Raw genomic sequence first — 131,850 nt, forward strand, 5'->3', positions numbered from 1 at the left:
GCTCATTTTGTGTCTCTGGGTCACATTTTAGTAATTCTCAAAATTGTTAAAAAATTTTTCATTACTATTATATTTTTATGGTGATCTTTAATGTTAGCATTACAAAAAGATTACAACTTACTGAAGCCTTAGATGATGGTTAGCGTTTTGTGGCAATAAAGTATTTTTGAATTAAGGTTTGTACTTTTTTTAGATATAATGCTATTGCACACAATTGACTACAGTGCAATACAAACGTAACTTCTGGGAAACCAAAAAATTGATGATTCGCTTTATTGCAGTGACCTAGAACCGAGCCTGCAGTATCTCCAAGGTATGCCTGCATACGTTGCCACACCTCAATTATTGTATTTTCTTCTTGGTCTGTTAAACTTTTCTATATATGTCATGAAAAATAACATTTGGAAAGAAGGACATACAGGGCATTAAAAATATCAAATTATTTGCATGCATGATTAAAATTTTTAAAAAATCATTTAAGATAACAGAATTGCTTTGAAAAAAAGTTCTCAGTTCTAAACTGTGAGCACACTTCAAGATCTTGGGATGAAAACCAGGTGCCTGCAGCAGCTGTCTGAATTTTGTCATGATCAGCAATGACCCAAAAGCCTGTGGTAGTAACCCTTGCTGACATGTCTTAAAATATATGAGAGTTAAGGGGCCTTACCTCCCCCAAATTCATCTTGGGCACTATTTTAGTTTTTGTCAAATTGATTTTATCTTATAGATAATCAAAGAAAGTAGACCATGGTGTATATATTATTGGCTTGTTGAATATAATTGTCACCCTTTCTTTGTAATCATAAAAGAAGACTGAAAGGCATACAGCACAGGATTTTTTGGAAGCAGCAGTGCACTTCTATTTCCCATATGTATCTTATTGGGTTCTTTCAAGTTGCTCAGAACCCTCAAGAGTGACTACATCCACATCAAATTACCTTGACCAAACGAAGGTGTAATCAATACTAATCTTTCAACCCAGTTTAACAATATCTAATCTAAAGTCCAAGTGTGAAGTCAGCCTACAAAGGATTAAAGCTGATACACAGTACAGCTGCAGGTTAGTCTTGCTTCAAAGATGAGACAAAGTCCAACAAAAGACCGATAGGTGTGTAAAGTCTGGTAGGTTAAAGGTCTTACAGTAAAAATAATATTGAAAAAGTCATAGCCAAATCTTTGGTTGAGACTTGTTAATTATGACAATAAGAGGTAAGATTTGAGTTCTGACATTGCTGTACTGTCTTAGTCTGTTCAGGCTGCTATAACAAAAATACCATAGACTAGGTGGCTTATAAACTCAAATTTATCTCTCTCAATTCTGGAGGGTGGAAAGTCCAAGACCAAGGTGCTGGCAGATTCAGTGTCTGGTGAGGAGGCCCCACATCCTGGTTCAGAGGCATCTTTTCACTGCATCTTCACATGGCAGAAGGCACAGGGACATCTCTGGGGTCCCTTTTATAGACATTAACCCCATTCATGAGGGTTCCAACCTCATGACCTAAACACCTCCCAAAGGCCCCACCTCCTAATACTATCATCTTGGGGGTTAGGATTTCAAAATATGAATTTTGAGGGCACACAATCAGTCCATAACATGTCCCAAGCATATTCTAAGACCCTTAACTTAGTTTTTTCTAATGCTCAGGGATCTTTAAGATGATGTCAATATGGCTGACACAGAAAGGTAGGTTCCTATGTGGGTTAGATCAAGCAGGGAAATTTTACATCAGAAGTATGCAAAGTATAACAAATATATGAAGTATATATTTAAATATAAAATAAAACAAAACATATAAAAATATAACAATTTCAGTTTTCCTTTGATCCTTAGATATATTGTTATGAGTTATGCCAAAATGAAATGTCCAAAGGAAGAAAATCAAATCCGTGTTACATTGGTTATACTGGAAACCACGCTGTTGTTTTCGTCTTTGTGTAATAAAATTTACCAAAACAAAAAGCCTGGCTTTCATTTTTTTGATAAGAACAAATAATACAACATCTAAAAGCACAGACTATCTTGCCTTTTAAAAATGTCGTTCTAAACTAGGGGACTTGGAACTGCTGTCAAAACTAAAACTGCTTCCTCTTTTAGTTTAACATATTACTGAAATGTACGGCTTTATCCTAAAGTAGAACTGGCTAAAGTTTAGCATGTAGAAAAAGTATAAAGATTTTTAAAATAAGCATTTAAAATCTAGGCACTGAGCAGTTGCTGAGTTAGATATTTGTTATGCTTAGGTAAACAGTGGGTAATGAGGGGGAAACATTCCAAGGTGAGTTTTAGATGATATCTAGTTCCTCATTGGCTTTAAGCAGACATGTGATGTATAAGGACAACTTTTTTCCACTCATTTTTTTCACCATGAAAATATTTTCCATTGTAGTGCAGGGAAGGGTGGGAGAATATCTTTTTTTGGCAGGCGTAAAATGCCAAATAATATCGGCAGTCAAAACTTGTTGTGGTACAGGTATACAGATCACACAGACATACTGTGTGGTCATTTCTATTTTTATTTTCTGAATTGTAAACGGAAAATAACAGAGTAGACGGTCATCTTGCTGGCCTCCAACCCCACAGATGCTCTGCCAGATGTCTGAGAAGCACATGGTAAATTTGTTACCTAGGGGATGGCATCTTTCTGTGTTCTGTATTTCCCTTTGCTTGTGGCCCTGCGTCTCTGAATCTGATGACATTGCGATCCTATTTCAACCTGTGAATGCCAGGAGTGTCCCAACTAGAAGTTTAGTGAATTGCCATACCAGATGGCGCGTGTCTCAGTCTTCCCCAACAGGGACTGAGTTTATCACTGGCAAATTGAAAAGTGATTGACAATAATCACTGACAAGGCACTTTCCTCCTTATTCCAGCCACTGCTTATTCCAGCATCTGTAAACGTTAATTTCCTTAAGTAGATTGGGAATCACTGGTTATGGGTGGCAGCAGCAATAAGAGAAGAACTTTGCTGAAACCTTTAGATCCTGGTAAGGAAATCCAATGAGAGAAAACTCTTATTGTGGCCTGAAAGTTGATTAGTGTTCACTCTTCCGGAAGAAGCAAAACTCTTCATGCTAATTTCTCTTATTGCTGCCCCTAGATGAAAGTCAAGTTAATGAAGTATTGAATTCTGACGATTATTTGTTGTAAAGGTATCAGCCTGAGCTGATGTGGGTAGGAGGAGGGATGCGACTGATCCTAACATGAAACCAGAGGTTTGTTCTGAAACACACTGTGCCTGTGTAATTAGAGGCTCGTTTTCTTGTTTTGAAGGCAGAGCCCGAAATAGGTTCACCTTCTGCTAAGCTGCTAAGGTTGTGCTCAGAGAGTGGGCTTGTACCCCCCAGGTACAAGAGAAACACAAGCAAACTTGAATGTTACCGGCCATTAGATCCCTAGCAAGGGGAGGGCTAGAGATTCTGTTTCTCTCTACTCTGTAGGGGACACTGAGCATGCAAGGGGGTGGGAGAGGGAAATATCCTCAGAGTCTGCAGGCACATCTCAGGGGACACACAGCACTCCTGCAAACAGGTCTTGGCAGTGGCTCAGACTGGGGGACTGCCCTGTCACATCAGTCTGCCCCAGAGAGAGGGGGCTACCAATTTGTAGTGTGTGTGTGTGTGCGTGCACGTGCGTGTGTGAATCTGTCATTGAGAATCCCCAGGCACAAGCATTCAACCAGTTTTTAAGAATATATTGCAGTACACCACTAACATTCTTTAGGTTTTAATACAGCATTTGCAATGCAGTGTAAACTGCCATCCTAAATTCAAGTTGCCTGGGTCAGCTGTATATGTTAGTGTCACCAGCTTTGGCTAACTTAGGAAAGTCAGCCAATCAAAGGAAGGAAGTCTGTTATAAAGTGGTATTTGTTTGAGAAAAATACAGACCCCTCACCAAAGTTCCAGGATTTTTCTGCCAAAATGCAGCATTTACATCAAAGTCATCTGAATTTCAGTGGACGTTTGGAGAGAACCAGTTTCCATGGCAAGTCCAAGGAACATATAGTTTCCACAACTGTTGACTCTTTGAGTACAACCTAAAAATGCCATCACATAAGAGAGCCTGACCCACTTCAGTTTAAGAGGCATAAGATCACTTTCTGATTAAAGCTGTATTAATCCAGAACCTCCTATGCTATTGTATACATAGTAGATAATTAATGCCTGAATTCCTTCTCATGGCGACTGAAGGAAGCAGAAGGTTATCCTGGAGAAAATTCTAGGAGTGGAAGCCAAGGGTTCTGCTGGCCCAAAAATTTGTTGTGTGATCTTAGGCAAACACCTTTAAATCTCTGGACCCAGTCTCCCAGTCTGCATGGTGAAAAATTATGTCTGGGTCTCTTAAGATCAAACTCAGCTCTAAAACTGTAGGAATGTCTAGTTGTGCTATAGCCCAGAAAAACTGTTCAGCATTCATTTTCAAGTCTTATATCTAGAAATATACTTTCCAAGTTTCCTTGACTTGTTGAATCAATATTTGCATAGGAGAACTTCCACAATAATATCTTAGAGAAAGTCACTTTATGCAAAAAAGCAGAACTCTTTAAGTGTTTCATCATGCTACATTTTTGTGTGTTTGCATTGTGTTTTTCACAAGACTGTTTCTTCTTTTTACTCTTGAACATTAAAGTGTTAATGATTATTAACACACTTGTGAACCAGGATTGAGTTTGCCAGCATGAGAAAGGGTTAATGTTACCCTTCTAGAGTGTTTTACTCTCTCCTGTCATAAATTTTGGATTTTCTGACAGAGTAGGAGTAAGTAAACATTTTTAACCAGTCATGGGAAGTTAAAACACACACACACACACACACACACACGCACACACACATATGTCTGTATACACATAACATAAGCATATATGTCTACGTATATAAGAAAACCATGCTAATTTTCATCAGAAATTAAAAGCTAATTACCAGGCTCCACTTAAATAGTGCTCTAGAAATATCTATCAGGCAAACATATAATATTTATAAAAAGAAGTAATTGGGCATAGGTCCTAAATGATAAGGTATCATATTCAAATCAAGACTATAAGCACATTTAAATCTCTACCTGTCTTAAATCTCTACCACTCATTTCAGATCCAGTAAACCAGGCTTACTTTCACTGGTCTTTACAACTTGGAAAATGATTTGGCTTAAGTTTCTTAGGAAATTCTGTCCTGAAAAATCTCTCCATGGTCTCACCATTACTGTGAAAGTCTCACATTTAAGAAGGCTGTGTAAGCAAGTCTAGATTTGGAGAACTAGAGATTCTCCTCCCCCATCCTTACACAACTCCAGACGGTTTTTAAGGGGGTGTGTGTGTGGCAGGGGGAGGTGCTTGTTTGTTGTGTGCACACGTGTGTTTCCCTCTCTCCTTTTAGCTTGAGAAAACAAAAGCAATACATGCCAAATATTTATTTACAATTCCAACATACCTAAATAAGAATCAATAAAAATATTTTAACCTGTTTTATCAAAGTAGCTATAATAACCAGTCTTCAAGTTGTATTCAGCATCTGTCACAAATCATCTCAAATAGGAGTTGAATTTTACTTACACGCCCATAAAATAGAACCATTTTATTAGATATTTATAGTAGTATCATTTATGCACTATACAAATATTTATGTAGCTCTTCATATATGCTAGGTACTTTGATAGGCACTGAGTACTCAAAAATCAAAAATCCAAGAAAATGAAGATATACTAAAGGCTACCACAAGACACCCTCTCATAGACACTTGCTTCGCTAAAGCTTGCTTCTCCTCCCCTTCAGAAACAGATCCTAAAATGCATAGAATCCAAGCAACGTGCGAGCTTCTAACCATATCTTTTTTCCATGCCAGGCTACTTTAAAAATATGCAAACCGTGTTGATGAATATAAATAAGCTCACAATCTATTCAACAGGATTCCGATGTGCAAAACAAGAAACTATTTTCTTTAGTGGATCTTATCTTGTTCTTGAGCTCAGAAGTGCTCCGTTTTTGGTCAATTAAAAAGTGACGGGTTATTGTAACATACTGCACAGAAAGAGTTAATGTGGCAGGCCTGAGACTACTATCTTTAGAAAGGCCAGCTTGCAAGGTTGGCCCTTGGCTGGCGTCTGGGAATTTGGATTTGGGGAGGGGGTGATTCTCACCAGTCCCAGAACTGATAGGAATGATTCATGGTGCCCAGCCTGCCTACACACACAATACAGTTTGTGCTGCGCACCGGCTTTGCTTTGGGGAGTCTGAGATTTTGGCACCTGCCAGGCAGAGGGTGCTTATGCGACCAACTTGCAATAAAAACCCTGGGCCTCGAGTCTCTAATGAAATTTCCCGGTAGACAGCATTGCACATGTCCTGTTCAAACTCACTCCTGGTTGAATTAAGGGCATCCTATGTGATTCTACTGGGAGAAGACCCTGGGAAGTTTGTGTCTGGTTTCCCTGGACTTCACCCCCTGTGCCTTTTCTCTTGCTGAATGTACCAGGTAGCCTTTTGCTGTAAGCAGTCAGCTGTGAGTATGACTCTATGATGACTGCTGCCAGTCCTTCTAGCAAATCACCCGACCTGGAAGTGGTCTTGGGGGCCCCCAACACACGCATAATTATTGAGTATCTCCTATGAGCCAAGTACTTTCCTAGCAGCTGAGGATATAGCAGTGAGCAAAACAAAAGTACCTGCTCTAGGGAGCTTCCATTCTATTTGGAGGGGGTAGAGGGGAGACAGGAAGAGGAGGAAGGAGTCAGGCAATAAAAAACAAGCAAATTACAGAATGTGCCTGTTGGTAAGAGGTGCTATGCAGAACAAGGAAGTAAGAGGGAAGGTATGGAATGTAGTCATGGAAGGCTTTCAGTTAAGAGCAGAAGGAGGTAAGGAAGCAAGTTATGGAAATATCCAGGGACAGAGCTTTCTAAGCTTAGGGAACAGATGGTGCAAAGGCCCTGAGGCACAAGCATGTTCAGGTCAGGAATAGAAAGGGGGCCAATGTGGCTGCAGGGCAGTGAGCAACCCGCAGGAGGGGTAGGAGATGGGCTGGAGAACTCGGGGGAGCAGATCAGGTGGGCCATTACCAGCTTTCCAGCTTTTATTCGGAGTGAGACAGGAAGCCATTGGAGGGTTATGAGCAGTGGAGTGATTTGCTGTTAAAGCATCATTGTGGCTATTTGTGGAGGATGCCCTGTAAAGAGGCAAAAGCAGAAGCAGGAAGGACAGTTAGGAGATGATTGCAATAGCCCAGGATTTGTGGTTGGATTAGATGCAGGGTGTGTGAAAAAGAGAGGAGCCAGTTATTCTAGGGCTTTTCTCCTGAGCAATTGGTGAAGTTGCCATTTATTGAGATGGGGAAACTGAGAAAGGAGCAGATTTGACAAATGTGGAAGTAGGTCGGAATCAGAAATTTTGTTTTTGGGTGTGTTAAGTTTGAGATGCCTAATGGTCTAGCAAAGATATACAATTATTTCCATTTTGTAGATGAGGAAACTGAGGCACAGAGAGGTTAAGTGACTTGCTCAAGGTCACACTTGCAATCAAAATTAAAGTGACTTCCCACGGTACAAGAATAAACACATTTTAATAATAAATACATAAATATTATTGAAATAATAGTAATATAATAAATACAATAAAAATGTCATTAATATGCTGCAGTTTATCAGCATACGGTTGGTGGCTAAGTGATCTACCAAAGCCCAATTTTCCCCAGATAATTGTCTATTAGGAACAGAAATTCCAGGATTGTGCACTGTCATTTGATACTGGTTTCCAGCCTAGGATCAATGAATGATAGTTTTGGGGATTGTCAATGTGTTTCTTGAATATTATTGTCACAAAGATTTAACATTTTTATTTGTATGCAGTTTGCTCTTAGAACTTTTAAGCTTTATTTATTTATTAATTTTTAGCTCTTTATTGGAATATAATTGCTTTATACTCTTGTACCAGCTTATGAGGTACACCAAAGTGAATCAGCTGTATTTATACACATATCCCAGTATCCCCTCCCTCCTGCGAGAACTTTTTAACTTTAATATGGCAAAGAGAATACAGAAATAATCTTAATATGTATTCCAATGCAGTCACTGCACAGATATTTTAAGATAAGTAATAAATTGAATAATTCATTTAAAGGAGAGAAGGCAATATCACTGAGATAAATATATAATCATTATTTGAATAAGTGGTATGCAATTGTAATTGAAACTCAATACTTTTTTTTTTGTAGCTCTTTATTGGAATATAATTGCTTTACACTCTTGTACCAGTTTTTGAGGTACACCAAAGTCAATCAGCTGTATTTATACACATATCCCCATATTCCCTCCCTCCTGCGACTCCCCCCCACCCTCCCCGTCCCGGACCTCTAAGGCATCATCCATCATCGAAAACGCAACACTTTTAATATGCCAAGTTTATGTTTGTAAATATTTCACTTTGCTATACCCGGAGGCTGCACTGATAGTTTTTTTTTTCTAATTAGAGATAATTACATTAACCTGATACACATTCCCTTAACCAAGGGATCAAGGGCAGTGATAAAGCATGTTGGTATCTTCTACCCCAACAGGATGCAACGGGAATGGCACTTACAACTCTGTGCATTAGACAAACTCAAATTGAGGGACATTCTACAAAATACCGGAGCTGTACTCTTCAAAACTGTTAAGGTCGTGAAAAATGAAGAGAGTTAGAAAAACTGTTACAGATCAGGGGAACCTAAGGATACATGACAACTAAATGTCATGTGGTTTCCTGGAGAGGATCCCTGGAGGAGAAAAAGAACATTAGTCGAAAAACTGGTTGAATCCGAAGAATGTCTCTAGTTTTATTTAATACTAATCTACCAATGTCATTTCTTAGTGCTGACAAATGTACCACAGTTGTGAAAGATGTTAACACTAGGGAAAACTGAGTGAAGAGTGTATGGAAACCCCCGGGGACTATCTTTGCAAATTATTGTAAAATAAGAAGTTTGCTTTAAAAATTACTCCCTTAATATATATCTACTCATAAGTTTGCTAAAATATAACTTACTTGGAGAGCTGAACACTTATTAACTCAGAAACATTTCTATACCCCTGCTATTTGTCAAACAGTTCAGAAAGGGCTGGTTTAGCCTGCTGAATACACTATTAAGCAATGAGAACTCAGATTATATTAGCCCAGGCGACAACCTATTTGCTGCTTTCAAGAGTAGAGGAGAAAAAGTCTTGAAAGCTTTGGTTGGAAGTGGAGGAAACCAGATCATGAAACCACGGACATAACAATCAGGGAGGATTCCATTCAAACTAATAAGAGTTTTGAAGAATATTAACTATTAATAAGTTGGATTGATGACCTGAAAAATAGCTTCTGATTGAGGGGGAAAGGCCATGCTATTAGATTCTTTTTCATGAAGATAGAGGAAAGTAGATTTTTTAACCACATGTAAAGATCACAAAGATAAAATGCCTTGCTTCCTCACCCATGTACAAGGGTGAGTCAAAAATTATCTGCACCCTGGCTGTAGAATTTATTTTAATTAACTTTTAGAAAAGACAGGTACATCATTTTTCGACATAATCTCCTTGCTTTTCAATACACTTTGTCCATCTGTCAACAAGCTTTCGTATTCCTTTATTAAAATATGTTTTAGGCTGAGCTGTGAGCCACGAGTGTACCACTGTCTTTACCCTTTCATCAGAAGTGAATCTTCATCCTTGTGAGGGTGCTTTCAGGGGACCAAACAGGTGAAAGTCCAGTGGAGCAAGATCAGGACTATAGGGAGGATGCTTTAATACCTCAAAATGAAGTTTTTGCAGAAGGTCGACAGTGCGGGCAGAAGTGTGTGGATGTGCATTGTCCTGCAAGATCACAACACCCTTGGATAGAAGTCCTCTGCATTTAATCTGAAGTTTAGGCTTCAGCTCTTCAATAAGCATCTCTATCCATTCATAAACACTTCCTCACGACCAAACACTTTCTCCATACTGCACACAGAGTCTTCGCTAAATAATGGCACCAGGTACACCCTCAGACCACAAAAAACAAATCACTGCATGCTGCAAATCACAAGTGGGGCATCCATTTTTGCTCAAACTGCAGTTACAAATGAACTGATGTAACATGTTCATACCTGCACAGCAGTGACTGGGGAGACAATAGCCTTGAACAGAAAGCGCTGATAAGACAGTGTGGCCAACAGAAGTTTTAATATTACTGGAGTGTGGATAATTTTTGACTCACTCTCGTATAATTTTGTATTGTATATCAGCTCACCCTTTAGAAAACCTGTATAATGCACAGGTTAATGCATAATCAGGAAGGCAGAGACCAAAACAGGAATGCCATTCTTTTACTGAAATAAAAGGACAAAATAGCACAAGAAAATTCTAGGACCAGCACTATTTTAAAGAATTATATAATTTTAAAACTCTGCATTTCATCTTAAGATCAGTATTGCTAGTTCAAAGAAACCATTTGGAATAACCTGTTTTGCTAATAGGTCCTTTCTTTGTTTATAAGTTAAAAGTCTAGCTAAGCAAAATAATAATGAAACTGCCAGCGTAACAGTTTAGTGACTTTTTAGTAGTGAAACAAAAGGCCACATAGAAATAACCCTGACTTAGAATTATGGTCCACACTTGATTACCTAAACTTACCTAGATCAAGTTACAGTCTCTACAGATGATCTAGAAGTGCTTTTGTGCCATTCACCTATCATACTACCTACTTGGATTATATTAGTAGCCATGACTGTGCTGAATGAATTGTGGTCACCTCAGAGGACAGCGTTGATAGACCTACTTTTCCAGAGCCCAAGGCAAAAAGCTATTTAGGACGATACACCCAGTTCAATAAAATGATGAATCAAGCTCAACAACAACAAAATGTAGCCCAAGGTAAATATTTTCTCACATATTTAATAAAAAAAGAAAGAAAAATATATAAATTTGAAACCAGTAGAATTAACCTCAAAATGAAATATAATAGGTAATTAGAATTTTGATAATGAAGTTTCAGAATATGTACACTCAACAAAAGTGATTTTAATTATTTACCAAGTAAGTTCCACTAAGGAAGAACATATTAGAGGCAGGTTCTTTTTAGGTAGCAGCAGAAAATTCTGAAAATGATTTCGACGTAATCTAATCAACTGCCTTCTTTTGCCAATTGAGGAAACTGTAGCCTATCGAGTCATAATAATGGCCAATAATCATTGTAGAGTTATTGGGTGCCAAGGACCCTGCACAGTTTCATTTAGTCCTCACCAAAATTAAACAGGCAAGCAAATTCCTCAGAGATTATGAAACTTAGGCTAAGTGAAGTGAGTAATTTATACATGATCACATAGAAAGGGGCAGACAGGGACTTAGGTCCTTAACCACAGGAATAAGGAACATGGCTAATTTTCTGAAAAACTGTACATCAAGCATGATTTTATTTAAAAAGTTGTACTTTTTTTTTAGTTTAACTGAAATCATTTTAATAATCTAAAACTCTATTAATTCAAAATTTAGTTTTCTCTAAACTCTAAAGTTTAAGGGAAGGGAATGAGAATTAGACAGAAAGATTATGGCTTAACTGCTTGCTCCCCATAGGAAGAGAGGCACTAAGATCCCTAGTGTCTAGAGGGATCTGCCCTGCTCTGGAGGAGCCCCATTCTTATAAAGAAGTCTGTGATGTGCACTCACCCCTTTCTGACCAGGCTGGAGGCTGCAATGAAATGGTGGAAAGACTTGGGATTTTGGCCTTGGTCAGGAAAGACATTAAGGCTTCCCTGGTGAATTCTACCAAGCATTAAGGGAGGAATTAACAACAAGTTTACACAAACTCCTCTAGAAAATACACAAAAAGAGAACACTTCCCAACTCATTCTATGAGGCTAGCATTACCTTGCTACCTAAACCAGGCAAAGATATTATGAGAAAAAACTACACACCAATATCCCTCACCAACATAGATGCAAAAACCTTTTACAAAATATTATAAAATCAAATTCAGCAACATGAAAAAGGAAACTAGGTCTGTTTGTAACCGCTTTAAAATTAAAACTTTTTTTCATAATTTATTTCAAACATCGAAATACATCTTATTTGTGTCTTGTACAATGTTACATAATTCTTTCCTCCAATAGGAAAAATTTCACTTCTCCCTTTGTGCAAACCAGAGAGGGAGATGGCAGAGCTGCCTTCAGAGGCCACTGATACTTCTATGGTAGTCACACAGAGAGCTGGCAGAAAGCATCCCATATGCTGCATGACTCAAAAGAAAATACACACGGCCTATGATATCACTGTATAACACATTGTTTATAACTTTATTTTATTTCCATTATGTTATGTACTTTAATCCTTTGAACTTTAAGAAACAAAAAATTAAGTATATCTCCCATCATACATAAAGAAAAAGATATCTTGCTTTATATTTTGATAGTGCTTTTATGTAACTTATCTCATTTAAATCTTATACTAACCCAGTGTGTACAGAATACAGGTCTTACCCCCACAGTTTACTTTCACAGTTTACAGCTTTGAAAACTGAGCCTCGGGTTGTGGCTTTGATATGACTTACAAAGTCAGCATTAAAATCCACGAGTGCAGTTTTCTAGCCTATCAAGCTGGAGGTTGGAGATCTTCACTGACCACGTTTCCATTTTGCCTGTGTGGGTGTTGCATAAAGGACTCTGAAATGAGAACTTACAGTGGAATAATCTTACAGTCAAGGAATAGGAAACATTGGAGGTTAGTAACAAGTGACCTACCATTTAACTTAGCTCATAAGGTTTTAGAGGAAGCATCACTTTATTTCTCTCTGGAAGTATCTCAGACATTGTCATGTTAAAATATATATTTGGCGTGTATAAAGACACATCTTTCCATATGAAAATCTCTTTGGTGTGATACAGCTTGTTCCTCAAGTTAAATTGGCTCCTTCCTTTATATCTGAAACTACATGTTTTTGTTACAGAAAGAACCATCAAAAGGATCTGCCTTAATATTTGTCCTGGGGCAATGAGATGATATTATTATAATTGACAAAGTTCAAAAGACTTTCAGGTAATTAGAATGTATGGTATTTTAGCAAATAAGAAACATGGGCTTAGTAGAACTTAAAGGCTACCAGAATTCTCTACTATTTTTCCAGTAACCTACTTGTCCAAGTATAAATACCTGCTAAATATTATTTGGGGAAATAACCTGAATAGTTAATTAGTACCTTGAATTGACAGAGTGGGTAGAATAATATTAATATTTATCCTTTGAAGTGCAACTAATGGAGTTTCAGTCTATTTATAGTGGAACTCCATATCAAAGTTCTGTTTCTTTGGTTAGTTTAAAATACCTCGTTAATATTTCGAGTAATGCTACGGGACTACAACAAGACTATTTTTAGTACTGTTTTTTGTAGATAACAAAGGCAATAGTGACTCAAATTTCTAAAATAAAGAAAATTGGGTGGTTTTTAAAATTTTTCTTTTTATAAATTCCTGCTAACCAAAACAATCACAGCCAACATTTTGATATATTTCCTTTCAGGTTATTTTCATTCGCAGGTTTGGTATGTATTTTATATTCTATTAATAGTTATAGTACCCCACTGGTTCTTAAACTTTAATCAGCAGTGAAGTCAGGAGGGAGGGGTGATCCTAAAGGCTCTGCTACCCAAGCAGATGCTGTCTGCTCTCTGTTCTTCTACTATTTTTGCTGGGCGTGGGGGATGCTGAGCCCCCAGGTGCTGGTCGCCCTCAGAGGCCTGCAGGAGAATCTTCCTCTGGGGTGAAATATGCAGATAGAGGCTGAGCATACCTTGAAGGCAAGCAACTAAGGGTTAGACTGGGCTGAGGTATCTGATAAAACATCCACACAGGACTTGCCTGCTATGTGCCACCTGACACTTGCATACTTCTTCTGCTCCTTAGATGGATGTGACTCTCATTTTCCATTGCCACAATGAAGGGAAGGAGAGCCAAAAACAGGAGCATCACCAGGAGAGCTGCGAGGCAGTGAAGCAATACCATCACGTGACCAGAATCTCATTATTAGGGAAGGTAGAAAGGTTATTGAAACTGGTATGCAAGCCATAGGAACTGAATAATCCCAGCGATGAGGGGGGAACTGGTGAACAGTGAACCCCTTTCATAGTTTGATTTCTTTTGATGACAGCATCCAGTGAGGGCTTTGTAGCTTTGAAAAACCTGCAAGTGAAGGTCAGTCCAGCGAGGAATGGCCAAGCCCTCACAAAGCTGATTGTCAGCCCATCTAATTGGAATTTGATCACGGCAATTAAGGGCATGTGTCTTAGCCTTTTCTCCTTATGAGCTCCAAGTAAGATTCCAAGTTCGAAAGCCCCATCTATGACAACTGATTTAGCAAACTGCAAAAGTGTGTGAGGGGCATTAAGGGGAAGGTCTGGCCTTAATAAACCTTTTACATTTCTTTGGAATAGGTGTGTTACATTGTGTCATCTTTGCTTTAAAATGATTATTCTCAGCCTGAGGCATATTCTACAAGATTTATACTCTTCAAATTATCGATGTCATGAAAGACAAAGAAAGACTGATGAACCGTTCCAGATCAAAGATCAGTGAAGTGTGACAACTTTTCATTCGCAGGCTTGGTATGTATTTTATATTCTATTAATAGTTATATTACCCTACTGGTTCTTAAACTTTAATCAGCAGTGAAGTCAGGAGGGAGGGGTGACCCAGAGTTTTTCTGTTGCTATAAAGGACACTAACAGAATAATTGGTGAGATATGAATAGGGTCTGGATATTAGATAATAGTATCACATCAATGTTAATTTCCTGAGTAAGATAATTACATGTGATTCTGTAAGATAATACCCTAATTTGGGGATATGTGAGTATTCATATCAGTTAATACTTACCCTTGAAGTATTTAGGGTTAAAGGTAGCATCATGTTGGCAATTTACTCTCCAACAGTTCAGGAAAAGATTATATACATAAAGAGAATGGAGGATAAAGCTAATGTGATCAATATTTGAGGATTCTGGTGTAAAACTGCATGAAAATTAATTGTGCTATTCTTTCCTGTAAGTTGAAAATTATGTCAAGTAAAAAAATTTAAATAATAAAAGGTGGCTTTTAAAACTTAAAAAGTGTTTAACATGGTCCTATTAACATTACATAAATATTGCAAGGCACCACTGTAAATACTTAGGATAGTTTTAATTATTGATAATATGTGTTTTTCTTTTCATGACATACACTTAAATTCTAATGGTGAAACATGATTTTACATTTATAGTACAGAATGATCTAACTGGTCTTACTATATATTACCAGAAGCAGCAAATCCCACCAGTCATCCACAGCAAGAATCGTCCCCTAGGAGAGTTGATTTACACAGCAGGACGGCAAATGGATGAGAAAAGCACAGAACACAGGTGAGTGATTTAAAGGAATACTATCATTTTACAGTCAAATAATGTATATTTGAATATCACTTTTTCTTTTCTCAGGATTTTTGCCCATATTATCTCATTTTATACCCTGAATTCATGTACTAAGACTTGCTGTTTTTCAAATAAGCATTTTCACAGCTAGATGAGATTTTTAAAAATCTCTATATATTTGAAGCTGCTTAAAAACAACCACAATCTGAGAAAGACGTCTTATCTACTGGAGCTAGAAAAGGAAGAGGAGGATTTTATTATTCTCAAAGCACCTGGAAACATGAGTGTTGCTTATTCTTAATCTATCACAATGCTGAAATCTAGCACCTGCCTTGGGCAGTCTGTCTGTGATAAATCAAAAGAGATTTTAGTCATGACAAGAACAGTGATATCAACCCAAATAGAATGTTGTTTCCATGAGCATATTTGTCCTACTCTATTAAAATGAAGCTAATTAGAACTTTGTATTACAAGTCTTTCCATCTAAATTCGACCCCAAGATAAAGAAATGTGCTGTTTGAACATTGTTTTCCTTGCATTTACCACCGATGGCCAGATTCTGAGAAAAGGATGAAAAAAAATGTTTAGGTTGATGGAAAAAAAAAAAATGAATTTTAACTTTCAGTATTTTGAAGGAAAGGCAGGTTCAAATGTAAGGATTTTTAACAGGGACCATTTGTCGATTATTTACATGTTTAATTCTCCTGGACTTTATCTTCAAATATGAAGAAAATAAAATGCAGTCGTTTTTAACAATGGATATAATTCAGATTCTGCTGTTACTCCTCTGCCTAATTCCCCCCTTACCTTCAAGCTCATACCCCATCCCCAACCCCAAAGCTTTTTTGCTGGAGATTTTCTCTTCCAGGAAGGCTTTCGCCACAGATATTCATTCACAGGACTCCATCTGTCCATCACCTGCATCCTTTGGGTCTTGCTTCTATAACTTTTTCTCCATGAGGCTTCCATGGCCAGTTTATCCAAAACTGCAAATCATACCCTGCCTCTGCTCCCCATACTTCCTGTCGCCCTTCCTTAAGTCACTTTTTGCTTAGCATTTACCATTTACTTGCTTATTTTATTTATGGTCTATTTCCTTTTCTGGAGGAAATAGTTTCATGAAGTTAGTTATTATTCATTCCATCACCAGTGCCTAAGACTTTAGTGGTATATCATTCATCATTAAATAAATGAATAAGCAAATGCTAAAGACCAAATAAATAATAGCAAAAATAATAGTTTAGCAATGATTAATAATAATAGTAACATAATAATAGCAGTGATCAAATTTATGAACTATGCACTGCCAAAGCTTTCAGTTATAAGTATTTTGTTTGCTGGTTTGTTTGTGTCTTTACTTTTTCTTTTAACTACTTTTAGTGTGGATAAATAAAAGACTGTGTTCAAATTTCACAGTTAGTAAGTAAGTTCCACAGCAGACCCTCAGCTCAGTCAACACTCATGTTTCCTATAAGCATGGGCTAGAAAGAGTTTTACTTTGGCCAACAAGTTACTATGTTGCTCAGTGAAAATGTGAACCAAACTTCAATTGATGAGCTATAAATAATTCTTTCCTCAAGTCAATTATGAATAGATATATATTTGAAAGTATCCATTATATAGAAAATATATTAAGATGTGAAATGTGTGTGGGAGTATATGGAATTAGTGCATTCCTAAATGCTGTGGACTAAATTGTGTTCCCCTCCCCTGCCATTCATATGTTGAGGACCTAACCCTAAGTGTGATGCTATTTGGAGGTGGGACCTTTGGAGGCAATTAGGATTAAATGAGGTCACAAGGATGGGGCCCTCCTGATGGAATCTGTGCCCTTATGAAATGAGACTCCAGAGAGCTTGCTTCTTCACTTCTCTTTCCACCACATGAGGATGCGGGGAGAAGACAGCTTGTCTACAAGCCAGATAGAGAGCCCTCACCAGAAACTCACCATGCTGGCACCTTGATCTTGGGCTTTCCAGCCTCCAGAACTGCAAGAGAATACATTTCTGTTGCTTAAGCCACCCAGTTTATGGTATTTTGTTACAGCAGCCTGAGCTAACTAAAACACTGAACAAATAAAAAACCAGATCCTCCAAGGTGGAAAATAAGAAGTAAACATTCCATATATGTAGGCAGGTGGACTTCTCACCTTTCTTTAGAATTACTCCTTATCATTACTGTTATTGCCTCCACACTGTGCCAAGAGTGGTTCTATTTACTTTAAAACTCAGATGCAAGTGAGTGTGACCAAGTTCTGTGTCACACCCAAGTTCTGAGGCCATTCCCACAAAGCTAAGACAGGGCTGGACTGTTTGTGTCCAGTTTTACAAATGATTAGGGATAACCAAGGGCCATTACACAAAAACTAAGTAGGTCAGCACAAGACCTGCTTTGCTCTCTGGGCTTCACAGTGCCCATCTAACTCTTGGTGGACACCAGATTCACACCAACCACTGAGGAGCACATGCTCAGACTCCTCTTCTCCTGGAAGTCCGGGCCCTAAGAAGGGCAGGATCTTTAGCCTGTGCCAACCTGAGAAGTTCCCACAACCCCCACCTAATCACTGCTGTGTCCCTGGGCTCTGGCAGCTAAAACGTCTCTGATGGAGGGAAGCATACAACTAGGGTCTGAGGTTCAGATCCATCGAAGCAAATAGGGAGAGACAAGAATGCTTCCTCTCATCCCTGGATGTAGATGGCTTCCTGTCCAACCTCTCCCAGGAATTCTGAACGAGGGGAAAGAAGGGGGAGGAAAAAGCAATGGATAGAGGATGTTGGGTACTTACAGCTACTGAGAGATTGCCAGAAAGAAAGTAAACCTTTGTTTTCAAGTCATCTTTAAATCATCACAATCTCTGAAAACACAGCAAGGACGAAATACTGAATAACTGAAGTAGGGGTAAGATTTGCATATCAAGTGCTATAACCTATGCAAATGATAGGCACAATAAACGAGCTGGGGAGAGGTGGTGTGATGGAAGCTTAGTGAGAAGTTGCCTCACCCCGAAGCACTCAGAGTTTTCATTATCTTGTTTTCTATCTTGTTTAATAAGAGCTTGTGGTTCTTCCAAAGTATGTAGCTGATTTCATGTCCTTCTGCTATTTCTATAGCATTTCTAGCAGTCATCACTTTACCTCTGGAAAGTTGGTACTCCCTCATGAGCCACTGATTTTAGGCACAGCCACCCCCAGCAAGTTCTGTGTCACACCCCCACACACAATATATCACGTTGGCCCCTGCTTTACAGAAAGGCGTGCTCAGACATGGTGTGCAGGGCAGGGAAGAAGGGTGTCATTACAGATCAACTGGTTAGAACACCTACCAGTTAGGACAGGTTTGTGAGTTTGAGCCTCAGGCACACTGGGTCTGTCCTCTGTCCCATGGCTCCCAGCTACCTCCCCAGCATCTACATACCCAACCTCACTCAAGATCAGAATGATTGTACACCTTGTTGTGGGTGGATTAGCACTTGCGTATCACCAGACGAGAAGCAACTGCCTGATCATTTGATCCTCTCTATAAATAAAAGACAGGTATCAAAATATTAAACAAGATATTTCTGTTGGTACACAAAACCTGCCAAATTGGAAATTATTTCCCAGAGCTGAGCATCTCTCAACTAAATGATACATGCCAAAGAAGTATGCATGTCACAAAGTGTGACATTTCAGGGCATACTAGGAGTAAGAAGGAAACAAACAGAGGAAAGGGTAATATTTCAGAAAATTAAAAAAGAAGAAGAAGAAGAATGCTGAGAAACAGTAATAGTTGGAATTTTTTCATGGAGGTTGTTCTTTCTGTTTATAATTGTTTATAATTTTCTTAATATTCATAACAGTATATTAAGATTTGAAACTCCCCACCTCAAGTGTCTCTTGCTCTCTTGATATTTCTCCAGAAGTTCATATGCAGTATTTGATTATATTCAATCAAAATTTAGAGCACATTGCATGCAAAGTACAAAAGTAAAACATCAATACTAACTGGAAATGACTGATAAAATACAGGTACTTTGTTTTTCCCTTGTACTTTTCAGTCTTTTCTAAGTAGACTACCATAAACATAAACTACTCTCACAACTAGGAAAAAAAAGCATTTAAACTGCCTGCTAATTAAGACGGTGTCCATTTTATATGTTCCAGAGTTTGTAATAGAGGTGTTGCCTGTTCTATCTCCATTCCTTCTTTGACTCTTCAGACAGCCAGTTTTGGAAATGAGATGCTCTGCTTTGATGGTAGGCCAATATCAAATTAAACTGCTCCTGAATTTCACAAGTCTAATATTTCAAATGAGAGACTTTAGCTCACTCCACACAGTTTAACACACTTGTGCTTGATGAAGCATTGCTGATAGAATAATGAGCTTGAATAATGTGTGAAAGCCAAGGGACAGTTTTTTTAGGCAGTCGCTAACTGTTCTTCTATCCGTGCTCTTACAAATGAACATTCAAGAAGTAAAGAGGGAGAAGGGCCTTTCCTTTGACCCAGCAGAGGATTTCTGCAGTGGTGTAGGTGTTTACAGAGGAATGCACATGGAGAAGTATCCAGCCAGCCAGATCAGACCTCGTTTGCAGCCAGACAACCGTCACATCACATGCTACAAATATTATCTAGTGCGCAGTCTTGAGCCCTCATATATGAGACAGAGAAAAAAAGTGTGGAGCCTGGGTGTAGTTGAAGAGCCACTTACCTATGGTTTCTATTTTTGAAATCTACCTTTGTGCAACTGATCCTTTTACTTTGCTGGTTAATTTTAATGCTATCTTTAAAAGGTGATAGCTAATCGAGAGCATAAAACAGCAGACACAAGTAAAATGTAGCACCTCTCTGGCTAATCCGGAACTGCCAGTCACAGCTCAATCCAATACAGTTACCACCCCCAGGCCCGGGTGTGCAGGCTTATTTTGGAGTCAGACCCAGCTGGGGCTTGAAACTGGCTCCAGACGTTTTGTAGCATTACCAGATGGTGGGATCCTCTAGGAAGCTATTCTACTGTGGGCTTTCTATTCCCAAACCAGGTCTTTGAACATAATCTTTCTCACCCAGTAACCAGCAAACTCAGCCTTCTCATTCCTAACTAACCTGTCTCTCTATATCTCTACACAAGAAAGAAATTAGGAAAGAAAAAGACTAGGGGGAAGAGAGGGAGAGAGAGGTAGATTAGGGTCTCCTATTTCCTTTATATGCTAATAGAAGCCAGTATTCTTTTTCTTCTTAGTCATCATGATTTCTGCACCCTCCCCAAGTGCTGTTTTTCCTGTTTTTAGCTTTGTTTTGTGTTGTTTTAAGAAATTCTTCTCCTCTTCAGTCTTATTTGGTGATTCAATTTCAAAAACAATGGGAATCTTTACCAACCATCTCATAGCCAAAGTATAATCTGGGTTTGTATTAAGAAATATCCCTGGCAAAACCCCACATATGCTATTTTTAAAGTAGTTTCTCCACAAAGGGTGTATTTGATTTTGGTGTTTGGTTGCTTGTTTTTTGGGTTTTGTTTTTGGCCCATCAGTATGTCTCCTTTTCCGTTCATTTTAATGCCTAGTCCCCACTGATTCAGTGAGCTCCCCAAATTTGTGCACGAAATTCCCTTTTGCTTAAATAGCCAACTTTTGGTGAGTTGGCGTTGGTTTAGCCAGCTTAGTCGCTCAATAAACAAAACTGTTAACCAATACCCTTGGCCTCCATCTTGCCCCTCACTTCTTCTCCTGGATCTAAAATTTCTAGAGTTTAAGCATAGATTAGACAACAACTATCCAAATGTTATCTCCCAGTTAAATTTCCCAGGTCAGTAAACTGAAATTAAGTGAGTGAGGAACAAGAGCTGATACAAGATGGGACTATTTCAGCAGCACAATATCGCCATGTGTATTCTTAAAAGACACAAAGATGTGAGTGCGTGTGCCCGTCTACGGCACTGGGGGTCAGGACCGGGTTTAGTTTTAGCCATAGTGGGCTTTAGTGAAAGACTGTGGTAGGATCCTATCCACTGGTCTTCTGCTCTGGTATCCTTGTTACTTCTTCAGAAATGAAGGCTGCCGGGATGGAGACAATTGGAACTTCAGGAAAGGGATACGGCCAGAAGTTATCGGCAGGCAGTGACAGGTCTCCTTACATATACCATATAGCGGGTCGTTCAGATGCTTTTATGAACATCATCTCTGCTGCTCTTCACAGCAGTGCTGGGGAAAGGCGGGGCACAGATCGTGGTCTCCATTCAGCTGCGGAAACACTGAGCTGCAGAAACAGAAGTCAGTTTTCAGCGGCCCAAGGCTGAAACCCATATCTCTGGTTTCTCCTATGAAGACACCAAAGAGGTAGGCTGAGGAATGCGTTGGCTAAAGGAAACAGGTGGTAAATGAAAGAAGAGTTGTAGACCCTTAATTATTAATACCTTCTATTGAGGTTCTGAGATGAGTCCGTTTACCCTGAAGAGGGTTGCCTGAGAGAAGCGACTGGCATTGGAGCAAGTGCTCAATTAATGTTTAATGAATAAATGAGATAAGGCGTGAGATAGCATGGGCAACCCGAGGGAGGGCCTTAGTGCCCTGTACGGTGTTTTGATTCAGCACCACGGGTAAACATAGAAGCCTTGAGAGAGGGTTCATAGAGAAAGCCCTAGATCCAGTTCCCTGGCTTATTGAACAACCGCAAAAACTTTTACACTCAGATTTTGTTTTCTCAATGACGAAGTCTAAAATAAAGAACAAAAATTCCGCCTTCCAGCCACCCGTTGTGGCAGACTCCAGGGAAATCGTTTTCTCTTCAGGCTTTGGGGTTGCTCTCTTATCCATCTACTTTCGCCCCCTCGAAACGCGCTGAAAAACAGCGGCAGCTGGGAGGCGTTTAATCATTGTAAATTCAAGCCCGACAGAAAAGCGTCCCGGCCTGGGAGCCCCGGGCGGTCGCTGGCTCGGAGCAGCGTCGCCCAGCGGGCAGAGGTAGAGGCTGCGTTCCGGGGCCTCCCTCCTCCCGCGACGCCCGGCGCCCTGGAGCAGCCACCTCCCGGGACTGCGGGGGGAACTCAGCCGGCGCGGGGAGGGCGGGCGGCGGCCGAGCGGGCGCCGCTATTGGCTGACCGGGCGGCGGCGGAGGGGCGGTGCCGCCGTGATTGGCGGGGGCCCCAGCCGAAGGGGGCGGGGCCGCTATATCAGAGGAGTCGCTGCCGCGACGCAGGCAGTCGGGCTGCTGGAGTGCGGCGCCGCGGCGGGACCCGGGGAGCCGGCGGGCGGGTGGGCGGGCTGGCGAGGGGGTGGCGCGGAGGGCGCGGCGGCTGCGGGGCGCAGGGCAGTGGTCTGGAGGCTGCAGCTCGGCCAGCCTCGCCCAGCCCGGAGCTGGGTCTGAGCCCCGCGCACACCACAGACGAGGCGGCTGTGGCGGCAGCGGCGGCCCCAGCCATGCTGTGCTATGTGACGAGGCCGGACGCGGTGCTGATGGAGGTGGAGGTGGAGGCGAAAGCCAACGGCGAGGACTGCCTCAACCAGGTGGGGACCAGGGGCCAGGCGGGGGCCCCGGCCTGTCCCCCGAGGCCGAGGGGCCTCGCGGTGGCGCCGGGATGCGCCGCTTGCTGGGGGCTGGCGGCGCAGCGGCGGCGGCGGCGGGGGGAGCGCGCCCCAGGAGCCCGGCCTGCGCCCCTTCCTCCCCGAGGCCGTGGGGCGCGCGGCACCCTTCCTGGCGCGACGGGGGCGCGTGGCGGGGTGGGGGTGGGGGGCGCGGAGGACGCGCGGCGGGCCTGCCCCTCTGCCCCCCCAGCCCGGCACTTTCCCGGAAGAAGGCGGCCCAGCGCACCTGCCGCAGGTGTGTGCGTGACGCCGCCTGTCAGGTCCCCGCGGGGCCTGGCAGCGCCACCTGCGTCCCGGGATGAGGTGGCTGGAGGCGGTCGCAGGTCCCTCGGGTTGCTTGGCAAGCAAGCCGGGCCCTTGTCTCTTGCTGCTTGTCAAGTGGACCGTTTTCACCTACCTGCATCTCCCGATTCGTGGGGGACGAGAGGACGGTAGGTTTGGGTCCTCCACTCCTCGGTTGTCTTTAAGCACGCGTTTCCTTAGGAGTAAAGAAGAACGGTTCCAAACAGTGCCTAGTGGTGTGGCAGACGGCAAATTTGATCTCAAGTGAAACGCTGTGCCCTCAGACCCCCTCGACCTGAGCTGTTTGGAAAACCTCCTGTAAAGCTAAGCTGACACTTGTGGCGTGTTTCCTCAGTGTGTTTGTTTTTTGGAGTCCAGATGGTTAAAATTGTCCAGATAATAAGCTGCCAAATCAGCTGTGCAGATTGTGCTGGTGGAGGGAATTCCAGTGATTGGAGTAAGACGGAAAATACCCCGTGGATTCTCCTACTCAGCCTTTTTGGAAGGCTACATTTTGAGAACTCCTTTTGTGCCTCTATACTACATCTAGTGGTTTAGCATCCTTGGAGCCTTGGAACTTTGTTCTTATAGTTGACAACAGGAATTGTAACACCGTTGTTGAACTTTGTGAAAATAAATAAATAGGCAGGACTCTTAATCTCAGATGGAGTCTTTGGGTGTGCTTTGACCACATGGACCGCTTCCTAATCCACACTGCATTCATTTTTGTTTTAGGTGTGCAGGCGACTGGGAATTATAGAAGTTGATTATTTTGGACTGCAATTTACGGGTAGCAAAGGTGAAAGTTTATGGCTAAACCTGAGGAATCGGATCTCCCAGCAGATGGATGGGCTAGCCCCTTACCGGCTTAAACTGAGAGTCAAGTTCTTCGTGGAGCCTCATCTCATCTTACAGGAGCAGACTAGGTAAAGTGATGCTAAAGTAAACCAATGTCAAATAGACCTTTGATTCCATTTAGGAAGGGCCACTGCACCTTCCCAGAGATGTTCACAGGCAAATTTGTTTTGTTACAGAGTGAGTTGGTTCATAACTTAGAAGTTTTCCGTAGCACAGTTCTTTTGTTGAGGTGAAAAGAGCTGCATAGTTGGCCTGAGATACATTTTCCAGCTCTTGTGGTGTTTTTCTTGTCTTCATAAACAATGGGAGAGGAGGGTTGAATTCTTACAATCACTTGAGATCAGTGTCACAACGAAAAAAAAAATTAAGAAAGAAAGAAAAAAGACCCAACTGACTTCCTGATAACAGCGTCTACTGCCCGATAGTAACCTCTGCTTCAGCGGTGTTACTATAGGTCATTGCAGAGTGCTCTAACAGAAAGCAGGAAACAGTCCCTCTTGGATTACTTAAACTTGGTCAACTTCTTCAGCCTAGTGTCAGATTACAGTGTGTAGCAAAGAGCTCTATCCGAATTTTAAAAGTTTTTCAGTTTCTTGAAAACTTAGTAAGAAAACTCTTTTAAGGCCAGTAGTAACCAAATGCCACCCCAGATACTTTACACATGATTGTTGAGTTTAGATTGTTAAATTTATATCATTACTTCTAGAAAGTCACCAGTAGTGCTAGACAATTGGAGCATGTGGTTTCCTTTTTCAAACAGAAAATGGATTCTCCCCTGGACAGCCTGTAATGCTTTTCTCAGGATGAACCAAGCTAGGAAACCAGTATTTAATATTTATTGCTGAAATGTTAAAAAAAAAAAAAAAAAAAAAAAAGGAAAATGACTACTTTTAAACACAGCAAACTTTGGATCTTAGTTCTAATGTTTTTCATAATTCTTTGGCTTGGAAAAATGCCACACGCATAAAAAATGTGTGACAATTATGAGTAATGATGAGTGAGCCGCATCCTTTAAGAGTTTTTAATGTATCATTTTTTTGGATTATTTACCAAAGGATGGATAGACACACTTTTTGAAATACTATTTATTTGAATTTGAAATCTCTGTTTTGTCTTGTGATGGAGCTTTAAAGGGTGAGAGAAATGTTCAATTTTGTATCTGAGGGAAGCTAGTGTATTGAATTCTTATTGCTTCTGAAAATGTCTTGCAAAATATTCTAGTGATTCCATGTTTGAGGGTGTTTTAGCTGTCTATATGAATCAGTATAGGTTGGGCTTTTTAAAAAAAAAAAACTTAAAGCTAATTTGGGAATGTTTCCACCTTGCACTTCAGTGTTGATAACTTGCAATTGAGTAAAATATATATGTATATACATATATAAACACGACATCTTGGAATTTTCATTGTGTAGCTTTATCATGATTTTGCAGTTATTTCAGGGCCTCCAGATACAAATCTATTTTGGTGACACTGATTTATTTTTTAAATCTGCAAAAGCTTGGAGGACCGAATACATCATTTAATAAACAACAGCTGGGGGACTTCCCTGGCAGTCCAGTGGTTAAGACTTCACCTTCCAATGCAGGGGGTGCAGGTTTGGTCCCTGGTCCAGGAGCTAAGATCCCGCATGTTTCTTGGCCAAAAAACCAAAACATAAAACAGAAGCAATATTGTAGCAAATTCAATAAGGACTTTTAAAAAATGGTCCATATCAAAAAAATCTTTAAAAAAAAGAGGCTGCAGTCATAATAGTATAATATGTACATTTGTATTACAAATGGTTACAGATTTTACAATTTGCTACTAGTCTTTACCTGTGCTTTCTTATTATAGAGCTAATAACTTATCAAATCCATTTTATTCATGCAAGAGAGATATTTTATGAATTAGAATTGGAATCAAATTTCCTACTTTATTGACTCAATTGACTTTGGCTCTTGAGATTCATGCCTAATAGCACTCAAAGAATGCACATACCTAGTTAGACTAGGTAATTTTTTTTTTTTTTTTTTTTTTTTTTTTTTTTACTGTGCGTGGGCTTTCTTTAGTTGTGGTGAGCGGGGGCTACTTTTCGTTTTGGTGTGCAGGCTCCTCATTGCCGTGGTTTCTCTTGTTGCAGAGCTCGGGCTCTAGGCGCATGGGCTTCAGTAGTTGCAGCATATGGGCTTAAATAGTTGTGGCTCATGGGCTCTAAAGCGCAGACTCAGTAGTTGTAGCTCACGGGCTCCGCAGCTTGTGGGATCTTTCTGGAGTAGGGATCGAACCTGTGTCCCATGCATTGGCAGGCAGATTCTTAACCACTGCGCCACCTAGGAAGCCCTAGACTAGGTAATTTTAATTGATTTTCATTCCTTTTGAAATCATATTGAAAAATTCATGTGATTTTTGACTTAAAGTATTGGTATATTTTATTTGCTTTTGTGGAGTTGTCTGAAACACAGAATTTTAAGAAAATGCCACCTAAAGTTTATATAACATTCTGCTTTAATAACTAAATAATGATTTATAATTAGCACTGTACCTTTTCATTAGGATCAGAGTTGTGCTGGGTCGAATTTAGTTATAATTAGCATTGTGTTTATGTGCATGTCACTATAGAACAGAAATACTTATTTTTCCTGACATGTTAGCAAGATGCAGCTGGTTGATAAACTTCTTTGATGTTTAATCATTTGTTATAAAATATTTATATAAAATGCCCTGAAAATAAAATAGATCTGTTTACACAGTGAGTAAGCTCAGCTTTGCCAGTCCAGTTATGAGAGGTGATATTTTACCGTCTCTCAGTCGAGTCATGAGGGTGCATTTAGTATACTGAAAGTGTCTGGACAGTTTATTAAATGGTGCTGAAATATCCTGGCCAAGTTGTCCTCTGTGGACAATTAAAGCAGCCTGCTCACAGTAGAGGTGGCCTGTCTGGGGGCATTTAATACATCAGTTTGCATCGGATTAGGGAGGCTGCTGTGAGAATGGCAGGTGGGAACGCCTGTCTGTAAGAGGAGAGTTCTAGGGGTGGGGCAGAAGCCCTGCATTCTAGGTCCGGATCAGCCACCAACCACCAGCATATACAGCCTTCCAAGACTCGAGCCCAGCTGTAAACCCTGAAAGAGATTCTTTAAAATCCCTTCTAGCAGTAGATTTTTTTTTCTTGGCTTCTGCTTCCTCTCCAAATTATTTTCCTAATGCATTTTATATTTCTCTGAACACAGAAAAAACATATCCAGTGTCCGCTTTAGATTGGTAGATAGAGTTAGTCTCGCCTCTGATGTGGCCTAATTTTAGATTTGATTCTTTACCTGGATTGTTATGTTTGCTTTTGAATGTGGGATTCTGGAAAGTAACCAGAGTTTTGTTTAGACTCATTTGGTACCTTTCAGAGATTGGAGACAGCAGGTATTTTTAGCAGATGTTTGCCATGCTATGGATTAAAGGAAAAGTGAAACTAATGTATTCTAAAGGTAGACCTGAAATGATGATGATCTTTGAAATTCTTACCTTTCAAAGGCTCTTGGTTATTCATAGCAATTCAGACCAGATTTGTCAACATTTTCAAAACCAGAGATTAGAGAATTATATGCTTTTTCTTCAGGGATGGTAATTATACCACCCACTGCCAATAAAATCTTTCTGTTTCTCCTGATTTGCCACATTTTAGCAGAGCTCTGTTCTTTGCTAAGGCACCCTGCTTAGTTAAGACTCACCAACACCTGAATCCTATATCCGAGGAAACAATCCCAATACAGTGGCTCTGTGAGTGCTGAACTACATGTTGGTGGAAGTGCTGTAATCCTGCACGTTGCATCTCATCAGGATCTTACAGCAAGCAGTGATGAGTTTGACTTCAGACCCCAGCTCACTCATCACTCCCTGGCAAAGCCTTCTCCAGGCCTGCTCAGGAGACTAAACCCTCCAAGACATCGTATAGCTTTCCTTTATAGCATTTAATGAATGTGTAACACTCCATTTACTTATGTGACAATTTGCTTATTGTCAGCTGCTCTAATAATCTAAATTCCATTAAGCAGGGAGCTGATCAACCTTGTATCCCCAGAGTCTAGCAAGTGCCTGACGCGTAAATACTTGCTGAATCAATGAATTAGGAACTTGGAAAGAAATAAAAATGGAGTTAACTGATAACTGATAATATGAATTTTCCTATACGTTTTGAAATGTTTGACAGTTTGCTTCTATCACCTGAAAAGTTTGAGACTATCCAAAAGAAATTTCACCAGTAAAAAATGTTTTCAAGTGATTTTTCTCAGTTAAGAATTTGCTCAGTGCTTGGCATTCTTTTGTTCGCTTGCTTTCTTCCTTCACCCCCTCTACCCCATTCCAAGCCGTTTGTTCATTGTGGCTGTTAGTTCTTATCTAGAATGAACTACCTGGACATTTGTGAAGTTCAGATAGTTTTCAAGCCGCAGGCTTACTTTATCTAATTTCCACCAATTTGTAGGTCCTGAGTACTTATTAAACTCAATTTTTCCCTGTCTTCCAACAAATATCACTTATACATGTGAAAATCGAGGGAAGATGCCATCACTGAAACCCACAAAGCAAATGCCACATGTGAACTATAGGCAGGTGGAGGTGATAGGCTCCAATCAGCCCACAGCTGAGTCACAGTGACCTTAGCCAGTGCCTGTAATCTTGTTCACAATTTTATAAAACATTGTCACAAGAGTGAAGGTTGATTACAAAGTGTACCATTGTGTGATTCAGGGTGGGTAGATTCCATAGAATGCACTGCAGGAGTATTATGTTCTTCATACCAATATATGGCTGAGTAGAATGACACATTCTTTTTTTTTTTTTTTTTGGTATGCTCAAATACAACATAGGCCCCAGGACAGTAAAAAAGGTAAACACAGACGTGTATATTATTAATTACACTTCTGAATTCTAATTTATCTTTTAAGTTTTTCTTTCTGCTCAGAATATGGGATGTTTGTGGTGTTATATGGTTATTTTAGCCACGGATCACCCACCTGGGCCCCTTCAGTCTCTCTTTGATTTTCTGATACTTATATATGTGTATGAAATATCAGAGAACATCGAGAAATTGATTTTTCTTATTTTTTTTTTTTTTGGTGGGATCTTCCTAGAGCAGGGATCGAACCCGTGTTCTCTGCATTGGCAGGCGGATTCTTAACCACTGCGCCACCTAGGAAGCCCCTTAGAGAAATTGATTTTTATGTACCCAAAATGAACTGTTGATTTTGAATGTCATTATAAACAAAACATGAGTATTTAGATGGCACTAAGGGCAGACTCAGGGTGACCCTCCGGTTCAGGTTCCAGGTTTGTTTATTCTCTGAGTGATGTCCCACTACAGCCCTACTATCCCAGACCTCTTCTGGACCCGCTAGCCCTCCCCGCTAATCTAGATTGTTTCTAAGAGATGATAGTTAATGCTCTTAATCTACAGGATTGCCTGGATTGTTGTTTTCTTAGGGACAGCTACCTACTGTGAGTGAGTAATCAGAGTTTTTAGAAGTGAGATTTTATGCTTCCAAGTGTTTTCCTGGTGTGAATTGTAACCACTTTTGAGGTTAGGAGTTTCCCTCACCTGTACCCTCCTTATCTTTCAACTGCTTTGGAGCCTGAGGAGGAAGCAAATTTATCAGTGATTCCCATTTTGCATTTGAGGCTTTGAGGGAGATTTCCTTAAGCCTGAATAGAGACCTGACTTGGTAGTTGACTTACAGGTTTCTCAAGCCTCCCATGAAGTGTGGCAGATGTGATAGTTCATTTTAGGTATGACTCTTCATTTGAATTCTGAACCTTGACCCTAGGGATTTTTACTGGTGTTATTTTCTTAGCCTCTTACTATGAAAAATTTCAAACGTACAGATGAGTTGAAAATTTTTACAGTGAACACCTAATAACCTAGATTCTACTATTAAGTTTAATATACTTGCTTTATTGCATATTTATCCATTTATTGATCCCTCTATCCATCCATTGATCTATTTTTTGATGCTTTTCAAAGTAGGGGGGATGTGTGTGAGTACATATCCCCCTGAATACTTCAGTATGCATATCATTAACTAGAACTCAGTATTTCCTTACAGTTGTTTTTCTTTTGATACAAAATTTATATATGCTGAAATGCATACATAAATCCTAATATACCGCTTAATGAGTTTTGGCAAACAGATACACCTGTTTAAACAAAATCCTTATCAAGATTTAGAATATTACCATCCCCCCAGAAAGTTCCCTCATGCCTCTCTGCAGTCATTCCCTGCCCCTACTTCCCTACCCCCACCCACCCCATTCCACAACCAGGTTGTATGTTTTTCCAGCATAATTTAGTTATACCTGTTCTACTTCATGTCAGTGGAATCACACAGTACGTACTCTTTTGTGGCTGGCTCCTTTTGTTCGTCATAAAAGTTTTGAGACCCATCACCTTGTGTACATCAGTGGCCCGTTCCTGTTTGTTGCTGGATCGTATTCCATTGTATGAATGTGCTGCTGTTTGTTTATCCATACTCCTGTTGATGAACATCTATTTTCCAGCTATCATAACATAAACATGCTATGAACATTCAAGCACAAGACTTTTTTGTAAACATATGTTTTCATTTCCCTTGGAATAGCTGTCATAGAGGAGGTAATTGTTTAGCTTATAAGTAACTGCCAGACCTTGTCCTGAAGCAATTGTACCATTCTGTACTCCTGTCAACATGTGCAGGGGACCAGTTCCTCCAGATCCCAGCCAGCCTTCTGGTGGGTTTGTAGTGGTAGCACATTGTGGTTTTAATTTCTACATCTCTGTTGATTAGTAACAATTTTTCATGTGCTTTTTGGCCTTTTGTACATCTTTTGTGAAGTATCTATTCATTTGCCCTTTTTTATTGAGTTGTTGCCTTTATTTTTGAGGTGCACAAATTATGTATATACCAGTCCTGTCAGATATATGTTTTATAAATGTATTTTTTTTTCTTGTGGTTTGCCTGTGTTTTTGATGCCTTTTGATGAGTAGAAGTTTTTAATTTTGGTGAAGCCTCATTTATCCACTTTTTTACGGTTTTTGCTGACCGTGTCCTGAGAAGCCTTTGCTTACCTCCAAGTCATGAAGATACTTTCCTATGTTTTGTTCTAAAAGCGTTATGGTTTTAGCTTTTATATTTAGGCCTGTGGTCCGTCTTGAACTGATTTTTGTTTCACTGGAATTTAAGATACAAAACAAACTTATAGCAATTCTTTTGTGATTTGATAATTTTTAATATAACATGGCAGCTAGAACTTGTGGTTTAATGACTCATCGAGCTGAGGCAGGCATACGGGTCATCTCAGTGGGGGTCTCACTCTGTGAGGGGCAAACCAGCCATTGCAGCGGAGGGCCAGGTTCAGTCAGTCTCTTGGAGAGAAATTCGCTTCAGTTATTGGGACTGCAGAGTTTTTAAAAATAGCTACTTAGCCATTTTAGAGATGTTTTAGGTTAGTTCCTTAATTTTGAGTTTAATAGTGAATGTGGAGATAGTTGTTTTATATTTGTGTCATGAAAAGCTCTTCAAAATTATGTAAATGGGTAGATAACTGGAGGGCAGGAATTGAGAGTAACCGTCTGTGATGAGCAGATCAACAGCTCCTGATTGGTTTGCAGAAAGTTCTGCTTTGATTATTAGATCATTTTTTTATGAGGCAAGCTAGGGTTTAGAGGAGAGTGCTCTGATTACAGTTCTTAAAAGATAAATGACCTAACTTTATTCCTTAGAGGTATGGAAAGGGGAAATTTGAAGTACATACTTTGAAACAAAAACATACTAAGGATATGTGACTTTTTTTTAATTAAAATGTGACATATCCTTATATGAATTCCTGTTTTGTTTTTGTTTGTTTGTTTTTGGTTTTGTGTTTTGTTTTTTTAAGTCTTCCCTAATGCTGCAGTAAGTATGAATTCATTATATGATGTTAGCTAGAATGTTTCACTTTGGGGCCCTAAGCCCTGTCCATATATTGAAAGTATCCATTTTCTTAGTAACTGGGTAAAACTTGAAGAATCATGAATTTCAAGGTGCCACGAAAAAAGTGTTTAGAAAATGAGCTTACGTCTGGTAGGGCCTATTCATAGACATTTGCTTAAGACAAAACAACTCATTTTTTCTAAAGGCTTTCTTTATGATTCTAGCACGTAGCCTAAATTGAATTAGATATGCCAACCACTTTTGAACTTTAGTAAAAATAATAGTAATAATAATAATAACAACAATTCACTACAGGCCTGACTTCTTTAACCACACCTGCTTGTTTTGATATTATTGGTAATCTTTAACCCACTTTACAAAAAGGGAGGGGGAAATCCATGAGCCAAACAGTTACAGGCCAGATGGCTCAGAGAGAAAGTAATAGAAAATACTTGACTCACAGCCAGCCCTAACTATTGAGCCATTGCTGGATTCCTTGTTGGAAATGTTTCTGCACTCCCTGCCACTCTCCCTCTTGGAAAGAGCACATTAAATAGAGTCTGCTGATGGCCTGCCACTGCTGTGAGCTTTGCTGTCACTCACTGCTGCATGTGCTCTTCTCCTGGAGAGCACAACCTTGTCACCCAAAAGCCAGTTTGTAGCCAGAGTTATTTTGATAGGATACCTTCCTTCACACCAAAAGGCTGTAAGTTCCATTGAAAAAGGAACTATCAGATACATTCACCCTGGAACCCCAGCGTACGGCTTGGCGCAGAGGTGATGCACGACAGATTTGTTGACTTGAAAAGGTTGCTTTATAGCCATGAAATGGTAAAATGCAAGAAGGGCCCTACCAGAAAGGTTCTGTACACAATAAGGAAGAGGATTTTAATACTTAACAGGGTATATTGATTGCAGTACAGCCTAGAATGTGGAGTCTGTAGAAAAGGCTGTTGTCTCCCACCCCCTTTTTAAAAATTCTGATGCACTGGCGGAGAAAGGATCAACATTACTCTCAGGCTGCAGACTGCCTGTTAATACTCTGTTACTGCTTCTCTGCCTTTGGTTTTGGCAGCTGTCTGTCCTAGAAGTCGGCCTGGATAGTTTGGAAAGAAATTGGGTTGATTTTGAACCTCTTCTTTTGCAGGCTGTACTAGTCTCTAACTTAGTACTTGGGAAATCAGTTAAAAGACACTTTCACGTAAGCAGTGATTAAATGGAGAAAACTTAGTTTGGGTGATTCACTTAAAATCTTTCAGCACATACTTTCTTCTTTAATGTAAGTATATATTTAGGTTTTTGTTCCCTACTAACATGCCCCCTGATGAATGCAGAGACAGAGGAAGGTTAACCAAGATGAAGTTTACCGAACGGTCCTCTACAAAGCCTTCTGGGGGCTGAAGCACTGTTGTAACACCAAGACTTTATGGGACTGCTAGACCTCAGTCCTCAGACAGCTGTTTTAAAACAAGTTATTTTTGTAGTTATTTCTTTGCCCCAGAAGGGACCCCCTTCTCAGTTTAGCAGTATGTCAGAAATACTTTAAAGACAAGCAGATGTTTGGGTTAATAAAAACCATGCTTATCTTCTTCCAGTGCTATTATGCATTCTTCCTGTGATTTCTTCATAGGGGGCTTTGAATAAAGAAAAAAACTGCAGTGTTGTTTGGTAGAGTCTCATAATTTTAAATATTTCTTTATCATTATAGAAGGCACAAAACATTGAATTTAAACATATCTTAAAGGAGGATTAATGGCTCTTGTCAGCCTGAAGTTTTGAGACTCTCAACAGAGCTCCACCTTGTATTTCTAGCCTCAAGTTCTCCTGCCTCCTTTTTTTTGCGTCGTGCATGTTATCCCTTCTACCTGGACGTTAGACACAAGACTAGCATATAAATAAAAGCATCTTGAGGACTGGAATAAGGGTATCCAGCTGAAGTGGGGAGCTGAATTTAGGAGCCCTGTTCAGAGCTTTACAGTGATGATCATAATTCATTTGTTAATGGAAGGAATAGTATGACGTTTCTGCATGTTTGCGAGGCTGTATCGAGTCATCAAAGAAAGTTATACATTTGCCAGAGACAAATTTCATAACCCAGGTCAGTCTGCCTATGACAGTTTAGATGCTCTGTTCAGAATCTTAGGCAATACAGATTGGCAGGCAACAATATCTGAAGTTTTCCAGGATTTCTATGTCTCACGTACCTTTTGGTAAATGTAGAATACAGCGTTGTATACCATTAGGACAGCCTCAGATGGAATGAAACTAGGATGAGAATATAAACTAATTGCAGACTGTGTAGTTTTATGTACATTTATAGAACTCTGATGTTAGAGGCACTTAGAAAGTCAGCTTATGTGCAGCTAAATGTGCTAGACATTAGAACATGTTGAATACTATAGTAGAGGAATAAATAGTTTGCATGTGATATAGACAAAAGGATATCCAGATGAGGGGACGGGAAGAGTGGCCTTCAGGACAGAGGAACGGCAAGACCAGAGACATGGGGGCGTGAATGTGCTTGGTTTTTCCAGAAAGAGGAATTGTCCCTTTCCTGGGGCGTAGTGGGTGGAGGAATGACGGGAGATGTGGCTGGAAATCTGGGGCCAGACATGGAGAAACCTGGGTTCCTGCTGACAGTGTGCTTCCTTGGCAAACGATGGGGATCCCTTGAAGGATTCTGAGCAGAGAAATGGCAGGTTTATATCAGAAGCAAGCAGCTTGAAGATGGATTCGCACAAAGTCTAGAAGAGAGATCAGCTTAGAGGATATTGTAAATTTTCTGACAGTTGAGAGCTGCAAGTAGGACAGAGGAGGTAAAAATGCGGAAAACGGAACTGGATTTAAAGAGTTTTCAGAGACAGAAAGTAGGTGGAAGGAAGATGGAGGGTCAAAAATGAGTCTCTGGTAAAAATAACAGATCAATCTCTGGTTTCCACTGGGAGAAAAAGTGGGTTTGGGGAGGAAGACAGTGTGGTTTTGAACAGGGTGAAATTGGGATACTGAAGAACGTCCAGTGGAGAAGTCTGTCAGCACTTGGACATCTGAATATTGTCCTTAGGAGAGAAGTTGGGGTTAAAACTAGAGATTTTGAGAGTCATTTGAATGAAGGTGAGGATGTAAAGATATCAATTACACGTCAAGATAAAGTTTTTCTGATTATTTCTTTTAAAAAGTATAATGCAGAAACGTGTATATAATTATTTTACATTTTGTAACTTGAATGTTACTGAACTTAAGTAGATTTGTTTTGTTTGGGTTAGACTTTTATTCTAGAGAAACTTAATCCTTAGACTTATTTTGCCTTACTACTCATGCTAAAAAAGAGGTCTGTAACTGTAAACATTTTCAAGGTAGTTTTCTTCCTTCTCTGTTTTCCTTACTTAAAAGGGACTATGAAATTGCTAAGCAGTTGGGTCTGATAGCAAGTTAGTCCCCCAGCATAACTTCATTCTCACATTGCTTTCCAGGCATATCTTTTTCTTGCATATCAAGGAGGCCCTCCTGGCCGGCCACCTCCAGTGTTCCCCAGAGCAGGCAGTGGAACTCAGCGCCCTGCTGGCCCAGACCAAGTTTGGAGACTACAACCAGAACACGGCCAAGTACAGCTACGAGGAGCTGTGTGCCAAGGAGCTCTCCAGTGCCACCTTGAACAGGTGAGGCCGCAGTTCAGGCTTGTGTTTATCATCATAGATCTAGCAAATTTATAAGAATTTCCAGAAGAAAATCAAACTATGATGGATACAGGTAATTGGTGAGGTTGAGACTAGTAGACCATTGCCCAATATAACCAACTATTTTCAAAAGATTCTTAGCCTTTTCTTTGAGAAACTTATAAACACAAAACGTAATCCACACAAATAAATGCCCTTATACAAAATGCTATATAGCAGGAATTTTTTAATCTCTGACCTTTTAAGAATGCAAATCTTTTAAAAAGTCTATCATGTATATCGGCATTTTCTTCATCCCAACAAGGATTAAACCAAGAGACCTAACATAGGTGTCTTAATTATCTATTCCTGAGTAGCAAGTTGCCCCCCCAAACTTAGTGGCTTAAAACAACCACCATCATCTCACAGTTCTGTGGGTCAGGGATCTGGCCATGGCCTGGCTGGGTTCTCTGGCTCCAGATCTCTCAGGAAGCTGCACTCAAGCTGCTGGGGGTATTCAGTCTCATCTGAAGGCTCAGCTGAGGGAGGGATCCGATTCCAGTTCAGCTCAGGTGGCTTGTTGGCTGGCCTGTGCCCTCCCCACTTGGGCCTCTCCAGGGGACTGTTTCATAATGTGGTGACTGGCTTCCCCCAGGGCGAGCAGGCAAGTCAGAGAAAGAGTGAGCACCCACGACAGAATCAGGGTCTCTCATAACCTAAGCTCAGAAGTGAATCTCATTACTTATGCTTTAATCTGTTCATTAGGAGCAAGTCATTACCCCAGCCTACACTCAAGGAAGTTATATGAGGGTGTGGATACCAGGAGGTGGGGATTTTTAAGGACTATATTGGAGGCTGTCCACCTCAATAGATAAAATAAATCCTACATTTTTCAGTTACCAATGATCTAATCAATCCCATATAATGCTATATTTATAATGAAATTTAGAAAGTAATCCAGACAAATGCATGCGACATGCCTACATATAAATTTCTTACATATATTTTTAAGAAGTTTTCCAAAATTCTCTTAATTCATCACCATCCAGCATCCTTAGTAGTTTTTTCTCCTAAATATTTAACAGTTCAGACCTTGAATAGTCTTTTAAAAGTATTGTGCAGTAAGTTTGCTAAATAAATGAAACATCAGTAGTATATAGCTTTGTTTTTGTGATTCGTAAATAACAGTGTCAGTATAATTCACTAGTGAAAATGATACAGATTTCTCTCTAAAGACTGCATCAGTTAATCTCTCTGTAAGCCTCTCTGCCCTTTTGGTGTCCTGCAGCATTGTGGCAAAGCATAAGGAGTTGGAGGGGACCAGCCAGGCTTCGGCTGAATACCAAGTTTTGCAGATTGTGTCGGCCATGGAAAACTACGGCATAGAATGGCATTCTGTGAGGGACAGCGAAGGGCAGAAACTCCTCATTGGGGTCGGACCTGAAGGAATCTCAATTTGTAAAGATGACTTCAGCCCAATTAATAGGTAACCCAAGTCTTAAATTTTTGTTTAGAGCTAAGTCTGTATGTCCTTTTGTGGCTCTGATCATGAAAATAGGAAACGGAGAGGGATTTACTAGACAGGCATCCTTTAGGAATAATGTGTTTCATTTTGGGTAGGGACATTCCTTTTATTCAAGCCTTGATAACCATTCCATTATTTTTTTTTTTAAATACAGGCTTAAGTGTACTGTCGTGGCAGAGTTAATATTTTTCAAATGTCATTCACATCTATAAAAATTGCATTTCACCTACACACACACACGCACACACACCTCCAAAACTTGCTCCAGTGCGTCTCTCCACTTAACCCTCAACTGCTGTTCAAAGAGCCTTTATAACTAGGGAGCAGAGTGGTCATCTGATGGTCCCCGTCAGGGCGCCTGGCTTTATGGCTGGGCCGTGAGCACTGGGCACCCCACGGAGACGCGCACACAGTGACACGTCTCCCCTGGGCTCGCTCACTTTTCTCTTCCCACCTTTCAGGATCGCTTACCCCGTGGTACAGATGGCCACCCAGTCGGGGAAGAACGTGTACCTGACCGTCACCAAGGAGTCTGGGAACAGCATCGTGCTGTTGTTCAAGATGATCAGCACCAGGGCAGCCAGCGGGCTCTACCGCGCCATCACGGAGACGCATGCTTTCTACAGGCACGTACCCCCGTGCACCCCGCAACCCCAGCGTCCGCTGCAGCGCTGAGGTTGCCAGGGGACAGCAAGGCTCCTACGGTTCCTCGTATCACTGTGTCAGGGAACCTTGTACACAGTTTAAGAAATCAGCTGTTTTCGAACCCTTCATTTCTGCCATAGCAGCGGGGTCCTTCTCAACATCATCTTGTTTTTCCCTCAGGGTGTGTGTGTCTGTGTGTGTGTGTGAGAGAGAGAGAGAGAGAGTGTGAGCTGCGTGGATTCCCCCCGCCGCTCATCTCTTAGGCTGTTTCCTCCTAACTCCCCCAGTCCAACGTAACTCTGAGTGGGTGGGCCTGTTCTGCCACTGCTTTTGCCCTTTCCCCGCAGGACATCCCAGGTCCTCTTTTCTTCCTGGGAGAGGTGCTACCCTGAATCCTCAGTATGTAGTGAGGATCTCTCAATAACCATATTGATACCCTCATTTCCAAGGGTGCTTTAGAGTTGTAATTTGAGTCAAATATTTGGAAAATTTATTAAAAGCTAAGAAATTTAATTGGCAGGCAACCAAACCTTTTTTTATGTTAAAGTAGACACACGTTGTGGAGCAGAGTGGAAAATTTGTAGGAATTTTTAACGTAAAGCCAAGGCTGCAAAGAAAAATGTCCTTTTCCTTGCCATAAGCTGCTCTGGACTGTAGCTTCTGTCCCTGGAGGTGCCCTCTGTGTTTACAGCTGCCTAATCAGAGGTCCTTCCTTTGGAGACACTTGAGAATCATAGAGGTAGAATCATTGAAATACTTAACATGTATGAAACAGGAAGAATTTACTTTCAAGCACATGAATGAGAATATTAAATGTCTGCTGACACATGCGTCCTTATTCACAGCAGTGTTTAAGGTCTGGCTCGTGGGGACGCCCAGGCCTGTCAGCACTGAGGTGGGTGTTCCCTCTCTGTAGGTGCGACACGGTGACCAGTGCCGTCATGATGCAGTACAGCCGAGACCTGAAGGGCCACTTGGCTTCTCTGTTTCTAAACGAAAACATTAACCTGGGCAAGAAGTATGTCTTTGATATTAAAAGAACCTCCAAGGAGGCATATGACCACGCCAGGAGGGCTCTGTACAACGCGGGCGTGGTGGACCTCATGCCGAGAAGTGACCCCAGCCCCCCGAACTCACCCCTGAAGTCCTCAGAGAGCAGCATGAGCTGCAGCAGCTGCGAGGGCCTCGGCTGCCAGCAGACCCGCGCCCTGCAGGAGAAGCTGCGCAAGCTCAAGGAGGCCATGCTGTGCGTGCTGTGCTGCGAGGGCGAGATCAACTCAGCCTTCTGCCCTTGTGGCCACACTGTGTGCTGCGAGGGCTGCGCCGCCCAGCTCCAGGTGAGTGTCCTCCTGGCTCTAGGTGGGGGTCTGCCAGGATCCAGGTGAGGCAGCCACTCTGTTCCAGGTAAGGGGTCTGCCTGGCTCCAGGTGAGGGGTCTTCCCAGCTCCAGGTGAGGGCTCAGCCAGCTGGCATGGGCCAGGTGCTGACTCATGTTGGCACAGATCGGGAATGTCCATCTCCATCTGGAGAGGGTCTTTGTATTTGGTGACTTGGAGGTGTTGCCCTTTGGAAACAATTTGGATGAGCATACTCTTTTCAGCAGTGTAATTACTAAACCACAGGCTTCTTTCAAGTCCTGGAAATGGGGCTCAGATGCACAAGGTACCACATCTAGTTAGCGACTGAACTGGGTACTGGAATCCAAGCCTCCTGCGGGCTGCTCAACTCCTCCTCTTCCGTTTCATGTTATCTCTGCTTCCTGACATGTAGCAGGATGGTCTTTTTTACTTACTTGTATTATTTGGGATAATTAACTCTCAATTATCCATGGGTGGGTTGTTGCCTGATTATTTGTGATTCATTTCCTGTGCCTTTCAGGTCCCCTTAGATTAGCTCTCAGTTAGCAAGTCAAACTAATTTTAATATTAGTACAAAAAATAAAACAGAAGCACCTCTTACGTAGTATCTTTTTCTTTCTTGCACCTTGCCTTTCCTTTTACAATAATATTTTCAATTTGTTTTCATTTCCCAGAACTGTTGGCTAAATGTCACTGTGGTTTTATGTAAAATTAACCCTAAATAACATCTAGTCCCTCAGAAGCTGCTAATTTCAGAACTATTTTTAGGGCTACATATAAGCCAAGAGGATGTCCGCGTCCTTCCTCAGAGTAGATCACACGCCTACGACAAGATATTTCCCCAGGAGTGGTCGTGGATTTGCCTTTCTGTCCACATCTTTCATGTCCACATGCCTAAGGCTCCCCGTGTGGCTGAGGAAAGGACGTGCTTGCTGAGAGGCCAGCCAGGGGTGTGGAGCTGTGACCTGTGAGTAGGAGCAGCCATGCCCACTGGCCACGTGGCATCTGCCCAGTGATGCTGCCCTGAGCCAAGGACACAGTCTCTGGAAGGGTCTTCTGCATCCCTGCCTGAGGCTTCATAGTCAGCTCATTGCACAGCACTCATTGTGCCTTGTTTAGAGTTTGACTGAAAACCCGACTGATTTCCTTCAGTTTATATTTTTTCATAATCTTTATTTTTAATCCTTTGTCAAGTACAAACTTTCAGACTGATTAGAAAGCAAACATCTCTCCCAACGGAAAGCTAGAAATAATTGCGACCACAACGTATTTAGAGAAAGCACTGTAATAGGTGCCGTGGATGAACACTGAAGACACAGACCCTCGAAGGCGTCCTAACCCGTACTGTCGGCTTCTCTTTTCCAGTCATGTCCCGTCTGCAGGTCGCGGGTGGATCACATCCAGCACGTCTACCTGCCGACCCACACCAGTCTTCTCAACTTGACTGTCATCTGATCTGCTCTGCACTTACCGGACATGGCACGTCTCCATGAACTGTACTAGTACAAACTGTAAACATGATAGATTGTGGAGAGAATAAGTAACTCCAACACCCATCTGCCATGAAACGTTTAGGGGCAAAAAAAAAAAAAAAAAAAAGGATGAATAGAAAGAATACGACTACTCCTCACCACCGAAACATGTACCACGCGTAGAGTCAGCACCTCTGGAGTGGCAACCAGGAAGAGCTCTGGGACCCAGACACATTCCTTGAACTTTCCTTCTTTTTATGATCAAGTACAGGAAACAGGAAGATCCTTGACGTCAGTTAAGTGGCAACATAGCCCCAAAGTGGGTACCTTTTAGAAAATGATTTAAGTCTCCTTAATGTATCCCAAGGTAAGTTTCCTACTTGCAGCCAATTTTGTAAGAATTCGTTTTAAGGATTTACTTGGTTCTTTTTGTACGGATCACAGAGCTCCGGACATTTTTAATAGGAAAATTTTTCTTAAAGAGATAGTCATCATTTTAATGTCATTTCTGTTTCTCTGACTTGTTTGAGAATGATTGGGAGGCAGACATTTAAAAATCGATTTGGGGACTTTTTTTTTAGTGTGGACAACAAAGTAGTCAGATTTAAACCAGTCTGACCAGTGCGAAACAGTTTATTCCACGAGGATGGTTTTCCTATTCTCTCTCCCTCCCCCCTCCTTACCCCATCCCCAAGCCTGTCAATTATAAAATGCTACCAGTTTGGTTAGATGATTTCTGTGGAGTAGTCAGCACTCCTTGGGCCTTTTGAGTTGGTGGAATATTTTAAGATTGAAAAGGGAGCACATGTTCCTTGGAAGGGAGAGCATTGCTCGCTGAGATGAAGCTTTGTGGTGTACAAACTAGGGGTGGTTCGTGAGTTCTCCGATGCACCCTGCTCCAGCTTCACCCAGTGGGGTTGCTTTTGCTTGAGCCATCAAGCCTTTTACAGCCTTATCATAGATATCCTAGATGTTGTAAGCTTTTTTTTTGGTAGTAAATGCGTATTAACTTTTTGTTGTCCCTCTATATGTTTTAGAGGGGTTTTGGGGTTTTTTTGTTTCTATATTCTTAATCATGTTTTCCACTCCCACTTGGGCATTTTGGACGCTGGTCAGCTTGTGGGTTTTCTAGGATGTCAGGAAACCTAGATGACCTCATTGGGTGCAATACTAGCTACGTTAAAGCTAGAAACCTACACTGTCACTTTACTGAGATTTCTGAGTATACTTTTCATATGCCTTAATGTAGCAGTAATGTGTTTATGCATTTGTTTCTTTGCACAGACATTTTGTCAGATATTAAAACTCTACTTTTTTATGGCACATATTAGCATATAAGCCTTTATTCCAAGAGGTATTTATTTTTTCACTTGTAAAAAAATGTTTCACATAAAGAACTCTGTTATATCCTAGAGACTTCTGTCTTTTATATTCAGGATAATAAAGACTTTAAAGCAAACACGGGCGTTTGTATCACCACAGTTATTGTCATTTAAGCCAGTTTTTATTCATTTAAAAGAAAAGAGCATGGATAACACTATGATTGGTATCTAATGTGGTCCTACGTGGAAAATTTGACAATGTTTACGGTGTTGGCTCTAATCAAGGAATCTCTTTACCCAGTTGCTCATCATCTATATTTTCTGGTTTATAGGATTGGAATGTAGGTGAAAATGGGGTAGTGTACACACACAGACAAAAAGTAAAAGTTGGGAAAAGGACTGTAAAGTGTTGGAGAAAGAAGGGAATGGTGACGTTGGAAGGTACAATGTAAACCCAGATGATGCCGCTAGTGCGTTGCTTGGTCAGGACAGGTGAGTGCACTGCTGGCTCCCAGCAGGGATGGCCTTAAGCTACAGATACTACGGCTGCATTTCTATAGGGCAGCTCGCCTGCTGCTGCTGGATCTCGCTGCCCCGAGTGTGCTCATGTGTGTTGCTCAGGAAATACTTTGTGGAATAGAGAACAGTACACATAATATACGCAGCTCAGAACTATCTGTAGCAGTTGAGTAAGTTCAGCTGCTACAGAGGTTCGGTCCAGTACAAGTACAATGATTTCAAGTCAATAACTTTTTAAAAATTGAGAAAAACAAGATTTGTCTTCCACTATTCCTATACCTATGTCAATATCCCATCAATTTCTAGGAATCAATTTATTTGTTCAATCAACACATGTATCTAGCACCTGCTAAGTTATTATTGTGCACTGGAAATTTAATAATGATCAAGACATGATTGATACAGGATGCCCATGTCATGTACTTAACCTGTAATTTACACTATTTTCTCTATATACAGAAATTAAGTAATATTAAAAATTATAGAATATTAACACTGGAGGGGAGACTACCACTTAAGTGTGGTAGTCTCAAAATGTTAGCCAGAGGGATGGATGGATGGATGGCAAGCCAACAAACGGATAAGATATCGTTCCACCACACTAGACCATGGACTCTTCAAGCTGAGTGACTAACATGAAAACTACTGTATTACAAGGTGACTTAATAAGACTATAAGAAAAGTGCTGTGGAGGCACAGAAGGTGATGGTTAATTCTCCTTGGCAGCCAAGAGTAAGAGTGCTTCACAATGACCCTTTGAGCTAAGCCTTAACGTTCTAGTTGAATTTTACCAGGTGGAAAAGAAAGTATATGGTACATGCAGGGTTAGAATGCAGTGTGGGGGGCTGGCCCATCCCCTGTGGTCAATGAAGCGGTAAGAAATGAAGCTCTGAAGGGAACATGGTTAATTAGAGTTACAGGGTTGGGCGACCTTGAATTCCAGGTTTCACTTGGACTTGGTTCTCCACTGCCTTCAGAACCAGGAACTTTTGGGATGGGAGAGTAGCAGTCAGATCTGGTTCTTGCACAGGGAACCCCTACGACAGAGGAGGACATACACAAGAGCAGGAAGAGAACAGAGGCAAGAACTCAGAAACAGATCAAGAGACTTTGGAAGTATGATCAGTATTTAGTGAGATAGGCAGGTCATACACCAATTCTGCTGCTAGCTTGGAACAAACAGTCGTTAATAGAGGAACAAACAGAGGGGAGCAAGCCATGGGGGTAGGAAGGGAATTGAATCTGATTTTGAACATGATGCATTTGAGATGCTTGGTGACTGGCAAACTTGGGGTCCTTTGAAAACTTGGGTTGGAACTTAGGATGGAAAAGGTGAAGACAAGTATTTGGTGGCCATTACATTTAATTGATATTTGAAGACGTAACAATGTAAGAAGTCATTCGTAGGAGAGTATTAAGGGGGGAAATGAATAAAGCTGAAGATGGAACCCTGAAATGACCTAGACCTAAGGTGGATGGTGAGACTAGGATGGAGTCTGAGAAAGACAAAGGGACGAGGAAAGATCAAGAGACTGAAAGCCAAGCCCAGAGACAACTTTAAATGGGCAGGTCCGCTTCATGCAAACAGGCAGGCCACCAGAGTCAAGGAGCTGGAGGACCAGAAAAGGCCATACAAATGTGGCAACATTAGGTGGTCCCAAGTTCCAAGGTAGAGTGGGTGCATTCTGAGATTGAGAGAATACTCCAAGGTTGCCAGATTGTAGTGAGTCGAGTACGAATGTGAGATGGGAACGTGAAAGTGATAAAGGGGGCCTGACATGCATTGGTGGAGAGGTGGAGTAAGTCAGGGTGGTACTGCAGGAGGAGGCAGGCTCAAGAGAAGCATTTGGGGTTTGCATTTTAAATGGGAGGGCTCCATGGCCATAGAGGAGGGGACGTGGAGAGGGTGAGTCACAAGGTACAGCAGAGAGGAATCAACTTTGGAACTCTGGAGAAACTGAAGCCTCGAGAGCCTGTTCTGCCAAAAGTCACAGTTTACAAGACGCGAACAAAAGCATTCTTTCATCTGTTTTATTAAGGGTTACAGAAATTAGTGGTGAAGCTGGAGACGTCTTTCCCCACCATACCCCATTCTGATACGTCTGCTCTACATTGGTCCTGTTGCAGATGTGGAACTCACATGCAATGCGGGTCCATTCTGGGGCTGTCCCCTTAACCCTGCCATTGACCGCGGAGGCTCAGAAGCCCTATGGGTGACTACTCTTGGGCAAAGCGTGACCTCTTCCAAGAAAAATGCGAGAAAGAAAGGCCCTGTAGATCAGAAGTTTGAGCAAATTTCCAAACAAGCCCTGGGGGAACATGCGTGTATGAGTCTCTGCAAGCAGGACGCTGCAAAGCGTGCTTTGGCGTTGAGAGAGCTCAGAATAAACCAGGAAGCCAATGTTTTTAAGACAGTTTTACCAAGAGGTGGAGAAAGAAGCCTAAATGGAGTTTGAGCACAGTCAGAATTTAAGACAAATGCACCCATTTTTGTTTTTCTCATTGCTTATTGTATTTAGTGCCTTCTCACAGAAATCCTGAAATACTGCAAATTACTTTTATTCCTTATTTGCAGAATCTCCTTGAAATGAGTTTATTTAAAAACTGCAAGATGTTAAAGAGCCCTGTGCCTTTTAAAAACAGAACTATGTCAAAGCCACACCAATTATACAGATTTAACACACCTGCCAGATGCTTATGGAAAAAAATTCACTTCAAGCAAAAGCTAAACATCTGTTGTTCATAGACTTGTGCTAATGCAAAGGGAAAGAAAAATCTCAAAGGCATAAACAAGACTTCTATCAAGGAGTGATTCTTCTAGTTAAGAAGAAAATTCCTATACATGTGTGTAAAGCAAAAAGATGATAATAGTTTTCAGACCAAAAATATTGCACATACATGTATGTATATACATATGATGCATATATATATGCCTATAATTTTTCATAAATGTTTAAAGAATGTGAAGTAAGGGATCACTGTGGATTGGGTGCATTTGGGGAAGGCTTTTTGAAGTAGGTAAGTTGCTCTTTGTCTTGCAGTCAGTACAGAATTTGGATTGGCGGGAAGGAAAACAAAGCATGAGGATGTGAAGAGCCCGCAGGTGAGGGACAAAGGGTGTGAGAGGTGAAATAGGAAGAAAGTAGAACCAAGTCATAAAGAGACTTCTGGAATGAAGATCTTAAGTTTGATTTGGTGAGTGTATGAAAGATACAGTAAGATTTCTTCATCTGTGGCTCACTTGGTTTTTATTCATTAATTTGGACAATGATTTATTAACTCACCAATTATATATTAAGTGCCTGGTGTATATCAGGCTCTCCATTAGGGCCAGAGCTGTGGTTCTCATCTGGGCTGATTTTCTCCTGCGGGAGGCATTGGGCAATGTCTGGAGATGGTTTTTGATCATCACACTGAGGATGGTGTGCACTGGCATTTAGTGGGTAGAGACCAGGGATGAGGCTAAGCTTTCTACAGTGCACAGGAAAGCCCCCACACCGAGAAATTTTCTGGCCCCAAATGTGAATATTGCTGCTCTTGAGAAACACTGGACTAGAGGGTTCAGATACCCCGGGTAAAGTCCTTGCCCTTTCAGGATCACGGGGGGAACTGACACTGTAAACTAATTATTCCGGTGCACTCCACAGTGAAGCAAGTGCTGGGTACCATAAAGAGCAGAATCAGATGCCACTAACTTTGTTGGGGTTGAAAAGATTTCTGGAAGGAAGTCACATTGGAGATGAGTCTTCAAAGATGAGTGGGAAGGTAGGAGAGTGTTCAAACGTGGCATATTTGGGACCAGTGGGTAGGTTGGCATAAAGGGATTTTAAGGTATGTTGTTGGAGGGGATGGTGAGAAATGGGGCTGGGAAGTTAGGCTGGGACTACATCCACAAGGGTGCTGAGGGTGCTGTGGGTGCTGTTCATCTCTACCCCAGCCCCACTCGGTAAGAAGGATAGTTACCGCCAAGGTCGCGTACAGGAACCTAGAAATAGCTGGGTTCTGCTGTTCTGTTCACGGCACTCTTGTCTGTGGGTTTTATTTCCTCATCTGGGCTCCAGTAAGTGTGTGTCCTCTGAGTTTTGAGTAAAGGTAATAGCGAAATAAAACCCTTGCTACTAATTTGCCCTAAAGATGGAAGCTGTCAGATAATCATTCAGAACTTAAAAGCTCATCTCAATAATTCCTTCAGATGAAGAAAAGGGTAGGATAAAAATACAGCAGAGCTTATTAGTAACATCTTATCCATTTTTTTCCCTAAATGATTGGAACATACTGCCTTTCCCCACTCTTTACATCAGCGTTTCTGTTATGAAAGCTGTCTATTTTTCAGTTCTAAATCCTGGGAGGATTTTTCCCCATGAATTTAACATGACTGAGGAAACTTGCTCCAGGGTGGAACTTTGCTGCAAATTATCTGAGACTAGGCTGCTTAATAAAGAGACTAGTAATGAATCATGGCCTTTTTGTAGCTTCACATGTGGAGTTGCCTTTCTCCTTCACCCCCAATTTCATGATTATTCATAATAGAAAGAGGCCAGCTTTATACAATGACTGCAATGTCCTTTGTGTTCAAAACCAGAGGCTGCCACTGATATGGGCCAGGAGAGTGTATGTGGAGAGAGTTAGGGGGTACTGCCTTGTACTCCTAGTTAGGGGAGCTCCCTTTTCTAAGTTTCTCCAAAGGCCACCCCTGCTCATGCCACACGATGCTTATAGGTGGGGGGCATGTACGACACCCCTAGGGTCTGGCAGTGCCTTCTAAATGGCATTCAGGTTATCTCTTCAAGCCCAAGTCTCTGCATGTGTATAACCATGACTTTCCTGGCTTTTAGATATTACGTAAGTTCTACCAAGAGCAAGTGTATACAAATAACCTGCTATACTGGAAAAGGAAACTTAAAGCAAAATCACAAATCTTTCTCAGTGCCCCCTCTTCTGCCTTCTGCCTCTTTGCAGGGGAAATTGTAAGGTATACCCTACACTGCAGGCTGTGGGAGCCATGAGCCCTGCCCCCATTTCACTAATTGATTCTGGAAAGCTTTTCCCTCTTCATATCACCCTGATGTTTGAAAGCTCTTTTTCCTTTGGAGAAGTCACCAAGTGTCCCCTCTCCCCTCTGGTATTTAACCTAAATTTATACACAGTACTAGTTAAGAATCTTTGGTAGGATCCCTTAGCATGGGTGTCAGTAGAGGTCCAGTACCAGATGCTAGACCATTCTAACAGCTTTACGGGAATCAACTGGTTTCATCCTCACAATGTGCCTGTGAAGTAGGTACTCCTATTGGCCTCATTGGTAGATGAGAACCTGAGGCACAGAAACATGAAGCGATCTCTAAAAGTCACAGAGCTAGAAAGATGGAGAGCCAGGAGTCAACTCGTGATGTGGTTCATAGTAAGAATATATATTTGGTCTTTGTCACCGTTTCTGGCACAGAGCTCCTGAAACCCTTGGGATTTGCTAAGTAATGAGAGCAGTGAATATGACTTTGGTTATGTTAATGAGGTAACTTTTGGGCCTCACTTTGCCAGGGGCCCCTACCCTGAGATTAGAGGGTTGGAACTTTCAGTCCCATCCCCCCGCCTCTGGGGAGGAGAGGCTGGAGCCTGAATCAATCACCAATGGCCAATGAATTAATCGATCATGCTTATGTAATGAAGGCTGCATAAAACCCAAAAGGAGAGGGTTCCGGGAGCTTCTAGTTGGTGAATATGTGGAGATTTGGGAGGTTTGGGGTGCCTTAGGTTGTGGAAGCGCTGTGCTCCTTCCCACACACCTTCCCCTAAGCATCTCTTCCATCTGGCCATTCCTGAGTTATATATGTTTTTTATAATAAACCAGTGATCTAGTAAGTGAAATGTTTCTCAGAGTTCTGTGAGCCACTCCAGCAAATGAATCAAACCTGAGGAGGGGGTTATGGGGGCCTGTGCTTTACAGCCAGTCAGAAGCACAGGGAACAACCCGGGCTTCTGATTTACGTCTGAAGTGAGGGAGCGGGGTCTTGCGGGACCGAACGCTTACCCTGTGGCTCTGATGCTGTCTCTGCGTAGTGTGGGAATGGAGTTGAATTCTGCAAGGCCCTGCCGGTATCTGAGAATTGCTCGGTGTGATGTGGGAAGCCCCACCCCCAACACTCACACTGGGATTAATTCACAGATGCGGCCAGGGGAGTTCTGAAGCCCCACCCAACACTGCTGCAAAGTCCCACGGGGCCTCAGATGGTCTCACCCAGAACATCTGAAAGGACTTAATGGCAAATAAATGGTTTTGCTTCTTTGTTTTTGTTTTTAATGAGCATGACAGTCCCCATTTTCTCCACCCCCTTGAGTTTGAAGGCACAGCTGTTGATTGCAAGACTCCTCACTATTTGTGGTTCTTATACGTCCGCTTTGAAACAGCCCAGTTGCACCACATGAAGCAATGTGTTTTCTAGTGAAAAAAACAAAAACAAAAACCCTTACATTAGGGATTAGGAGTCTGGGATTTCCAGTGCTGTGTTTCTGACCAACTGAAAGGATTGTTGAAAACAACTGAAGGACTTAAGCCTTGGCTAGCTTGTGGCGCTTTCGAAGTATCAATGTTAATACCCATTTCTTCGCCAGCCCAACCCCCCCCTCCAACTGGCTTCATGTTACCACCACTAATCCCTGAGGAGAGAACAAGAGCCTGGGCTGGTTAGGCCTTCCAGTTGGAGGGGAGAATGTGTGTGCACTGTATCCTCTTTCTGTAACCAGCATGGTGGACCCTCCAGAGGGCAGCCCCTGTTCCAGGCCCACACCCACTAGGAAAAAGGCCAGCATACTAGAGCCAACTCCATGAAGCATTCTTGAGAAATGGATACTTCGCTCAAGACATTGAAGAAAGATGGGAAAAGACTCACATTGTATATACAGTGTGGCAAAAATGTCTAAACCATGCCCCATGCAAGCATCTCTGTTCTTCCTTTCCAGACACCAGCAAGTAGCAACAAAGAGAGGAAGCAAGAAAATGAGCCTAATAAATACAGGGAAGGAAAATGTGGAAGAAGAAAGAGCAAGGGAATGGAAAATATTTTTCTTTAAGCTCAGGTGAACCAAATATCTTTGTCGGCTGAGTTAGCAAAGGAGAGTCAGCTGGGGGGTGATAGTGACATAAACTCATGAAATGAAAGTATTTGGTCCTTTTCTTCTCTTTAGGGCTATCACTTATGAACCATGAAGGTAAAGTGCAATGTCAGGGGAGCGAAGATGGTAGAATTCATTCTTTACCGTATGTCTCTGAGCATTGACAGTCATCCATCAGTATCCACAGGAATTGGTTCCAAGACCCTTCATAGATTCCAGAATCTGCAGATGCTCCAATTCCTTACATAAAATGGTGTCGTATTTGCATATAACCTAAGCGTGTCCTCCTGTATACGTTGTCATTTCTGGATTACTTATAATACCTAATACAATGTAGATGTCATGTAAGTAGTTGTCAGCATGCAGCCAATCTCAGTTTTGCTTTTTGGAGCTTTCTGGAATTTTGTTTTTTTGAATATTTTTGATTCACGGTTGAATATTAGACTGTGGAACCCACAGATACAGAGAGCTGACTGTATATGCAGTTCATCAAGAGAAGATGCAAGCCACACCTCTTAATGCAAGCCTCCACTGAGGCTTGGTGTAAGAAACCATTGGGTTATTAATAGACCTCAGCTTTTCAGCTCCTGAGTTGTTCAACTATACTGTTAAAGGAAGAAGCTGTGAATCTGTCAGGGCCTCAGTTTACTGCCCTTGAACTTGAATATCAGTGGCTTGGGAATGAAGGAAAGATCATGTTTGAATATAAATGTCTAGCTTGTTATCCTGAATCATCTGAGTCATAAGATAATGCCACCTGTTTTTTAAGGAAAACCAAAGATTGCTTATCTCAGTGCTCTTGGGTGTCAGCCCCCAGGGCTGGCATTTCCCCAGGTATCTCCTGCACCGGCACAAGGCATTCAGCTAACGGATTTACTGTCTGACACATTGACGTATGTAAACACATCCGCTCAGAGCTCTCCCCACTGCCCGCAGAGTTCCACTCGAACTCCTTGAAAGTAAAAATCCTCCATCACTTAGCCTCTACATACCCTTCCAGCCTGGGCTCCTGTTCCACCTGTTATCCCACCAGTGCTGAGTCTGGAGTAAACTATTCAGCTCTTCTGAATGTGGTTTGTATCCCCTCTCTTCTCACCCCTGGACCTTTGCTGAAAGGTTTCATAAGGCCTGGTGAGCTTTTTTTCCTTGCCTCTTTGCATTGTGGCTGTATTTACCTGGCCTAAACTTTCTTCAGGGTCCAGCTTAAATCTCCCCACTTGCACAAATTCTTCCACGAATCTTCCCTCCTCTGTCAAAATGAATCTCTTCTTTCATTACAGTTGAGAGCACTGTGCACCAATACATAGCATCAGAGGGTTTTGGTTTTTGTTTTTTTTTGCTTTTTAATACATATGCCTGTAATACAGTAGTTCCTCCTTTTTACTTCTCGTTATCTAGCATATCATGTTTTTACTTAGTTATTTCTTTACCAACACCAGAAAGTATAGGGATTTTGCTTTGTTTATTGCTGTATCCCCCATCGCCTGAACAGTGCCTCACAGATAGTAGGTACTCAATAAACACTTTTTAAATTAGTAAGTGAGTGACTCATGGGAGCCTCGAGATCCCAGATTGCCCTCATCTTTCCATCACCTCAGAGTGGCCGGCAAAGTGCTTTGCACTTGCTTCTTGAGTCCGACTGGATTGGAGAGCCAGCCACCTGATTCTGGCTATGAGTATCTCCTCTGCTTTGAAGAGATGTGGATTTAACTGCAATTATACAGCTGTGAGGCAGACGGATGCGACGGAGGATGAGACTCTTATAGGAAAATTCTAGGTTAATGGGCAACCCTAATTGCTAAATCTAATTAGGAAAGGAAATAAGTTAAATTAAGAATCCTTCATGTAAGAGAACCAAATAAGAGGCTGTTGGGCAAAATTTCTCATTCCTCATTCACTTCAACCAGCTTCCTCAGAGAAGGCGGCAAGACAGCAGGACTTCAGCAAGAGTATTTTATTGGCCCCCAAAGCTATGCTCTCATGACTGCAGAAACCAAGAAGAAAGGAAAACCTGGTCTTTGGACACCAGATTCCTCTTTGGCATGTGTTCGGGAGGAAGCTGCCCTGTCGCCTCTCCTAAGGTCGAAAGGATTATTACCGCGAAAGCTCAGGCTCTCATGCTTGCTCTCTGCCAGCATGCTTCCAGTCTGGAGCACTAATCCTCCTGGTTGGGGACATTCACACCCGTCCCCACTTAAGCAAGCGACATAGAAGCCCCATGCAATTCACCTCTATCACTGAAACAGTTACTTGTCTTCAGTCGTTTGGCCTGAAAAGATAGATTTCTTTCCCCCTTAATGTTTGCAAGTTTAAAGTGTTTACATCCTTATCTTCTGCAGCAGATTCTTCTTCTTAAGAATCACAGGATCCATTCCTTTTTTTCTGAGAAATCCAACAAAAGTATATTAAAGAGATATAATAATATGTATAAGAATTACCAACATCAATTCCAACAGAATTATTTTATGTAAATACATGTAGGCAGACCTTGTGTTCAGAAGCAGAGTGGTAACTTTAGTATCAGCACCATCAAGATTCTAGCTAAGCTCTGTCACTTACCAACAGTGTGAATGAGGTCAAGCAATAACTCTTATCTCCTCGTTTGTGAAGTAGGAATAAAAATAATACCTGTTCACGGTTGTTTTGCAAAGATTAAAGGAGATAGCGCTCGTATAGTACTTAGCACTGCACCTGGAATATAGTATCTGCTCCACAAGCACTGCATGAATAAATTAACACAGTGCCAGGTATCCTTCAAACCACTGACCTAGACCCACTACATTTCTAAGACAACAGGACTTATTCTCACACCGCAAACAAGTGGGTCCCAAGGCTCCTGTTTACAGCTGTGCTGGTTGTAATCTTAAGGGGTACCATTCAAAGTTCATACCCCAAGGATTTGTATACTGACTATTACAATTTTACTGCATATTATAATGCTTTTCTAATAGATGGAAAGGTATCGTGAGGAAGGGGAGACTTTATCTACTTTGCACAAAGGCACTATATGCACAAGCACTGGCCCTGGGCAGTTAAGACAAGCATTGGCGCCAGCTCCCTGGATGAAAGCAAGCCGGGTTAGATGCCTGGTTTTAGCCACAGTTGGACTCATTCACGGGACTCTAAACACTGTAAGTATTGTTGAATAGGGCTGAAAAGCTGCTCTTGCTGGACAGCCATTTGATTTGTAAATGTTAGCCACTGTGTTTGCTGTCCTTACTATAGTCATTATTTCATTTTACTGTATTATTTATTATGTTCAAATTCATCACAGAGGTCATGTGTGTCTCTATGATGAGACAATAGTTTGTCAACATCATCTACCTGCCATAATGGTCAAAAGGCAAACTCTAGCTAGCATCATGCCCTCCTGAAGCCAGCCATCCCTCCTGGAATTAGGCCCTCTGCAGACCCAGCCTCCCTCTTTGGACTGAAAACAAGTTCTGAATCTGGACAGAGGACCTGAACTACCCCAACTGGCTAACTGGGGGATGACAAGAAGGATGGGAAAAATAAAACAAGGGTTGTAAGTGCCGGGAAGCAAAGTTAACCACCATGACAACCACAGGGCAGCAATCAGAGGTGGTCTATTGAGAGGCTACCTGAGCAAGGTGTCCTGGGAACCAGAAACAGTCACAAGGACAGGACAGGCTGTAGCTCCAGAGTTGGAGTCTCTCCCTTCTTCAAGTCCCCATAACACGCCATGTGTACCTACCTATAATTAGATTTATGCATTGCCTGGTCATCTTCCTGGAGGTGTGTTCATAAAGGGCAAAGGATGTAAGAACCATGACTCCCCTCTCTCACTTGTTTATACAGCAATAGCAAGTCCATGCTGGTTGATCAACCCACTTTTGTAATACACTTTTCTATATCTTAATTATCGTGGTGGTGGTTACACAACTCTATGCATTTGTAAAAACCCATAGAACTGTACACAACAAAAGAATGACTGTTATTGTGTGTAAATGAGGAGAGTTGATGGCAGATACCATTGTTGCCTACCCAATAATCTTTCTCCCGTACCCTGCCTGCTTCCTTACTAATAAAACCCTGATTTTATTCATCTATCTATTGGGTTTAGGGGAGGCTGGAGCCTCCCAGCCTCTCTTGGAGGTATATCTTGATTAATCTAAACCAACTGGTAATCCAGTTCCTCTTGTCATTGGTTGGTTGAGGAATGGCCTTTGAAAATGAAAACACAATGTCAGAGCTGTTTGCATCTCCACATCCATTGCAGCATTATTTATGATAGGCAAGACATGGAAACAACCTAAGTGTCCATCAACAGATGGATGGATAAAGATGTGAGCTGTATATGATAGAATAGTGTTCAGCCATAAAAAAGAAACAAATTCTGCTATTTGTGACAACGTGGATGGACCTTGAGGGTAATATGCTAAGTGACGTAAACCAGATAGAGAAAGAAAAATTCTGTGGCATTTGACATAATTCTTACCAGTCAAAGATGTGAAGGTCTGGAAGCGTCTGCTTGAGTTCTGTTCTTTCTTTAAAAAGGGGTTTTGGGGGGGCTCATGTGCCCTCTTCTTTTGTGGCTTTCAGTGTTGCGTGAGAATGTGATGCCTGGAGCTGCTACTGCGGCCTTGTGAGGATGAGGAGAGCAAGCACACATGCAAAGGATGGCAGATCAGACACATGAAAAGAACCTAGGTCATCCTGACAGCATTGAGCAGCTGAGCTCACTGATCCCAGAGACCCAGCCCACCCTAGCCCACCCCTACCACCTCCTGACTTACCACTATGGGAGGTAATACATTTTTTTCTTTTTGTTAAAGCTGCTTTATGTGGTTCTCCTATTACCTACAGCCCCAAACACTGTGATTAATATACATTGATGCCAGGCTGTTAGAAATGGGTCAGGAGTCCTCCTGTAGAGCTTTATCCAACAACAAAAACACAAAATACATGGCAGGTGTCTGTTATGCCATCTCCAAGATACATTGTTTGTTTTGTTATAGAACAAACAAGATCAATGTTTGTTTTGTTGCAGAATTGTCTCTTGATTACAGGTTGGCTTTTACTACCTATGGAGCCACTTGTACCTAATTCAACCAATAACAAACACTAGAAACTTAAGCCAACAGCACCTTTAAAGCTGTCAGAAAATTTGTCTTTGGTTTCTATGATGCTCCATTTCCTTTTCCTCTTCTTTTTCTGGGTCCTTTCCTGCTGGATGAGTACTCCATGTTCAGCCCCTCACATGCATAGTCTCTTACGGAGTCTGCTCTCTGGGGGGCTTTCTGATGACTTCTTTGTTGCCTTCATCTGTCTAAAGCTTCATCTTTCTTTAGCATTTCTTTTCTTCTAAAGACTCTGTATTCTTCCTTTCCCTCTTTTCTTGATTTTACATAAAATCAAGGTGGTCCACTGAAAGTTATATTTAAGAATTAATATGAAGGAAACAATCTTTAACTCCTTTATGCCTTTTTTAAAACCACTTAATTCCTCTCCTTATTGCTTTACTTTTGTTTTTCATATTTTTCTCTTGATTGAAAATGTTATCATCCAGGTTATAGGAAGATTCTTTATTCCTTTTGAACTCTTTCAGATTCGACATCTTTGTCCTTTATTAACTCAGATTTAATGATCTCCTTATGAATCCAACAGAAAGGGCTCCTCCCCTCTCCTTTCAGCTCCACAATTGCAAGATAAAAAATGATCTGCCACCGGCATCTTGCAGGCAGTGTGCCAAGCAAGCTATCCATCAGGCAGCCAACATTTTTTCATCAGAACTCAACCTATTTCGTATCGCTCTCCCTAAAATGCGTAGTGTAGTCATTTGTTGAGTAGATGCTCAATAACTTAAATTTTTTTTAATAACATTAAATGGAATGTTTATAGTCACTACTAGATGACAAGCAACACACAAATTTGGCTATTTTGAAACACATGGAAAAGGACCTCAACACTGGCAGCATCTTGAGATCCTAATACTTATATTCAAGTAACTCAGGACCATCAAGGGTTGAATATTTATGATGTGTTATCTCGTTCTAGTCCATCGCTTCACCTTCTGCTTGCTAACACGTCTGGCATCTTTTGTTCTAATATCTAAGATATCATTACAAAATATCTAATATGTATAAATTAGTTAATTAGTTAAATGCCGGGAGTTTGACCCTAAGAGTAAAGGTCTGGGGTTGTTGGGAGAATTGCAATATCCAGGATCTTAGCCTTCATGAGGAAGGAGGCAGGATGGAATTTGTATGAAGATTCTCAAAATGTCCACCAAGCTTATTATTATTTTTTTTGATTGCAGTATGATATCATACAGCCTTTCATATCTTGTTTTTGCTCCTTCTATTGCAAGTCCTCAGTTCTCACCTCTGCTGGCAGCCAGACTGCATTTCATTCATTCACTCATTCATTCATTCAACAGTTACTTACTGTGCATCACCTGGGGGGCCAAGCACGGTTCTGGGTGCTGAGGATATAACTGAACAAAACAGAACTCCTGCCCTCCTGGAGCTTACATTCTGGTGTGAGAGACCCTAGAATGTAATAAATCCATAAACTCAGGAAGAGCTCAGTTCGTTTTAGATAAATAAAGCTGAGTAAGGAACTGTTGCAGGATGGCCTCTCTAAAGAGGTGCCGTTTGAACTAAGGCTTGATTTTAAGAGACTTGTTATTTTTTAACATTCTTTAGATTTTTCCTTCTTTTGTCTCTATTAAAGGTATCTTGCAGCAAGCAATAGAAAGACTGAAGTCTAGTGATGTGATATTGGTCCCTCTGGTCCCACTTTCCATGACAGCAAAATGAGGAGGGCTGAATCACCCAGAGGCTTTTTGCAGTTCTGAAATAATAGCACTTTGTGTTAATAGCACTTTGTTCCTACAGAACACACATTAGAAATCTCTCTAGTCACTATTTGACTTTTCCAACAGGTAACATCTTTTTTTTTTTTTTTTCCAACATCAGAAATCTAAGGGGTCCGTACTCGTTCCAAGCGTTTGTCTGTGGGATCCCTTTGTTTTGTAAATTCTGTTAAGAGAAGCGGGTACAATCCTAGCATTTTCATGAAATAGGAAGCATAATCCAGACATGTTGGTAAGATAGACAATCCTAGGGACATGTCTTCCATTGCGGTTTAGATTGTCAACAAATTAAACCAGAGAGGTGTCTAAAGGGGTTCTACCCTTGTCTGTTTCTGCTTGCTCTCTCCACTGAAGGGATGAAGAGTTCCGAAAACTCAGGCGAGAGACAAGGAAAGAAGTATTGAAATCTCTTAAGGCAGCTGTATCTGGCCAGGAAAAAACAGCCACTAAAATGTTTGTCGGTGCAAGGAGGAAGGAGGTCACAGTGTTAACATTTACAGACCTCTGGTGCTCATTTCACCTCAGGGAACTTTGTGGACATAAGATGCCGGTCCTCAAAACAGTCAGGGCTGCCTGGTTAAAAGTCAGGTCTCCTTATCTCCCAGTTAACAATGCACATTTTGAAACGGAAGACCTAGACTCAAATGTAATCCTGTCTTCAGGCTTGAAGAGAAGTAAAATGCTATTTTAATCTAATACATAAGTAAAAGCAGGAAAATCCTCTCCGGAGAGTGGAAGATGTTCATGGTTCTATTGTACTTCCTGACTGTAAATGTATGAAAGAAACTTTCAGGAGAGAATGTTCCCCAAAGTAGCCTTTTTAAATGTTAAACCACTGCACTTTGGAAACCCGGATAAAGAGCTTTGTACTCCCGAGCTATTTCTCTGTTCCTTTCTCCTGAGCGAAACCTCCTGTGTCATAGTTTCTTTGGTGTTCTTTGTTCTGAAGAGATGATTCATGTTGCTGCAGTGCCTTGTGTCAGTAATCAAAGGCACACGGAGCCAAACTTGGCCTTTGGAAAATAACCCGGATAATGATTGCCTGTAATTATATAAATGTTTAAATAACAACGGGTTTTTAATTTAATTTAATGAAGGTAAAACAGAGCACATTCTTACTCAATGCCTCTCCTTGTAAGTGGCTACTGTGTCCTACGGGTAACCTTAGGATAGAACCTGGTAGTGTTGCAGAAATGGGTCCATTGAGAAGCCTCCTACACTGGAGGCTTGGAGAACTCAGGTTTATTAAGCCAGCGGCACCAGATGAGCTAATGCTCCAAAGTTCTGGGCCCCCGAGCTCAGGGTGAGCTTTACTTTTACAGTGCACATGTTTACAGAGCAGGGAAGTTTCCAAACAGAAACTTAAAAGAGCAGGTGCAGAGCATTCCATTTTTTTTTAGCAAAACATCTTAAAGTTACATTGAATTGTTAGGTCATCCTATTTTTCTCTGCACAGCAAGCATATTTCACAAAAGCAAAACAAGCATGGAGTTGTTTTTAGCTGAGTGTAAGTTTCTAACTTTCCTCTTCAGTAGCACAATCAGAAACATAGTAGATGCTTTAAAAATATTTAAAAGATGAATGAATGAGTGAATGCTTAATAAATGTGCTTGGTCTGATCCTAAAACAGCTTTTTCTTCCCTTTAGAAATTTGGCCTTTTAGTCATCACTTTTTAAAGTGCTTATTTCAAAAGTATATGAATATTGAAGAGTAATTGACAACAGAAAGTAATCGACAATATGCCTCCTTTAACACTGTCCCTCCTTCCCAAATATATTCACGTGATATGACTCTCCAGAGATGGATGGAACAAAACCAGCTGAGATGGGAGTATCTGAAGGCTCCCCCGCCTGCAAATCTGTCTTGTATTCAGAGCAAGGCCACAGTTTCAACGGCCTCAGAGGTCCACACTCCAGGCTTACCGCAGAATTTCCTCTTACTGACACTATAGGCTTGTTTAGCACAGCCTAAAGTCACCGACTTTCGGGGTAAATTACCCTCATCCCCACCCCTCAACATTCCCAAAGCTTCATCTCAAATTCTATTTGTCAAAATAAGAAGTGTGCTTGGTCTTACCACTTGAAGCCAAAAGTTTTAACTATATTCTTTGCATTTCCTCCAGAAATACACTCTTCTGCAGTTTCCCAGATCTTACTTTGAAGTGCTCTCTGGAGTTAGCCAAACAAATAGGAAAATTCTAAGTAAACTATGTAAGAACATCAGCCAGTGGATAATTGGATGAACCTAGCAGTGCTGGAACTTGCCTGACCCAGGGGAGAGGGCAGCTCTGCAAGTGCATTTTTCAGGTCAAAGCCCCTGGGCGCTGACTACCATGGGGGTGCGTGTAAAGGAGGATACCTTAGGCACCCATTCAGGGAGTAGAGGGAAATGCTTAACCCCTGGGGTATCTCTTTCTTGTGTTTATTCATTCACTAACAACTTGGAGGACCCTTCAGCATTCCTAGAGAAGCTGCAGAGTATGAGAAGGTGTGCAGTGGAATGGGGGTGTGAGAGTACCCCCTTCTCCCCAGACACGCTGTCCTTTTCTCTACACTTCTCACAGATACAGAATCTCCAGGCACTAAATCTATTGGTGAGCTCTGTGACCAGCCACAAGCAGCTTCCCCAGAGGGCAATGTGACCTCAGTATTACACAGACACTTGTTTAAAAAAAAATAAACAACTATTCTTGAACTTATGGAAAACTTGTAACATACAAAAGGCACAAAAAAATAATAAGCAAACACCTTATGCTCACCACCAGGAACAAGCAGATGTGAATGTTTTGCTTATTCATTTTAGTTCTTTTTTCTTTTTCTTTAAGAAATAAGATTTTATAGTGTTAAAGCCCTCCCTCAATTTAAGCATCCCCACAGCTATTCTCGTGGTGGTTTCTTCTACAAATTGCTTTGATTTTAATTATGAGCAATTCAAAAGTAAAAAGAAAAAAAAAGAATAGGAAATAATCAATAAATGTCTATATATCCACCATCAAGATTATTTATTTTGCCTTATTTGTTTTAAATCTTGTTCTAACTTGTTGTTGTAGAAAAATTCAGACATATATAAAAAAAGGAAGAATAGTGTGATAAATCCATGTATCCATCAGCCAGCTTCAGTGATTATCAACTCATGGCCAGTCTTGTTTTATCTATGATAGAGAGGATACAGATTCTATACCTCTATTCACTTCCGCCCATCAAATTAGCTATCTATGAATATTTCAGGATGTGTCTCTTAAAGACAAGAACTTAAAAAACATATTTGTAATACCATTATCATACTTAAATATAATGGTAATTTACTAATATTCGCCGATATCCAGTCAGTGTTCAAATTTTCGAATGCCTTATAAATTTTTTTTATTGTTTTTATGTTTGAATCAGGATTCAGATTGGTGTACACATTGCCATTGATTTGATACAACTTTTAAATCTCTTTCAATCTTTAAGTGCGTCCTCTTTTTTAATCCTCTCCCCCAATCCCTGTCTCTTGCAATTTATTTTCTAAGAAACTAGGTCATTCATTTTTCCTGTAGAATTTTGCACAATGTGGATTTTTCTAAGCATCCCAGTTGTGTTGTTTAACATGTCCTTGTGTCTTCTGTATTTCCTGTAAATTGGTTATTGGGTCTAGAGGCTGCTTCAGATTCTGGTTATTTCTACAGGGCTAGATGACTTCATGGAGGGCGGGGGTGCTCTTCCAACAGGAGGCAGATAATGTCTGGTTGTCTCTTTCTGTGATGTAAGCAGCCTTACTGCTCAGTGCCTAGATTCATTCACTCATTGAGTGGCAAGACTGTTCATTTCAATTCTGTCATTCCTTCACACTTAGAGCAAGAATATTTCTATGAAGAGTAAATTCCCTGCATCTCCTATTTGACTGTCAGTTGCACGGTTCCTTGGAAATGGCTGGATTAACCAGTTTATGAAATAAGGTGTTTGTTTCCTAGTATCTTCCAATGATGATCAGTTAGGTTCTGGTTTGTTTGTTATCATTATAAACTTAAGGATTTAATATATTTGATGTGTTTCAACCCACTGCTGTCATTTTTGTTTTTGATGGTCAAATTGTCCCATCTTTGGCCAGTGGGAGCCTCTTTAATTGGCTCCTGAATCACTGGATGTGACTCTTTGATACCTTCCTTGCTATCTGGTATGACAAGATACTTCCAACCTCTCTCTTTTTTTTTTTCTTTTTTAAAGCTCTTTATTGGAGTGTAATTGCTTTACACTGTTGTGCCAGTTTATGCTGTACAACAAAGTGAATCAGCTGCATTTATACATATATCCCCTCCCTCCCGCAACTCCTTCCCATCCTCCCTATCTCACCCCTCTAAGTCATCACCAAGCATCGAGTTGATCTCCCTGTGCTATGCAGCAGCTTCCCACTAGCTATCTATTTTACATTTGATGGTGTATATATATCAGTGCTACTCTCTCACTTTGTCCCAGCTTCTTCTTCACACCCCTGCCCCCCATGTCCTCAAGTCTGTTCTCTGCATGTGCATCTTTATTCTTGTCCTGCCACTGGGTTTATCAGTACCATTTTTTTAGATTCCATATGTATGCGTTAACATACAGTATTTGTTTTTCTCTTTCTGGCTTACTTCACTCTGTATGACAGACTCTAGGTCCATCCACCTCACTACAAATAACTCAGTTTCATTCCTTTTTATGGCTGAGTAATGTTCCATTGGATATATGTGCTACATCTTCTTTATCCATTCATCTGTTGATGGGCATGTAGGTTGCTTCCATGTCCTGGCTATTGTAAATAGTGCTGCAATGAACATTGTGATTACATGTATCTTTTTAGATTATGGTTTTTTCAGGGTATATGCCCAGGAGTGGGATTGTCCAGCTCCTCTTATACATTTCCTGCCCCATAGCAACAATCAGTGAGTGCACTCTAAGTGGGAAATGTTATTAGAAACCTCAGTCTGGGCACTAAGGGTGCTCATTGCTACTAGGTGGTCATTATTTCTAGGCTATTTTTATAGACAAAGTTGGAATATATATACTTACCTTAAGATGAAATATATCATGAGTTTATGCTGATAATTCCAATTCAGATTCTGGTCTAACCTCTTTTATCTTCATCTGGACCTCCTTTTTCCCACATGGAGAATCTTGAATCTCAAAATAGCAGGAAGGCTAGAATTCAAAATAACAAAATTACTCATTTGCTCTATTCCATAAAACACGCCCCACAGTTTCAGAATAATAATATCAACCCTATCCCCAACAATAAGATTCTTGAAAACAGTTTAAGAGAGTTTTGTTTGTGTGTGTATTTTGGAAGATCTTATTTTTCCTTAGCATGCCTTCTATCAAGGACATACTGTCAAACTCGTGTGTGTAAAATCACTTAGAACAGTTTTCACTGTGTGATTTTTGCCACCTGAATATATTTTCAGGTTCATTGTTTTCATTTCATTTTCAATTATTAGGGATTATTACTTTCAATTTAATTTAATTAATTGTTCAATTAATTCCAGGTTTTGTAATTATGTGTAAAATACTTAAATTGTTCCAAAGTCAAACAAACAAGACAGTGTTTATTCAGTGAAATACAGTTTCTATACCTTTATCTTTCCCTAATAAAATTGCCATTTTTTAATGTTTAGCCTTCCATTGCTTTTTTGCTGTTGTTTTTGTTTTTATTTATTGGCTGTGTTGGGTCTTCGTTGCTGCGCATGGGCTTTTCTGTAGTTGCTGCAAGCTGGGGTTACTCTTCATTGCAGTGCGCAGGCTTCTCAGTGCGGTGGCTTCTCTTGTTGTGGAGCATGGGCTCTAGGCCCATGGGCTTCAGTAGTTGCAGCATGTGGGCTCAGTAGTTGTGGCTCACCGGCTCTAGAGTGCAGACCTAGTAGTTGTGGTGCACAGGCTTAGTTGCTCCGAGGCATGTGGGATCTTCTCTGACCAGGGCTCGAACCCATGTCCCCTGCATTGGCAGGCGGATTCTTGACCACTGCGCCACCAGGCAAGTCCTGCTTGTTTGTTTTTAAATATAAGTAGAATATGTGTATGTGTGCATGTGTGTACATGTGCGTGTGTCCCATTTCTTAGCTAAACAGTATCATGCCCCACATATTCTTCTCTACTTGGTTTTTTTTTTTTTTTTAAATCTACAAATATATCCTGAAGGTCAGTCCATACTGGCATAGAGAGATGTTTCTCAGTACTTTTTCAGCTGCATAGTACTCCATTATGTGGGTGTACCATAGTTTAACTGGTTATCTAATGATCAACGTTTGTTTCCAGTCCTTAGCTATTGAAAGTAGTCCAATTATGACAAGCCTTACGATATGTCTTTTTATGTTTTCCCAGGAATCTTTGGTGGGACTCTCTGAGGTTGCTGGGTCAAAGAGTAAATGCACATGTAATTTTGTTAGCTATTACCAAATTCCCCTCTGTATGGGTTGTACCATTTTTGCATCCCCACCTGCAGTGTATAAGGATGCTCATACAACATAGCTTTACCCACAGTTTTACCAATAGAGTACCTTGTCAAACTTGTAGATTTTTGTTAATCTTTTAGGGGGAAGTCTATCCCAGTGGAGTTTTGATGGGCATTTCTATTTAAATGAGTTTGGGTAATATTTCATATGATTTAAAGACCTTTACATTTCTTTTTTGGTGAACTCTCGATTTCTCTAGTACGTTTTTCCATAGCAGTGCTGTTTAATATAATTCCAGTGATGGAAACATTCTATACCTGCACTATCTAATATAGTAGCCTAATGACATGTGCTGTTGAATATTTGAAATGGGGCTGGTGTAACTGAGGAACTAAATATTTAATTTTATTTAATTTTAATTTTAATTTAAATAATCACATGTGACGAGTGGCAACTGTTTTAGATTGCTCAAGTTTATCGTATTTTTAGTCTAGTCTCTCTTTTTAGAAACTCTTTATATATTAGGGGCATTAGTTCCATGAGAAAGCGAAGCAGTCCCTGACATTTGAGAAGTGGCCTGCCACAGCTGGACCTCAGTGCTGCCAGGAGTTTGCCTGGTGCTGACGGCTAGACGGGTGTCCCCCTGGATATAACAATGTCATAGAGCACCAGCATGATTCAGACAAGGTCACTCTGCAACTGTGATAGACAAAGCAAAGCAAGACAAAACACAACAGCATTTGAGTATCTTGTCTAAGCACAGACAAAAACAAGGTTATTGTGTAAACCACAGAAAACAAAACAAAAAACAAGCACACACATCTTCCTATACTAGCTAACATACTAGAATGCTCCTTCTCTACCAGCTTTGATTCATGTCTCCCACCCTAGAGATAAGGTTTAATAAGATATTCAACAATAGATTTTGCTTACTGTTTCCTGACAGCATCCAATCTAGAGCAAAGCCCTACTTCCTTGAACCCTCTCCAAAGTTGCCTAACCAAATCCCAGCTCCTATAAAAAGTCATTCCTGAATCCCACTGTGGTGCCCCATGGTGGAAGTCTCCTTTGTTACAAGGGGCTTAAATCCTAACAGGTTCACCTGCGGGTGTGTGCATGGTGGCTTTTGCCTGGAGGGCATTGACTGTGCTTTGTGATTTCAGTTGCTGATATTTTCCCCCTTTGTCATCCAACTTTTTCTCTCTGATTCCAGATTCCACCTTCATTGCATCCTACATTTTTGCATGTAATTAGGTCTGTTTCTGTATTTTCCGTTCTCCTCAATGGGTCTATCTGCCCATTTATGTGCAATAGCACACTGTTTTAATATAGAGGCTTCATAATATGTTACTTCTGCGAGGGTTAGCCCCCTGTCCCTGCTCTGCATTTTGGGATTTTCCTACTATTCTGGGGGGCGGGGGTGGTGATGAGTCCTTCTAGATGAACTTATAATCAAGTTGTCTTGTTCCTGGGAAAAGCCTTAATGTTAACTTCATTGGAATTACATTAGATTTGTCAACTAACTTAGTGAGAACTGGCATATTTATGCGGTTGAGTCTTCCTACCCAAGACCATGGTGTGCCTTTCCACTTTTTCAGGTCTTCTTTTGTATCCTCAGCATTGTTTTAGCGATGATCTCACGTAAGTTCTGAGTGTTCAGGTTCACGCCTGGGTATTTTTGTTTTTGTCTTTTTACTGTTGCAAACAGTGTCCTCTCTTCCATTGTATCTTATATTGGATTTTAATTAGTATATGAGAAGGGTATTGGTTTTATATGTTAATTTTATAATCTGAAACTCTATTTTTATTGTTTAGGTTGTTTCTCACTGATTGTTTGGAATTTACATATACATAAAATTATGTTACCTGTGGAAAGTTTTGCCTCTTCCTTTCCAATTTTTGTCCTTCTAATTGCTTTTTCTTGTCTAATTGTATTGGTTTGTACCTCCATCCCAGTGTAAAATAGTAGTAAAGATAATGCATCCTTGTCTTTTTTATCATGTTATTGAAAAGTTTTTAGTGTTACCACCTTAACTGAAATTTTGGCTTTTGATCATAGAAAGGAAGTAGTCATCAATTTCTATTTTATTGAATACTTTTAACATGAGTGAAAGTTCATGTTATCAAATGCCTTACCTACCTCTGTGGAGATGATTATATGATCTTTCTCTTTAGCTCTCTTAATATAAAGGATTATATTATTGAATTTGCTAATAATTAATCACCCCTGCTTTCTCAGAATAAATCCCACTTTCTTGTTGTATAGTTTAATGAGGTGATCTATTATGTGTTTTAATATTTCATTTAAGATTTTTTCCTATGATAGTCATACGTGATATTGGTCTAGACTTTTCTTTTTGATGCAATCTAGTTTACTTTTTAGTATAGTCTTTCCAAATCTGGAAGATACGAAAACAGCACTGGAAAACAATGTTGAAGATAAACCTGATTCCTGTAGCAACTAAAATTAGAAATGGAAAACGACACAAATTATTTCAGAAAAAAAAATCCAGATCCCCTATTTGACAGGGAAAGATAATTTATATACCATTCATTTGTGACTAAAATAATCCATTGCTACTTTAATTTTTTTTAACTCTCCGCACAGCAACTATAATTAGAAGTGAGTTCTATACACACCTTTTTTTTTTCCAGCAGCTATTGCCAAGCACATCCCCATTTTCTAAATATGCTTTTCTTCTTTAGCAGAGTAAACAGCAAAAAGTGCTTGAAGGCAAATAATAATAAATGTGCAGGGCACAGGAGCAACATGTGCCCAAGGGTACGTTTCTTGCCGCCTAAAGCCATTTGGCTTTTAAGAGAGCTAAAGAAACAACCATCTGATGTTCAGAAGTTAAGATGAAAAAGTTAAAGAGCTGCTTCCCCAAAACTCATAACCCCAATCTAATCATGCGTAAAACAATAGTTGAATCCTAACTAAGGGACACTCTACAAAATTCCTGACCAGAACTTCTCAAAACTGTCAAGGTCATCAAGAACATGGAAAGTCTAAGAAACTCTCATAGCAAAGAGGTGCCTGAGGAGTACTAAAGTCTAAATGTAGTATGGTGACCTAGGTGGGTTATTGGAACAGAAAATAAGTGAAATAAGTGAAATAAGCCAGACAGAGAAAGGCAAAATAAATGGCAGCACTTGTATGTGGAATCTTAAAAAACAAAACAAAACAAAAACAAAAGCGAACAAAAAAACCTCATCAAAAGAGAACAGATTGGTGGTTGTCAGAGGTGAGGGATTTAGGTGGGAGAAATGGATGAAGGTGGTCAAAAGGTACAAACTTCCAGTTATAAGATAAATAAGTTCTGGGGATGTCACGTACAGCATGGTGACTACAGTTAATTATACTGTATTGTATTTTTGAAAGTTACTGAGGGAATAGATCTTAAAAGTTCTCATCACAAGGAAAGAAAATTGGCCACTATGTGAGGTGATGGATGCTAACTAAACTTACTGTGGTGATCACTTTGCAATATACACAGGTATCAAATCATTATGTTGTATACGTTAAACTGGTACAAAGTTATATGTTCATTATATCACAAAAAAAAAACTGAAAAAAATGTAGAATTACATTCTTGAATTCCCTATCAGCTTTTTTCAAACTACGTGCTAGCGTCAGCTCAATTTGCAGTTTGCTTTTTCACTCAGAAGTATATTTAGGCTTGTTTTGGTGAAGACGAGTGGTGGGTGGAGTGAAATGGGGAAGTGGTTTGGAAGAAAATCAAGATGCAGAATCAGAGTCCCAGGAGGGACAGACCTACTACCTTCTTTTCACGAGCATTTGCTGGTCAGCAGCCCTCTTTTCTTTTCTCTGATCCTTTTCTGTCTCTCCTTCTTTCATTTTTATTTTGGGGACTTGGTAGCTCAAGACTGCAAAGTAAAACAGAAGCAATACCACTTCGAGGCCTCTCTAGGTCCTGTTCGTGAGAACGTAGGAGGCTGCCTTGTGGTCAGTCTGGCGGTCCCAGGTCATGACACACCTTTCAGGTTCCTGTTTATCACTGGCTTTTGTTTTCCACAGTCTGTCCCAGAAAACATCTCAGTTCCATCCTTAATCCTGGTCTCTGAGTCAGTGTTTTCCAAGAGCCTTAGCTTTGATTGTCCTGTTATTCTGCCCAACATAGAGATAAAGCTCTCTTGTTCTTTTGGAAGCCACCCGGAATCACCACCCAGAAGATGTAGCTGAATCTTCTTCAAGATGTCTGTAAAGAGGAACCAGGCCCAATTCCTCAAAGACATGCAGGCCATTTTTGCTCTGTTCTAAGAGCCGTTAAAGGATATGGTGCTCATTCAGGAAACCTGGAATAAAAGTCCATTGCGAAAGAGTTCATTATTTCAACCAGGAAGCAAAACTATCCTGAGTTTTGTGGTATATCAACATACATGAGTCAAAAGACACAGACACGAGGCGGGCCTAGATGTCACCAACGGCAGCTGTTGTCCAGACAGCTGTGAGGCCTGGGGCACGGCCGGCTTCCAGGGCCAGCTGTACATTTCAGTCCACTGGGGATCTTAACCTTGGCCTTAGAATGACCTGACTGCAGTTTAGTTCCCTTTCCTTTGTGTTCAAATTCTGTTCAGCTCCTTCTTAGCATATTTTCTATGAGTAGAATGAAAAAAGAACTGTTTGTGGTTTGATTCTGGTGCAAGACAGGACGTTTGAATTACCACAAAAATGATTTTAAAAGGGGAGTGTTCTCTTAGTCTTCTGAGGATGATAATTTACCCAACGCCATCAGGCTTTTAGAGAGGGAGGCTCTGTTGTTCAAAAGATCACAGTGTGATAGGAGAGGTTTTCGCCTGTAACATTTTATTATGGAATATTTCAAATATATACAAAAGTAGAGACACTTATACATATAAAGAACTCCCAACCTCAACAATGATGCCCCGAAGGCCAATCTTATTGGACATACACTTCCGATCACTCCCTGGACACCATCCCCCCTCCACCTGCCCTAGTATTCTGAAGCAAATCCAAGACTTTAATCTCCTCTAGAAAGATTTGCATCTCTAAAAGAGTAGGGTTCATTTTCAAACCATAACTACCATTCTGTTATCACATCTCACAGATGGACAGTAATTCCTTAATATGTTCAAATATCCAGTCGGTGTTCACATTTGCCCATTGCCTCAAAAATATTTTTTGAATGATTTACTCATTTATTTTCATATTTTGTTTCAATTGGGATCAAAATATTGCGATTGTTTGACATATCTCAAGTCCCTTTGAAGTGTATAATTCTCTCTACCTCTCTTGCATGGGCACAACTTCAGTTCTAAGAGGAACCTGGTCATTTCTTCACAGTCTGGCCTAGCCAGAATTCTTCTACAGTCTAGATTTTGCTGTCCATATCCTCTTGACATTGTTTCACATTTTATTGCATCCCCTCACAGACTTCCCACTCCACCCCCCAGCCCTGCCACACTCCTGTTTTTGGTTTTTAACTTGGATTCGGTGAAGTAAAGCTCTTGAGCTGAAACTCGAGGACGACAGACTGCATGCACTGAGTACGTTCTCATTTTGCCTCTGGTGTTGGGAGGTGTTTCACTTTTTTCCCACAGACCCCACCAGTCCACCAGGTCACCCCGTAATTTGTCTGGAGGGTTGAAAGGGTAGCAGTAAATCCCAGAACACGAGCAAACCTGCCTGTTTATTTTCCAGTTTTAAATATAAGCACCCAGGTCCTGAGTTTCAAGCAACCAGCATTTGTCTACACAAAGCGTACTCTTCTTTACAGCAGCATTTGGTTTTTTCTAAATAACCTATTTTTGCTTACTTACCCCACCCCACTCTTGCTTGCCATCCACCATCCAACCACAAGGGGGAAAAAAAGGAGAGAAGAAAAGTTGAAATATTTAGTATGTTGCCACCTGAGTCCATTTAGGTTACTTCACACAGACTTCACAAAAACAACCTGTAATGTTGATCCTAAAACAGCACAACAGGCTCCTTCAAAACCCCATGCCCCTCTTTTCCGTTTCCTTCCTGCCCCAGCTGCCCCTCATTCCCCAGAAGGTTCACGAGAAAGCATTGTTGAGAAGGAAATGCTGGGTTCTTTCCCAGCTTGGGATTTGATTCAGATCCCTGGTCCATACTCCCTGACCTGATAGAACACTGACCTCAAAAAATTAGGACTGCTGTCCAAAAACCCAAGGTTTCCTGTCCCGTTATGGACCAATTATCAATTCAGTTCTCTAAAACTCCGAGTTCATTTTTTCTTCCTTTTTAAGCAAGGTCTGGCTGGAAGAGCTTTTCTGGAACACTTGGCAGAGCCTTTAGTTATGCCCACTGTAAAGCAGGTTTAACTACGTCCTCTCCAAGGGTGGCTTCAAGTGCCCCCACCCCGGGGACTTTGCTCTTACTCCGCACCTTCCTCAACACCCAGCATCTCTACTCTGCCTCCCCACTGGGCGGCACTTGGGTTAAAGATTCTTGGTTAGCCAAAGGAAAACAGTAGCTGGTCAAGGAACCTGCCCCCACAGTGTTACTTCTAAAACAAAGGGCATTTCTTGAGTTAGAATGGGAGCGAGAAAAGAAATGGGTTTCTACTAAGAAGGGGAGCTGGTTCAATGAGGGGTGTGATCCCCACCCCAGCCTTCCATTGTGCCGAGGATTCCATGACATTTGTGGTCAAAGCCCTGACTCCAGGTAAAATGTAAATGCCTCAGATAGCACAGTGGTGAATGGTGTACATGACCTGGAATCTTAAAGACCTGGGATCAAATTCTACCTCTGCCATTTATGACCTTTGCTCCTTTGGGCAACTTTATCTCTCAAAGATTCAGGTCTCATCTGTCAAACAGGAAATTGAAGTATAGACTTCATAGGGTTGTTGTCAAGATAAAAATGAGATAGCATCTCCAGCCTACATCAATAATATTAGATCCCAAACTTTCCTTCCTTCCCCCACCCCCAAGAGGTAATAATAGAGTAAACCATTTATGAGTCAGTAAGATGAATTAGTCTGCCATAGCTTTTCCAACTATAGCAAAGCTGAAATAAATAATAGGTTTTGTCAAGCGAAAAGGCTGGGGAGACAGAACTACAGGATAGGCACTCCCTGTGTTTATAGAAAATTTTTAAATGGGAGATGACAAGAGGAAACTAGAAAATGTAAGAGCAGAGAGAAGGGCATCAAAGGGGAGACAGGTGAACCCCAAAGGTACATGTCCTCTGTGTTGGCCATTTTGTCCCTTGCTAGTTCTGATTTCACACCTCATGTCTACTTTCTCAGAGACTTTAAAAATTACACACAAGCCAGAAAGAAAAAATACTCTGGTTGATATATTATTGGCATAAAGACAATTTAAAATAGAGGTTTTAAGATTTCAGCTAATTTTCCTAGGCAAATGAATCTTTCATATAACAAATGGCAACATCAAAATCTTATAGGTTGGATTGGAATATCTGTACATGGTTTTCTCCAGGGAAAACAAGTTGTCTCTTCCAAAGGACCCAGTCAAACATCTTTGAGAAGGAGTCATTCCATCCCTGAGGATATGTAAAGTTGCACCCCTCAGGCAACTAGGGGAGAAGGGAATTAACCTAAATTTATTTCCATGAAAGTAGAAATACGTTGGAATCCAGTTTTACTGAAATGGTTGAAATGTACCATTTAGTTTATGTAGTCTCATTAGAGCTGTAGATTGGTTTTATAAAACATACATATGGAGCCTATAACACATTCTCGATTTTCCTCACCAGCAAAAGAAAGTAAGATCAAAATCAAATGCCTCGTAGGCACTCAATTCTTCATACAACAGTATGGAATTGGTTTGTTGTAAGAATCCCATTTTTCAGCCAAGGAATCTTATGTCCAAGAGTATCTAGCCTGAGGTCAATAGGTGAGCAGGTAGATTAACCAGGAGTCCCACTTTAGTCTGCCAGTTCCAAAGTCCATGCTCTTTTTGTTGCCACACTCTACTTTGCTGTGATGACAAATGAACATGAGAAAGTTCTTAGTAGGCACTTAGTAAACGTTAACTTCTCTCTTTCCTCTTTCAAAACTTGTTTGCAGTTCATCATATTACTGGCTGGTCCCCACCATAATTTAAGGACCAGAGGACTTCCTTGGCAGTCCAGTGGTTAGGACTCTGCGCTTTCACTGCTGAGGGCACGGGTTGATCCCTGGTCTGGGAACTAAGATCCCACAAGCCGCGAGGTGTGGCCAAAAAAGAATTAAAGACCAGAGGTTCTAAGAGCTTCCCCTGCAGGGGTACAGAGTAAAAGAGGGTCAAGGCAGTTTCTGAGAGTAATACACATGGACAGACACATACACACACACACACAAATATACAAACCATAAATAGAACACACACAGAATTCAAGATTAAAGGCTAAAATGGAAATAAACGACATCTAATAGGTGTATATTAAAGGGGGAGAGGTAAGTATTATAAACCCCCTCCCAAATAGGAAGTAGATTTAGTTGGAGACCTGAAATTAGGGAGGCAGATGATTGTTCGGGAGGAAGAGGTAAAATCTAGAAGAGTTGTTATTTTTGTAAGCACAGCAGCCTGGCCAGCAAATCCCAGCGGAGGGCTTTGGACGTAGTAGGTGCTCAAAAAAACACCTGTGAATTTGGCCATGCTGTTAGCAGTTATAGCTTGCCATGCATACAATTAATTTGGCTATGGCTATTGTGTTTTAGAGTGAAGTTTGAAATGAATACATCTTGCTCTGGTCTAGTTAATAAATAAGATTAGCAGGTGAATCCTGGTACTCAGTGTAGGATGTTCGTGTCCTAATTCCTGAGGGGAACAGGAGTCTATCAAAAGCCCTGGGTCAGGTCCTTCCCAGCACATAGCTGAAGACTCATTGAGAAGTGCTATGCAGAGCCTGGTTACTCACCCCACCAGAGTAAGAGATGAATGTGGAAGGTAATCTGTGGGTCTTCACAACATATGTAGGGCTGTGCCTTAGAACTGGTGTCCTGGGACAGGCTGACCCCTAGAAAGATGAGTTGGTTATGTCTACTCCTTTCTTAAATTAAAGCTGAAGAACAAACAGGGACACAAGTGTCTGTGAACGACTGTTGTCAACTGTTCTCTGCAAAACTTATTTTTTGAGCCTGGGATATGCTTCTTAAGCATTTTTTTCTTCCTAAATAAAAAAAAAGTACATTCTGTAAGAAATGGAACTAGTTTCCTTTACTGATCAAACTGATACCCAGTTAATGGGAGTTGATGACCAAATATCTTTCCATTAAAGACAGAAAAATATCTTTTGTTCACTGTGAAAAGATTACAACTTGAAGATGTTTGAATTTGGTTTGAATGTGTTGCCGTAAAGCTTCGTGAGATTTCTAAACTGAAAAAGGCATTTTCTAAGTCTTGCTCTCATTTGCACGCCTGGCTTTCAGAGCTCCTTGATATGCACAATACACATTATACTGAGAATCAGGGTGGAAAAGGTGATACTGAAACCACAAGACAACAGTCAACCTCATCCAAGTCCTGTCAATGAACTCCTTAAGACCCTGTAGAGCAACTTGAGGACTAGCTATTCAATCCGGTCATAAAAACTGGTTGGAACCTTTACCACCACCTAGAGGTTATTGAGCTGAACTGCAAAAACAAGGGGAAAACGTTACTGAAGTGACTGTGAAGTCCCATGCCTATTATGGTTTTTCTGTTACCATATTGAACTGACATAATATTAGATCCCTGGGAGAAACGGACGTGTCTCAGAAAAGAGATAGTTTCCAGCCTCCTGAACATAAAGTAGGTCAAGGAATGGGGAAGACCATCTGGAAAAAGAGGTTGTTCCAAGAATATTCCTGACTTAGTTTAAGTTGCCACTTCCTGTACCAGCAACTATATTTTGAAGAACATATGTTCAACACGTGCTCCAGAGAGGGAGCCATTAATAACGTCATCTTGCTTCCTGGCGAGGAAGGCGTAAGGGGCCAACAGAAATGACTGTGTTGGGATCCAGCCTTTTTGTGGCTGTAGAATCCTACCGTACTATTCTTTATATCTTAGAACCTAGACTCTTGCTTCATTCTTGATGTATTTAGACAAGATCAGAAGAAGCAAAGTTAATATGTATCCCATGATTCTGTTCCCTTGAAAAAAGAATCATTTTCTTTTAATGTTTATGGAACAGATCAAAAACCTCCCATCTGAGACACTTGAGAGAAAGAAAAGAAAAAGAGTAAGAAAGGGTCTCTTTTTCCCCTGCATACTACTTTAAAAGAAATATGTCTTCTATGATTCAGACTTTGCCTCTTAGTAAGGGTCTCAGTCTGTTTTGCATCTACACAACCAGGTTGCTGGTGACTCTGAGACCACCTTGGGGCTACTCTTAGTTTGGGTGGACTTCTCCGTGGAACACCAGCAGGACATTTGGTTGTGAGCCATTGGATACTAAGACTCTTCCCACAACCAAATAGACCTTCTGGTGGAGGTTCTGGAATTGGATCCTTCTAAATTGGATTTTAGAACCTGTGGCCAATGGAGCAGATTGTTATGTATTCTGTAGGGAATCTCACCAATGCATAGCTACTTAATAAATGACCATCAGGATCCTCCCTGAAGACCAGGGAAGCCTGTGGATACCTCCCCTGCCCTCTCCCTCTTGCCCTTTCCAAATCATCAGTATCTCCCTGGAAGGAGTTTGTACATATGTCTGGTGCCCCGGGTTTTGTGGCTGCTGCCCAAGGAATGAGCCCTTGTACTGCCTGGCTCTGATAGCCAAATGGTTTGAATTTATGAATCTCACAGGACTATAGAAAACAAAGAAGCGTTCTTAACAGGCACAGGAGCCTGTGCTATGGCTATCGTCTATGGTCATCCACCCAGATAAAGCCCAGAAGGAGCAAGCAAAAATGCCCATCTCCCAGTTTCTGCCTAGAAGGGATTTAACAACATACTCTCCCGGCTGTTGTCTGAAAGTCTGGAGTTCCCATCAGCCTGCATCTAGCTGCTGACTGCAGCTGTCCCCTTTGGGACACTGACAGACCTTGGCAAACTCTAAACTACTGGGAGGCACCAGGAATAAAGAAGGCAGCTTGGACGATCACAGAGATTTGAGAGAAAAGCAAGACTTGGGCCAAGCTGATTGATGAGGTTCACCTTCTACACGAAACCACTCTGTCAAGGCTGGGAGAGGTGGCTGTTTTGTCTAATACACAGAAGCCAACACAGAGAGTTAAGGAAAATAAAGAAACAGAAGAATATGTTCCAAGCAAAAGAACAAGATAAAACTCCAGAAACAGACCTTCATGAAACAGAGATCATTGATTTACCTGAAAGTTCGAAATGACAGTCATAAAGATGCTCACCATGGTGAGGGAAATAATGCAGGTAGAAGGTGAGACTTTCAACAGAGAGATAGAAAATGTGAAAAAGTACCAAACAGAAATCACAGAGCTGAAGAATACAATCACTGAACTGGAAAATTTAGGAGAGGGGTTTGATAGCAAACTATTTCAAGAAGAAAGGATCCGTAAAGTTGAAGACAAGGCAGTGGAATTCATCCAATCAGAGGAGCAAAAAGTAAAAAGAATTAAAAAGGGAAGAAAGCATAAGGGACTTATGGGACACCATCAAGCGGACCAATATATCCACGATAGAGGTCCCAGAGGAGAAGAAAGAGAGAGAGGGGCAGAAAACTTATTCAAAGAAGTAGTGGCTGAAAACTTCCCTACCTGGTGAAAGAAGGAGACATCCACCTCCAGGAAACCCAGAGTTTCACACAAGGTGAATCCTAACAGACCCAAACCTAGACGTGTTACAATTACATTGTCAAAAGTTAGAGACAAGGAAAGAAATTTCAGCAGGAAAAAAGCAACTTATTACATACATGGGAACCCTCAAAGACTATTAGCAGATTTTTCATCAGCAACTTTACAGGACAGAAGGGAGTGGTATGATATATTCAAAGTCTTAAAGGAAAAAAAAACAACCTGCCAATTGAGAATATACTATCAGACAAGGTTGTCCTTCAGAATTGAAGGAGAGATAAAAAGTTTTCCAGACAAGCAAAATCTGAAGAGAAGTTCATCACCATTAGACTGGCCTTACAAGAAATTGTTAAAGGGAATTCTTCAAGCTGAAACAAAGATGCTAATTAGTAATAGGAAAATGTATCAAAGTGTATAACTCATCATTAGAGATACGAGGCCACCATCACCCTGATACCAAAACCAGGCAAAGATGTCACAAAAAAAGAAAATGACAGGCCAATATCACTGATGAATATAGACACAAAAATCCTCAACAAAATACTAGCTAACAGAATCCAACAGCACATTCAAAAGATCATACACCATGATCAAGTGGGGTTTATCCCTGGAATGCAAGGATTCTTCAATATATGCAAATCAATCAATGTGATACACCATATTAACAAATTGAAGGATAAAAACCGTATAATCTCAATAGACGCAGAAAAACTGTTTGACAAAATTCCACATCCATTTATGATAAAAACTTCCCAGAAAATGGGCATAGAAGGAAATTACCTCAACATAATAAAAGCCATATATGAGAAACCAACAGCCAACATCGTTCTAAATGGTGAAAAACTGAAAACATTCCCTCTAAGAACAGGAACAAGATAAGGGTATCCACCCTCACCATTATTATTCAACATAGTTTTGGAAGTTTTAGCCACAGCAGTCAGAGAAGAAAATGAAATAAAAGGAATCCAAATTGGAAAAGATGAAGTAAAATTGTCACTCTTTTCAGATGACATGATATTATACATAGAAAACCCTGAAGATTCTACCAGAAAACTGCTAGCACTAATTGATGAATTTAGTAAACTAGCAGGATGTAAAATTAATGCGCAGCAATCTCTTGCATTCCTATACACTAACAATGAAAGAGCAGAAAGAGAAATTAAGGAAACTATCCCATTCACCACTGCAACAAAAAGAATAAAATACCTAGGAATAAACCTGCCTAAGGAGGCAAAAGACCTGTATGCAGAAAACTATAAGACATGGCTGAAAGAAATCAAAGACGATACAAACAGATGGAGGGACATACTATGTTCTTGGATTGGAAGAATCAACATTGTGAAAGTGACTATCTTACCCAAAGCAATTTACAGATTCAATGCAATACCGATCAAATTACCAGTGGCATTTTTCACAGAACTAGAACAAGAAATCTTACAGTTTGTATGGAAATGCAAAAGACCCCGAATAGCCAAAGCAATCTTGCAAAGGAACGACGGAGTTGGTGGAATTAGGCTTCCTGACTTCAAATATAATACAAGGCCACAGTGATCAAGACAGTATGGTACTGGCACAAAAATAGAAAGGTAGATCAATGGAACAGAATAGAGAACTCAGAACCCAAAGCACATATGGGCACCTTATCTTTGACAAATCAGGCAAGAATATACAATGGAAAAAAGACAGCCTCTTCAGTAAGTGGTGCTGGGAAAATTGGTCCGCAATATGTAAAAGAATGAACTTAGAACACTTCCTAACACCATACACAAAAATAAACTCAAAATGAATTAAAGACCTAAATGAAAGGCCAGACACCATAAAACTCCTAGAGGAAAACATAGGCAGAACACTGTATGACATCCATCAAAACAAGATCCTTTTTGACCCACCTCCTAGAATAATGGAAATAAAATCAAGAATAAACAAATGGGACCTAATGAAAAAAGCTTTTGCACAGCCAAAGAAACCATAAACAAGACAAGAAGACAGCCCTCAGAATGGGAGAAAATACTTGCCAATGAAGCAACTGATGAAGGATTAATCTCCAAAATATATAAGCAGCTCATGCAGCTTAATTCCAAAAAAGCAAATAACCCAATTCACAAATCGGCGGAAGACCTAAATAGACATATCTCCAAAGAATACATGCAGATGGCTAACAAACACATGAAAAGATGCTCAACATCACTAATCATTAGAGAAATGCAAGTCAAAGCCACAATGAGGTATCACCTCACACCGGTCAGAATGGCCATCATCAAAACATCTAGAAACAATAAATGTTGGAGAGGGTGTGGAGAAAAGGGAACTCTCCTGCACTGTTGGTGAGAATGTAAGCTGGTACAGCCACTATGGAAAACAGTTTGGCGGTTCCTTAAAAAACTGAAAATAGAACTACCATATGACCCAGTAATCCCACTCCTGGGCAAATACCCAGAGAAAACCATAATCCATAAAGAAACATGTACCGTAATGTTCATTGCAGCACTATTTACAATAGACAGGACGTGAAAGCAACCTAAGTGCCCATCAACAGATGAATGAATAAAGAAGATGTGGCACATATATACAATGGAATATTACTCAGCCATAAAAAGGAATGAAATTGAACTATATGTAAGGAGGTGGATAGATGTAGAGACTGTCGAAGTAAGCCAGAAAGAGAAAAACAAATACCATATGCTAACTCATATATATGGAATCTGAAGAAATGGTACTGATGAAGCCAGTGACAGGGCAAGAGTGGAGATGCAGATGTAGAGAATGGACTTGAGGACATGGGGCTGGGGTGGGGGGTGAAGGGGAAGCTGGGATGAAGTGAGAGAGTAGCATAGACATAGATATACTACCAAACGTAAAATAGATAGCTAGTGGGAAGTTGCTGTATAATACAGGGAGATCAACTCGATGATGGGTGATGCCTTAGAGGGCCAGGACAGGGAGGGTGGGAGGGAGTCGTGGGAGGGAGGGGATATGGGGATATATGTATAAATACAGCTGATTCACTTTGGTGTACCTCAAAAACTGGTACAAGAGTGTAAAGCAAATATATTCCAATAAAGAGCTTAAAAAAAAAAGTCCTAAATAATCTAATGCCATAATGGTGGTGAGTAGATCACTTATAACCCTCTAATGAAGGTTAAAAGATAAAAGTATTAAAAATAACTAGAAGTACGATATAATTTGTTAATGGATATACCATGTAAAAAGATGTAAACTGTGACATCAGAATCATAAAATGAGGGGCAGTATATAAACGTAAAGCTTTGTATATGTTTGAAAATAGGTTGCTATCAGCTTAAATAGACTGTTATTAACATAAAATGTTTTATTTTAAAAATACAATAAAATACATGACCATCAGAGAGCCACATCATTAGAGTACCACCTAGTGGTCCAACCTCTTGCCCAGAGCATCCTACTGTGAGTGGAACTGAATGGAGCTATGCCTATGGATGGGCTACTTAGAGGATGAAGAAGGGGAGGGCACACAGACCTCCTTGTGTCTTCTGGGTGCTGTGTGTGGTATAATGAATGACTGGTCAACATCTAAAGTGATTTGAGGTTAGTGAGCAAAACTAATAAGTAGACTTCAAAAACGAGTTTTCTTCCCAATTGGATGATGTCAAAATGAACTGCCTGCAGATGGTTTTCATTGCATATAACTGGAAAGTGTGTGCTTTTGCCAGGTTTGCCTGCTTTTGCATTTGGTACTGTGGTGGAGTATCAAATGGTCTTATGTGGTTAGAAACTCTCCTTTTATAGCGATGCCAGAGGCAGAGTTGGCTCCAGGGATTTCAGAGCATTCATCTTTCCACTCAAGGAAATTGCCTTCCACCCAAAGTGCTTCTTTGAAACACAAGGACAATGCAGTTCACTGAGACTCTCTGCTAGTAATTAACTGCCTTGGGGCCCAGGATTCTCAGATGGGAGCTCAGCATCCTTCTTTCATTTACACGAAACCATTCAGACCTCCTTAGATGAAAGCAACCAGAGTTGGCCATGGAAAGAATTAGTATACTTTAGAAACAAGCAATTTAGAAAAACAACAGACAGTAGGCTTGAGGCATCTCTTTAAAATTAATCAAAATGGGAATAGTAAGGAAAATGCCATGAGAGAGATTTGGATATGTTGTTTGTGATAAATCCAGGATAACAGGGAAAAATAGATGTCAGTGTCCAATGAAATCTCAGTCGGAGGAGAATGGCATTGACTAAGTTGAAATCATGTGAAAGTGAGGGGTCTCTTGAGTTACACTGGTGGTTCTAAGTGTAGACTAGGGCAGTAACAGAAAGACCAGTGCTATGCAAAGAGAGAGTCTCAGAGAGGTCTCCTCAACTTTGGGTAAGCCAAGACAAGCCTTGAAAGTCATGAGTTGGACCAAGGGCAGTTCGTTTTGTTGAAAGGGACCTTTGCAACCTGTAAGAGAAACTAGAAGGGAAAAGGTAGGAAAGAGTTGGGGCCCAAGGCATCCACTGCCCCGGTGCCAGTTTCAAGATACACGCGCTTACTAGAATAACTCTTTTTCATCCTTTAAGAGCTCTCCAGGCTGTGTGTTTTTCATTAAGAAAACTACAACTCAGAATCTGTTTAAATTACACTGTGAAAGTTGAGGCCCTTGAACTAAAACTTATAGAGGGTTAGGTCTCATAAAGTGGTTCCAAATAGAAATGCCTGAGAAATTTGAGTCTTTTTTTGTTTTTTTTTTTTAAGAAGATTTGTGCGTAGGAGGAAGCAGAAATAAGAACTCTTTGTAAGTACCTGGGACTTTATTATATGAAGATCTAGCATTCCTCTAGGGTTTCTAATGGAGCATTTGCTCTTCTATGATGATGGTGATTGGTGGTCAGGTTTATTACAGCTAATTATAACCATTGCGGGGGAATGCTAGGCACAACATGAAGTATCAGGTTCATAGGCTCTATGGTATAGCCAGCTTAAGGAATTTGGTTTTTTCATCTTACACTCTCATAATACTTCAAACTACACCAGTCCCCAGACACCTCTTGAAAACGTGCAATCAGAAACACTGTTTATACATGCAGAGACAAAGACACACATTGTTAAGGGAGAGATTCAGGGGAGTCCAGGGTGTCACATGACAGGGGACATTTCTCCTGACTCTTGTCGTGTTACAACCACCAGTGAATACAGCTCTCTCCCAACTTTCTCCCTTCCTGCGGTCTTGTGTCAGTGATGTCTAGCTTTCCTGTGGAATTTTAATTATACTCATTTGGGCCTATGCTAACCTCCTGTTTGTGCAATGGCCTGGTCTTGAACACATAGAAGCCAGTAATGTCACGGGGCAGGGGGATGCGTCTGGATAGACTGCCGTCCATGCCCACATGTTCCTACATCACTGAAAAGACTGGATTCCCTGATGGTTTTTCCATGTTAGCATTTAACTGTTCTACTAGAAGATTGGCCTCCCTTTTCACCTCCACACCACAGAAACCACGAAGAGTTATAAATTCTTTAAGTTGAAAAATTGGTAAGGACAAATCCCTGCTCTAGAATTAAGGATTCTCAGCTTGAAGGCTGTCCTATCTTTCCTGTAGCTCAAAGTCTAAATGCCTGACCAGTAATAGTGACTCAAGCCTGTTCCTCTGGCAGAAACTTCCCAACAGATCTGGACCCCTGTGGAGTCAAAGAAAAATATGGTCACTCTGTCCAGTTTCTCATTCTTTAACTGGTTTATAAAAATTAAAATTGAATCGAGTTGAAGTGAATTGAATTGAAATGTTTAGAATGATGGCTAATTCATGCTTGGGGAACAAACATTTACTCATTCATTTATTCATGCAACAAAATTCTGCCATCGTGAAGCTCATGGCCAAACAAATATCTTTCAGAAAAGATCCCCAAGGGTACAATGAAGTTGGAGAAAGCATTTGAAAATCCAAAAATGTAGAGGCCACACTTGCTAAATAAGAATGACAGAGTCTGCCTTATCGTAGCAATAGAGAGATTGGAAACAATGAAAAATTACATCTAAAATTTAGCAACTTGAAAATTTTTTCAATTTTATTTATGGAGGTTTATGTTTCTACACAACCAAAGGATTTAAAAAACGGGCTACATCAAAGGGATCTTGGGGAAATGCTTTAAAATAATGAGGCTTTTGAAAGCAAAGTATGTGTTGCAGAATGGGCTGTTCATTTTGCTCTGGGGTGGAATCATTTCCAGAAACACAGACCATCTGAGTTCATAAAACAAAAGCTTGAGTTCCAATAGTAGGGACCTTTGAGCAGATTTCACTACTCAGTTTGAAACATAAACTTGCAAGGAAACAAACAAGGGTTGAGGTCCAAATTCAAGCTTTCCAAGGACAGGTCACTGGTGCTCAGAGATCTGGGGTAGGAAAATGGGGTTTGCTAGCTGGAAGTACCAAGTGTGCTGTAAACTCTCCCTGCAAAAGGAATGAGCTATCACTCTAACCTCAAACCGCCAGCTTGTTTGGGGGCCTTTGGCAACATTTACTGAATCCTGGCACCATCCAAAAGCCCAAAGGAACAACTGCTCATTTGGTGCAGATGGCAGAAAGAAAGCTCGGATGGGAGACCTGCTTTGATATGCTGCTGATTTTTTCCAGCAGAATTTCCACAGCACTTAGGACAACATGCTTTCCTTTTACTTGGTGGAAGCAATGTCAGTTTCTCTGGGCTTGGGATACTTGTATATTACAAGAAGAAGGAAGGGTATCCCTGTACTAATAATCTTAGAATATCTGGAAACTCAACAGAGATAAATGAAGCCCCAAAGGCCTAGGGCATTTAGTTTGGGTATAGCAATCACTCTGGCTCTTTATATAAACTGTGAACTGCAGTTAATACACTGCCCTCTATATAAATTCACATTCAGACTCAATGAATAAATTCAATAAATATTTGATGAATGAATGAATGGTGAAAGGGGGTGTTTCGATCCTTTCTCCTTCAAGCTCCATAGGTAACAAATCTAAGCTGAATTTCAGCTTAACTTGAAGGACATGGTGAAATGAACTAAAAATAAAAGCACTAGGTCTAGGCCAGTCACAAAAGGAATAGCAAGTGCAGCCACTATTACGTGTTGGCCATAGTTTGGCAACCAGTGTGGTGGGCTCTTCTGAGAAATAGGAACGGTTTCGATGATTAGACTCCTGAGGTCAAGAACCAGAAGAAGGAAGCTATGGTCCTTCTGCTCCGCCCAACAGATCTGCACTGCTTTCTGCCCAAAGCATGTGCCTCTTCTCATCCCCATCTCTTTACTTTCACTGTCCCAGACACTTGAAACACCCTCACTTAAACCCTCTACCTGTTGAAATTCTACTCATGCTTCCTTGTCCTGCTTACTCAAAAGCTGCCTCTTTCATGCGTCCTTTGCAGCCTGAAGTTACTTCTTTTTCTTTTGAGCCTTTATAGTATCTTTGTAAACTCAGAGTGCTTAGATATTTCCTTGCCCTGATATTATTAGTGAGCTTCTCTTATCCATCCTATGAGATTGTAAGTTCCTGGAGAAAAAAATTGGGGTGTGTGTGTGTGTACACATATATCTTATCGATATATATTAATAATAGCATGACTTGGGAACACAATGGGTGCCAAGATGGCAACAGATGTTAATTCAATTAGCTAAGCCCCATGCCTGGCAACAGGGAAAGACCCACCTATAGAAGGGCTCATTCAGCTTTCCTCTAAGAATGTAATTTCTTAGACCCACTCATGTAATCAAGATGTCAGCAGAGTCTCCCTGACCTCTGGTGCCTAAAGATCTCATAACCTTGTTGAAACCCTACTTCTATGACCTGAGATAATGCAAAGCCCTCCTCATAATTTCTGCAAATTCTTGCACCTTGTTCCCTCCTGTCTCTCAGCCTCAATGAATGCTCTCACCTCCAGACCTGCTGACTCCCTAAACAGCCTGCCAAGCTGTCTCTTCTCTGGTTTCAGCAAGAAGTTCAGCCACAGCAAGCAGCCCTGATTGTTTTGTAGATGTCATTCAGTTGCAGCACAGGGGCGTTCCAGCAAGTTCGGGCTCCTCCACACTCCCTCTTCTCCTCCCCTCACCATTCTGGAGTTATAAATAAATCCCTCTTCCCTTCCTTTATGAGGGCACCTATGTCCATACCATGTCCCTTGGAGTTCTCACCTACCACTTCAAAGGACTTATTAAAGTAAGTCTTCTAGATCTATACAGTGGTCTTACAAGAAGAATTCTGGAGAATATTTTCTCCATTCATTGCCGGACAATATGCCATTGAATTGGACCATGATATAAGGAACCTGTTTGGAGGTCTTCCGGTTTTCCGTATTCTTAGAACCAAATCAATCAGTATTGTGTGTGTATGTGTGTTTTGTTTGTTTGTTGGTTGGTTGGTTGGTTTTTTTGGGTTTTTTTTGTTTTTGCTTTTTCACTTCAGTCTTCCTTATTTCTAATTCTTAGCTCCTGGTTCTGATTTCTTTCATTTGTTTGTTCATTTATTTATCTGAGATACATTTACTGAGAACTTACTATGTGCCAAGCACTTATTTTATAGAAACAAGTAAGACCAAGTCCCTGTGCCCGGGAACTTGGTTAGAGCTGAATCTGACTTACCTCTTTGCTCACCTAGTCAAAGGAAAATACAAAGTTTTTGCAGAGTGTCAACAGTGTGGGCAGAAGTGTGCGGATGTGCATTGTCCTGCAAGATCACGACACCCTTGGATAGCAGTCCTCTGCATTTAACCGGAAGTTTAGGCTTCAGCTCTTCAATAAGCACCTAACTGTAACGAGCACTGCTGATTGTTGAACCTTTTTCCTGATAATGTTCAAATACTGGTCCTTGAGAATCCCAGAAAACTGTAAGCATCAATTTTCCAGCTGATGGTTGACTTGAACTTTTGCGTGGTCGGCGACTGAGGGTGTTTCCATTCCATACTCTGCCGTTTACTCTGAGTCTCGTAGTGATGAATCCATGTCTTGTCACCAGTAGTGATTCTCTTTAAGAAACTTTCACCTTCCTTAGAGTATCAGTCCAAATTTTGTTTGCAGGTATCTACACGCTTCTGTTTATTCTCTTCTGTGAGTTGTTTCGGTACTCAACTAGCACAGACTTTTTGAAACCTAAGTCTGTCGTGGATTACTCCCTTATGAGGTGTTAAAGCATCCTCCCTACAGTCCTGATCTTGCTCCATCGAACGTTCATCTGTTTGGTCCTCTGAAAGCAGCCCTATGAGGACGAAGATTCGCTTCTGATGGAGCAGTGAAGACAGCGGTGCATTCGTGGCTCACAGCCCAGCCTAAAACATTTCTTAATGAGGGAATATGAAAGCTTGTGGACAGATGGACAAAGTGTGTTGAAAAGCAAGGAGATTATGTTGAAAAATGATGTGTTTGTCTTTTCTAAAAGTTAATTAAAATAAATTCTACAGCCAGAGTGCAGATAATTTTTGACTTGCTCTTGTAGTTCTAGGTATTTCCTTATACTAAGAGGTAACAACAAGCTCCTTACACAACCCAAGACTCAGTGACCAAGTACCAACTGCCTATGCTTTTAGTAGACACTTGGGTAAGCTTGGTTTAGTAGAAGAAATTAGTAATAACATTAAGCTTAAGACTAACTGAATATTAGTCCTAAAAATATATCTGAAACCCAAAACTAGTTGAAAGTTAAAGAATGGTCTAATTTATTCAATCCTTTTGGAACAGATGAGGATACTCTGAAAATAGCCTTCCTCTTATGACCTTTAAATTGTTCCTGTGAAGACCAAATATTTCTCTTTCTTGAACACAAATACTTTCCTTTAAATATCCTTGAACTGTTTGATCAACATCTAGAGCTAAAACACTATGTACCTTCATTAGTTATCAAAGAAGGAGCCAAATATTTTGAAATGCTTGTAATATTTTTAAACTACTGTATCAAGATCAAACTTACTTTCTGACTTATTAAATTGTAGAAAGAAGAGCATAAACTGTGTTAAAAATAGAGTGACTTTTGCTGGCACTGTAAGGGAAAGAATGGAAGGGAATAATACTTATCAAGTATGTCTTATGTGCCAAGTGCTGTGCTAGGCACTTTATATGCTGTCTTGTTTCATCCTGAGGGGAAATCTCCTAAAGTAGAAGCTGCTGTATTGTTGTCCCCACTTTAAAGATAAGGAGACTGAGGTGAGGATGAGTCAGACCCTTGACTCCAAAGCTCATTCTCTCTCTCTCTTTTTTTTTTTTTAATAAATTTATTTATGTATTTATTTATTGGCTGCATTGGGTCTTTTTGCTGTGCAGGCTTTCTCTAGTTGTGGCGAGTGGGGGCTACTCTTCGTTGTGCTGCTGCGTGGCCTTCTCATTGTGGTGGCTTCTCTTGTTGAGGAGCACGGGCTCCAGGCATGTGGGCTTCAGTAGTTGAGGCATGTGGACTCAATAGTTGTGACTCGTGGGCTCTAAAGTGCTGGCTCAGTAGTTGTGATGCACAGGCTTAGCTGCTCTGAGGCATGTGGGATCTTCCCAGACCAGGGATTGAACCCATGTCCCCTGAATTGGCAGGCAGATTCTCAACCACTGCACCACCAGGGAAGTCCCCAAAGCTCATTATCTTTAATGGAGATTCCCTTTAAACAGGGGATTTGTTTGTCTCCTTATAGGATGAACTTCTGAGAGTTAGTTATTGAACACCCCCACTCAACACTCAACTGCAGAACTCCAAGGATGCTTTGTCTACAAATTATTAAGCTGTCACTCATAATTTCATGGGTAGTTTTGTTTGCATGAGGATTATATTTAAGACACATTCATTTGTAGTAGGAAAATATATTTCTTGTATTTTCTTAGAATGGTACAGAGGGGTGAGGAACCATGGGTGGGGTTGTTTATAGTCCTTAATTATCTGACTCTTGTTACGTTTTGTGTTAAATAACATCGATAACATAGCAGCTGATAAAAATCCATCATTTTGAAATTCAAAGAGAGAGGTCTTCTAGTCCAGTGTTCTCAAATGTTGGTCTGTACACAGGTTAATCAGAATCACTTGGTTAGTGTTATAAAAATACAGATTCCTGGGCCTCTCCTAGGCCTTCTTCAGCAAAGTCTTCAAGGCAGGATACTAGTGCCGAGACCAGCTTGGCGACTCGAAGTGAGTGACAGGTGCCGCAAGCTTAAAGAAAACACAGACACAGATTTAAGAGAAAGATGGGACCTGGGGACTCAAGACTTCTAGCATCAGGAGCCTTGCTGATTGATCCCACGTTGCTTTTATTGAGTTCTTGGCATAGCCTAAGGGTCTAACACTCCCAGTTTAGTCCCACAAACAAGGTTATCTTTGAAATAAACAAACAAAGGCCTCACATGACTGGGGCAATGATCTTTGTTTGCCTCCTGGGTTCAATTTGAGCAGGGTGTGGATCTGAGCTGGGCGTGGATTTGAGCTGGGTGTGGAGAGCAAAGCAGCCGTGGGGGCAGGAGACCTCTCTCAGAAGGATTAAGGGTCTGTGCCCCACCCCTGTTGGCCCCTCTGCGACTGTGCCTGTCTTAGGTTGTTCCTCCCCTGAGGAATTTACCCGTCTCTGGCTAACCAGCCATCCTCCAGGGCCAAACAGGGTGATATGAGGTGTGCAAGTGAGAAAGGGGCTGCGCCCCCAGAGAGGGTTAATATTCTGTTTCCACGGTAGCCTATGCCCCCATGGTCTCCACGCCCAGCACCCTTAGTTCCTCCACTGCTCAAGCAGGACATTCTGCATCCAGTCACTCGGCCCACATACTTTAATTACTTTTAGTAGCATTTACAAGGTTTCAGAAAGACTTCTGAATGTCTTCCCACATACTAGGAATCTGCATTTTAAAGTTTCTAAATTGGGGCTTCCCTGGTGACGCAGTGGTTAAGAATCCGCCTGCCAATGCAGGGGACACAGGTTCGATCTCTGCTCTGGGATGATCCCACATGCCACAGAGCAACTAAGCCCAAACGCCACAACTACTGGGCCTCTGCTCTACAGTCCTTGAGCCACAACTGTTGAGCCCATGTGCCACAACTACTGAAGCCTGCGCACCTAGAGCCTGTGCTCCACAATGGGAGAGACCACTGCAATGAGAAGCCTGCACACCGCAACAAGGAGTAGCCCCCACTCTCCGCAACTAGAGAAAAGCCCGCGTGCAGCAACAAAGACCCAACACAGCCAATAAATAAATAAATTTATTAAAAAAAGTAAATAACTAAAGTTTCTAAATTGATTCTCAGTCACGGCTTGCTTTTGCAACCACTTATCCAAGTCTATCTTCAACTCAATAGAAGAATCCCCCCAACACATCTCTGACATGTAAGCAGGCAGCCTTATCATGGACACATGCAGAGGCAGAGAATTTACCACTTCACAGAGAGGTTTTTTTGTGTTTTTTTTTTTTTTTTAAATGGGATAACACTATTAGTTTCTTAATTTAACTTAAAATATGTCATCTTAAAACTTTCATTCCTTGGTCCCAACTGCACCCTCAAAAGATACACAGAATACATGAAATCCCTTACAACGTGAGCCTTCAAATATTCAAAGACAACTAGTACAGTTTCCCTTAGGCCTTTTCTTCTCTGGGCTAAAGTCTTTCCTTTAATCCTTTCTTATAGGTCACAAGTTGAATAACCTTCCCACTATCAAAAAGACAGTCCCTAGAAGATCAAAGCCCACTTCTGATAATCTATCCCTCAGAAACGAAAACTTATGTACAAGAAAAATGCCACATTTTGCCAAGAGTGGGGAACAATGAAAACTGTCATACTTCCCTGGTAGAAGAGTAAACTGACACAACCAACCACCCTGAAAACCTGGTTTTCCGTGTCTTCTAAATCTGAACATATGTATGCCTTGTGATGCAGTGGTACCAGTCTTGGTATATGCCCACTGGAAATGTGCACATAAGTTCACCAGAAGAAATGTCGAAGAATGATGACCATAGCACCATTCATACTGGAAGCTACCCAAACATTCATGAAGATTAGAACAGACAAATTAATTGTCGTATGCATTTACTGGTACACTGTACCGGGATAAGAACGAACACATTAGAATTCCAAACATCAATATGGGTGAATCTCACAAGAGAAGCCAGGCATGACAGAGCCCAAATGCATAATTCCATTGATACGGTTTAGAAACAAAATTCAGAGAAATCAGGAGGGTGGCTGCTAATGACAGAAGGAGGCCTACTGAATGCTTCTGGGCACCTGCTAATGTTCTGTCTCTTGACCTGAGTGCGGATTATATGGATATGTGAAGTTTTTTAAAATGTATCGAGCTATATACCTCCCATTTATGCACCAAATTGTTTCCCCCACGTGCATAGGATTTTTAATGCATTGTTCTTAGAGAAAAATGGTTAATAAAGCAAATGCTGGTCAGTGGAATGAGATGGCCAATAAATTATTGTATATCCTCATTATGGATATTATACAGCCACTAACATGAATGAATTGGTACTGTACCAAATGATTTTTAAACTTTCATGAGATATTGTTAAGAAAAGGGAAATAAAGAAAATTATATATTACCCCGTTTTGGTAAAGCAAACAGTAACCAAAGCAGGAACAAAACGTGCATTGTATATGTTAACACTTTAATCCTCAGACAACCCTATAATATGGTAGGGTTATTATTCCCATTTACAGATGAAGAAACAGAGACGAGAAAGATTAAGGGACTCACCCAAAGTTGCAATGCGGGTATATGGTGGAATTTCTTGAAGCTAGAAAAAGTGCAATGGTAGAAATTTCAATGTAAATGTAGAGCACTACAAAGAGAACTCTCTTTATCAATATTTAGCCATTAACCAAAACGCTTTGGAAATAGATGCTCTATAAGGTGCAAAGCCAGCTAATAATATTACCAATCAGTCAATGTTTAAACGTCTTTGCATAAGACTAATAATGAGCTAATGCCTGTGAAGCACTTACCAGGAGTGAGGCACAGGTCCAGGCCCTTTACCTACCTTTCCATTAAACAACCTACTACACAGGAACAAGTCCTGCTGATCGTCTGCTTCCTGTAGATCTGCACCGAATTCCAGGGCTCATCTTATTTAGCCAGTCCTGCTGCTCCCTGAGTGCCCATGGGCTGTACCTGTGACAGTGGAAATCACATGGGCTCTGAAGTTGGCCAGTCTGGGTCTGTATGAAGTCCCAGCTTTGTACCAGCTGTAGGACCTTGAACAAGTTATTTGGCTTCTGTGTCAAATTCTGCAACAAGACTTTCATGGAATTGTTAGGAATTAGTGAGTTGAGGAGTATAAATCAGGAGCACACCACCTGGCACATTGCACGGTATCTGTAAAGGCTGATGTCCTTTGGAACATGGAATACCCTTCCATTGCCATATTCTACCCTTGATTTTTTAAAATTTTTATTTTACATCGGACTATAGTTGATTTACAATGTTGTGTTAGTTCCGGGTGTACAGCAAAGTGATTCAGCTATACATATACATATATCTATTCTGTTTCAAGTTCTTTTCCCATTTAGATTATTACAGAACATTGAGCAGAGTTCCCTGTGCTATACAGTAGGTCCTTGTTGGTTAGCTATTTTAAATATAGTAGTGTGTATACGTCAATCCTAAACTCCCAATTTATCCCTCTCCCCCACCTTTCCCTTTTGGTAACCATAAGTTTATTTTCTATGTCTGTGAGTCTGTTTCTATTTTGTAAATAAGTTCATTTGTATCATTTTCTTTTTAGATTCTGCATATAAGCGATATCATGTGATACTTATCTTTCTCTTTTTTGTTTTTGTTTTTCTAAACTCTTTATTGGAATATAATTGCTTTACACTCTTGTGTATCTTTCTCTTTCTGACTTACTTCACTTAGTATAATAATCTCCGGGTCCATCCATGTTGCTGCAAATGGCATTATTTCATTATTTTCAATGGCTGAGTAATATTCCATTGTATATATGTACCACATCTCCTTTATTCATTCTTCTGTCGATGGACATTTCAGTTGCTTCCATGTCTTGGCTATTGTAAACAGCACTGCAGTGGACATTGGGGTGCATATATCCTTTTGAACCATGGTTTTCTCTGGATATATGCCCAGGAGTGGGATTGTTAGATCATATGGTAGCTCTATTTTTACCTTTAAATTTCATCCTGGTGGGAAAAATACCATTCTATTTACTTTTGAAACCTGTAGTAGTACAGCTTTGTAGCACAAAGATGAGTATCCAAGTTGTGCAAATTTAATATTAATACCATATATTGAGTACTACTGTGTGATGGACACTGAGCTGCATACTTGATACACATTACCTCGTTTAATTTTCCCAGCTCTAAAAGGCAGTGGATACTCATTTGCGTTCAACATTCACTCCAACTTCCTTCTGGCGTGCTTATCTCCACTTTAGAAGCTGGAAAGCTAAAAACTACATTTCCCAAACTGCCTTGTATCTTAGGTTATTGTCTGGGATTTCAGTTTCTCAAGTTGGGTGAGATTTGGAGGGTAGAATGGAGGAGGAGTCTTTGCTTCTGCTATTTCCCAGGTCATAGGGTAGTGGGGGCACGTGATTTTCCCCATCATCAGCAGAGGCCCCTGTGTCCAGTCATAGCTGCATGGTGTTATGAGGCAGGGCTTGGGGCATTCATGTTGCTGGTACTAGTTGTAGTGAGCAGCCTTCTAACCACAGTGGCTTCCTAAGTGTAAGGGCTCCTGAGTCACGAGGGTGGTGTCTTCAGGAGTTCATGGCTTTCTGACCTGAGAAGAGACAGGAAGTCACTTTAATTTAGTTCTAAAGTGAATCATTTATGAGTCTGCTCCTTCTGGCTTCTCAATGAATCTGTAAACCACTTACTATTTCTTCCTGTGTAGGTTAGCTAGCATGGATTCTTTTCTCTGCAACTCAACCCTATCCAATACCAGTAGGTATTGTTAAGGTTATTTTACAAGGAGAGAAAATGAGGCCCAGAACGGCTAGGTAACTTGCTCAACTGATCTTCAGCCTCCGTGGATGTATTTATACTCTCTGAAGCAGGAATCGTGACCATCTTTCAGGAGGCCTCTTCATAGAACTGAATTCTAAGAGGACTCTGCTCCTCTGGGTCTGGTTGTTTGAGGCATGTAACTTCCTTGCTCTGAACTTCATTCTCACTAGGAACACATAGGCAAAAACTCCCTCAGTGGCAGAAATGATACTTAGTACATGCATGTTTCAGATGTATTTCAGTAGTATTTTCCTTCTGAGAACTTGTATATCTTATAACTAAGATATGGAAATTGACCTTTTGGTAAATAATTGTGCCTATGTAGCACTCTTGGTTCAGACTTCAAATATATCAGATAAATACTAATTATATTGAATTTTTGTTTTCATTTCATCCAGGTCAAGCTCAAATCTTATCTACTCACTCTTTCTTTTTTCCTCCCTCCATCCCTCCTTCTCTCTTTCTTTCCTTTTTTTAAAAATTTTATTTATTTATTTGGCTGTGTTGTTGGTCTTTTTTTTTTTTTTTGCTGTGCGCAGGCTTTCTTTAGTTGCAGTGAGTGGGGTGGTGCGCGGGCTTCTCACTGCTGTGGCTTCTTTTGTTGTGGAGCACAGGCTCTAGGCCCTTGGGCTTCAGTAGTTGCAGCACATGGGCTCAATAATTGTGGTTCACGGGCTCTAAAGCACAGGCTCAGTACTTCTGGCGCACAGGCTTAGTTGCTCCACGGCATGTGGGATCTTCCTGGGGCAGGGATCGAACCCGTGTTCCCTGCATTGGCAGGTGGATTCTTAACCACTGCACTACGTAAGAAGCCCTTTTCCTTTCCTTCCTTCCTTCCTTCCTTCCTTCCTTTCTTTTCTTTTTCTCTTCCTTTCTTTCTTCCTTCCTTCCTCTCTCTCTTTTTCTTTCTTCCTTCCTCTCTCTTTCTTTCTTTCCTTCCTTCTTTCTTTTCTTTCTTTCTCTCTCTCTTTTCTTTCTCTTTCTTTCTTTCTCTTTCTCTCTTTCTTTTTGTCAAGAGCCTACAATATGCCACAGTTGTCAGGGTAATAAAAGATGAGTAACTCACATTATGTACCTTCTAGGAACTCAGGCTTCTGAGAAGTTTAGCCATACCAACAAACACACAAAATGAAGTGTTCTATAATACGGCTACTCCCTAAGTTAGAAGAAGAGGAAACAACCAGCTCTGCCTGGAGAAAATCAGAGAAGGAAGACTTTCCAGCCTGTATGGTCAGGCCATTCAGGATAGCTGTTCTCTTGCTCTCTCTACATCCCCTCCTTGACCAGTCCCTACTTCACTCACATGACTATCCAGTCCCCTTAATTATAGGGCTTAATCAGGAACTGCCTATGTGCTTGCCCCTGCCCTAGTTGCTGGTTTCCCTGGTAACTGACGAGCCAGCCTGATGTCAATTCTCCCTATAAATGGTGGCCAACCTCTCCCCCGAGTAGTGAAGGTTGTTGCCATGTCTGTCTGCTGTCCACAGTGGGGTGTCTCTCCAGGACCTTTTGCTGTGAACATGTAAGATTCCCTTGTCCAGATAGAAAGCCCAGAGATAAACTACAGTCAACTAATCTATGACAAAGGAGGCAAGGATATACAACGGAGAAAAGGCAGCCTCTTCAATAAGTGGTGCTGGGAAAACTGGACAGCTACGTGTAAAAGAATGAAATTAGAACACTTCCTAACACCATACACAAAAATAAACTCAAAATGGATAAAAGACCTAAATGTAAGGCCAGACACTATAAAACTCCTAGAGGAAAACATAGGAAGAATACTCTTCGATGTAAATAACAGCAAGATCTTTTTTGATCCACCCCCTAGAATAATGGAAATAAAAACAAAAATAAATGAGACCTAATGAAACTTCAAAGCTTCTGCGCAGCAAAGGAAACTATAAGTAAGATGAAAAGACAACCCTCAGAATGGGAGAAAACATTTGCAAACAAATCAACAGACAAAGGATTAATCTCCAAAATATATAAACAGTATATCCAGCTCAATATCAAAAAAAAAACCCAATCAAAAAATGGGCAGAAGACCTAAATAGGCATTTCTCCAAAGAAGACATACGGATGGCCAAGAGGCACATGAAAAGCTGCTCAACATCACTCATTATTAGAGAAATGCAAATCAAAATGACAATGAGTTATCACCTCACACCGGTTAGAATGGGCATCGTCAGAAAATCTACAAACAGTAAATGCTGGAGAGGGTGTGGAGAAAAAGGAACGCTCTTGCATTGCTGGTAGGAATGTAAATTGATAGAGCCACTATGGAGAACAGTATGGAGGTATCTTGCACAACTAAGAATAGAACTACCATATGACCCAGCAATCCCACTACTGGGCATATACCCAGAGAACACCATAATTCAAAAAGTCATATGCATTTCAATGTTCATTGCAGCACTATTTACAATAGCCAGGACATGGAAGCAACCTAAATGTCCCTCAGCAGATGAATGGATAAAGAAGATGTGGTACATACATACAATGGAATATTACTCAGCTGTAAAAAGCAATGAAACTGGGACATTTTTAGAGACATGGATGGACCTAGAGACTGTCATACAGAGTGAAGTGAGTCAGAAAGAGAAAAACAAATATTGTATATTAACACATATCTGTGGACTATAGAAAAATGGTACAGATCAACCGGTTTGCAAGGCAGAAATAGGGACACAGATGTAGAGAACAAACATATGGACACCAAGTGGGGAAAGCAGGGAGGGTTGGGGGGGGGGAATGAATTGGGAGATTGGGATACCAAATTGTACACTCTAAATATATACAGTTTATGTAAAAAATAAAAAAAAAATTTTTTTAAGATATGGAAGCAAAAAACAACAACAACAACAACAACAAAAAACGATCCCCCTGTCCAATAAACCAACGATGTCTCTGTCACTCTTTCCCAGCTCTTTCTTTGGTCTCGAGGCTGGGCAACTACAAGGCTTGCAGGCTTGTGGTGTGCAGCCCAACACAGCATTATCAGAAGTTCACTCAGCAGCCATGGAAGCTGCATGGGCCTGAATGCAAGAACTGCTAAAGAGGAGAGTGCTTTCTGGTGCATTAGAGAGAGGAGAACATCTGGGGAAAGGCTTGGGTGGCATCATGTTGGTGTTTTTTTTTTAATACATATGATGCAAAGCATATTTACTTGCAAGCCCAATAATGATGATTGGGATACTAGATGAAAAGGAACATAGTCTTCTGGCAAATGGAGAAGATCAAGACTCTTAAGTATCTGGCTTTGGGACTCACTCTAGTGGGAAGACTTGCTGTTGCCTTCAAAAGTTAAGTCTCTTAACCTGATGCTGCAGCAGGCTTTTCAAACATGGCTTCCCACTGGGCCAGCTCTTCCGATTCCTTCCAACAGCAGGATGGGGTTCCAGAGAGGCTAGGTCCTTCATCTGTTTATCCAGGAACTCTCCCACGCAGTCTGAGAGAGCCGCCTCACTCTTCTCAGAAGTCACGGTCTTCAGGTCTTGCAGGACCTTGCTTAACATGACCTCCAGCTGCGGAGCTGACCTTAGAGCTTGTGAGTCCCTTTCCCAGTTCTCTCTCTCAGGCCTCTTCATCACCAGAAGGTAGATACTACCCGTACGTGTTCTTAGCTGTCTTAGGTCCCAGGATTGTTGAATTTAAGTTGTCTGTGGGATTGTCTTGGAAGAACTGTATGGTGAGCAATTTGTAAATATGATAGAGGAGAGCATCAGGGCTTGCATTGTTGGTCTCCCTTAATGCTTAGCTCAAATCATTACCTTCAAATGTTCATGCTTAATCCCCTTCTCTACATGTTTATTAATTTGACTTCTGAGTAGCCGCTCATGTTCTTACTCTTTTGGCCTGGGCTTTTGAGTTCATTTATAGAATTTTTTAATGAATTAATTTTAAACATTTTATTCTGAAATAATTTTAAACTTACAGAAGGATTTCCAGAATGAAATTTCAAGAACTTCCATATACCCTTCACCTAAATTCACAAGTTTTTACCAACTTTTACCACGCACCACATTTGAGTGCTGTGTGTGCATGTACTCTCTCTCCCGCTCTCTCTCCACACACACATATAAACTTTCTTTGAACCATTTGAGAGTACTCTGCAGACCTCATGTCCCTTTACTCTTCACTAGGTCAGTGGGTATTTTCTAAGACCAAGCAGTTATCAACTTCAGGAAATTTAATATTGACATAATACTTTAATCTACAATCTTATGCCAATTTCATCAATTGTCATAATATCCTGCAAAGCAGTATTTGGTACATTATCCAGTCCAGCAACACACTGATACTCTTTCGAATAATGAAGAAAGTCATAAGTATATGTTTTAAAACATTTTGTTGTCACTAATTTATTTTTAATGTGGCCTTTTCATAAAGTTTATTCAAAGGTCAACTAACCCATTCCCCTTAAAGAGGTCAGTCCAGTCTTGAAAGGATGAGTTGGGAACATAACTTCCCTTGTCCATTCACTGAAGCATCAAGGCAAAAAAAATAAAAATTTTAGAGGGAAAGATTTGGAACTATCTATCTGCTGTGTGCCAGTGGCCTAAGAGGTGAAGGAAAACAAACCTGTTTCTCACTTCTGTCAAAACCCTGGCATGTGGGGGACCCTCTGTTTTCACAACTAACTGCAGAATCTTGACTGATGAATGGGCATTTTTTAACCCACTCTGACCATTTGAAATTTAAAATTAGCAACATAATTCTATTTACTGGGCCACTGATTGAAGGGAAATTGCACTCAGCTGATGAATTTCCATGTTGTGAAATGGGTCATGGCAGCAGATGGCCTTCCAAGAAGCAAAAAATAACTTTGGAGTTGGTTGCTCTTTCTCCTGGCTTCCTTAATTGAACCCTGCTGCCTGGGAGTGTGACTGCTCAAACTAGGTCAGGAGAATTTGGGGTGTCAGATCATCAAAAGGGAGTGTGAGTTGTCAAAGAATAATAATTTGATCTTAAAATAAATCACCACATATTGAAATCGGAGTATAAAGCTAATGCTAGGTGTCAAATCATAATTAATGTTTATTAAGTATTATCACTGGCACTATTCTAACTACTGCACATGTGTTGACTTGTTTAATCTGTAATTCTGAGTAAAGATTATTATAGTCTGCATTTTACAAATGATAAAACAGATTTGGAGAGTAAATTGACCAAGTTCAAAATATGTTTTTGTCTTTTGTCATATAAAACATTTAATTGAAGCCCCAGGAAATTTGATCTATATTAAACTCCAAAAGGTCATATTTGTACTGTGTTTTCTAAATACATTTCCCAGTTAAAAAACAAAAACAAAACAAAGCCAGGGCACCTTGAAGAAATGACTCATTCCAGATCTGGTGCTGGAAATGTACAAGAAGAACCTGGTACATCTTGTCATACCAAAACACCAGAAATAGATCAAAAGGTATGTGGATGGTGTCAAAAAGACTCAGGATCATTGGGCAAAAAGGGAAAAATTTGAGCATCAATAAGTGTGATAATTAAAAAGAATTTAAACACATAGAACATGTTTATTTAAACACATAGAATATGTCTAAATCCAATGGTTCATAATAATAACAAAACAGTAACACACTGATAATTCTTTAATGGCTCAAGGGAACCAATGCACTATTTTGAAAACTTATCAGTAGAAAGAATCAAACTTTTTTTCTTTCCCTTGCTATAGGAATTGTATCTCAATGTAACCAAGTATTTAGCAAGAGGAAGTTTATTTTTACAGATGTAATCTAGCTAATAAATGAAGAAGGAGTGAAAGAAACATCACAATTTGGAATGCCTAATGAATTAGTGTTTTAAGCAATGATCAGCCATGGCTGGTAACATAAAAAAAGGGACATTTTATGTCTCTCAGTCACCCACCTATATAATAGTCTTGCCAAAGAAACCAAACCAGAATCTGTTTAAGCTGCTGTATCTTACAGGAAATACAGAGGACAGAAGAACATGCTAAGAGACGCCATGCAGATGTAATCTGGACTAGGGAAAACTCAGGACAAAGTGCTCAGTTTTGTTTTTGTTTTTAACAAGAGCAGAAGTGTAAAGAGGGAGAATCTTTAGATTGAAATAGACAAATTATTATAAACCCATAGTAATATATGGATGTTTTTGGATCTTATTTCAAACAAACTATAAAACAAAACACAGCAAGACAACTAAAATTAGAACATTTATAGACAATCAGAAAATAAGAACACTGATATTAAGGATTATAGTTGCCGTTTTCAACTGCATAATTTCAATGATATTGAAATCATGTTTTAAAAAGATACCCCTTGGGGCTTCCTAGGTGGTGCAGTGGTTAAGAGTCCACCTGCCAATGCAGAGGTCACGGGTTCGATCCTAGCTCCAGGAAGATCCCACATGCCACGGAGCAACTAAGCCCGTGTGCCAAAAAAAAAAAAAAAATTAAATTAAAAAAAATAAAAAGAGAGCCCTTGTCTTAGAGATACATACGGAAATGTTTTCCGATGAAATTTTTTGTCTAGGATTTGCTTCAAAATAATCTGAGTGGTTGGGGAAATGGGTGATGGTACAAAGAAAAAGAATAACTAATGACAATTGCTGCATTAGGTGATATGTACATGGAATTCATTATATTAGTCTTTCTACTTTTGCATATGGATAAAATACTCCACGTTAAAAGTATGTTTTTAAGGTGCCTCATATATCTAAAATTGAAAGTTTGTTGTTTATTTGGCTATATAACATAATGAATGTTTCCTAGACTACATTCTTTGAAACGTTAGTTCTGAGGATGTTAATAGATTTCCTTCATATAACAGGTTCTGCTGTTAGATTAGAAAATACCAAATTAAACAGGATTCTCCACTACTCAGAATCTTAAAGATATTGATGTAATTCTCCAAAAGGATATAATAAGTAAAGTTTCCCCTTACATGGTCCATAGAATTTTTTAATACCCTTTTATGGGACTAGTGTTCCACAGAACATATTTTAGTAAACACTGGTATGATGGACTGAGCTGCAGATGAGGGGTCCTCAGAACTTGATCCTTATTCTGACTCTGTTAACCTTAAATTGGGTTACCTTAATGCCATCTTCCTGGCCTTCTTTGCCACCCAACAAAAAGGAATATGAACAGGTCAGCAGTTTTATTTTTCATTGTTTTTATCATTGAAACTTTGTGCAAATGATTTTTTTTTTCTCTGAAGCTCAACATACAAAGCAGATCAAGGCAGATTACAAGGCAGTTGAAGGAAGATTAGAATCCTAGAGCTCTTCCCACTGAGCTTTTTTTCCCCCTATCATTCCATCCTCCCAGCCAAGGCTCTAAAGAGTCTCCATGAAGAACAGTTTGGAAATTGTGAATGAGTTGGCGTCTAATGTTTCTTGCATGTTGGGGGGAGGGGATTCAACTCTGGGATGGGTTTATGCAATGCAAAATTCAGAGAAGCTTCTGAACTTTCATCAGTTGAGAAGTTGTTTCTCAACAATACCTCAAAAAGTCAAGATGCTCCTCTTGGTGTGAGAAGTAGGATTCTGGAAATGAGCTATTACAGATGAACTGAGCACTGAGTTCTGGGCACTCAAGACATGGGTCAAGTTTAGAATCAGAATAGGAATACAGCTTCTGGTTACCGTGACAATACTTGTGCTGCCCATTGTGGTTGTGGTCCCACCCCGGGCAATTTAAGGATCTCAGATTCTGGCAGTGCATAAAAATGAACAAAGCTTGCAGTATAATGTGCATGTTTCTCCTTTGAAAGGAAGAATGGTGCCCCTGGGTGCTGTTTGGGCCTGTGAGAATTGACAGCTCCAAGGTTTGCATCTCAAGCCAAGATGCATGCAAAGCTCAATTTCTCACTGTTCAGAGATTCCTCACTGTCGTACCTTTAGGAATGACTAAAACAGTTTGATGAAGCCTCATGTAAAATGTCACGTAATTGTGTTCAAAATTGATGTTGCCTTTCGCTGCTGTTTCTTGGGTTTTGCAGGTCTGTATCTTGAGTATTTGGGAGTCATGTGCCCATAGGAGGTGCAATGGACTTCATAGCACCCAATCCACTCCTCATCCACAACAGCATGCCTAGGACACAGCTGCAGACATCTAAGTTAATTTCAGCAAACCCATTTCCTATTTTCAAGTCTGGGATGGGTACAGGGTCCAGAGATGGCAAGTGATCCAAGTTGTTGATCAGACCACAGGAAAGGGCCTTTAGTCCATGATGACAAAGAGCCTCCTTTTCCCCCAATGGATATGAATTATGAAGCTTGAGCCCCAAATACCGCTGACAGCCCCCCTCCCACAAAAGGGGCCCAGCCTGAGGGGGAAGCTAATGCCAGAACAGCATTAAGGACAGGGGGAGTAGCAAGGTCCTTGTTTACATTGTTGAAGCACTGAAGTCACCAATAACTAAGCCCACACAAGCACCTCTGAACTTCCTATTAAGTAAAATAAGAGATTTCCTTGTTGTTGAGACTATTGGAAACATCGTTGTCTGTCAGATGAAGCCAAAAGCATCTTCACAGTTAAAAGTAACAAAAGCTAGAGTTGAGTTTTTTGGTAAATTACTCTTCCTATGAAATACTCTTGATAATTAGGTGAAGGAACCATATCTTTGCCATCACATAGAATTATAAGAATTTAAAATTTTTGTCCATCTATTTTAATTTACATTTCCCTGATTATTAGAGAGGCTGAAATTCCTTTCTGTATGTGTATTAGCCAATTGGATTTCCCCTTCAGTGAACTGCTTAATTATATCCTTTGCCTATTTTTCCACTGGATAGTCTATCTTTTTCATGTTGATTTTTAAAGTTATAAGTACATTATTTATATAAATCTTGTTATTTACTTGTGTTCATTGGAAATAACTTCTCCCATTCTAAGTTTGTTTTGATCTTTGCTCTTGGTCTTTTACTGTGTGGAAATTTTAATTTTAATATAGTTGAACTTATCTTTTTCTCTATTGTTTGAGCTTTTCTGATACATTGCTTAAAAATTATTTCATACTTACAGAACATAAAGATGTTCTCTTATTTTTTTAATAAAAATAAAATTTTCCTTGTTTACCATTAGATATTTATTGCACCAGGGATCTATTTTATATTTTATGTTGAATGGGGTCCCAAGTATTTTTCCTATATGGATTACGCATTTTTCTAGCACCATTTATTGAATAGGCAATACTTTTGCCCACTGATATGTAATGTTAACTCTGACAAATACTATTCTCCATATAGGATCGCTTTTGTTTCTAGGTCTCTATTCTGTTTTATTGAACCATCTGTATATATCTATACCTGTATTACACAGTCATCATTAAATACCCATATATTAAATGTCTGTATCTTGGTCCCTTACTTCTCTATACATATTTCAGTATCAGTTTGTCGAAGGCATCCTGTTAGGATTTTGGTTGATATAGAGACTAATTTTAAGAGAATAGCTTTAAGATATTTAGTCTTCCCATCCATGACATGGTATAATTATTTCTCCAGTATTATTTCTCCAGTATTAAAGTTTTACTTTGGTAAAGAGATAAAACACTTCTATAATTTATAACACTTTATCATGTATTCTAAAAGATAAAACAATCAAGTAACAAAAATATGCTTAATGTTTTACTTGCTTGAAGAGATCATCAATATCAAACTCTCCTTTTTATGTTGAACAAATACTCTCTTTTTTACAATGTAGTTTTTTTTTTTTATCTCTTTTCAAGTGTAGTAGCTGTAAGATCTGAGGCATGTTAGTCTCTGGCTCTGGCCTCATTTCTTCCTGTATGCAGATCTTTGCTAAAAGACAAACCTATATTTAAAATTTTGAATTCATGGGATGTTCTTCCCCATAGTTCCTTCAATAATGTTTTCTAATTTTTCTCCAAAACAGAATTTCTCATCTTTCATTGTTTGTTCCTTGATTTCTGTTGCTGTGATGGAAGACTTCCTATTTTCTATTATATTTTTAAGTTAGACATTGCTGGAGAATAGTAACATTATTCAATTTGTACGGTTATTTTATATTAAACAAAATTGCAGATATATATATGTACACAAGTTTTCTTGCAGAAAAAAAAGTTGAACCTGCCAACATCGCTGGAAGGAATGTAAAGTGGTGTAGATGCTTAGACAAATCATCTGGCAATTTCTCAATATTAAACATAGAGCTACCATGTGACCCAGTAAGTCCACTCCTAGGTATATACTCAGGAAAAATGAAAATATACGTCCACACAAGAGCTTGTACAAGAATGTTCATAGCAGTATTATTTAAAATACCCCAAAAAGTAGAAACAGCCCAAATGTTCATCAACCAATGTATGGATAAAAACTGTGGTATATCCATATGATGAAATATTATTCAGCAATGAAAAGGAATGAAGTACTGATACAGGACACAATATGTCTGAACCTTGAAAACACTATGCTAAGTGAAAGCAGCCATTCACAAGCAGTGACATATTATATGATTCCATTCACATGAAATGTCCAGAACAGGCAAATCCATAGAAACAGTGTGGGCTGGGGGTGAAAGGCAGGAGTGGGGAATGACTGCCACTGGGTATGGGGTTTCTTTGGGATGATGAAACGTTTTACACTGATTGGTGTGATGGATGCACAGTCCTGTGAGTATACTAAATATAATTGAATTGTACATTTCAGTGGGTGAATTGTATGGTGAATTATAAAGCTTTTTTAATGTGGTCTTTAATTTTTATTGCAGTATAGTTGCTTTACAATGTTGTGTTAGTTTCTGCTGTACAGTAAAGTGAATCAGTTATATGTATACATATATCCCCTCTTTTTCAGATTTCCTTCCCATTTAGGTCACCATAGAGCATTGAGTAGAGTTCCCTGTGCTATACAATAGGTTCTCATTAGTTATCTATTTTATACATAGTAGTGTGTATATGTCAATCCTAATCTCCCAATTCATCCTACCTCTCCTGCCCGCCTTGGTATCCATAAGTTTGTTCTCTGCATCTGTGTCTCTATTTCTGCTTTGCAAATAAGTTCATGTGTGCTATCTTTCTAGATTCCACATGTAAGCAATATTATATGATGTTTGTTTTTCTCTTTCTGACTTACCTCACTCTGTCTGACAGTCTCTAGGTCTATCCACATCTCTGCAAATGGCACTATTTCATTTCTTTTTGTGATTGAGTAATATTCCGTTGTATATACATACCATATCTTCTTTATCCTTTCCTCTGTTGATGGACATTTAGGTTGCTTCCATGTCCTGGCTATTGTAAATAGTGCTGCAATGAACATTGGTGGGCATGTATCTTTTTGAATTATGGTTTTCTCCAGGTATATGCCCAGGAGTGGGATTTCTGGGTCATATGGTAGTTCTAATTTTAATTTTTTGAGGAACCTCCTTACTGTTCTCCATAGTGGCTGTACCAATTTACATTCCCACCAACAGCACCAGGAGGGTTCCCTTTTCTCTACACCACCTCCAGCATTTATTGTTTGTAGACTTTTTGATGATGGCCATTCTAACCGGTGTGAGGTGATACCTCATTGTAGTTTTGATTTGCCTTTCTCTGATAATTAGTGATGTTGAGCATCTTTTCATGTGTTTGTTGGCCATCCGTATGTCTTCTTTGGAGAAATGTCTATTTAGATCTTTCCCCCATTTTTTGCTCTTTTTATATTGAGCTGAATGAATTGTTTGTATATTTTAGAGATTAATCCCTTGTCAGTTGCTTTGTTTGAAAATACGAGGGTGGGTCAAAAATTATCTGCAATCTTCCTGTAGAATTTCCACAGAGTGCAGATAGTTTTTTACTCACCCTCATATTTTCTCCCATTCTGAGGGTTGTATACAGTAGGGTTTTGTTTTATTTTGTTTTTAAGTTTAATCTGAAGAGTCCAGAGATAACTTCCATTTACAGGAAGTATGAGGGGATAGAGGAACATGTTAAATGATACCAGGAAGTAAACAGATAAATCCAGAATATAAAATGTTCTACAAGATAACTGACTCAGTTTCTACAGGAAAGGAAAAGGGAGAGTAGAGTACTCTGGGTTGTAGAGACTCAAGAGGCAAAACAATCAAATGTGTATGTGACCTTGCTTGAATCCTGATTAGGCCAAAGCAAGTGTAAAAAGGATTTTTTGAGATTATTGGGCAACTGTGATTATGGACATGGAGTTGGGTGATACAAAAAAAGTTATTGTAAATTTTACTGGGATTGATAATGACACTGAGATCTTTAGGGAAACATCCATATTTTTAGAGAGCTATAATGAAGTGTACAGGGTGTTAAGATGTCGGCGATTTGTTTCGAAAATATTTTAGCTTATAAAGAAAGAGGGGGAAGAAATAGATAAAACAAAAGGACAAAAATTTAATTGTTGTTGAATCTGAGTGATGGATATTCTTTCTTTCTTGTGTATGATTGAAAATTTCCCCTAAAAAAAGATAGGAGGAGGAAGGAGAAGATAAATTATGTACATAAATTTGACATATTATGTATTGAAGACATTTTTTAAAACTTAAGTTTTGCAGTATTTTTATGTTTAATTTAATATATTTCTGAAGAATTATTTAAGTATTTGAGGCAGTTTTGTTTGTTAATTCTAAAAATGTACTTAGAAAGAAATCACAATATATTTATAAATGTTGGCCTTTTGAAGTGTTATATGCTATTGGAAAGTTGTTTTAACTTTGTAGAAGAAAACAAATATTACAAAATTCTCTAAAAAGTTATTAGAAAAGTGAGTTAGACATACAAATAAAATGATAGTATTTCTAAGGTACACTAGAATTTTAAAATTATGTTAATAATTGAATATTAATTCCTAAGAACAAATAAACATAAATCAGTATTTCTGCATACAAAAGCCATCCTTGAGGACATTAAAAATCCACATCAATGGTACAGTTTAAAGAATAACAATAAAATAAACAACAGTGCACCCATCCTCCCTCAGATTTATGTATTGCTGAATTGAATCTTCATAGTTTTATTACTTTGGATGTATCTTTATACATGTAAAATGTACAAAGGCCAAAAGAACAGGGGCTTAACCATGATAGAAATGTATTTTCTCTCTCCTAACAGTTTAAGCATTCCAGGTGGATCTGGAGGCTTCACGTGTCAGGAACCAGAGTCCATCTCATCCTACCATCCTCAAGTCATGGCCTCCATCCCACGCTCTCAGATGGTGTATCCAGGCCTCACCATCACCTCCATGTTCCAGCCAGCAGAAGGAAGAAAGAAATACACTCCTTTTCTTTAAAGAGCATCACATGGTGGTAAAAAAAACACAATTTCCCCTCACATCCTCCCTTTCATTATTTTCTTTCTTCTACTAACTTGAGGTTTACTCTATTATTGTTTTCCTAGCCTCTAGAGTTAAATCTTATTTATTTTCAGTCTTTCTTGATTTTTAATTAGTGTATTTTGTCTACCACTTAAATTTCATCCTCAGTCCTTGGTATGCAGTAATTTCACTTCATTTATTTATTTATTTTTTAAAAATTTATTTATTTACTTATTTTTTTATTTATTTATTTTGTTGGCTGTGTTGGGTCTTTTTTGCTGTGTGCGGGTTTTCTTTTAGTTGTGGTGAGTGGCGGCTACTCTTCGTTGTGGTGCCTGGGCTCCTCATTGCCATGGCTTCTCTTGTTGAGGAGCACGGGCTCTAGGTGCATGGGCTTCAGCACATGGGCTCAATAGTTGTGGCTCACAGGCTCTAAAGCACAGGCTCAATAGTTCTGGCGCATGGGCTTAGTTGCTCTACGGCATGTGGGATCTTCCTGGAGCAGGGATCGAACCTGTGTCCCCGGCATTGGCAGGCAGATTCTTAACCACTGCGCCACCTAGGAAGCCCAATTTCACTTCTTTTAAACTCCCAATATTTAAAAATTTTCAATGGCAATTTTTGTTTAATATTTTTTATTTCTAAAATTTTATTGATTCTTTTTTCATATCTTCCTCTTTTTATTTATGTTTGGCTGATTTTTAGAAATATAATCTCCTGTTCTACTTCATGGATATAATTTCCTTATCTCTCTGAATATTCCAGGCATAACTATTTTTAGGTCTTTTTCAAAATATCCTTTATAAATTTATCCAGATTCAATTTATTTTCTGATTTTTAATTTTGGAAGTTGTTTTTGTCATCTATGTGTTGTTTGTTTGCTCAGTGTTATATTCTTTGATATGTTTTGGAATTGGGATTTGTAGGATAATCTTGTCTTTGACTTTTCATCCCATTCATTTTTTCTGTGCTGACCCCTCCCTGTCTAGAGGGTTTACAATTCCTTCTATCATTACAATTGCCTCTATTCATTACAAAGTCAGAATGGGCCTCTCCTGCCCTTTGATGATAATGGTGAAATCACAGATATAAATAGAAGCTTCCCTCAGTTTCTGATTAAGAGGCTGTGTCTATGTCCATCCACCTCCCCAGGTATGCAGTATTTTATACATGGTTCCATCAGGCAGCATTTTTCAATATATTTTTTCTTGAGTCAGAGACTCCAGCAGTAAACATATCCCAGCCTCTCAACTTATGGGAAGCACATTTTCCAGGAGCTGAATCTTTTGGCCACCCTTTATGCTTGCATTCCTGCAGTGCAGTACCCAGTGATGTTACTTCTTGCTTATTTTTTTGTGTGTTTTTGTTCTGCCATTGATCTATGGTGATGTGTATCACCATGGAGGTGTTTGGACCATAAGGATGTCTGACTACGTAGGCAGATATTTTTGTGTTTACTAAAATATGTTTCTTCTATTTTCATGGCACAAAACTAGACTACATTTACAACCTCCTTTGCAATTGGGTATGGCCATATGACTGAGTTATGGCTAAGGAATGTGGGCAGAAGTGATACATGACATTTCTAGAATTGTCCCAAAAAAAACTCCACCATGTCCTGTTGCATGCTGTTTCTCTTGGCCATTGGCTGGAAGTGAAGGACTCTTAAGAGATGGAAGAATTATAAAACTGAAGGAGCCTGGGTCCCCGAGTCACTGCACGGAAGGCAGCCCATGGATATCTGGTTGAAATTTACGTGAGTAAGAAATAAACTCTTATACCACTGAGATTTTAGAGATTGTTACAGCAGCTAGCAGTAACAATGCACAATATCTTTCTAATTTTGTTTTTCATATTTTCATATTCTTTATTGCTTTCCTATTTTATATATTATTGCTATGTGTTTGGAGGAGAAGGGAGGTCTCAAGGAATAAGTCTATAAGGCCATATTGGCCAGATTTCTGATTAAACTTCTTTTTAATTAATTAATTAAATTAATTAATATATTTGTTTTGGCTGTGTTGGGTCTTCATTGCTGCTTGCAGGCTTCTCTCTAGTTGTGGTGAGCAGGGGCTACTCTTCATTGTGGTGCACAGGCTTCTCATTGTGGTGGCTTCTCATTTTGCAGAGCACAGGCTATAGGCATGCAGGCATCAGTAGTTGCAGCTTGCAGGCTCTAGAGTGCAGGCTCAGTAGTTGTGGCACATGGGCTTAGTTGCTCCATGGCATGTGGGATCTTCCCCGGCCATGGATAGAACTGGTGTCCCCTGCATTGGCAGGCGGATTATTAACCACTGAGCCACCAGGGAAGTCCCTGATCAACTGTTTTGAATAATCTCTACATAACATTTTCTATTCCTGATCAAGACAAGTATTAATTGTATAGAAATGTGAAATGGTGTTGTCCTCGTTTAAAACTAATAACAGCATTTCTATGATTTTTATCTCTACCACTATAGCAACACACTGTTCTTGGAGCAAAACATAACTGTTAGGAGCTTTTGACTCATTTGTTGCTACTTTAGGAAACATCCAGTAACAGACTCCTCAACACAAACCTATCAGTTTCAAACTGCTTGACTAGACATGTTTTTGCCAAACCCCTTTAATATTGGTTATTGCTAGACCAGTGGCTAGCTCTGTGGAAAGACCCCAAGGTACAGTTTGTCTAAAGACAGTAGGTACTCCCAATGCATCTTCAATCAACTTGTATTTAACCAAGCCATCCCATAGCAGGAGAGAGCTGCCCTTGTTTTCTTAGGAATTGGGAAGATGTCTGAGTCATCTCAACCACTCAGGGCAGGTTCTCCCTTGTGGCTTGACTGTATGCCTCCTCTTCCTTTGACACATGGTTGCATCTCAAGAGCATACTAGATATGTCGTCTGAGATTTCTGTTTTGAGATGACAGCAGAAGTAAATGCCTCTGCCTGTCGAGTCTGATTCCATCACAGAGCATCTCCTGCTGGAGTCTTCTGAATTCAGACTCTCTTCTCCCTGCTGTCCTCCCACAGGCTTGCTTCAAATTGTCAGTATCATTATAATGCTTCTGAAAAGCAATTTTGCAGATCATTTTACTCTGGGGTCCTCCCTTTCCTGGGTGCTGCTGAGGTTAAGACAGAGTAAACTCCCATGTAGTGTTGCCACAAGAGGTTTCCTGTAACCTTCTCTTTGCACTTTTCTTCTGTAAGTTTGCTTATTTTATTTTTTGCACATCTGTTTCCTTTGAGTTCCGCCACTGCCTTCCTTTCATAATTTTTTGGCAATCCTTTATTTCTTTATGTCAATTATAAAGAAAAAAACTTTCCAAATCCTCTTTAAAGCTCACCTCCCAAGGATGCAACTGTAGAACCACAGTTTTGCTTCAGGAGACTCTAACCAAAGTAGAATAGCTTTAGGGAATCTGTGTTTTTGTGTTCATGTGGACTTTTCTGTGAAGAAAGTCCAGAAACTTATTAGAATCTCAAAGTCAACCAGAACTAAAGAAGTTTAAAGACTGTTATTACTGTTAAACTTGTTTTTTGTTTCTGCAACATCCTAGCAGTGAGGGGTGGAGAAAGCTTTTAGGATCAGTTGTTCTAGTTTACGATACACCTTGTCTTCGGTGGGAGCTTCTGTCAACCTCACCAGTAAAAACAATAGATATTTGAACCAAAAGCCCTGAATATTCTTAAATTTGATAACAAGCGGGAAAAATCAAGAGCAAGGTTAAAGACTTAAGATTGAAATATTCCTGTTCTGTTTCAATTGCAATAAAAACTCTTTCATTTTGAATTAAGCAGTGAAATTAGAGGAAAGAACGAGAGTGATGGAGCAGGGAAGAACTCTTTGTAAAGCTCAGTTTGAATTATTTAAAAATCCTAATTACAAATTTAAAGTATAATTGCAATCATTTTATTACATGTATCATATAAATTAAAAAATATAAATGGTTACTAATAAAGGAAAGTGAGAGAGGTTAATGAAGAGATTACAATTCAAAGTAATGACATTAATCAGTCCTAAGCCTTCAGTATATTAACATAAAAGAGTTAGTCCCTTCTAAGAAACCTTTATTAAAGGAAGGTATCTTTGAAGTCATAAGACTCTTCTGCTGCTAATTTTATGAAAGGTCACCCCACTTTCCTCTCCAATGATTAATGCAACTTCTCCTGTGGAGTAGTATCTTCATCTTCCATTTTCATGACTTTCTTGGGGTTTGGCTTCTCCGGATATCCTCACAGATCTGTATTTTTGCTTCTGGTCTCTGGGCATTTGTTACTGATTCCCCTCAAGTCACCATCACCAAGTGTCTAATCATTTGGTGTCTAGGAGCTGGATGGAACTTGCATCCTGCTGATGAGATATAAGTAGCTGTAGATCAAGTGTAGTCAGAGCCCAGATGTTTCTTCAGGGTCCATCACCTTGCCTGACTCTCTGCAGTCAACATTCCTTACTGTGAGCCCAGCTGGCTGCTCTCTCTCCCCATCTTCCCTTCATGAGCATTGCCTTCCAGAGCTTCCCCCAGCAAATCTTCTATGGAGTCCCAACAGCGGTGGGGGCTCAAGACACCACATACAGGGAACAGAGAAGGAAATCCCCCCAGCAAGGCCCAGATACTATTTTAACCACAGAGTTTGCTCCCTTTTCCTGATCAGATTGTTTATAGAAATTGCTCGCATATGGTAAAAATATTTTTAGTCTCTTTTCATTCTTTCTACTATTTGGCATCAGCTGAGCAGCAACATCCCCAAAAGTCAGGAAACCCTTCAAAAGGAGGAGAGGCCCAAGGCCAATGAATCCATGAAATGGATAATCAGCTCCTGAATAATCAGGATCTGACTATATAGTAAACAGCCCCCTTCCCCCTTTCTGGGAGCCAAAGGCAAAGCACAGCCAGAAATTCTCTCTGCAGGAGATCCGAGAGATTTCCTTCTACACACACCCTGCCCCCAGCCCTACAGTGCATTCAAGACCATAAACAATTCTCCTTCAGCTCAGACATCTTTCCCCACATGAGTAAATTTTCTGGACTTGAACATGAATGCAACTGACTGCCTTAGAGTTTGCACAAGCACCACTTCGTGTCTCTCTGAGTTTGCCCCAGTGCACAGCTTTTACATCCGCTGGCAAAGCCAGGCAGTGGCACTCAGAGGGGCATTTGAAACCACATTTTTTGGCTCATTAAAGCTATTCTACCGATGTTGCTCCCCATGTCATTCAACCTATTTTCAAGCCGTTTTCTCAATGGGGCACTTCAGGGAGGTTGGGCATAGATTTTGCTAAAAACTGGATCGTGTCCATAAGCCTCATCAAAGCCAGTTTATTCTCGGGCTCTGGCAACCTCTGAATAGCTCTTCCACCTTTGCAGGCTCCCCCACAAAGCCTGCTCTGCACAGTTTGCCTGCAAACGAAGACGTTTATTTCATTTTGTTGCTGAAGTCTCGGGGGCCACAACGCTGCCTCCAGTGAGGGAGAAAGGTCTGTTTCCACCTCACAGCAAACAGTCCCTGCAAGTATGTACAATCTCAGAGATCTCTTTGGATATCTTCCCAAGCCCAGTCAATCAGAGAAGTGCTAGAAGCACAGAATGCTTGAAAGCATTAGAAAAACATGCCTGACTTGGCGCTTTCCTCATTAATTACGATGGCTTACAGAATTTGTTGACTCCAAGTCTGAGAAGGAAAGAGCTCACTTGGTTAGTAGCCCGAAAAAGCAGTGATTTTCTCTTCTGTTTCGACCTGCAGTGGGCAGTGTGGATGGCGGGCAGGAGATGGGAGGTTTGTCCAGGCCGCGGTTGCAATTCTGTCTGTGTATGTGTGTGAGCCCCAATCTCTTCCTCTGTGAGCTCCTCTATTTCCTTCTCTGGCTGAGGTCCTAAGAGTGTTAGCCCTCACAGAAATGGTTCCACATCCAAAGATATTCCTCTCTTCTTTACTGGTGTCCCAGAACCCCACATGGGAACACAGTAGTAAACTGACCAAGCACATGCCTGATTAGTGCCAGAGACTTGTTTAGCTCTATTGAAATACACCCTGGGGCATGTGTATCTCTCGATTTGGGTGGTAGGCTGAATATTAAGCATTAACTGCCTGGCTAAAGGAGCTGGAGCACCTAATTCATCCTTCTGTGATGGCTGATAACAGAAATTCAGCTCCTCAGACAGCTGAAATAGAAAAGGTCTTAGCCAGGGCAGTTAGGCAAGAGTGAAATAAAGGAATCCAGGTTAGAGAGGAAGAAGTTAAACTATATTTTCAGATGACCTAATCTTGGTTATAGAAAATCCTAAGGAGTCCACTAAAGAATCATTAGGATTGATAAATGGGTTCATCAAGGTTATGCAAAAATCAATTGTATTTTTTTGCAGGAGCAATGAGTAAACCAAAAAATGAAATTAAGAAATGAATTTCATTTATAATAGCATTAAAGTAATAAAATACTTAGAAATAAATATAATCCCCCCAAGAGGATAGACTCACTATACTCTGAAAACTACAAACATTGTTGAAACAAATTAAACAAGACTGAAAAACATGGAAAGACACCCTGTGTTCATGGATCAAACGCCTTAGCATTGTTAAGGTGGCCATACTACTCAAACTGATCTATAGAGTCAATGCAATCTGTATCAAAATCCAAGCTGACTTCTTTTCAGAAATTGACAAGCTAACCCCAAAATTCATATTGAAATTGAAGTTGAAGGGATTCAGAACAACCAAAATAATCTTGAAAAAAAAGAACAAAGTTGGAGGAGTCACGCTTCCCAACGTCAACACTTATTACAAAGCTACGGTAGTCAAGACAGTGTGGTACTGGCATAAGGACAGACATATAGATCAATAGAATAGATTTAAGAGTCCAGAAATAAACTCACATTTACAGTCAATTGACTTTCAACCAAGATGCCAAGACCATTCAATGGGGAAAGGATAGATTTTCAACATATGGTGCTGGGGCAATGTATAGACATATGCAAAAATAAATTGAAAACAAGCATTTGGACCCTCTCAAACACCATATATAAATCAGAATGGATCAAAACCCATGCAATAGCTAAAACTAAAACTCTTAGAGGAAAACATAGGTATAAGTTTTGGTGCCCTTGTGTTAGGGAGTGGTTTCTTGAATATGATACTAAAAGCAAAAGAAATTAAAGAAAAGATAAACAGGGCATAATTAAATTTTGAAACTTTTGTGTTCCAGAGGATGCCATCAAGAAAGTGAAAACAAGCCCACAGAATGAAAGAAAATTTTTTGCAAATCATGTATATGATAAGGGACTCATATCTATAATATATAAAGAACTATTGCAACTCAACAATAAAAAGACAGCCCATTTGAAAAATGGACATAATATCTGAATAGACATTTCTCCAAAGAAGATATATAAATGGCCAACAAGCAGATGATGCTGTACATAATTAGCAATCAGGAAATGCAAATCAAAACTATAGTTAGATACCAATTAACACCCACTAAGGCAGCTATAATTTAAAAAACAGAAAATAACAAGTGTTGTCAAGAAAGTAGACAAATTGGAATCCTCATATACTACTGGTTGGAACCTAAAATAGTACAACTGCTTTGGGAAACAGTCTGTCAGTTCCTCAAATGCTTAAATATAGGGTTATCATATGACCGAGCAACTCCACTCCCACGTATTTCCCCAAGAGAAATGAAAACATATGTCCACATAAACATTTATACACTAATATTCAAAGCAACATTGTTCATAACAGTTAAAAGTGAAAACTACCCAGATGTCCATTGGTAGATGTACTTGTCAGGGTTCTGAAGAGAACAGGACCAATGAGATATACAAAGGTGTACATATATGAGATGAAATTTATTGTAGGAATTGGTTCACATGGTTATGGAGGCCAAAAGGTCCTACAATATGCCGTCTGCAGGCTGGAGAACCAGGAAAGCTGCTCGTTAATTCACCCTGGGGCCAAAGGCCTGAGAACAATGGGGCCACTAGCATAAGTCCCGGAGTTGCAAACCTTGAGAGCCAGGAGCTCTGATGTCCAAGAGCAGAAGAGGATGTATTTCTTAGCTCAAGGAGAGAGAAAATGTGTCCTTCCTTTGCCTTTTTGTTCTATTTGGACCTTCAATGGAGTCAATGTGGCCTCCCCACACAAGTGTGGATGAGTCGTCTTCTCTCGGGGGCAGCCAGGTCTTATCTGAATATTCTTATTCTCTTCTCTGCCTCGAAAATCCTCCTGGTTTGTAGAGAGAGTGGTCTCATTTCTAGCTTATGAAAGCCGAAGTTGACCTTTTCTGTTGTTGTGCTTTGTTTTCAAGGCTCAGACTAGCAAGCAACAAAGGCTTACTGGACCTCACTTCCTGTCTGGCTTCCCAGCTCCCTGGAGACTTGAACCTCAAATAAATGTTTCTGTCAGGAGGCTGAGCTCCCAGCTGTGTAAATTGGTCACAGATGTAATTGCATTTGCCCTCTGCCCTGGAGAAACACAGGCCTGTGGTTGGGGGTTTAGACGTCTCAGAATGAAAGACGTTACTCCTGACTGTGGGTAATAGCCGTGAAGCCCAAAATCAGCTGCCGCTGAGACAGGCCGCAGTGTGCCCAGATGTACAGGGCTGTTGCTAGCCAGACTCTAGACCTGCACAGCCAGTTACCCAATCAGGATCATTTCATCGGCCAATTGGGCACAGTCAAGACCCAAGGTTTTCCATTGGCTCCTCTTACTTCCAAACATGACTCTGACCACTCTTCACCTCCTCCCTCCCTAGTGCCCACAGGACCTCTGCCAACAGCTCCAATCCCCATTTTCTTGAACAGTAGGCAATGGCAGCCCCAGTACATCAACACTGCCATGATATAACTGCTAGAATCTAATGAAAATAAACAGAAATATGCTGCTCACCCCACCCCATACCTTGAGATCCTAACACAGGGTTGAGTTGACCAAACAGCATTTCAGTGGTGCCTGACACAGAAATCGAAGCTTAGAGACCAAGAGGAGGTGATGAGGCTGAGTTGAACCAACTCTTTGGACACTTGAGGTCCTGAATATAGGATGGAGAGTCAGAGCCAGTCTGTACTTTGCTGGGATGGAAAGGGTGAAAAACACTGCCTGACAATCCCTGAAAATACTGTGAAAGGATCTTTCAACGTGACAGTTCCTCCAGCTAGCGTCTAAAAATCATCAAGCGGGCAACTGGGTCTTTTGTTCAGGAGCTGCTGGGTAGCAAATCTCTAGGAGACTGAAAATGGATTGAATGAACTTTTGAATAGCGTTTATGGAACTTTCCTATTTCTGGGGTTTTAGCTCTCATTAGACAACTGGCGGACAAACATGTGCTCCAAGTACTGGGACAGAATTGGACTTTCTTGTACCGCCTACTGTGACGGGTCGTGGCTAGGAGTGCAGGCTCTGGGTGCTGCCTCTGTCTGGCTTTGAATTCACGCTCTGCCATCTATTAAACTTGTGACTTGGAGAGTCAGTCTCCTCCTCAATTTCTTCATTTGCAGAATGGGAATCATAAAAGGCCATACTTCATAGAGTTGCTAGGAGACTACATAAAATAATTCATGTAACATGCTTTGCAGAGAACCTGGCGTATGAGACAGAGAGAGGGGTCATGGCGGGGAGAGAGACAGAGAGAGAAAGGAGGAGGGGCAGGGGGAGGGGAGGGATCATCATGTGATTCTTAGCATATAATTCTGAGTTCAAAGAACTGAGGAATTTGCTATAACAAAAGGATCCCAATTCTCATTCAACTATATGAGCTATTTTTCAACTATATGAGCTATTTTTTCAGTGTTTACACTTAGTTATAAAAGTAAGGAGTAGAATTAATGTTTAGCTGTGTCTGAGAGCTCTAAAAGTAATATTCATTCACAGATATATGAACAGCTAAATGGAGGAAGCTCACATCTCATTCATAGATGAGTTTCCAATAAAATTTTAGTTCTTACATGTAGTTATCCTTTTGAAAGTCTACTATATATGTAGGTTGCTTTGATCATTTGTGTAAGAATAATAAATTAATAGTAAGTCAACCCAGATTAATGTTTAACACTTTAACCTCTAGTCACAGGAATTTTTTTAAAACTAATTTCATTTCTTTTGTTGAAGAAAAATAGGGTGATCAGTAAATGACTCTGATGTATAAAATGTATTATTACAATATGATATAATCCTGTGAGGAAGTGGCATTGAGATACAATTTCAAGGAGAAAAAGGAGCAATTTAAAATTTATGTTCATTAGAAAAAGAACTTGTATTTTTAAAATGGTGATGATTAAATGAGTAATGTTCACAGTTTTATTTTAAAGTTTCAATGTTCACAATCCATCGGACCAGACATTGAATCTTTTGCAACAGCTTAAAACTTATGATAAAAACTTTTAGATGACAGTCTGAAAAATGCAAGGAATTGGGTGGCATTACTGTTACTATCAAGATTATTATGGTATGTGTGAAAAATGTTTAAAGATGACCTATTCTGTGTGTGTGTGTGCATGTAGTTATTCCACTGAGACAAGCTTTTTACCTTCGTTAAGTTCGTGGAAATACAGGAGTCGGGGATTATTTTCTAGGTCTTCTTGTATGTGGCAGGGATCCCCAGTCTTTTCCTGGTGTTATGGACTGAATTGTGTCCCCCGAATTGGATATGTTGAAGTCCTAAACCCCAATGTGATACTATTTGCTCATAGGGCTTTTAGGGAGGCAGTTAAGGTTAAATGAGGTCATAAGAATGGGATCCTAACCTGATAGGACTGATGTCCTTATAAGAAGAGGAAGAGATATCAGATCTCTCTCTCTCTCTCTCTCTCTCTCTCTCTCGCTCTCCTTTCCTCTCTCTTTTCATACACACACAGAAGAAAGGCCATGTGAGGACAGCAAGAAGGCAGCCATCTGCAAGACAGGAAGAGAGACCTCACCAAAACCCAGCCCTGACAGCACCTTGATCTGGGACATTCAGCCTCCATAATTGTGAGAAAATAGGTATCTGTTGTTTTAGCCACTCAGTGTATGATGTTTGGTTTTAGTAGCCCTCGCAGACAGATACACCTGGTTACAATCCTTTAAATGATCACTTGGAAAGAAATAGTGATCATGCAAGCTGCTGACAGTTACAGTGAGGCAGGGTTATGAGTTAGGCTGCAAGATCAAGATTATCTGGCAGCTGGTGATCAGACTGCTGGCAAATATACGATGACTTCTGTATGGTGATATTTCCTTAAAAATGCAATGATAAGAGAGGATTCACTATGGACAGGATCACAGGAGAATATTTCATAGAGGACAGGGGGTGGGCAATGAAAGATGGGATGTTCTAGGGATGGCATTTAGGATGGAAAGACAGTATGACCAATGGCACAGAGGAGAAGAGGCGATGACTGTGACAACTGTGAGTAGACCTGAGGTGAACTTTACCAGCAGAGGAGTGATGGGCTCTGTCCTTACCCTGAGATTCACCAGCACAATTACATGGAAGGGGTCCCCAGTTGCTTTGTGCATGAACACACTTTGCTCCCCAGTTGGATTTAAACTCTGTCAGGCTAAGGACTCCTTGACTGACTCTTTCTAGCTGCTGGGACCTTCTGCTTTTCTGCATTTCCATCTTGGTATGGGGGGATCGCACCCTCCCAGGAATTTTCTTATCACTTCTACACACTCTCCTTTATTTCTGTACCCCTTAGAATATCATACAGCTGCCCACTCCCTCAAACTCCACCCTGCATGCCCTTCATTCATCAACTCTGTCAGTACCTTCATGGACCTCATACAACCTGTGAATATCCTAAAAGTCACGAATTGTGCACTTTAAAATGGTGAATTTTATGGTATATGAATCATACCTCAATTTTTAAAATTAGACTACTATATTGAAAAAAATCATCCCTATAAAAATACAACTAAGAAACAGATTGAAGTACAGAATAATTATTATTCTGCTTAGATTAAATGTTGGGGTTAGATAATCAATATAAAATTTCATGATATTTGTTTTAATTTTATTTTAAATCCATTGGTAAATGATTGAACAAAGATAGTGGAAGCATGGGAGAAATGAATAGAATGAAGGGCATTTCTGTAGGAATGAGTCTGGGTAAAGAGAAGAAGGAGCAAGGGAATGAGAGCCAGGTGGGAGAACTATCTGGGAGGAGAATAAATGCTGGCTGAATGAATAGCGTTTCACATTGTTGTATTAGGGTAAACAGGAAATCAACAGCAATTGCTTGCATTAACATTTGAACAAGTTTTAACACTGCTGTGCATCCCAATGGAGCCAATTTCAGAGACTAACCATCGTGTGTGGGACATGAGCTTGCACATGAAATGATAAAGAATTCTGAAAGCATATGCTGGTGTCAGTTTTTATAGGCAGTGTTTGAATTTGCATTTTAATGTTATGAGAAATGCCTTTAGTGAATAAAGCCTGTGCTTCTGGGTAAAGGATATTTTACCCTTTATCAGGGGTTCTCAACTCTTTGACTCTCCACCTCATTTGGGAGTTCCTGGACCTTCCACATTCTAAAGCAGGGTTCCTCCCAAAGCAATCACCACCTCATAAAAGGTACAATGGGTTGGCCTTTTTACTGAAGGGAATAGCGATACCATCTCAAGAATTTTCCTGTGTTTCTCCCCATCCAAGCAGAAACCATGTGGGGTACATTATAAAGTTGGAACTAGAAAACATGTTTCTGGCATAATGATTACAATGCCCCAGTAAACACACACAAAAAAGCAAACAAGGTTTTAATATATCATGAGATAACATAATTTATTGACTTGAAAGATCTTGAGAGACCATTACAGGCCAGCATTCTCATTTAAAACATGGGAAAATTGAACTCTTCTGGGAAGATGGAGAAGTACTTTTCACTATCCCTTCTGCTGATACAACTGAAACCCCTGGACATTATATATAAGACACCAAAAGAAAACTCTGAAAGGTGGAGAAAAGAAGGCAGACTGGCAAGGGAATCTCAGGACTGAAGGACCAATACTACACAATATCTTTCAGAAAAGAGAAGAGGAAGGATCACTTCCCAATTCATTGTATGAAAAAAGTCTTACCCTGATAACAAAAGCAAAGATAGTACCGAAAAGCTACAAAAAGCTACAGCTAACGTTATACCTAAAGTTGATAGACTGATTTCTCCCTAAGATTGGGAACAAGGGAAAGATCTCTGCTCTTACTGCTTGTATTCAACATAGTGCTGAATTAAAAATACAAAATTAAAAATACAATACTATTTATAATCACTCAAAAAACTGAAAAACCTTTTTAACAAATGGTGCTGGAGAAATTGCACATCCATAAGCAAATTGAACCTTGACCTAAGTCTCACACCATATACAAAAATTAACTCAAAATGGATCATGGATTTAAATGTAAAACATCAAACTATAAAACTTTTAGATAAATAGTATCAGAGAAAGTCTTCAGGATCTAGGGCTAACCAGTGTGTTCTTAGACTTAACATTAAAAGCATTATTCATAAAAGGAAAAAAATTAATACATTGAACTTCATCAGAATTTAAAAATTTGTCAGTGAAAGACCCTGTTAAGAGGATGAAAAGACAAGCTAGAGACTGGGAGAAAATATTTGCAAACCACATATTTGACAAAGGAGTTATATCTAAAATATATAAAGAACTCGACAACTTCAACGGTTAAAAAAAAAATCAACCCGATTACAAGACTGATCCAAAATCCATGGACAGACATTTCACTGAAGAAGACATACAGATGGCAAATAAGCACATCAATATGTGTTCAACATCATTAGGGAAACGCAAACTAAAACCACAGTGAGATCACTACACACCCAACAGAATAACTAAAATAAAGCATAGTGACTCCAGGAAATGCTGCTGAGGATGTGGAGAAACTCCATCACTCATCCATTGCTGGTGGAAATGTACAATGGTATCTGGAAAACAGTTTGGCAGCTTCTTAAAAAGCTAAACACACATCTATAATATGACCCAGCAACTGCATTCCTGGATATTTATCCTAGAGAAATGAAACTGTATGTTTATGCAAAAACCCTTACACAAATGTTTTTAGTAATTTTATTTTAAACATAAAGGAAATTTTAAAGGTCAGTAGGATCCTAATAGTCATTGAGCATTCAACATTAACTGTGTAATAGAAAGGTAGATCAGATGACCATGAAGTTCTACTCCAAATCTAAAATATCATGATTTATGCAAGACCTTCTTTCAGTCTTATAAGAGAATACACAAAGCACATGTCCCTGACTTCCAAAACTCTTAACTATAAGGTCAGTACAGACAAGGTTGGAGATGAGGAGACCACTGCAACTGAAGCAGTCTATGGGATCAGGTGCACTGAGAGGAGATAACCTGAAAATTAGCCATGATGCCTAGGGTCACAATGACACATGGCATTTTTGTCAAGGGGAATATAAGTTGAAACTCTAAGTGAATGATTGTTCCAGGAGCCAAAGATGTCAAGGATGAAGTTTGTGTTCTGGAAACAGGAAGGGATGGAGAGAATGTACTGAGACAGACAGTCAGAGTGGTGAGGCTTGGTCAAGATCATGGGCCACCATGAGGAGGTGTATCTCTTTTTGGCAGTGCTCTGTGGTCATTCTCCAAAATTTCCAGCTCCTGGTTCTTTGTTTTTGTTGTGTTGAGTGTTTATTCAAGTTTCTCAGTAAGTATGTGTATGGTGACAACTTCCCACTCACTGTCCTTTCACATATTAGTCATTTTTGTCTAAAGAAGGAATCATAACCCACCTCTACTTCTGATGCTTGCTTAGCCCCAGCCTCAGATGTCTTCCATGTGATGATCTCTAGAATATTGTTGGAGCAGGGAGGAGAACATTGCTCACCTTAAACCCCTTTAAATGTACTGCCCTTCTTTTCTTCACTGTAGTATTCAATAGACCGATTTAACCCAAGTTCTTTGGGTTGTATATCTATACCTCTATCTCTAGATCTCTCTATATCTATATCTATCTATCTATCTATCCCTATCTATCTATCTATCTATCTATCTATCTATCTATCTATCTATCTATCTATCTATCTATCTATCTATCATTCCTGACCTTCCTCCTCAGCAGGATCTGAACTTACCTGATGATTGCCAACCATATGCATGTGTGGGAGGGGGCTTACCCTTTAGTCTACTCTATTTGTCTGGTAGATCACAGTGTTATTCCGGGTGCTTTCCTACTAAGGCAGACAACAAAAGCATAGGCACCATCTCTTCTGGGTTTTTCTCTAATCCTCACCTTTAGAATTCTGCCCACTACTGGCATGTAGCACCGTTATCAATTTCCTCTTTTTTAAAAAAATAATAAATTTATTTATGTATTTATTTGGCTGTGTTGGGTCCTTGTTGCCGCATGTGGGCTTTCTCTAGTTGTGGCAGGCAGGGGCTACTTGTTGCAGAGTGCAGGCTTCTCAGTGTGGTGGCTTCTTATGTTGTGGAGCACAGGCTCTAGAGCACAGGCTCAGTAGTTGTGTCGCACGGGCTTATTTGCTCTGTGGCATGTGGGATCTTCCTGGCCCAGGGATCGAACCCATGTCCCCTGCATTGGCAGGCAGATTCTTTTTTTTTTTTTTTTTTTTTTAATTTATTTATTTATTTTTTTGGGGGGGTACACCAGGTTCAATCATCCGTTTTTATACACATATCCCCATCTTCCCTCCCTTCCTTGACTCCCCCCCCCCAAGCCCCCCCCCCCCGGTCCTCAAAGGCATCTTCCATCCTCGAGTTGGACTCCCTTTGTTATACAACAACTTCCCACTGACTATTTTACAGTTGGTAGTATATATATGTCTGTGTTACTCTCTCGCTTCGTCTCAGTTTCCCCTTCACCCCCCGCCCCCTCCCATACCTCGAGTTCTCCAGTCCATTCTCTGTATCTGCATCCTTGTTCTGGTCACTGAGTCCAACAGTACCATTTTTAGATTCCGTATATGTGAGTTAGCATACAATATTTGTCCTTCTCTTTCTGACTTACTTCACTCTGTATGACAGACTGTAGTTCTATCCACCTGATTACATATAGCTCCATCTCATCCCTTTTTATAGCTGAGTAATATTCCATTGTATATATATGCCACATCTTCTGTATTCATTCATTTGTTGATGGGCATTTAGGTTGCTTCCATGTCCTGGCTATTGTAAATAGTGCTGCAATAAACATTATGGTACAAGTTTCTTTTGGGATTATGGTTTTCTTTGGGTATATGCCCAGGAGTGGGATTACTGGATCATATGGTAGTTCTATTTGTAGTTTTTTAAGGAACCTCCAAACTGTTTTCCATAGTGGCTGTACCAATTTACAGTCCCACCAACAGTGCAGGAGAGTTCCTTTTTCTCCACACCCTCTCCAACATTTGTTGTTTCCAGACTTTGTGATGATGGCCATTCTGACTGGTGTGAGGTGATACCTCATTGTGGCTTTGACTTGCATTTCTCTGATGATGAGTGATGTGGAGCATCTTTTCATGTGTTTGTTGGCCATCTGTATGTCTTCTTTGGAGAAATGTCTATTTAGGTCTTCTGCCCATTTGTGGATTGGGTTATTTGCTTTTTTGGTATTAAGCTTCATGGGCTGCTTGTATATTTTGGAGGTTAATCCTTTGTCCGTTGTTTCATAGGCAATTATTTTTTCCCACTCTGAGGGTTGCCTTTTAGTCTTGTTTCTGGTTTCTTTTGCTGTGCAAAAGCTTTTAAGTTTCATGAGGTCCCATTCATTTATTCTTGATTTTATTTCCATGATTCTAGGAGGTGGGTCAAAAAGGATGGCGCTTTGATGGATGTCATATAGTGTTCTGCCTATGTTTTCCTCTAGGAGTTTGATAGTGTCTGGCCTTACATGTAGGTCTTTAATCCATTTGGAGTTTACTTTTGTGTATGGTGTTAGGAAGTGTTCAAATTTCATTCTTTTGCATGTTGCTGCCCAGTTCTCCCAGCACCACTTATGGAAGAGGCTGTCTTTTTTCCATTGTATATTCTTGCCTCCTTTGTCAAAGATAAGGTGCCCATATGTGTTTGGGCTTCCTTCTGAGTTCTCTATTCTATTCCATTGATCTTCCTTTCTATTTTTGTGCCAGTACCATACTGTCTTGATCACTATGGCCTTGTAGTATAATTTGAAGTCAGGAAGCCTGATTCCACCAACTCCATTTTTCCTTCTCAAGATTGCTTTGGCTATTCGGGGTCTTATGCATTTCCATACAAATCGTAAGATTTCTTGCTCTAGTTCTGTGAAAAATGCCATTGGTAATTTGATCGGGATTGCATTGAATCTGTAAATTGCTTTGGGTAGTACAGACATTTTCACGATGTTGATTCTTCCAATCCAGGAACATGGTATGTCCCTCCATCTGTTTGTGTCGTCTTTGATTTCTTTCATCAATGTCTTAAAGTTTTCTGCATACAGATCTTTTGCCTCCTTAGGCAGGTTTATTCCTAGGTATTTTATTCTTTTGGTTGCAATGGTGAATGGGAGAGTTTCCTTAATTTCTCTTTCTGCTCTTCCGTTGTTAGTGTATAGGAATGCAAGAGATTTCTGTGCATTAATTTTGTATCCTGCTACTTTACTAAACTCATCAATGAGTGCTAGCAGTTTTCTGGTAGAGTCTTTAGGGTTTTCTATATATAATATCATGTCATCTGCAAAGAGTGACAATTTTACTTCTTCTTTTCCAATTTGGATTCCTTTTATTTCTTTTTCTTCTCTGATTGCTGTGGCTAAAACTTCCAAAACTATGTTGAATAATAGTGGTGAGAGTGGACACCCTTGTCTTGTTCCTGTTTTTAGGGGGAATTCTTCCAGTTTTTCTCCATTGAGAACAATGTTGGCTTTTGGTTTTGCATATATGGCTTTTATTATGTTGAGGTAATTTCCTTCTATACCCATTTTCTGGAGAGCTTTTATCATAAATGGATGTTGAACTTTGTCAAAAGCTTTTTCTGCATCTATTGAAATGATCATATGGTTTTTATCCTTCAATTTGTTGATATGATGTATCACATTGATTGATTTGTGTATATTGAAGAATCCTTGCATCCCAGGGATAAACCCCACTTGATCATGGTGTATGATTTTTTTAATGCGCTGTTGCAGTCTGTTAGCTAGTATTTTGTTGAGGATTTTTGCATCTATATTCATCAGTGATATTGGTCTGTAGTTTTCTTTTTTTGTGACATCTTTGCCTGGTTTTGGTATCAGGGTGATGGTAGCCTCGTAGAATGAGTTTGGGAGTGCTCCGCCTTCTGCAATATTTTGGAAGAGTTTGAGAAGGATAGGTGTTAACTCTTCTCGAAATGTTTGATAGAATTCGCCTGTGAACCCATCTGGTCCTGGGCTTTTGTGTGTTGGGAGATTTTTAATCACTGCCTCAATTTCCTTACTTGTGATTGGTCTGTTCATGGTTTCTATTTCTTCCTGGTTCAGTCTTGGAAGATTGTATTTTTCTAAGAATGTATCCATTTCTTCCAGGTTATCCAATTGATTGGCATATAGTTGCTTGTAGTAGTCTCTCATGATGTTTTGTATTTCTGAGGTGTCCGTTGTGACTTCTCCTTTTTCATTTCTAATTCTGTTGATTTGCATCTTCTCCCTTTTTTTCTTGATGAGTCTGGCTAATGGTTTATCAATTTTGTTAATCTTCTCAAAGAACCAGCTTTTAGTTTTATTTATTTTTCTTATGGTTTCTTTCCTTTGTTTTTCATTTATTTCTGCTCTGATCTTTATGATTTCTTTCCTTCTGCTCCCTTTGGGGTTTCTTTGTTCTTCTTTCTCTAGTTGTTTTAGGTGTAAGGTTAGGTTGTTTATTCGATCATTTTCTTGTTTCTTAAGGTAGGACTGTATTGCTATAAACTTCCCCCTTAGAACTGCTTTTGCTGCATCCCATAGGTTTTGGGTTGTTGTGTTTTCGTTGTCATTTGTTTCTAGATACTTTTTGATTTCCTCTTTGATTTCTGTAGTGATTCCTTGGTTGTTTAAGAGTGAATTGTTTAGCCTCCATGTGTTTCTATTTTTTGCAGTTTTTTTCCTGTAATTGATATCTAGTCTCATGGCATTGTGGTCTGAGAAGATGCTTGATATGATTTCAATTTTCTTGAATTTGCTGAGGTTTGATTTGTGACCCAAGATGTGATCTATCCTGGAAAATGTTCCATGTGCACTTGAGAAGAACGTGTATTCTGTCGTTTTTGGATGGAATGTCCTATAAATATCAATTAAGTCGAGATGGTCTAATGTGTCATTTAAAGCTTGTGTGTCTTTATTTATTTTCTGTTTGGATGATCTGTCCATTGATGTAAGTGGGGTGTTCAAGTCTCCCACTATTATTGTGTTCCTGTCGATGTCCCCTTTTATAGCTGTTAGCATTTGCCTTATGTATTGAGGTGCTCCTATATTGGGGGCATAGATATTTACCATTGTGATATGTTCTTCTTGGATGGATCCCTTGATCATTATGTAGTGTCCTTCCTTGTCTCTTTTAATAGTCTTTACTTTCAAGTCTAATTTGTCTGATATGAGTATTGCTACTCCAGCTTTCTTTTGACTTCCATTTGCATGGAATATCTTTTTCCATCCCTTTACTTTCAGTCTATATGTATCCCTTGGTCTGAAGTGGTTTTCTTGTAGGCAGCATATAGAAAGGTCTTGTTTTTGGATCCATTCAGCCAGTCTGTGTCTTTTGGTTGGAGCATTTAATCCATTTACATTTAAAGTGATTATTGACATGTGTGTTCCAATTACCATTTTCTTAATTGTTTTGAGTTTATATTTGTAGGTGTTTTCCTTTTCTTGTGTTTTCTACTTAGAGAAGTTCCTTTAGCACTTGTTGTAAGGCTGGTTTGGTGGTGCTGAATTCTCTTAACTTTTGCTTGTCTGGAAAGCTTTTGATTTCTCCCTCAAATCCGAATGAGATTCTTGCTGGGTAGAGTATTCTTGGCTGTAGGTTTCTCTCTTTCAGGACTTTCAGGATATCCTGCCATTCCCTTCTGGCCTGCAGAGTTTCTGTGGAAAGGTCAGCTGTTATCCTGATGGGTTTTCCCTTATATGTTGTTTGTTGCTTTTCTCTTGCTGCTTTTAATATTTTTTCTTTGTGTTTAGTTGTCGTTAGTTTGATTAATATGTGTCTCGGTGTATTTCTCCTTGGGTTTATTCTGTATGGAACTCTCTGTGCTTCTTGGACTTGGTTAATTATTTCCTTTCCCATGTTGGGGAAGTTTTCCACTATAACCTCTTCAAATATTTTCTCAGACCCTTTCTTGTTTTCTTCTTCTTCTGGGATGCCTATAATTCGAATGTTGGTACGCTTAATGTTATCAGTGAGGTCTCTGAGACTGTCTTCTAATCTTTTTATTATTTTTTCTTTTTCCTGCTCCGTGGCAGTTATTTCCCCCATTCTATCTTCCAACTCACTTATTCGTTCTTCTGCCTCAGTCATTCTGCTGGTTATAGCATCTAGAGTATTTTTAATTTCAGTTATTTTGTTATCCATTGCTGTTTGTTTTTCTGAGTTCTTATGAACTGTTTCTTGTACTTTATTTTGTTATCGAGATTTTGTATCATTTTTACTATCATTACTCTAAATTCCTTTTCAGGCATTTTTCCTATTTCCTCCTCATTTATTTGGTCTTGTGGGTTTTTTTCCTGCTCCTTTGCCTGCATGGTGTTTCTTTGTTTCCTCATGGTTGTCCAAACTTTTGGGGTTGCTTGTCCTTGGGTTTTTTTGCGTTATTCTGTGACCAGCAGAGGTTCCTTTATTGTTCGTCTGTAAGCGTCGGTGTGTGGGGAGGGAGAGGGTACAACAGTGGCTCCTTCTCCTGGGAGGGAGTGAGCAGTGGCGCACTGATGTCTCAGTCAGGCTTGGAGGTGCCTGTTGCAGAGGGCGCCGGTGGCTCAGGCGTACACAGAAAGTCTTAGAGTTGGGCCTCTCTCGGGGGTTTTTTTCTTTTCTTTTTTTTTTCTCTCGGCAGCCTCCCTGCTGCTGGCGTTGCAAGGGGTTTTAATCTAGCCCCGCCCGAGTGCCTGAGGGTACTTGTTATCCCTGAGCGCCTTAGGTGGCCCGCAGGGCGTCTCTCCACTGCCTGTTGCAGAGGCGCGGAAAGAGAGAGAGAGGCTATGCGCGTGGCTCCTCCCAGCCGCCAGTGAGCCTGCAGCCTCCAGCCGCCATCATGGCCGGGCAGCTCTCAGGAACGGGCACTCCTCTCCGCAGGCCTCCTCCCTCCTGTCCTCTCGGTCCGTCACCCTACCGGCAACAATGTTTCTCACCCTGAACCAGCTCTCCTGCTCCCACACTCCCGCTCCCGGACCCTCCGTTCAGCCGCGGATCGATGTCTCGGTCCGGGAACGCTGAGCTGCGCTGCGGACCCTCCGAATGTTTCTCACTCCCTCCCGTCTGCCACAGCTCCGCCGCTTCACCCTCTTTGAGCCCTCGAAGATGCCTCCCTACCGGCTATGTCGGGCTCCCCGCAGCCCTTTCTGGTGTCCGAGGCCGTCTGCTGGTGTTCAGCTGGTTCTCTGTGAGAATGACTGCGTCCTTCCATGCATTCCCAATGCATCTGTGGGGAGGGATGCACTCCACGTCTCTCTACTTCGCCGCCATCTTTTCCTCCCTGTGGTTGTTTTTAAAAAGAGCCATATTTTAGAAATTCACAAATATGAAGTGATGGGCTCTCTGGGATTTGCTTCAAAATAACCCAGGATGCTTGCGAGTGGAGTCTGCATGTTACAGAAGATGAAGCACTGGTATTGCTTCTGGCAGGCAGATTCTTAACACTGTGCCACCAGCAAGCCCTATCATCAATTTCCTCTTAATTAACTTATGTTTTCCTCTTAATTAACTTATGATTCTATCCCTTACAATTATTCCCATCATCAACAAATCTTAAGAATCACAGAGTGTCATCGTTGGACAGGGAGAGGATTTCGTTAGAGCAACTACGAAATGTTACTAATGCATAGAGACAATAGACACAAATGTTTGCAGTCTGGAGAGTCTGAAAACTGTAAATTCGAAAGCAAGTGTTAAAGTGCCCTCTCGTGGTGCACACAGCACACTGATCATGAGTATCCTTTCTCCAGGGCAAAGGAAACACAGGTTGCAAGATGCAGGACTATGGGAAGCCTGGCTTTTTGAATCCTAATTTCAGTTTCTTCCAGAAACCCTGAGGTTCAGACAGAATGTGACACATGAAGATTTAAGTTAATAAAAAGAGGCTTCCAGCATCGAAGACCAGGAAGAAATAATGAATGTTGAGAGGCTATAGGAAACACTACATTGCATGCTAAGGACAAGCATCCTCGGCATTTCTTGCCAGTCTGCTCAGAAAAATTGAGTTCTGGTTAGCAGTTTTTCATCTAGTAGCGACACTATTTGGTTGGTTAATGATTTATTGCTTTATTACACATTGACCTAGAGGAAGCATCTTCACTAGGCCACTTCCTCAATTTGATGACAGACAGTCAACTGTCTGGAATGACCAAGAACTATTCTTTTCTGAATTCTTTGAGATATATGCTTCATATGGGTTATTCATGTTCTTCTGGTACAGGTAACAAGATTGTACCATTTTCATTAAACCTTAAAGCCAGTCTAGGGTTGATTAGAAACTTTTAATATAGTAATTGAGTTCTTACATAAAGGACAACACAGTCTTCTGGAAATAATACTTGTCTGAGAGCATGGAGATAGGGACGGTGGCATTGCCTCTACCACTACCTAGGTGACTTGGAGCAAACACTTTAACATCTCTGGGCCTCAGTTTCCCCACTAATAAATGAAAGAACCAGACTAATAATTGGTTACCTTTTTCAGCTCCAAAATAATCTGATTTCTAAAAATAATTTGGCTGGTTATGTTTTAAAGTAGCCTGTTTTGTATGTGTTTTTCCTTCATCAGTTCCAGGGTCCTGTCTCCTAGCCCGCTTCTCAGCAGAAACCAAGACTTAAAGAACCAGCTGAACTCAGGGAGAAACAAAGATTGAAGGATGCCAGCCTAGAGAGCCAGCTTTCCTCTTCCCAGACCTAGAAAGTGTAAGGGCTGGGAAAAGGGGATGGAAGAGAGAAAGTGGTGAGTTACTCCAGTGAGGCCAGGATGGGTAGAGCTAGGAGACAGCAAAGAGGAGCTGGGACTTTCCACCTTGTGGGTCAGGACCCAGCAAGGAAGGGACCGAGAAGGAGCAGCCTCCTCGTGTGTGGACCCGCATTGACTCACCACACACAGGGAACCCCATGCTGGGCACGGTTGTCCCTCCTGAACAAAGGTGGGCATGGATGCCTCGAGTGGGGTCGGGGCATGAAGGGAGCCCTTCCTGCAGCCTCCCCTGATTACAGAAGAGCTGAAGAGAACAAGTCGGGCACGTCTCCACGAGAGGAACCCCAGTCCACTGCCCCGATCCACCGTGGAGCCCAGAGGCTTTGTCTGCAGGTGTCCTTAGCCTCACCAGTAATGGACGTGGGGAAGTGTGCACCTCAGTTTTTATCAATCTGTCATGTTTTAGAGGAATTTTCTATTTCCTTTTTAAAATGGGAAGTAGCTTTGGCTATCGAGTTATTTCCTCTCTTAATTAGATGAACTATCCCCCGAGAATCTAAGGCTTTGGTGATCTCTGAGAATGCTTTCAGATGTGAAATAGAATTATTCTAAGTCTTCTCAAAGCTTAGGTTATTATATGTTGGGCCTTAAATTAGGCTTAATTGTACCAGAATTTTACTATATGAGATACTGCTTAAGGTGGGTAGCTCACCACCTGAAACATGGAATTCTTTCTATCATATGGCAGAGTTGTACGTGGTTCGGGTGTATATATTAAATTCTATGACGCTGTCAGTCAGAGATGGGGCAGATGTCCCAAATTAATTTTAACGTTAATATAAATGTATTAAAAGAATACAGTCAATCAAACATATTAGGTACCACAAAAGAAAATAGAGGTGGTCTTGAGTGTGATTAGAAACAGGGAAAACAACACACCCACCAAAAAAATAAAAAAGAAGGAGTTTGTCTCATTCCTAAAGAAAGTTAGTAAATACACATATTTGTAAATGTTTGCGTTTTTCAAGGAGGACTTCTTAGGACGCAGGGTTTGCATCTGATGTTGTTTTTATTTTTAAAAAGACGTTGAAAGAAGGCAGAGAGATCAATAAAACCCTCCTGGCTGGAAAAAAAAGGAGCTGTTTCCAGGGCAACAAGGGAGGATGAAATGTTACGGATTTGAAGGGGACAGCATTTGACTAATGCAAAGAAAGAGGTGAGAGAAAACAGAGACCAGACACTTGGCCAAATTGAGAATAAGAAACACGTGACGAGTCTCTGCAGCTTCTCTATTTAATGCTCCAAACTACCCTCCCCCAGCTCCCAGCGCCTAACCCCCCTCCCAGCTCACAGGCCCGTCAGGCTTCCATGTCTCTTCTCCCTCCGAAGAAATTTCACCTCAGAAAAGACCAGAGACGCACTGAAGCTCCTGACTTCTCACAGAGGCTGTGGAATTTCAACGTGAGGTAACATCTCATATAAACCCATCTAACATGATTCAAAATGGAGTAACACCTGTCAAGGGCCCCTATTAAGTCTCTTTCAGACATCCAAGGACTGGAAAATCACTGAAGACAAAAAGTTACAGATTCTCAGAAAAACCCCATCCTATAGAAGCAAGGCCAGCTTGGATATAACTGTGGAGCGAAGCAGATATGAACCCATCGCCTCTGTCCTGCACCTGCCCTTTGAAGCCCAATCAAAGACTCAAACCCCCACCCTTCGGTGACAATACCACTCTGTGCACCTGGCCCCTTTCCTTTCTTGGAAAGTGAATAAAAGCTCTTTTTCTCCTCTCGCTAACATTTCTGTGAATCTTTTCACAACCTATCACCTATCATCTCATGCTGGAGTTTCTCCAAGGATGGCAAATACTTCTTCTCAGGAGCCTGGTGGCAGGAGCCTGAGGTCGGGGAGGGTGAAATGTATGTAAACGTCTATGTTTAGTCTTTTTCTTTATTTAAGTTTTAATTTTCTAAAAATTTTCACTGAAATACAGTTCATTTACAATGTTGTGTAACTTTCAGGTGTACCGCAAAATGATTCAATTATATATATGTGTGTGTGTTCTTTTTTATATTCTCTTCCATTATATGTTGTAAGATAGAGTCTAGTTCCCTGTGCTATACAGTAGGTCCTTATTCGTTATCTATTATATATATAGTAGTGTGTATATTTTAATCCCAAACTCCTAACTTTCCCCTCCCCTCCTCCCCTTTGTTAACCATGAGTTTGTTTTTTATGTTTATGAGTCTATTTCTGTTTTGTAAGTTAATTTGTATCATTTTTTTTAGATTCCACATAAGAACAATATCATGATATTTGTCTTTCTCTATCTGACTTACTTCACTTAGTATGATAATCTCTAGGTCCATCCCTGTTGCTGCAAATGGCATTATTTCATTCTTTTTTTATGGTTGAATAGTGTTCCATTGTACATATGTACCACATCTTCTTTATCCATTTAGGTTGTGATACATGTTTAGTCCTTAACATGTACACACATGTTCACATTACTCGTTAATTCATCTGAGTTATTTTTACATAAAATAATATTAACAATAACATTTATTACAACTACCATTTATTAAATTATATGTTCCAAGCACAGTGATAAAGACTGCATATAGAACACGCGCCCGGCGGCGGCGGGGCGGCGGGGCGGCGGGGCGGGCGAGGGTCCGGGGGCCGCGGGCGGCGGCGAGCGCGAGCCGAGGGCGGCCGGCCTCCCGCGGCCGTCGAGCCCCGGAGTGCACGCCGGCCGGAGCCAAGTCGGTGAACACGGATGAGCTGCGGCACCAGGTCATGATCAACCAGTTCGTGCTGGCCGCGGGCTGCGCGGCCGACCAGGCGAAGCAGCTGCTGCAGGCGGCGCACTGGCAGTTCGAGACCGCCCTCAGCACGTTTTTCCAAGAAACCAACATTCCCAACAGCCGCCACCACCACCAGGTGATGTGCACGCCCAGCAACACACCTGCCACACTGCCCAACTTCCCCCCGACGCGCTGGCCATGTTCTCCAAGCTCCGCGCCTCCGAGGGCCTGCAGGGCAGCAACAGCCCCATGACCGCCGTGGCCTGCCCCCCCCCCCCCCCCCCCCCCCCCCCCCGCAAACTTCAGCCCCTTCTGGGCCTCGTCCCCACCCAGCCACCAGGCCGCCTGGATCCCGCCCTCCTCCCCCACGGCCCACAGCTTCCACCACCTCCACCGCCCACAGCCCACGTGGCCCCCCGGAGCACAGCAGGGGGGCACCCAGCAGAAAGCCGTGGCTGCGATGGATGGCCAGAGATGAGACTGGATGCCGCCGGGTCCTGGACTGGAGCTGGGGGGCAGTCCAGGGTCATGGGGACATAGGAGGCCTGGGGCCGGGGAGGGGGGGGGGAGCTGGGGCGGGGGGGGGGTTTCCTGAAGATCGCACTGGAAGATTTTATAAGAGAATTTTTGTGGGTGGGGGGACAGTAAACTTCCTGAGCCATTTGGGTCCTTCAGGAGTTTCTCTTCAGGCAAGTTTTCTCTCTCTCTTTTTTTTTTTTTTTATTTTAATTAACTTTTAATTTTATTTATTATTTTTTCGGGGGTACACCAAGTTCAATCATCTGTTTTTATACACATATCTCCATATTCCCTCCCTCCCTCGACTCCCCCCCACCCTCCCTTGAGTCCCCCCCACCCTCCCCATCCCAGTCCTCTAAGGCATCTTCCATCCTCGAGTTGAACTCCCTTTGTTATACAACTACTTCCCACTGGCTATCTGTTTTACAGTTGGTAGTATATATATGTCTGTGCTACTCTCTCACTTCATCTCAGCTTCCCCTTCACCCCCCGCCCCCTCCCAAACCTCGAGTTCTCCAGTCCATTCTCTGCATCTGCATCCTTGTTCTTGTCACTGAGTTCATCAGTACCATTTTTAGATTCCGTATGTGAGTTAGCATACAATATTTGTTTTTCTCTTTCTGACTTACTTCACTCTGTATGACAGACTCTAGGTCTATCCACCTCATGACATATAGCTCCATCTCATTCCTTTTTATAGCTGAGTAATATTCCATTGTATGTATATGCCACATCTTTATCCATTCCTTTGTTGATGGGCATTTAGGTTGCTTCCATGTCCTGGCTATTGTAAACAGTGCTGCAATAAACATTATGGTACATGTTTCCTTTGGGATTATGGTTTTCTCTGGATGTGAGGGCGATCTGGCCGCGACATCTGTCACCCCACCGATCTCCAGGGTCGACCCGGCTGATCCCGCCGGCCAGGCGGGCGTCCCCCACCGCCCCACGCGCGTCCCTCCCGAAGCTGCACGCCCGGCCGAAGAGGACGACCCTCCCAGACAGAGGAGGACCGCTCCTTGGCCAAGGGCACACGAGCAGCTGCGCTCCCCCGCCAGAACCTCCAAACAAGCTCCCAAGGTTAATTAACTTTTAGAAAAGACAAATATATCATTTTTCGACATAATCTCCTTGCTTTTCAGTACACTTTGTCCATCTGTCCACAAGCTTTCATATTCCCTCATTAAAAAATGTTTTAGGCTGAGCTGCGAGCCACAAATGCACTGCTGTCTTCACTTCTTCATCGGAAGTGAATCTTCATCCTCACAGGGCTGCTTTCAGGGAACCAAACAGGTGAAAGTCCAATGGAACAAGATCAGGACTATAGGGAGGATGCTTTAACACCTCAAAACGAAGTTTTTGCAGCGTTTTGACAGTGTGGGCAGAAGTGTGTGGACATGCATTGTCATGCAAGATCACAATGCCCTTGGATAGGAGTCCTCTGCACTTAATCTGAAGTTTAGGCTTCAGCACAAACTTTTCAAAACCTAAGTCTGTTGTGGGTTATTTCATAGGTAGAGCCATAGCTGATTTGCAAATGATTTGCCACATAATCCACTGTCACTCTTCTATTCGACAGAATCATTTCACGTGTACGCTCAATGTTGTTCATCAGCTGTGGACGGGCGTCCAGTTCCTTCTTGATGGCCAGCACCTGTGTGACCTTCCTTGAACTTCTCTATCCATTCATAGACACGTCTTCACGACAAAACACTTTCTCCATACTGCGCACAAATTCTTCGATAAATTACGGCACAGGTACTCCCTCAGACCACAAAAAGCGAATCACTGCACGCTGCTCTT

The 131,850-nt window shown here is 40.6% G+C and overlaps 1 protein-coding gene, 1 long non-coding RNA gene and 1 pseudogene across 3 annotated transcripts; all 3 read left to right on the forward strand.

Moving 5' to 3' along the window:
• Positions 1 to 22,555: 22,555 nt before the first annotated feature.
• On the forward strand, positions 22,556 to 42,099 carry MYLIP (myosin regulatory light chain interacting protein). Its single transcript, XM_057698325.1, has 7 exons — positions 22,556 to 22,855; positions 23,951 to 24,141; positions 35,458 to 35,643; positions 36,929 to 37,126; positions 37,627 to 37,791; positions 38,727 to 39,147; positions 40,534 to 42,099. The coding sequence occupies exons 1-7, from the start codon at positions 22,769 to 22,771 to the stop codon at positions 40,621 to 40,623; spliced, it is 1,338 nt and encodes a 445-aa protein (XP_057554308.1). The 5' UTR covers positions 22,556 to 22,768; the 3' UTR covers positions 40,624 to 42,099.
• Positions 42,100 to 45,682: 3,583 nt separating this feature from the next.
• Positions 45,683 to 118,651, forward strand: LOC130830994 (uncharacterized). Of its 2 annotated transcripts, XR_009047931.1 has the most exons (4): positions 45,683 to 46,246; positions 49,436 to 49,552; positions 103,511 to 105,468; positions 114,536 to 118,651. It is a non-coding gene; the product is annotated as an uncharacterized LOC130830994 (long non-coding RNA). The 2 variants fall into 2 exon arrangements; XR_009047932.1 differs by lacking the exon at positions 49,436 to 49,552.
• An 8,325-nt stretch (positions 118,652 to 126,976) lies between these two features.
• LOC130830800 (UBA-like domain-containing protein 2) lies at positions 126,977 to 130,054 on the forward strand (annotated as a pseudogene).
• Positions 130,055 to 131,850: the final 1,796 nt, after the last annotated feature.

The sequence above is a fragment of the Hippopotamus amphibius genome, chromosome 11, assembly GCF_030028045.1.
Source record: "Hippopotamus amphibius kiboko isolate mHipAmp2 chromosome 11, mHipAmp2.hap2, whole genome shotgun sequence".
Taxonomy (NCBI): Eukaryota; Metazoa; Chordata; class Mammalia; order Artiodactyla; family Hippopotamidae; genus Hippopotamus; species Hippopotamus amphibius.

Excerpts from the sequence above, each read along its gene's own strand:
- MYLIP (XM_057698325.1), top strand. The coding sequence starts at position 22,769 with ATGCTGTGCTATGTGACGAGGCCGGACGCGGTGCTGATGGAGGTGGAG. Across the intron at positions 35,644-36,928 it reads TCCAGTGCCACCTTGAACAG|CATTGTGGCAAAGCATAAGG; the intron begins GTGAGGCCGCAG and ends GGTGTCCTGCAG. Across the intron at positions 39,148-40,533 it reads GCTGCGCCGCCCAGCTCCAG|TCATGTCCCGTCTGCAGGTC; the intron begins GTGAGTGTCCTC and ends TCTCTTTTCCAG.